The sequence below is a fragment of the Lathamus discolor genome, chromosome W (genome assembly GCF_037157495.1).
Source record: "Lathamus discolor isolate bLatDis1 chromosome W, bLatDis1.hap1, whole genome shotgun sequence".
NCBI lineage: Eukaryota > Metazoa > Chordata > Aves > Psittaciformes > Psittacidae > Lathamus > Lathamus discolor.
The window spans coordinates 37,525,404-37,669,582 of record NC_088908.1 but is presented as its reverse complement, the minus strand read 5'-3'; the positions used below and the strand labels follow the sequence as shown (position 1 = coordinate 37,669,582).

The 144,179-nt window shown below is 45.0% G+C and overlaps 2 protein-coding genes and 1 non-coding gene across 5 annotated transcripts; 1 reads left to right on the top strand and 2 right to left on the bottom strand.

Moving 5' to 3' along the window:
- Window positions 1-45,249: 45,249 nt before the first annotated feature.
- LOC136004227 (hepatocyte nuclear factor 4-beta-like) lies at window positions 45,250-89,757 on the top strand. The gene is given in 10 exon segments (XM_065660528.1): window positions 45,250-45,394; window positions 54,485-54,577; window positions 59,333-59,505; window positions 61,404-61,491; window positions 62,288-62,372; window positions 64,275-64,342; window positions 75,895-76,023; window positions 76,026-76,113; window positions 85,451-85,574; window positions 89,290-89,757. Coding segments are annotated over 10 exon segments (1,461 nt in total).
- On the bottom strand, window positions 53,889-53,960 carry TRNAC-GCA (transfer RNA cysteine (anticodon GCA)). The gene has a single exon. It is a non-coding gene; the product is annotated as a tRNA-Cys (tRNA).
- Window positions 89,758-95,423: 5,666 nt separating the features above from the next.
- Window positions 95,424-139,786, bottom strand: LOC136004190 (palmitoyltransferase ZDHHC7-like). Of its 3 annotated transcripts, XM_065660462.1 has the most exons (8): window positions 139,620-139,786; window positions 139,449-139,558; window positions 132,789-133,111; window positions 129,882-130,006; window positions 100,154-100,250; window positions 99,628-99,709; window positions 98,240-98,370; window positions 95,424-97,300 (listed from the first exon to the last, which is right to left on the bottom strand). In XM_065660462.1, exons 3-8 carry the CDS (start codon window positions 133,092-133,094, stop codon window positions 97,124-97,126), a joined length of 918 nt encoding a protein of 305 aa, XP_065516534.1. In that variant the 5' UTR covers window positions 133,095-133,111; window positions 139,449-139,558; window positions 139,620-139,786; the 3' UTR covers window positions 95,424-97,123. The 3 variants fall into 3 exon arrangements, with proteins under 3 accessions (XP_065516534.1, XP_065516533.1, XP_065516536.1); XM_065660461.1 differs by having other exon boundaries at window positions 139,449-139,786; XM_065660464.1 differs by lacking the exon at window positions 139,449-139,558.
- Window positions 139,787-144,179: the final 4,393 nt, after the last annotated feature.

Sequence of the window (144,179 nt, the reverse complement as noted above, 5' to 3'; positions counted from 1 at the left end):
GGTCACATGTCAGGCATATTTAGTAGAAACAAACTGAACCTTCTGTTGTTGGTCTACTTCTACAGGTGAGGGGGTTTCTAGCAAAAAGCTTTTACTATTTACAGATGTCTTAACCAGTTGTGGATGGATTTGCAATACAGGCACTTTTAAAATAAAAGTGTAATAAAATACTTTTTATTTTGGGGATGGTTACTGCCCTGTGAGGCTTTCCCAGGATGTGGGAATGTGCAATGATGCACAGCAGCTCCTTATCCATCCAAGGAGGTCTCCTGGCCCTTCTGCCGCACTTCCTTCTAGTTGGGATGCAACACTCCTGAGCTTGGAGCAGGTGATCCTTGAATATCAACCAACAGTCTTGGGCCCCCCTGCCCTCCAGGGCTATATCCCATGGAACCTTACTAAGCAGGCTCCTGAAGAAGCCAAAGTCTGCTCTTTTGAAGTCCAGGGCAGTGAGCTTGCTGCACGCTCTTCTCACTGTCCTGAGGATCTCAAATTCCACCATCTCGTGATCACTGCATCCAAGGCTGCCCTGGAGCATCGCATTCGCAACAAGCCCTTCCCTGTTGGTGAGCACGAGGTCAAGCATGGCACCTCTCCTTGTCGGTTCTTCTATTACTTGCAGAAGGAAATTGTCTTCCACACAGTCGAGGAACCTCCTGGATTGCTTGTGCCAGGCAGTACCATCATTCCAACAGATGTCAGGGTGGTTGAAGTCCCCCATGAGAACAAGGGCCTGTGAGTGTGAGGCTTTTCCTATCTGTCTATAGAGGGCTTCATCCACAGGTTCTCCTTGATCAGGTGGTCTCTAACAGATCCCCACAGTAATGTCTCCCATAGCTGTTTTCCCTTTAACCCTGACCCACAAACTCTCTGTAAACTGCTCACCTGTCCCCAGACAGAGTTCCATACTCTCCAGCCTATCCCTATCATAAAGGGCAACTCCCCCTCCCTGCCTGCCTGGCCTGTCTTTTCTAAAGAGCCTGTAACCTTCCATTCCAACACTCCAGTCATAGGAGCCATCCCACCTTGTTTCTGTGATGCCTATTATATCATACCCCTGTAGACATGCACACATCTCTAATTCCTCTTGTTTGTTCCCCATGCTATGGGCATTTGTATAGAGGCATCTGAGCCGAGCTCCAATTGAAGCCAGCTCGTTGGCTGTAGGAGCTGGAATATATCTACATTGTTCCGAGCATTTATTATAGGTGTTGGCAACTGGCTGGGTGTGTTGGGATGGAATGATGCCCCCCTCCCCCAACACATCTAGTTTAAAGCCTCTGACCAGTCTGGCAAGCCTCCTACCAAAACTGCTCTTTCCCTTCTTTATCATCAGACCAGCTTCACCAGCCCCCAGTAGACCTGGCCTACAAACTTCAGTCCCGTGTTCAAGACACCCAAACCCCTGACTATGACACCACCCTTTTAACCATTTATTAACCTGGCCAATCCTCCTAGCTTTTTTTAGGTCCTCCCCTGTGTCCTGGAGAATTGACAAAAAGACTATCTGAGCTCCAGAGCCCCTAACCACCTCTCCCAGGGCTCTGCAGTCTTTCTTTATGGTCCCCAGTCTACTACTATCTATATCCCTAGCACCCACATGGATCACTAGGAGTGGGTAATAGTCCGTGGGACTTACTAGAGCAGGCAGCCTCTCTGTAACATCCCTGATCCATGTCCCTGATAGGCAACTCACCTCCCTCAAGACGGAGTCAGGCCGACAGATGAGTGCTTCTGTCCCTTTCAGAGTCCCTTACTACTATGACCCACTGCTTTTTCTTGGCATCGCCAAGTACCTGTGCATCAGCCAGCTGTTTCTGGTGCAAGTGAGATTCCTCATTAGCCTCCTGCAGGACAGCAAAGCCATTCTGCATGGGGACAACAGATTTAGGAGAAAGCCCCTTGCCTTTAATTGTCCTTTTCCTCCTTTTTTTTTTTTTTTTTTTTTTTGTCACTAATTCCCAGCTTCCCGGGGTAATGGCCTCCTTCTTTCCTTCATGAGCTGGAGGGGAAGCTTGAGGCCCCTGCACAGTTTGGGGCTGGAGCAAGCAGCCCTGCTTCCTCTCAGCTACCCTGACATCTTGCAGCCTATTAATAGCATCCCACAGCTCAGCCACCTGCTGCAGGAGGACCTCCACCAGGGAACACCGAGTGCATCCCTGCCCATTGTGTACCTTTCCCTCACAAGACCAGTGCAGGCACTCCCTACACTCCGAGCTCTGCACTGCAGCCTCCCCTGTCATCTGCTCTGTCTGGGTGTCTACGCTGGCCACCGCCGGGGCAGCCTGAGCAGAGCTCCCAGACCGGGCCCTGATCATACGCCAGATACTCACAATCCCGCTCGAACTGCCGCACAAACCGCCACACCGCTGTCCCTGGGGCAGGTTTTTAACCACTCAGGGCTGGTGCCGCTGCTCCTGGCTCCGCCCCCTGTGAGTCAGCTGCTCGCGTCAACTGAGCTGCCGGCTCCTGGGCAGGTCCTGTCGGGGACTTGAGGCTCCCTCGGTAGCTCTGGCTGCTCTGAGTTGAGGCTCCTGGACGCTGATCTCTCCCCCGCTCCGGTGTTGAAGGCGTCCTCTCTCGAGCTACTCACCTCAGCAATCAGTCCCACAAAAGTATAAGGCTCTAGTATATACCGATGCACAGTGTACCCTGATGCCATCAAGCTCTCAAGGGATGGAACCCATTTATATTTCTAGAGTGACAGGAGGATCCCAAGAGTTGACTGTACTGGAGGCTGAAATCATCCTGACTGGGAGGAAGTGGCCAAAGCACCCCACTGTGACTGGTCCAGAGGCTACATGCATCCTTGGCATAGACTACCTCAGGAGAGGGTACTTCAAAGACCCAAAAGGGTACCGATGGGCTTTTGGTATTGCTGCCTTGGAGATGGAGTAAATTAAGCAGCTGTCCACCTTGCCTAGTCTCTCAGAGGATCCTTTTTTTGTGGGATTGCTGGAGGATGAAGAACAACAAGTGCCGATGGCAACCACAACAGTGCACTCTTGGCAATATCCCACCAAGACTCCCTGATTCCCATCCATAAGCTGATCCGTAGACTGGAGAGCCAAGGAGTGATCAATAGGGCCCGCTCACCCTTTAATAGCCCCCATATAGCCTGTGCAAAAATTCAGTGGGGTGGTTTTAGTTGTTGGTAAGTACTGTTTACTGTGACCAAGGACTTTCTGAGTCTCATACTCTGCCAGGGAGGAGGGGAAGTCAGGAGGAGGGAGAGACAGGTCACCTGACCCAAACTAGCCAAAGAGGTATTCCATACCAAAGCACATAATGCCCAGTATATAAACTGGGGGCAGTTACCCAAAAGGGCTAGATCACTGCTCAGGTCAGGCTGGGTATCGTTCGGCAGGCAGTGATTGTGTTCTCTTCCGTTGTTATTTCCCTTATCATTATTATTATTGGTGGTAGCAGTAGTGGTTTTGTATTATACCTTAGTTACTGGAGTGTTCTTATCTCAACCCATGGGAGTTACATTCTTTCTATTCTCCTCTCTATCCCTCTGGGATTGGGGGGAGGAAGGGGGGGGAGTGAGTTATGTGCTGCATGGTTCTGGGTTGCCGGCTGGGCTTAAACCATGACAAGTTGCAATAACAAGGTGAGGTGAGGTTTTAGTTCACGTTTCACTTGTACTTGGTGTGGTTAGCAGTGCCTCCAAAATTGTCTCAAATTGCTGCTGTGCTTGTGTTCCGATTTCCTTGTCTTACTTCAGTTTTTTACCTGGGCACTGAGGAAACAGCACAGGCTTTGGGAAGTTTTGTGAGGAGTTTTCTTGCATATCAGCAGCAGATTAAACCTTTGGGGAGATGCTCTTTATTATGAGGAGGAAAAGAAGCTGCAGATGAACCCAGGTGGTCACAGTCTAGTCTGCCCCAGAACAGGAGAGCAATGAGAAAGAATAAATAGGGGTTCACTGTGCTATACATTAGTTGTGTTTGGGAGTCTATAAATGCCTGCCTTTCACTCCGGAGATACAGGATTCCCGTGCTGTCAAAGAATCTGCTGGAGCAGCCTCTGGATAATGCCAAGGCAGCATCACGCCATATAGTTGAGATGCTGGGGCATCCTCATTTTGTGTACGGATGCAAGGAGCCATCTGGAGCATGTATCGGAACCAGATACAACAGGAATTAGCACTATGGCTTTGGGCCTCTCACCCTGCTCTTTGCTCTGCTCCTGCCCAGGTTTGGTGTCGTTATTCCTGAGCCACTATTTGAATAGGAAATAAAGGGGAATTTAGCTGTTGTTGAAAATCAAGATGTGCTGTCTGCATGTTCAATTAGGAGGGCATAGCGAAATCTCTGTTTCTTCCTATTGATTGTCTATTACATTAAAAGCCTTCTCTCCTAATATATACTTATATATGCAGCATGCTTTATGTGGCTTTACCATATATGAAATTGAGACATTCTAATCAGGGCAGTAATAATGCTGAATGATTAAAAGTAACTTCTGATTGTTTTGGCTTTGGTCAAATGTAGGACATGAAACTGCTGACTTGAGACAAAATGAGGTGGATAAAATGTCTCATTCCAGGCTGTGCTCATCCCAAAATACAACCATGTATGACTTGTACATTGAAACCATACTGGTGTATATTAAAAAACTAAATTAAAGTAAAATCTTTGTTAAGCATCAGGGTTGATGGAGAAGTTAGCCCAAACCATCCTACAGGGAATAATTTCCAATAGGAACATTTGTGAAGATTACAAAATACTGAGTTTCTCTGAAGACGGGAAATCATTTGTGTGTTGGTACATGCAGTTTAAAATTAGTTAATTCAATTTTCTGGTAATTGGAGTGAATGACACCTTCTGAGGGCCGTGAGTCAGGGCTATGGAGCTGAGTGGTTTTGGGGTGGTGCCAGTGCAGAAGTATGATGGTTTACCACTTCTACCCTCATTATTCAGGGGCATTAGGAAACTGGGGGCTGCAGCATCTTTCAGCTGATGATATAAGCTGCCTGCAGATAGAGCAAACTCATTGATCCAGAATGAATCAGAGGAGCACAGAAGAAAGAGAGAAAAGGAAAAAAAAAAAAAAAAGAAAAAGGATGCAATGATTTTTAAGGTGAAGCAGTGCGGAACCTTCTGTCAACCCAGTTCCCTGTAGTCTCTGGATTGCCTCTCTTGGTGGCAGCACCTGAGCCTTTTTGGGAGCATGCTGTCCATATTGCCCTGAATTGCTTTTAGCTGAGTAGAAGTGCCAGGTCCCAGTGATGGACCATATGTTGCTGGTTTTGTGTACCATCATACACAACTTGTTTTGAAGTAAATAGGAATTCTTTGTCAGTATATCTGGGAGAATGTGGCTGGTGGGGAAGAGCAGCCAGAGAGTATTTCATGGCTGTACCAGGCTGCAAGACTGGGAGTGACTAGTGAGGGCTGGCTCCCCATGGCTCAGCTATGACTCAGGTAGCAGACAGACCTGAAACAGTGCTGAAGATACACCCTAAGTGCTGAGAATCTGATATTTAGAATCATAGGATGGTTTGGGTTGGAAGGAACCTTAAAGCTCATCTAGTTCCAACCCCCTGTCATCAGCAGGGACACCTTCCACTAAACCAGGTTGTTCCAAGCCCCATCCAACCTGGCCTTGAGCACTGCCAGGAATGGGGCAGCCACAGCTTCTCTAGGCAGCCTGTGCCAGTGCCTTACCACCCTCACAGGGAAGAACTTCTTCCTAATATCTAAATCTCTCCTCTGTCAGTTTAAACCCATTCCCCCTTGTCCTTGTAAAAAGTCCCTCTCCAGATTTCTTGTTGGCTCCTTTAGGATTTTTCTCCAGAAATTTTCTCCAGAAGTTCTCAGGAAGATAGCATAAGAGATTAAATCAGCAGTTATGTCTCAGAGCTGACTTCAGAGGGGTTATTTTCTTTGCTCAAGTGGAGTTGCTCCCAAGCTGCCTATATTTGCTGCTTTGCTCACACACTATTGAACAAATGTGATGTCATTCTGCTTTTGAGCACTGCTGGGTTTAAACAAGCCTCCCAGAGGCAGGATATCTTGTAAATTCCCTTCTTGTAAATAGTAAATAAGTGTTTGGGGTTTTGTTCAAAGAAATAAATATTGACTCTTTCGAAGAATGGAAGGACTTCTTTCCCCTAAGAACTTTGGAGAGAGGACTAGACAGTGGATTCAGAAATATCATAGCTGCTTTGCTTGGATATCCCAAATCCAGGAGGTGGGTGCTCCTCTGCCTCCATGCTGGGCCGTTGCAGGGGGACACCTGGGCTGGGGCTGGAGCTGGATGGGGACCCCAATGGACCCTGGGAGAGGTGATGCCTGGACCTGCTCACTCTGGGCACTTGGCACCACAGCATCCTGCTGTGGGCTGCTGCAGAAGAGGTGCTGTAATATACTTACTCATGCTGGTTTATTTTTTCCTGGTTTCCACTTAAAAAAACCCACAACAACAACAAACCTTTCAGCTTATCTTTTGCTCAATCATTTCCTTTCACAGTGAGTAAAACCATGTTTCAACAGTGGACGTGGGCATGGAGATTGATGTGAAAGCTGGGGCTTTGTGAGCATCAGCTGTGCAGCAGAAGAGGTGAGAATTACCTAGATTTTTCACTAACTTTTTATTTTCCCCATTCCCTGTAACTCCCGCAGCAGGACTGAACCACTGGTGTGCACAGGGAATACCAGTGCTGGGAGAGCTTTGGGAACAAACTGCAGAGGGTGATAAATCTTCTGTTTCCCAGCCAAGTGCCCAGTTCTGGGAAGAAGGGGGATGACGTGGGGTGTGCCTGAGGGCTGGACTCCAGCTCAGCCTTGCTGCCAGAGCTGGGACTCCACTTTGCCGTGGAGTCCAGAGGAGCTGTCTCAGCCCTGGAGCAGTGGGATCTGCTGTGGGACTTCCCTGTGGGGAGCAGGAAATGGCTGACCTGGCAGCCGAGAGGAGACGGTCGGGCTGCAAGCTCTGCCTGAGAGCTGACTGCAGGAGAAAGCAAAGCAAGCCCTTTTATATCATCTGGCTGCATTCCTCCTCCTCTCCTCCTCTCCCCCTCCCTGTGTGTGGTGTTACAGCCCTTGGGAGGATGGTCCTAATTTGCTGAGCCCCAATGATGATCTTCATATTGCTGAGATCCCAAGTGACACCCCTCTGCTCTTTGCTCCTTTCTCCTTTTGTGGTTCCACACTTTTTTTTTGTCCTTCTTTTTTTCTTTATTACTACAGTCCTATTGCCAAACAGGATGATCCAGGGTTGTCCTCTTTGCCTGGAGAACATAAATACCACTGGGGAGCTCTGTAAGACTGCAGTTGGTACGAGCTGCTGAGCTGAGACTTTGCACATCTTGCGCCTCCTCAGACTGATTTCATCCTTTTCCCCCTCCTCCTAGTTTAAATATTCAGATATATAATTTATTTTCCACAAGCAAGCTTGAAGGAGCTACAATTTCCTGGGGACTTGGAAATACTCGGCAAGGTAAGCGTAAGCTTTGGTCCCTGCTTCTGAAATGTGGTTTGGGGAGCGTGTGTGCGAGAAATGTCTCTCTTCAGAAAGCACAGTTTTATAACTTCTCCAAAAAGTTGCCTGCATGGTGTAAAATAGCACAATACTGTCTGAGCTTCCCTTATGTATGCTTTGCAGAGGTTACTGCAAGATTAATATGCATTAATTTTGAATGAATGGGAGGAGTTTGCAAGTACAGGAGTAGATTTCTACACAAATAGAAAACATCTAAGGGATGCTGTAGCAGTCTCTAATAGCTGACTACCCATGGGCACACCTACCCTGCTCCAGGAAACCTGTATTTATTCAACTGTGCTCTAAAGTCCTGTCTAAAAGAAATTTCACTGTGTCTCGCTACATGTTGTGTCTGTTACCGGTGGGTTTTCCATGTGGTTTTGTGTAGAAACTCACCCACTTCAGTTCTGTGGGAGTGGATTGTAATTGAAGATCCAGATGTTTTGGCCTGTCCCCTTGAAGATGCTGAATCTCTAGTGTGTTCTGCACAGACAGCTTTATGTCCTGTGTCAAGGGACTTGTCATTCTGCTTTTCTTTTGAAGCCAATTCATTTCTTCAAAGCTTGAGATATGTGCTTCTCAGTTAAACAGACCTGAGGTTTAATGATTTAAGTATGCTGTGGCTTTATTGCTGGATTTCTTTGCACAGGGTAGAAGTTGATACCAAGTGAACGCAGGCTAAATGAGGGGCTGACTCCCCTCTGCTTTGCTGGTTTAGATGCTTTGCTGGAATCCCTGTTACTATAAAGGTCAGTTGGAGAAACTCTCTAAGACTCAATTTGGAGTTTTAGAAAGCAGCATTCTTGATTGCAGCGCTGGGCACACACGCGAAGCAATTTCCAAAGGTGAGCGCCCCTGATACTTGCCGACAGCGGCTATATATTTAGAAAACTCATGCATATTCATAGCATTTCAAGGGAAACCTATTTACATATTCATAGCATTTCCAGGAACTACTTATAATATTTGCATCCTAATTATGCCTGTGCTTTCTTGCTGAGTGGGGGTCTTTGGTGGCTGTTGATAGTCTTCCTCACTGTGTTTACTGAATTACCTCAGTGCTTGTGCACTCTTGCAAGGTCCTAGTGCAGAGTTAGCAGTTGGTATGTCCTTGCTTCTGTTCTGTTCCAGTCTTGTTCCATGCTGGGCACCACTCTGCTGTCTTGAAGGCTGGCATCCTTGGTCTTATTGTTCATCACATCTGTGGGGATCTGGCAACATCCATCTTGCCAAATTGAATCTCCTGTGCAGGTCCCCTGACCTTACTCCGTTTTATGGCAAAACCAGCTTTCAGCAGGATATGGATTATTTTCCTACCTTTCTCAAAGACTTCTTCCACTGTATCACCCCACACAATATTGTCATCAATGTATTGCAGGTGTTCTGGAGCTTGCCCCTGTTCCAGTGCAGTCTGGATCAGTTCATGGCAGATGGTAGTGCTGGTTTTCCACCCCTGGAGCAGTCAATTTCAAGTGTACTGGGCACACCTCCAAGTAAAAGCGAACTGTGGCCTGCACTCTGCTGCCAAAGGAATTGAGAAAAATGCATTGGCAATATCAGTTGTGACATACCACTTGGCTGCCTTTGGCTCCAGTTCATACTGAAGTTCTAGCATGTCTGGTAAGGCAGCACTTAGTGGTTTGACTAAATTTAGGCCTCTATGGTCTACTGTTAGTCTCCACTCTTTGTTAGACTTTCGCACTGGCCATATGGGGCTATTAAACAATGAGTGGGTCCTGCTGATCTCTCCTTGGCTCTCTCTCTCTCTCGATGGATCAGCTTATGGATGGGAATCACGGAGTCTTGGTGCGATATTGCTGCCGGTGCACTCTTGTGGTCACCGTTGGCACTTGTTCTTCAACCTCCAGAAACCCCACAACAGAAGGATCCTCTGAGAGAACAGGCAAGGTGGACAGATGCTTAATTTACTCCATCTCCAATGCAGCTATATCAAAGGCTCATTGGTTCCCTTTTGGGTCTTTGAAGTAGCCTCTCCTGAGATAGTCTATGTCAAGGATGCATGGAGCCTCTGGACCAGTCAGAATGGAGTGCTTTTGCCACTTCCTCCCAGGTAGGCTGATTACAGCCTCCAGTACAGTCAACTCTTGGGATCCTCCTGTCACTCCAGAAATACAAAGGGCTTCCACCCCTTGATAGCTTGATGGCATCAGGTTACACTGTGCACTGATATCTACTAGAGCCTTATACTTTTGTGGGACTGATGTGCCAAGCCATCTGATCCACACAGTCCAGTAAAACCGATTGTCCCTCTCCTCCACCTGGCTGGAGGCAGGGCCCCTCTAATAGTGATCATAAGATTCTCCACTTACATCTTATAGAAAGGGATGAGAATTCCTTATCACAAGAGTTGGAATAAAATCATCTCTTCCACTCCATCTGGGAAGCTGCTCACTGAAGACTGGAGCAGCAACTTTCTTGGGAGGTTCATCCTTGGCCGTTGTTCTCTTCAATTCACGCACCCGTTCTTCTGGATCTGAGGTAGGTTTTCCATCCCACTTTCTTATGTCTTCTCTGTGATCCCACAGATAAAACCATAGGGTGGCCCATGGCATGTACCTCTTATGTCTTCTCTCTTGGACAATAGGGAGCCTTCTGTTAATACTTGATGAGTGAGTTGGTACACATGGGGAGATGGATAGATCATCCGTCAATTGTTTGAACTCCCGGGTCAGGTGTTATTCCACAGCTGAAATGATGGAAGGGGTGAGATTGTCTTCAAACTCTCGGAGTTGACAACACATCATCCACTGTTGGTGGTGCTGCCTCATTCCAGGTCATTGATACCAATGAGTGGGCATACGATGATGGCGTACTCTCTGTAAGTTTCTGCCACATAGGTTGTGTACATTCGACTTCATCTTGATCTACAGGTGCATTCCTGGCATCCTGCATACATTAGATTATCTCTAGAATGGCTAATTCCCTCAGGTATTGGATGCCTCTCTCTATTGTGGTCCAGTTGGCTGAGCGACTCATAACATCGTCCTTGTAGGGATACCTTTCCTTCACAGCTGGCAAGAGCCACTGTCAAAGGCTGAAGGCTCGTTTCTCTTTTGCAGTTACTGTCTATTCCCCCTTCCCTAGCAAGCGATCCAATGTGTTCATTTAAAAGACAGCTGAGATCTTTTTGCATATTCTGCAGCTCGGTCGATGTCTGGGATCAAGAAGTTACCTCATCTTCTTAGAATCATAGAATCATAGAATAGTTAGGGTTGGGAAGGACTTTAAGATCATCTAGTTCCAAACACCCTGCCATGGGCAGGGGCACCTCACATTAAACCGTGCCACCCAACGCTCTGTCCAACCTGGCCTTGAACACCACCAGGCATGAAGCATTCACAAATTCCTTGGGCAACCCATTCCAGTGCCTCACCGCTCTAACAGTAAAGAACTTCTTCCTTATATCTAATCTAAACTTCCCCTGTTTAAGTTTGAACCCGTTACCCCTTGTCCTGTCACTACAGTCCCTAATGAATAGTTGTCCTGGGTTTACCAGGAGCCGTTTTGCTCCTTCTTAGTAACTGGTGCAAGCTCTGTGTTTTGACTTCCAGCCTGGGCAGAGAGCTGATAACACCGATTGTTTTTAATTGTTGTTAAGTAATGTTTATTCTGGCCAAGGACTTTGTGAGTCTCATGCTCTGCCGGGGACGAGGGGAGGCTGGGAGGAAGCAGAGACAGGACACCTGACCCAAACTAGCCAAAGAGGTATTCCATACCACAGCACGTCATGCCCAGGGAGGTAACTGGGAGTTACCCGGAAGGGCACACTATTCGGGGGGGGGGGGGGGGGGGGGGGTCGAACTCGTTCGGCAGTGGTATCGTATTCTCTTGTTATTTTCTCTTATCAATATTATCATTGGTGGTAGCAGTAGTGATTTGTGTTATACCTTAGTTACTGGGCTGTTCTTATCTCAACCCGTGGGAGTTACATTCTCTTGATTCTCCTCCCCATCCCTCCAGGAGTGGGGAGGGTCGGCGCGGGGGGGGGGGGGGGGGGTGAGTGGACGAGCTGTATGAATCTGTTTAAACCACGACAATAGTCCATCCCCAGCATCCCTATAGCCTCCCTTCAGATACTGGAAAGCTGCTATGAGGTCTCCATGCAGCCTTCTCTTCTCCAGGCTGAACAGCCCAAACTTCCTCAGCCTGTCTTCATACGGGAGGTGCTCCAGTCCCCTGATCATCCTTGTGGCCCTCCTCTGGACTTGTTCCAGAAGTTCCATGTCCTTTTTATGTTGAGGACACCAGAACTGTACCCAATACTCCAAGTGAGGTCTCAAAAGAGCAGAGTAGAGGGGCAGGATCACCTCCTTTGACCTGCTGGTCACACTGCTTTTGAAGCAGCCCAGGATATGGTTGGCTTTCTGGGCTGTGAGCGCACACTGCCGGCTCATGTTCATTTTCTCATTGACCAACACCCCCAAGTCCTTCTCCACAGGGCTGCTCAGAATCTCTTCTCTGCCCAACCTGTAGCTGTGCCTGGGATTGCTCCGACCCAGGTGTAGGACCTTGCACTTGTCATGGTTAAACTTCATAAGGTTGGTTCCTCTTCCTCTGTTTCTTTTATTAATAACTTCTTTTGGATTTTGTCCCCTGTAGTACATGCATTGGGTTTTCGTCTTTCTTCACTGCATGAGTTGCTCTTTGTGGCTCTTGTTTGTTTTTCCCCCTTTTTATAGGGGCAACTGATATTGGCATGGATTGGTCCTTTGGTTTAGCTGCATCGTCTGTCACTGTGGTTGTAGCGGCTGCAGTGTCTGTCACTGTGGTTGGTGGGGTATACCTGCAGCATGTATTACCTGTCTGTTCCTGCTTGCTCTACCTACAGGGCAGGCTGCAATTCTAACTGCTTTTGCTAAATAGCCACATTGTAAACTGCTGTGGCAGAGCATCTGTTTTTAAACTCTCAAATAAGTGCCTTGAAGTAGGAATTGTTCCCTGAATTTGGGTCAGACAGTCTACAAAAGCAACTGCTCATTTTGCTTCTACCCCCTGTAGCCAGGTTAGAAAGCTGCTTGTGGGGTAAAGCAAATGCGAACAAACAGGGCTGAGGATGAAGTTAAAGCAATATTTGTCCTGATGCCACCGAATGTCCTGTCTTTCAGGTGTGCCTGGAGCTGGGGACAAGGCATGTGTGTCTGACTTGCTCTGCAGAGCAGGAAATAATGAGAAGCTATTACCTAAACTGAGCAAATTACATTCCTGCATTGTTCTACCCAGACAAATGCTTAATGCTCTGCCTGGAATGAGACTGAGGGCAGCTTGTTTTCATCTGCCTTAATACAGTAAGAAGCCTCAAACAGGGACTTTATCTCCTTCATGTAAGCAGCCAAGAAGTTTTTTTGGGTGCCCCCACCTGCGTAAAGCACCTTGTGTTTGGCACTGTGTCCTCTGCAGATGCTGTTGTGCTGGGTCTGGGGAACAGGGATTTGGGACTTCATGCTTGAGTGTAGCTTTTCCAGCTGGGAGCTGGAAGGCTCTTACCTGCCTTGGATAGTTTCCAACTTGTCCAGTTTCAGTGTGTCTGAATCCTGTGTCACTGGGCTGAAACTTCTCAAATAATTCTTGCTAATCTGGGGTTTGTGTCTTCACACTGTGTAGGAATGTTTTTCATGTGTTTTGTAACAGTGGTGTCAAAACCAGATCCTCACCCAGTGTTGAAGACAGGGATGGGGAAGCTTTCTTCCAAAATTCTCTCTCTAGAAAGAGAGATGATGTGCTTGTACCTTCTGTACAGATGCTTATTGTCCTGACTGATTGATTCTCTTTTAGTGGCTCTTAGATCCCACCTGAAGAGCATTAGGTGCTGCAGAGGAATGTAGCAGCATGTTTCCTTCCCTAAATAGCTCATGATCTAAATAAAATCAGCCAAGACACATAAGGCTCATTAGAAGGAGAAGTCAGGATGAGGAGAGAGGAAGAGGCATTTGGAAATAGCAGGTGGAGCAGGAGAACTATGGAGCAAGGGAAGGGGACTAAATGAAGCTGTTCAAATCTGGCAATGACCAACTCAAGACCATCCCTCCAAGCTCTTGGTGCTGACAGCTACAGAGTGTGCATGGGATCTTCTGGCTGGGGTTGGATGGGTTCTCTGGCTCCTCTCCTAATCTGCCATAATTCATCTCATTGTCCACGCTCCTGCCTGCCATGAAGTGATGCATCAGCAAGAACACCCTAGTGCGTCAGCAGGGATTTTGGTGGTTCAACCTTATGGTGACATTTTACATAAATGTCCGCTTTCACAGTCTGGCAGCTGCTCTGCTGGAGTCTATTGGCAGAACGGAGCTTCCAAAATAGCTCTTGCTGATGTCTGACCCCTGTGATCCAGCTTGCTGGGAATTTTACTTTCCCTTTTGTTCATATCAATTCTCCACTTTAACAGCTATTTGGGCAAATAGGTTCAAAAGCTTCCCCTTCCCACCTGTGAAGGGATGAAGGTGGGATTGTTCTGAGCTGTTGGCACTGCTGGCTGACACCTGCACTCCTGGTGTTTTTGGTGGAGAAGGCATCTGCCGCCATTCCTGGGTAATGCTCGCTCCCAACACAACATCAGTGGAGTCCCCTGGTGTAATAAACTGAGTTCCCATCACTTATAGTGTCATTCAGGTCTTCCTGTCACTGGGATGAACTTGCTTAGACTGTAAGCACCACTCTTTTCCAAGCAAAAATATAGGTTGTGTGGCTTCATCGTTGGGGGACATATTCACCAAGAGTTTCTCTGGCACTGCTCTGATTGCCTGTTTCTCCCCAAAATCCAGACCTGTGCTGAACCACAGGAGTCCCTGCAAGAAAACCTACCATCATCTTCATTTCTGCTACTGCTAGCTGTAGAGGGGGAAGGCATGAATCCTGCCCTGCTTTGGATCCTTCCTCTGGGATGCATACTTCTCCTGACAAAGGCAGCTGAATACTTTATCTTACCAAACTCAAGTCACCTGGACAGCGTTCTGAGTAAATATCAGGTTAGGGAAATTTACTTGAGATCCAAGAGAGCCATTTTATTCTCAGACAGACAGAAGATACTGATGCTCCACAATAAACTGAAAGGTCAGGTGTACCCAGTGGTCTCAAATATGGAATACATGGTGAGTCCAGCTCCTGATACCTAACTTTATAATAACATTTTTTTAAGCTTTATTTTCATTTTCCTTGCAAGAGATGTGTCTAAATTTCTCTAAAGTAAGTTTTTCTCAAGAGGTTTCCTGAATCAGTTTCATTCCAGAGTGAATGATGTTTTAGATCATTGGATTGGTTTTGGTCGGAAAGGGCCGCTAATGGGTTGAGTCCATCTGCTGCATAGTTTCAGGACTGGTTCCATTAATCATAAACTAGCATCTGTCCCAGCCCTGGATGCATCTCCAGTAAAGCAGAGTGAAAAAATGAAGAAAGAAACATTTTTGCTGCTGGGTTTGTATAATTAATTGAAAGCTAGCACAGGTATTCAGTATTAATGGAAAATGAGTGAGCATCTTGCTGATGAAGTTGGTCAAATACAGAATTACTTTAACCCCTCTAACAGCTTTATGATCACTTGATTCGGAGAAAACTCCAGGAACAAACTTGCCAACAAAGTTTTCAAGCTGACAAGCAGGTATTCTTTATTGCGGCGCCGAGACACGGGGGATAGCTCCACCTAACGTGTGTCTCCCCAGTTGCCACACACACTGTCCTTTTATAGTCACTGGGCATACATACATATTCATGAGGCTACGTATTGATTACATCATTTTCCAGAAAGCTCCCCGCATGCGTACAGAATTGTGGTGGTGGTCTCTGAGGGTCGTTTACTTCTTCCAACAATCTTCATCACTTCTGGCAGCCTTTGAAGCATGCCCAGTAGATGTTTATACCAGTTTAATTGGTTCGTTAGCACCAGAGACTCCTATCCTCCTACTTATCAGTTAGTTTAGCTGTAGCCCATCCTGGACACCTGGCGTTCCCAGATACTCCTTATCCCTGTATCCTGTTTTTCTGGACTATTTTTCTTAAAACTATGTCAACTATAACGATTTATCTTGTGAGAGAATTCTCAGTGTGTTCTTTAGTTGTACTCTATTTTTTTTCTTCCCTATGTATCCTGCACCTCAGTAATTTTCCACTGCTACTGTTACAAAGCTACTAAACTTAACATTACTCAAAACTAATTCTAAAGGTTTATATATATTCCATTTTGTAATTTTGTGCCCCCCTTGTCTCAAACTCCCCCCTTTTTCTGTCCTTTTGCAAATTCTTTTGCAACATTTTATATATTACTATTACCATCAAAAGTCTTTTTGAAATAATTTCCTGTTTCTACTTGGTGCTTAATTTCATTTCTTTTCCAATCTTCATAATTCATCATAGATCGTTTGCAACACCAGAGGGAACATTGTATCATACCACAAGTAATCAATATTAAAGTAATTAACATCAATATTCCTCCAACCAGTTGCCTTAACCAGGAGAGATTGGGTAACCATGAAGTTAACCTTTTCCATATCTCTTCAAAACCCCAGGAGGTGTCATCCATGGCCATTTCATGAAATATCTTAGTTTGTTTCCAAATTTCCTCCAGGTCTGTTTCAATTCTGCCACTTTGGTCTATATAGGAACAACAGCTTTCACTGATTATGGAACAAACCCCTCCTTGTGATGCCAATAACATATCTAGAGCCATTCGATTTTGTAACACCACTTTGGATAGGCTGGTTATCTCTTGTTGTTCTGCCTGGATTATATCAGTGGTTTTATTTTCCATTTCCTCTATAGTTGCTGAGATATTTACAATTGCTTTTTCTAATTCGCTTACTCCTAAAGATGGAATTAGCCCTCTTATAAAACTATGAAATGCAGTGTGCCGTTCAATAATAGGGTTAAATCCTTGCTTAATCTGTTTAGCAAAACTTCTAATCCAGGTCCCGGAAGGATACCTGTTGATAATAGTAAAATTAGGTATTACAGCACCTAAGGTGCATGCTCCTTTCCAGTTGGGGGGTAGAATCTTATAAGCATTTTCTCCACATAACCAATACCATCCTTTCCCTTTAGGAACAGGCCACCACTGAACTATGATACCATCTATATTAATAGTATGATTGTATTTTGAATGGTGACCTACATTTGTGGCATTTGAACAAGCATGATTTCCTACCCTGGTTCCTGGTGTAATACATCTTTGTGCACAGGTGTAATATTTATTACTTGGATTAAGATTAACTATTCCAAATTTTAACCTTTCCTTCAGATACAGATTGCTAGTGTTCACCCACAAATTTGCCCATGAGACAGTGTTGTGAATTGGAATTCCAATCAATGGGAGATCCAGGCTTTCTCCTGATTTAGGCAACTGTGCACATACCCAACAGTCACTATGATTAAAAATATTAGTAACATTCTGCACTAATTTCAGGTACAAATTCTGGTCCCAAGCTTGCGCGCCAGTTATCACATAAATCCAAATCATGATCGACGCAATCTCATACGTAAGGGTCCTGAAGGTTCGATCTGCCATGTTTTCCATGGCTCTGGTGCTTTCTTTACTCTTGAATAATGTATCCAAGCAGGTTGTTCCTTTATCTTCACTGCTGTAAAGGTGGTCAGTAATATCTGGTACGGTCCGCTCCACTTCTCCTGTAGAGGATCTCCTGAAAAATTCTTAACATAAACCCAGTCTCCAGATCGGAAAGGGTGAATCGGATAATCCAAGCGTCTTGCTCTTGTCCCTACTATTCTCTTATTTATCTCTTCCAATTGTTTTCCTAAATTAATCAAAAACTGTCGGAGATAGCCTTCTCCCACTTCCTGAAGACTTTCCCCTTTAAACTGGGATTGATATGGTCTTCCATACAAAATCTCAAATGGGCTAACCTCTTCTTTCGACCGAGGTTTAGTTCGAATTCTTAATAGAGCCAGTGGTAACGCCTGGTGCCAATATAAATTTGTTTTTTGACATATTTTACTAATCTGTTGTTTAATCAGATGGTTCATTTTTTCTACTTGCCCACTGGCCTTAGGCCTGTATGGAACATGTAGTTGCCAATTGATTTCTAATTTTTTGCTAATTTCTTGTAACAATTTTGCATTAAAGTGTGAACCCCGGTCGGAAGATATTGTCGCTGGTACCCCAAAACGAGGTATTATTTCATTTAATAATGTCTTAATCACCTGCCTTGCATTATTTATCCTACAAGGGAATGCTTCTGGCCATCCTGAAAAAGTATCTGTTAACACCAACAAATATTGATAGCCCCCTTTTCTTGGTAATTCAGAAAAATCTATTTGCCACTGCTGTCCCGGATAATTTCCTTTCCCAATTGTCCCAATTTGATTTCTATTTTCAGTTTTAGGATTATTCTTAAGACATAGCTGACATTGTTTTGTTACTAATTGAACTGTGGTGTATAGATTCCTTCCTACAATTTGTTTATCTAAATATTTATGTGAAGAGTTGCTACCCCAATGTGTCGTATTATGTTCTTCCTGAACTAACTTCCAGAGTTGGTTATAGGGGATTACAATTCGCCCATCAGGTATTTGAACCCAACCCTCTTTATTTTCTTGTCCCTTTAAATCTTGAATCAATTTTCTATCCTCTTTTGAATATCTAGGTTTAGATTTTTCAATTATTAATTTGCCATCAGGGATTAAGGACATGATTTGAGATTGTTCAGCTACTCGTTTGGCTTCAAAATCAGCCAAATTATTTCCAATTTCCTGATCAGAGTCACCTTGATGTCCTTTACAGTACATAATAGCTACTTCTTCAGGTAGCTGAACAGCTTCTAGCAATTGTAGAATTTCTGCCGCATGTTTAATCTGTTTCCCTTGTGTGTTCAAAAGTCCTTACTCTTTCCAGATAGCACCATGTGCATGTACCACGCCAAATGCGTACTTAGAATCAGTCCAAATATTTATCCTTTGATCTTCAGGCAGTTCCAGGGCTCTCGTTAATGCTATTATTTCTGCCTTCTGGGCAGAGGTGTTTGCAGGTAAAGGTTTAGCTTCTATTACCTGTGAAGTGGTGGTAATGGCATATCCTGCCTTTTGTTCACCATTTTTCACAAAGCTACTGCCATCAGTAAACCAAGAATCAGCATCTTCCAGAGGTTTTTCTTTCAAGTCTGGCCGGCTTGAATAGACAGTCTCTATGGTGGCCAAGCAGTCGTGTGTTAGTGGTTCTGTTGATTGTTCCTGCAATGTTACTTTAACCCCTCTAACAGCTTTATGATCACTTCACTGTGTGCTGGACTTTATAACAGCAGTGCCGGCAGTGGATCTGTGCCAAGACCAAAGCAAACTCCTTGTTAATGAGCCTGGAGTAAAAAAGACATAATAGTTCCTAAGACATTTTGACCTTTTAAGATGGCTTAGTCAGATGGCTTTCAGCAGTGATGAAAGGCAGAAATCTTTCCTCTTGTGGAGGCCTCAAAGACATCTGGATAAAACAAAGTTACAGATTACTGGAAGGAAAACAGTTTGTTTTCATGTATAAGGTATACATCCTTCCTCTAATATGTAGGGTGGTGACTTTCCTTGTTAGGATAGGATAGTATTTCTGTGTGGGTTAGCAAAGAATATCCAAGCTTCTGCCAGTACATGTTAGTCCTGACTTTCATGCCACTTTTAAAAGTAAATTGCTAGTATTGCAAAAAGTCTAAGGTGGAGACTAAAATGAGCAAGTAACCTGATCACTACAATTCAGGTATCTGAGGTTAGGTTTACTAACTAGTTAGGCTGAGTAAGTAGACTCCTTGTGGGATATATTGTTATTAAATCTGAACCTACAAATTGTGGTATAGTGTGTGTACGCCATGCATATATTTTACATATACAGTGTATACTGTGCTTTGAAAGGCCATTACAAATTTGCAGGAGTAAAAAAGTCCATGTGCAAAATCACTTGGAATTGCACATACCCAAAGACTTCTCAATCTCTGCTTAAGAAGGAAACTGAGCATAGGCATACACTGCTCCTCTAGCTTCACTAGTCTTCCTAGATACTGCTTTGAATATTGGCATAAAGAATTCATGCAAGCATAGCTGGGAAAGTCTGAAATATCTTTTTTTGTTGTTTTAGATGTTTATTGCTCTGAAATAATTCCAGCCTCCTGACCGCATTCACATCTGAGAAGCAAGAGGCAAATGACTGCTCTAAATGGGATGTCTTTGTAATCTGGTGCCTGCAGAAATGAGCTTCTCTACTCATAAAGCACAAAGCCATGCAAAGATTTAGCTCATTCACAATTACCTGTTGAGTATCTTTTGTCTGAGTTCATTTATTTTATCCATAGGCATCAAAGGAAGATGTAACACATATGTTTGCATCAATTTCCACAATCAATTACACGGGAGCGGGGGAGAGATCAACATCCAGGAGCCTCAATTCAGAGCAGCCAGAGCTACCGAGGAAGCCTCAAGTCCCCGACAGGACCTGCCCAGGAGCCGGCAGCTCCGCTGACGCGAGCCGCTGACTCACAGGGGGCGGAGCCAGGAGCAGCGGCACCATTTCTGATTGGTTAAAAACCTGCCCCAGAGAGCGTGAGCGACTAGGAGCGCGGCAAACCAGTTTGCGCTGGCAGGCGAGCACCTGTCGTATGACCAGGGCCCAGTCTGGGAGTTCTGCTCAGGCTGCCCCGGCGGAGGCCAGCGTAGGCACCCAGAGCAGATGGCAGGGGAGGCTGCAGTGCAGAGCTCGGAGTGTAGGGAGTGCTTGCACTGCTCTTGTGAGGGGAGGGTGCATGATGGGCAGGGCTGCACTTGGTGCTCCGGGGTGGAGGTCCTCCTGCAGCAGGTGGCTGAGCTGTGGGATGCTATTAATGGGCTGCAAGATGTCAGGGTAGCTGAGGGGAAGTAGTGCTGCTTGCCCCAGTCCCATGTTGTGCAGGGGCCTCAAGTTTCCCCTCCAGCTCATGAAGGAAAGAAGGAGGCCACCAACCCGGGAAGTTGGGAATTAGTGACAAAGAAAAATAACAAAAGGAGGAAAAGGACAATTATAGGCAAGAGGCTTCCTCCTAAAACTGTTGTCCCCACCCAGAACTGCTTTGCTGTCCTGCAGGAGACTAATGAGGAAACTCACTTGCACCAGAAACAGCTGGCTGATGCACAGATAAAGATATCTACTGGCGCTACCAAGAAAAAGCAGTGGGTCATAGTAATAGGGGACTCTACTTTGAAAGGGACAGAAGCACTTGTCTGTTGGCCAGACCCTGTCTCAAGGGAGGTGTGCTGCCTACCGTGAGCAGGGATCAGGGATGTTACAGAGAGGCTGCCTGCTCTAGTAAGTTCCACGGACTATTACCCACTCCTAGTGATCCATGTGGGTGCTAGGGATATATATAGTAGTAGACTGGGGACCATAAAGAAAGACTGCAGAGCCCTGGGAGAGGTGGTTAGGGGCTCTGGAGCTCAGATAGTCTTTTTGTCAATTCTCCAGGACACAGGGGAGGACCAAAAAAAAGCTAGGAGGATTGGCCAGGTTAATAAATGGTTAAAAGGGTGGTGTCATAGTCAGGGGTTTGGGTGTCTTGAACACGGGACTGAAGTTTGTAGGCCAGGTCTACTGGGGGCTGGTGAAACTGGTCTGATGATAAAGAAGGGAAAGAGCAGTTTTGGTAGGAGGCTTGCCAGACTGGTCAAGGAGGCTTTAAACTAGATGTGTTGGGGGAGGGGGGCATCATTCCATTCCAACACACCCAGTCAGTTGCCAACACGTATAGTAAATGCTCGGAACAATGTAGATATATTCCAGCTGCTACAGCCAACAAGCCAGCTTCAGTTGGAGCTCGGTTCAGATGCCTCCATACAAATGCCCATAGCATGGGGAACAAACAAGAGGAATTAGAGATGTGTGCATGTCTACGGGGGTATGATATAATAGGCATCACAGAAACAAGGTGGGATGGCTCCTATGACTGGAGTGTTGGAATGGAAGGTTACAGGCTCTTTAGAAAAGACAGGCCAGGCAGGCAGGGAGGGGGAGTTGCCCTTTATATTAGGGATAGGCTGGAGAGTATGGAACTCTGTCTGGGGGCAGGTGAGCAGTTTACAGAGAGTTTGTGGGTCAGGGTTAAAGGGAGAACAGCCATGGGAGACATTACTGTGGGGATCTGTTACAGGCTGCTTGATCAAGGAGAACCTGTGGATGAAGCACTCTACAGACAGATAGGAAAAGCCTCATGCTTTCAGGCCCTTGTTCTCATGGGGGACTTCAACCACCCTGACATCTGTTGGAACGATGGCACTGCACGGCACAAGCAATCCAGGAGGTTCCTCGATTGTGTGGAAGACAACTTCCTTCTGCAAGTAATAGAGGAGCCGAACAGGAGAGGAAAATGGAAGACCCGGGGAATTACATACCAGTCAGTCTCACCTGTGTGCCTGGTAATATCTTGGAGCACAATATCCTGGACAGCATGCTAAAGCACATGTAAAACAACATGGTGCTTGGTGACAGCCAGCATGGCTTCACTAAGGGGAAATCCTGACTGACCAATTTGGTGGCCGTCTATGATGGAGCTACAGAACTGATGGACAAGGGTAAAGCAGTTGATGTCATTTACCTGGACTTGTGCAAAGTGTTTGACACTGTCCCACACCACATCCTTCTCTCTAAATTGGAGAGATATCAATTTGATGGATGGACCACTCGGTGGATAAAGAACTGGCTGGATGGCCACACACAAAGAGTTGTGGTCAATGGCTCAATGTCCGTCTGGAGACTGGTAACAAGTGGTGTCCCTCAGGGATCGGTGTTGGGACCGGTCTTGTTAAACATCTTTATCGCTGACATGGACAGTGGGATTGAGTTGCGCCCTCAGCAAGTTTGCCGATGACACCAAGCTGTGTGGTTCGGTTGAGATGCTGGAGGGAAGGGATGCCATCCAGAGGGACTTTGACACACTTGTAAGGTGGGCTGATGCCAACCTTATGAAGTTCAACCACGACAAGTGCAAGGTCCTACACCTGGGTCGGAGCAATCCCAGGCACGGGTACACATTGGGCAACGAAGAGATTCAGTGCAGCCCTGCAGAGAAGGAATTGGGGGTGCTGGTTGATGAGAAAATGAACATGAACCAGCAGTGTGTGCTCACAGCCCAGAAAGCCAACCGTATCCTGGGCTGCATCAAAAGGAGAGTGACCAACAGGTCAAAGGAGGTGATCCTGCCCCTCTACTCTGCTCTTGTGAGACCTCACCTGGAGTATTGTGTGCAGTTCTGGTGTCCTCAACATAAAAAGGACATGGAACTGCTGGAACAAGTCCAGAGGAGGGCCACGAGGATAATCAGGGGACTGGAGCACCTCCCGTATAAAGATAGGTTGAGGAAGTTGGGGCTGTTCAGCCTGGAGAAAAGAAGGCTGCGTGGGGACCTCATAGCAGCCTTCCAGTACCTGAAGGGGGCCTATAGGGATGCTGGGGATGTTCTCTTTGTCAGGGACTGTAGTGACAGGACAAGGGGTAATGGGTTAAAACTTAAACAGGGGAAGTTTAGATTGGATATAAGGAGGAAATTCTTTCCTGTTAGGGTGGTGAGGCACTGGAATTGGTTGCCCAGAGAGGTTGTGAGTGCTCCATCCCTGGCAGTGTTCAAGGCCAGGTTGGATGAAGCCTTGGGTGGGATGGTTTAGTGTGAGGTGTCCCTGCCTATGGCAGGGGGGTTGGAACCAGATGATCTTGAGGTCCTTTCCAACCCTAACTATTCTATGATTCTAAATGGTTAGAGCAACAACATCTGCAGCCATCATCAGCATACCAACACTGATGTGGGTGTCGTGGTTTAAACCAAGTCATCCATAAATCACACAGTCGCTCTCTCACTCCCCCCCTTCTTGCCCTCCCCCTACTCCCTGAGGGACGGAAAGGAGAATCGAAAAGAATGCAACTCCCACGGGTTGAGATAAGAACAGTTTAGTAACTAAGGTATAGCACAAATCACTACTGCTACCACCAATCATAATAATGATAAAGGAAATAACAAGAGGAAAGAATACAACACCTCAACACCAGCCGACCAGTAACTCACCCCACTCCTCCCAGCCAAGCACTGACCGATGCCTCCTCCAACCCTTCAGTACCTCGCCCTTCCGGGTAACTCTCCGTTACATCCTGGGCATGACATGCTGTGGTATGGAATACCTCTTTGTTCAGTTTGGGTTATGTGTCCTGTCTCTGCTTCCTCCCAGCCTCCCCTCCTCCCTGGCAGAGCATGAGACTCACAAAGTCCTTGGTCAGACTAAACATTTGAGCAGCAACTAAAAAGATCGGCATTATCAGCACTGTTCCCAGGCGAAAAGTCAAAACACAGTGCTGCACCAGCTACTAAGAAGGAGAAAAATAACTGCTACTGCTGAACCCAGGGCAAGTGGCTTAAAAAATATCTAGTTTTTCAAAACATATGACATGGAGTTTTTTGGGTTTATTTTTTTTTATTACCTAGGTAGATCTCTTTAAAAATATAGCCTTCAGCCAAGTCTAGCAATAACGTGACTCAGTTTATTCAGCCATGATGACCCACAGTTTCAGGTGTCCAAAATAATTTAATAAATTTTGGCAGTGTCCCTTTTTGAGCCTTTTTCATGCATTCCACCACTGTCCAAGCCAGACCAATAATTCATGGTTTGTCCTCTCCCAGTCAGTCAAGAATTTCTGGTTAAGGTTTCTGCAAAGAACAGGACAGTTTATCACTTGGAGAAACCCCAAATCCACAGAATCTAAATATTGGTTGGGGTTTTAAGGAAGGTGGAGAAACTATTTTAAAAAGTAGCTATTTTGCAATCTTGTTTTTAAATGGAAGAGTTACATGAAATGAATGAAATGACTACTAAATGGAATAGAGTCAAAGTCTGTTTTTCTTAAATTGTTTTTTTGCCACCCTCAAAGATATATATCTTTACTAGGTATTTGTGCCCAGCTGGCAGCTTGTACAGTAAGGGAAAGATCTTTGGAACATTTTATTATGAAAGTGTGAGTACCTTTTAATAGCTCATAGATGTAATTTGTGGGGAGTTAGTGGTAATAACAGAAATGGGAAATGCCAACAATTCCAGTGTAATTTGGCTTTTTGTATTCTCCAGTTGTGGTGTTGTAAAAAGGTACTAACAAAGATTATCTGTATTTTCCTCATCTTGACAATGAAAAAAAGAGGCAGTCTAGAAAGACAAAGTGATTCCAGATTTGATTTTATGCCCTTAATTTGCTATGAAACTCATGGAAAGTGAGGGATGGGGATCAATAGACAGCTCTTACAAAGATCTCTTCTTTAGTGTGGGCAACTGTCATGCTGAAAAGAAACTTCGTATGAAAAACACCACTAAATGTTGCAACTAAATAATATTTGGGGCAGATTTGTTGGATCTTGAATTAGCAGGGTAATTTATAAATAAATCATGGCACTGTTTTCCCATCAAAACTACTTTTGGGGTGAAGGAAGGTTGAAGATAAAAGGGGGTTTGTCTAAAAAGCATGTTTGCTTTCCCCATTCTCACTGTTGGTGCGTGACTGCATCACCCATGATATGTCTTGACACGCTTGTGAGGTGGGCTGATGCCAACCTTATGAAGTTCAACCACGACAAGTGCAAGGTCCTACACCTGGGTCAGGGCAATCCCAGGCACAGCTACATATTGGGCAGAGAAGAGATTCAGAGCGGCCCTGCAGAGAAGGACTTGGGGGTGCTGGTCAATGAGAAAATGAACATGAGCCGGCTGCAGTGTGCACTCGCAGCCCAGAAAGCCAACCGTATCCTGGGCTGCATCAAAAGGAGTGTGACCAACAGGTCAAAGGAGGTGATCCTGCCCCTCTACTCTGCTCTTGTGAGACCTCACCTGGAGTATTGTGTGCAGTTCTGGTGTCCTCAACATAAAAAGGACATGGAACTGCTGGAACAAGTCCAGAGGAGGGCCACGAGGATGATCAGGGGACTGGAGCACCTCCCGTATGAAGACAGGCTGAGGAAGTTGGGGCTGTTCAGCCTGGAGAAGAGAAGGCTGCGTGGGGACCTCATAGCAGCCTTCCAGTACCTGAAAGTGGCCTATAGGGATGCTGGGGATGTTCTCTTTGTCAGGGACTGTAGTGACAGGACAAGGGGTAATGGGTTAAAACTTAAACAGGGGAAGTTTAGATTGGATATAAGGAGGAAATTCTTTCCTGTTAGGGTGGTGAGGCACTGGAATTGGTTGCCCAGAGAGGTTGTGAGTGCTCCATCCCTGGCAGTGTTCAAGGCCAGGTTGGATGAAGCCTTGGGTGGGATGGTTTAGTGTGAGGTGTCCCTGTCCATTGCAGGGGGGTTGGAACCAGATGATCTTGAGGTCCTTTCCAACCCTAACTATTCTATGATTCTATGATTCTATGATCTTTGCCCTGCAACTTCTGTGATTGCAGACAGCCACCTCATCCAAGTGGTTTCAGCAGAAGTATTTTGGGTTTGGATGTTTTCTTGAGAGCTGGAAATTTTTCATACTGGTCACTTATTTCCAATGCTGCTTTTCTGCTAAATTGTATCTAAATGTCAGGGGTTTTTTATTAAAAAAAAAAAAAAGCTTGCCATTCAACCAGGCAGTGCTTAAAATAATAACAGCAATAATAAAGCTATTTTGGGAGAGTAAGATTTAACAACCAGATTCCAAAGGAATATACTCAGATTATTTTCCATTTGGCACTTTGGTGGTGGTTTCATTTCTTCTTCATTTTTTGCACAGTGGTTGGTCAGTGTTGCTGTGTGAATGAGATTTATTTTGCATACTATTTGTATTTATGCTCTTGTCAGTTCACTACTCATATGAGCTTTGGGAAATCCCTAAACCACTGATCTCTGGGAAAGTGTATCAGGGAAAGACCTTGCACATCTACCCTTCCCTACCCCACTGTTAGCTGGGCTGGGAGCCTGGGCAGCAGGCTGCGTGAACCTCTACTCTGATGCAGAAAGACAGTTCCCATAAGCGGCAAACCAGCATCTGTCAGGCACTTCATCTGCAGCTAGTAATACTTTAATTTTTCCCTTTGTTCTCTACCTTTTATCTTTTGATGACTTACCAGGCCACACAAAACAGAGGAAATCCCTGGGTCTTCAGAGCAGGCACTTAGCAGCAACTTGATCAGTAGCACAATATCAGAGGAAAAAATGTTCCCCCAACTTCTGTGAAAAGAGCAGTAACAGTTCTCAGAAGGTTTATTTAAATATGTCTGTTTATTGTTGCTGGAGATTGAGTTACCTTCCCTTATAGGAATAGTGGTTTTTGAATCCTCCACAATTTGCCTGTAATAAATCACAGTTGTCTGAAGAAAAGGAGAGGGGCTTTTTGTCATTTTTCTTTGCTTTTCCTCCATTGGCAAGTGAAGGAAATGCCTCAAGAAGAGTTATTTATTATGAACTTGGTTTTGACATTGTTGCCAAGTCCTTGGCATGTTGGCTAGATAAATCTCTGCCCTATCTCTAGGCAGTCAGTGCACAAAGCTTTGTTTGTAATTGTACACTGGCAGAACCTCTACTATCAGGCAACCCAGAGAATAAAAAAAAAAAAAACAAGGTAGAGTAAAAAAACAAGGTGAATACCTGGCTGCAACAAAGTCAATGGGACTTTTCTAATTTTAAGTCTAATTTCAAGTCTAATTTCCTAGGGAAGTTATTTTTACGGAACACATCTCTAGCTTCTTTAAGGACCGAGATGGAACAGTGCTGGGAAATGAGACATAGCTACAAATAAACATCTGAAAGGCAGCGGACTTAATGTATATTACACTTTTCCTGTGATATACAGGTAAATTTTGAATGCAGCCATTCTGCAGAGCTGAACAACACTCAAAAAAAAAAAAAAAAAAGAAGAAGTTATGGTTATTTTAAGTTTTGCAAGACAGGAAACAGGGAAGGCTTTCCTTATTTTTAATCTCCATCTCTCCTTAGGATATACAAGAATTTGGAGGGTTTATGGTTCAGCAAAAGCGTTTTCCCAGATTAGATGATGCTCATTCCTTGGTCTCCATTAAAAATATTATAAGAAATTTCATCAGACAATGAAACTCAGTGTCGTGGCTTAAACCCAGACAGCAACCCAGAACCACACAGCCACTTACTCATTCCCCCCCACTTCCTCCCCCCACTCCTAGAGGGATGGGGAGGAGAATCGAAAGAATGTAACTCCCACGGGTTGAGATAAGAACAGCCCAGTAACTAAGGTATAACACAAAACCACTACTGCTACCACCAACAATAATAATGATAAGGGAAATAACAAGGGAAGAGAATACAACTGCTCACCACCCACCAACTGATACCGAGCCCGACCTGAGCAGTGATCTAGCCCTTCCGGGTAACTGCCCCCAGTTTATATACTGGGCATGATGTGCTGTGGTATGGAATACCTCTTTGGCTAGTTTGGGTCAGGTGTCCTGTCTGCTTCCTCTCGTCTTCCCCTCCTCCCTGGCAGAGCATGAGACTCAGAAAGTCCTTGGTCAGAGTAAACATTACTTAGCAACAACTAAAAACATCAGTGTTATCAGCATTGTTCCCAGGCTGAAAGTCAAAAACACAGCACTGCACCAGCTACTAAGAAGGAGAAAAATGACTGCTGTTGATGAACCCAGGACAGAGGGAAAGATAGAATACATACCATGTTACAGAACTAGGAATTTCAATGCTTTGAGCATAGCTACTAGCTTATATATCGTATATAATATATATAATACATATAAAGCATTTATATGTTGTGCATAATATATATAATATGTATGTTATCTATGTATCTAAGTACACACATGGAGTGTAAATGTCATCTTTCCCATCCTTGCTTTGTCTACTGGCTTATCTGATGGCCGTGAGCATAGCAGACTGGGAAGTCCCTCCTTGCCCTGTCCTGTCTTTACCCTGTGGCTGTCAAACTCAGTGACAAGCTGTCACGTCTGTCCTTTTATTTTCTATCATCTAACCTGCATTGATTGTGCCTCCTTATGTTATGTAGAATTTAAAATATTTAACAGAAGAAAAAGTAATGAAAAACAAATGGAAGAACTTTACCAGCTCTAATAGCAATTACTTTTAGGAGCCCATGCATAGGGAGAAGGAAGGGCAGTGTCTGTGCTAACAGGATGATCTGTGGGGGCACAGCTAAAGTGCAATACCAGATAATGTACTCAAACTCCCAGTACTACAACTATTTTTCCACTGCCATATGGAATAACCTAATCTCTATCCTCCTGTTTGTTTGGCTTTTTCCCTCAGATACTTTGGTGGGGAAGGAGAAAACCAGACTTAAATCCTGGAAGAGCTCTCAAATCAAAGCTTCATTTTTGGTTTCAGTTTTGTTGAGGGCATAACATGGGTTTGTTACTCTGTGGTCCCTTGCTGAAATAGGTCTGTGTGGCCTCCCCAGTTAAAAGCTGCCTGCCAGTTATACTTTGCTTCAGGCCAAAATTCTGCATAAAACCACCAATGAAATATTAGCACAGGAAAAGGCTTTTTATTGCTTTTATTTATACTCCAGCAGCACTTAGGGGATGGATGCTTCTAGAACAGGTGCTGCTCAGAAATGCAGTGAGAAACAGTCCCTGCTTAGGATAAATGAAGAAGAGAAGAGGTAGGAAGGAAAACTGAAGAGTGAAAACAGAGGCCAGATCTCCTTAATCCCAGATGCATGTCTTTCCCATAGAATTATGCCACTGCATTGTGAGATGTATCTGAATCCAGATCTCACAGTGTGGGGGAGAGTTTAATCATGCATCTAACTGTTTTAAAGAGTTCATGTCTGAAATCTGTTTCTTCTTGTCATGGTTTAAAAAACACTTTTGCCATAAGAACTGATCAGAAAGACACAGTGAAGGTTTCTGGATATCCAGGTTAAGTTAAGGCTGATTTTTTATTTGCTCATACATTGCTGTCCTAAAACACAATTAGCATAGAGCAATGGACAATGTTTACTTATCACTTTCCCCATACATTTTAAGTATCGCACTCAATTATACTGGTCATTTAGGACAGAAGTACGTGACAGAGAGTTCTGATCATCCTTAACATGTAGTTAACAGTTCAAACCAGATAACTGAATCAAAACCAGCATAAGCTTCAAGGGTTCTCTGCTTGCCACCTACACCAAGCCACCCCTAGAAGCAGAAGCAGCTCATGTCTCTGATGCTCCAAGGGTGGGACTGTCCTCCTCACTGCCAAGGAAATTTGGCTTTGGTGGAGTGGCTGGTGGGTAAGTGATGGGAGCTGAGAAATTGTCATTGAATGAACTTGATAGGACTGGAAAAAGAACATGACCTGAGGTACAAGCTTTGTTATGGTCCTAATTAATGCAGCCTTCATCATTTCTTCTTTTCAAGGGAGCTACTTATTTCTGTGCCTCAAGTGAGAGCCAGAGCCAGCTGGAGATAATTTAGACCTACTTCACTAATGTTGATGTGTCTGGATTTAATTCTGGCTTTTCAAGAACCCTACAATAACTCTTTGGATTGGCGAGATGGCTTGGGTAGTTATCCTGAGCATAATATTTTGTTAACCAACTGGCTGCAGATCTATTTCAAATATGAAACAGAAATCTGGTTATCCAGGACTAACAAACCTCAAGCTCTTCCACTGCTTAATGCTCATCAGCCCCCAGCTCTGGAGAACATCTTCAAAAGCCTTTCAGTGAGCAGCTTAACTAATGCCTACTGGAGAAACAACACAAAAGCAAAACAAAGTCTTTGGAGAGAAAATCCAGTGGCAGGAGAGATGGATGGATGCTGCTGGGAGAGGGGGAGAGGGAGCTGCAGAGAGCAGTGAGCTCTATCAACAGAGGCCATCACAGACTTTGCTCAGTAGAAGCAACATCCAGATTCAGTCAGCCCAAACCCCACTGCTGTCCCCATGCCCTATATTTCCCAGTGCCCCTGGGGGCTGTGAATACCTGATTCAAAGGGCCTAAGCAATGGCCTAAGGAGAAGCTGGGAGAGAGCCCAGATATAGCAAGTCTTTAGAAGAGCAAACAATAAAAAGCCAAGGCACATCATGACAGTCTTTGTTCACACTGTTGTGCCTGGGGACAGGCATGAAACCACCAGTTGAAATCCCTGCCAACCCAGAAAGCCAGAGTAGGATTAAAAAACTGTCCCATGCAAGACTGCTCAGGTATATTTTACCTGCACTGTTGCTCATTGGCACTATCCAGGGATGGTATCAGCCTTGTGTTGCCTGCTGTTCCTTGTGTTCAGGATAATTTGGTGCAGAAGGACATCAGTGATGGAAAAGAGATACTAAGTGTGTCCTCATCAGTTTTATACAGACCATTGGTGTTATCAGAGGGCTAGGACAAAAGAGGAACATACAGAGACACAGTGATTCAGAGCCTGTAAAAACCAAGCCCCTGAAAGCTTACAGTAACTTTAGCTTGACCTAACAGCATCTAGACTTCCCTCAAACATGTTCAGCAGAAGAGCAAAGCCAAATTTAAAAAATATATTTTTTATTTAATTTCAAACACCAGTTCCAACTTGGTGCCTGACTTACACACACACAGGTCTGGTGAGAAATGTTGGTGTGATATATATCACAAATCGAGATTTTTTTTTACTCAAGCTCTTCAAAATCTCATCTGTTATATCAGTGGCTGTTAATACACCCTGTTACTTAAGCAGGTAACTGTGGTCCTGTTACTTGACAGTGGTGTGGAAAAACCCTGGATATAACCCAACAGTTTTGATGTCTGCAGTAACTGTACCCTACCTTCTCTTTCATGAAGAAAAATTAGCTGAAATACTTGAGATAAAATAAAACCATTATGAAAACCTATCTAATTGAGTTAAATGAAAGTAGCCTTTCAGACTGCCCATTTTGTGAATAACCTTATCTTCATGTCTACTATTTGACAGAAGTCTAAATTATCCCAAAGTTTATCAGAATAAATCAACTAAACAAAAAATTCCTTCTAAAAAGGACATTCTTCCTAGCCATCTGGAATACATTATTCCTTTCCAAGTAGAATTGTTGACACTGAAAGTGCAGTAACAATATCCTATTCTAATGGGGTTCTGCAGTTGCTCTATCCATAATCAAACTAGTCATGGATTCCAAAGAATCCACTTAGCGTGACAAGATCCCCGCGGCGTGGGGCACGGCGTATGTTTCCAGCCATCCGGTGGTTGCTTCCACCATGGTAAGCACATGGCGCTTGCCTTGGCAGTTTGGTGGGAATGTGATATAGTCAATCTGCCAGGCCTCCCCATATTTGTACTTCAGCCATCGTCCTCCATACCAAAGAGGATTTAACAGCTTGGCTTGCTTAATTGAATCATACATCTCACAGTCGTGAATAACCTGGGCAATAGTGTCCATTGTTAAGTCCACCCCTCAATCACAAGCCCATCTATATGTTGCATCTCTCCCTTGACGGTCTTAGGCGTCATGGGCCCACCAGGCTAAAAATAATTCACCCTTATGTTGCCAATATAAGTCCATCTAAGCCATTTCAATCTTAGCAGCTTTATCCACCTGTTGATTGTTCTGGTGTTCCTCAGTGTCCTGACTCTTGGGCACATGAGCATGTATGAGGCCTACCTTCACCACCAGGTTCTGCACCCAGGCAGCGATATCTTGCTACAGTGCAGCAGCCCAGATGGGTTTACCTCTGCATTGCCAGTTGCTCTGCTTCCATTGCTGCAGCCACCCCCACAGGCATTTGCCAACGTCCATGAGTTGGTGTAGAAATAAAATACTGGCCATTTTTCTAGTCTGATATGTCCGGTACGGCAGCACTCAAGGGTGGTGTGACTTCATTCAGGCCATGATAGTCTACAGTTAGTCTCCACTCTCCACTAGACTTTGGCACTGGCCATATGGGGCTATTATAGGGTCTGTGTGTCCTGCTGATCACTGCTTGGCTCTCCAGTCTACAGATCAGCTTACGGATGGGAATCAGGGAGTCTCAGTTGGTGTGATATTGCCGCTGGTGCACTGTTGTGATCGCGAGTGGCACTTGTTGTTTTTCGACCTTCAGCAACCCCACAACAGAAGGTTACTCTGGGAGACCAGGCAATGTGGACAGCTGCTTAATTTCCTCTGTCTCCAAAGCAGCAATAACAAAAGCCCATCGGAATACTTTTGGGTCTTTGAAGTACCCTCTTCTGAGATAGTCTATGCCAAGGATGCATGGAGCCTCTGGACCAGTCACAATGGGGTGCTTTTGCCACTTCCTCCCAGTCAGGCTGATTTCAGCCTCCAGTACAGTCAACTCTTGGGATCCTCCAGTCACTCCAGAAATATAAATGAGTTCCACCCCTTGACAGCTTGATGGCATCAGAGTACACTGTGCACTGATATCTACTAGAGCCTTATACTTCTATGGGACAGATGTGAAGGGCATCTGATCCACACAGTCCAGTAAACCTGATTGTCCCTCTTCTCCCCCTGGATGGAGGCAGCACCCGTCTATTAGTGATTGTAAGGTTGTCCATTTGCATCTTGTAGAAAGGGATTAGTCTTCCTTATCACAGCAGTGATCAACTCTTCCACTCCATCTGGGAACCTGCTCACCAGAGACTGGAGCAGCATCTTTCACGGGAGGATCAGCCTTGACCCTTGTTCTCCCCTTCAATTCAGTCACCCGTTCCTCCAGAACTGAGGTAGGTTTTCCATCCCACTTTCTTATGTCTTCTCTGTGATCCCACAGATAAAACCATAGGGTGGCCCATGGCATGTACTTCCTATGTCTTCTCTCTTGAGCAGTAGAGCACCTTCTGTTAATAGCTGAGATGTGGGTTGGTACATGTGAGGAGCTGGATAGATTGGATAGATCATCTCTTAATTGTTTGAACTCCTGGGACAGTTTTTCCACCGCTGACATGATGGAAGAGGTGAGATTGTCTTCGAACTCTCAGAGCTGACAAGTCAGTTCATCCACTGTTGGTGGTGCTACATCATGCCAGGTCATTGACGCCAATGAGTGGCCATATGATGATGGTGCACTCTGTGTAAGTTTCCGCCACACGGGTCATGTACATTCTACCTCATCTGGATCTATGGATGCATTCATGGCATCTAGGCTATGGTAGATCATCTCTAGAATGGCTGATTCCCTCAGGGACCGGACGCCTCTGTCTGTCATGGTCCAGTTGGCTGAGCAACTCATAACTTCGTCCTTGTAGGGAAACCTTTCCTTCACAGCTGCCAAGAAGAGCCTCTTCCAAAGGCTGAGGGCTCGTTTATCTTTTGCTGTCTCTTCATCAATTTCCCCTTCCCTAGCAAGTGATCTCAGCTGTTTGGCTTCCCTACCTTTTAGTTGATGACTGCTGGCCCCATTGTCCCAGTATCGGAGCAACCAGGGGACGATGTGCTCCCTTGGAAGATGGGTGAAATCTTTTCACATATTCTGCAGCTCAGTCAAGGTCCAGGGTCGAGAAATCACCTCTTCTTCTTCCTCTTTCTCTGATTCACATTATAATGACTCTTGATCAGAAGTTGTCCCCTGTAGTAAGTGCATTATTTCTTCATTTTTCTTCACTGTACAGGTTGCTCTTTGTGCCTCTTGTTTGCTTCTCCCCTTGCTTACAGGGGCAAACTGATATTGCACAATTTGGTAATTTCATTTAGCTGCACTATCACTGTGGTTGGAATTGCTGCAGTGTCTGTCACCAGGGTTGGAGTGGCTGCAGTATCTGTTGTCGGTTCTGTTTTTGCAGCTGCTGTGCTTGGGGGTTGAGTAGCACAAGCAGCTGTGCTGTCTGTTGCTGTCAGGGTTTGAGTAGCTGCTGTGCTTGTCTTTGGTGTTGGTGTAGCTGCTGTACTTCCAGATGGAGTAGCTGCGCTGTCTGTTGCAGTCGGAGTTTGAGTAGGTGCTGTACTTGTCACTAGGGTTGGTGTAGCTGCTGTATTTGGAATTGGAGTAGCTGCATTGTCGGTTGCTTTGCCATCAGATCCAGAGACATCTTTTTCCCTTTGAAGGTGCTGGATAGTGTTGAACAGCGCTCTGTAAGCATAGACCAAGCCCCAGCATGTTGCCATGATTTGTCCCTCTCTGGTATGACCAGGATGACAACACACCTCATTTAAGTGTTTTACTATTTTTTCTGGATTTTACACTTGTTCAGTGGTGAAGTTCCAAAGCACTGGAGGGGCCCACTGGCCTAGATACTTGCCCATACTGTCCCACACACTATGCCATTCATGACTGTCCAGCCTCTGGGAAAATCTCTCGGTGGTCCCCCTATACGTCGCCTAACCCCAGACCAGACCCAAACCCGACTCTGCTTAACTTTTGAGATCAGATGAAATAGGCTGTTCCCAGGGTGGTATGGCCATGGGTAAAGCATGCTCTTTATGTGTGCCAACATGCTGATCCCCATCACAATCAGCAGGTAGGTCTCAAGGGTATTCAAAGGCCATCCAAATCCTTCAGAACTCATCAAAGTCTTTGCACCCATGCTTATATACTAAAACCAAAAAAATCAAATGCTGTCCTATTTTGTTTTGCACGATCAAGGCGGCGAGCACTTTGGCTTCAGTTCTTCGCAAATTGGTAACAAGTCTCTAGATGACATGGAGGGAAAGCAAAGCAAATCAGTGATGTCCACACTCCAAAAACAAGCTTTCACCAATGCGTTGGTCAGATATACTGGGAGTCTTGGGAACCTGGAGATAGATACTGTTACGTCCAAATACACAGTCCTTGGCTCTCTTTATCTCCGTCACTGCTTAAGAAATCATAAATCACACAAAAGCAGCTTCTTGACATTAGCCTTTGAGAATAGAAGATTCAAATACAACATTTATTTATTATATTATTATTACTCAAAACAGTTACTTATGCTAATGACAAAACCTGCTTTAGATGACCCTCCTTGAGCAGGGGATTTGGACTAGATTATCTCTTGTGCCAACCACAGGATGCTTGGCCTGTCCTTCTCTCCTGGATGTCCCTCTTATAACAGGGAAGGCCATTACTCACATCAAGGTCTGGTACAGCATGTGTCCCCACCACTCCATGCCTGCTGGGTTGCAGCCGACAGCGGAGCTAAAGGTTCTTCCTGGTGGTAAACACAGAGGCCAACCCAGTCTTGCCCTTGACTGTGGTAGGAGGCATTTGGCCAACCTCAGTCCTTGCACCTCGTTGTCAATGCAGAGTTTCACCTGCCTCATACAGTAAGAAGTCGCTACTATGGCAAAGCACACACAAATTTACATTAGCAGTATAACTACTACAGGGTGCAGCAGCGTGTTGAAGATGCTGATGGCAGTGGGGACCAGTCAAAGAAAATTTCCCACCAGTGGGGTTCTCCACCCTCTTAATTTGTTCCATTACCTGCTTTATAACACTACCATCGTATTAGAATCTTTCTAGATTCTGCCTTAGCATTTTCTAGCAGCTGCTGCAAATTTGCATGCTCTAACATCTCTTTTACAAGTGACAAATCCATACAATACAAGGTGTAGTTTCTTATTAGCAACTGGCTAGTAAATACAGGTGGTTTATATACAAAATCACAGCCTCTAATAATATTTCCATTACAAGCACACATATCCAAGTTGTTACTTTTCAGTTGCCCCCAAGTGATGTTTTGCAGATCATTCGTTTTTCTCTTCCTCTGTCTCATTCCACTTGGGGTCTTCAAGGTCAGCTCCTGTAGCTGAGGCATTCAACTCATCTGTCCAGCTCATGGTATGGCTTGACAAACTTTGCAGGCAGCCACTGTGGACCTGTAGGTAGGAGGATACAAACATGCTCCCTCCCCTAGGTTATCAGTTCCACTGACCCTTCTCATTTCTGTGGGCCCCAAAGGACCACAGTACCACAATTTGCCTTTAAGACACAAGGATTTACACCCATGGCAAATGAGGACTGAGCTGTTGACTGACAGTCAGGGCAAGACCTGACAAATTGTTTTGCTTGAGAAGAAGACAGGTTAAAGTGTTTTTTTAAAGCAGAGGCATTCTGATGAAAAAGGAATGTGAAGCAGCTGCAGAAGTAAACTGCACAGTGTTAACAGTCAAGGAGTCTGCTATGTCATTACCTGCAGTTAAAGGGCCAGGCAGGTTGGAATGTGACCTAATATGACCAATAAAACCAGAATAATTAGTGAGCCACACTTCATGTTCACTGATGTACATGCAGAATCAAAAGGAATATTTACTAACCCCTATGGCTCAGACCATATTGTCATATTATAAGGGGGGTTTCATAGAATCATAGAATAGTTAGGGTTGGAAAGGACCTTAAGATAATCTAGTTCCAACCCACCTGCCATGGGCAGGGATGCCTCACACTAAACCATGTCACCCAAGGCTCTGTCCAACCTGGACTTGAACACTGCCAGGGATGGAGCATTCACAACCTCCCTGGACAACACATTCCAGTGCCTCACCACCCACACAGTAAAGAACTTCTTCCTTATATCCAATCTAAACTTCCCCTGTTTAAGTTTTAACCCATTACCTTTTGTCCTGTCACTACAGTCCCTAATGAAGAGTCCCTCCCCAGCATCCTTATAGGCCCCCTTCAGGTACTGGAAGGCTGCTATGAGGTCTCCACACAGCCTTCTCTTCTCCAGGCTGAACAGCCCCAACTTCCTCAGCCTGTCTTCATATGGGAGGTGCTCCAGTCCCCTGATCATCCTCGTGGCCCTCCTCTGGACTTGTTCCAGCAGTTCCATGTCCTTTTTATGTTGAGGACACCAGAACTGCACACAATACTCCAGGTGAGGTCTCACTAGAGCAGAGTAGAGGGGCAGGATCACCTCCTTCGACCTGATGGGTTTCCCTTCATATTTTATCAACCTGTCAGTGTCCCAAGAAGGATGAGACCCTTGTGTCTGACCAGCCTGTCTGCATCCCATTGTGGGAACCCTGCTGGACAGCCCACTCTATTGGAGGGTGATTTGATTAACCTATTCAGGGACCTATGCTGACAGCATCACTGAATAAAATCCCTTATGTGCTGTTGATAGCATACTGGAAAGGGTTAATATCAATAATACAGCAACGGGATGAAACACTCTTCAGACTTCTGTAGCTGTGGGTGACCGTCTGAAGAGAGTGTCCCACCACTGATGTTCTCTTTCTTCACTCTTTCCAGAATTTGGTTTATCTTTTCTGCATCATGATGGACATTAATCAGAGTCTTTTCATCCATTTTCTTGAGTTTGCTTCAATAGTCATTTCAGATATTCATTCCAATATGGGTAGGCAGCAGATCTTGAATCAGCATGTAATTAGATTGTAATAGGAGCTGAATAAACAATCACTCCTCTGGATGTTTCCCAGCCAGACCTTGCGCCCCTGCACACAAACATTCCCTGGCCTGCTCCAGACCCAGGTGCACTCTCAGCGATTCTTCTTCTCCTTCTTTAATTATCCACATAGTGGGAACAGGATGGTTTGCAGTTCCCACATCTCCCCCTTTCCTACTCTCCCCTGGTCCTGAGCTGCTTTGTCCAAGCCCAGTCCTGGTAAATCCCTTAATTGGCTTAGCTTTTCAATCACTTGTTCAATGGGGTTTCCTTGTTCTGATACAAGTATGGGGTTGGGGTTTTTTTTGTTGGATTTTTTTTTTTTTTTTGCTTGTTTGGTTGGTTGGGTTTTGGGGGTTTTTTTTCTTCCCATCCACCCCTTCTAGCAGTACAGTATCTGCTCCTTCCTCCATGAGGTGAACTGGCCAGTTCTGGGATTCCTCCCCTGGCCTCTGCTTGTATTTATCCAATAAATTACTAATCTCTTCAGGACTATAGTCTGTCAATTCGTCTATTCTTACCTGTCTGTTTGCCCTGGTAATCATCTTGCATTTAAACATAGGATCTTTGCGGGCTCCTTCCTTTATCATGTCTGCCTCATCTCTGGTATTCGATTCTGATTCATTGGTACCCCAAATATCTCCATTCCATGTCTCTGGGTCCCAGTCTGGTTGGGTTACTACTGCCCATTCCTGTGGTCCTGTATCTGCACCAGGCTTTGGGTGTCTCCGCCCCTGCCATGAAGCCCACATGGCATACAATGTTGCTAATTTCTCTAGGTTTGGGTTTTTCTGATTATTTTTTTTCCTGCCACCCTGATGCTGTTTGGGTGGCAGCTAATAAAGCTTGTGGTTGCTCTACCCCTCTCACTTCTTCAGTTAGCAGATCTGTTCCTCCAAGTCTTGGATTCACCCCCAGGTTACTTTAAACACACTAAGCAGGGCTCCTCCCATGCACCCATGGTGTTGCAGGTGCTCTTTAGGCTTTGTTTGTGGTGTCTCTACAAACTGCCCAGAATACTTCAACAGATGTAGAGGGCAATTTTTTTTTTTTTTTTACTCCGGCCCCACCTGAGTACAGGTTTTCCCACCTATCCCATAAAGTCCTCCACGGCTCCGGTGTCCATCCTGGCCATTCCACCAGTGGAGCACTGGGAGCCGAATAGGAGGGCAGCTTGTTTTTGAATATGGTTACCCAACTCTATCAAATAACTAAAGGGGCCTCATTGCCTTTTGACTACACACACCCCCCCCCCCCCCCCTTTTTTTTTTTCCTTGAGTCTCTCACCCTGCTCTTCGGAGGCTACAAACACCTGCCTGCAACCGCACTTCTGCTTTAACCCTTTCTTGCCCGGAATGTTAATCTGATTCCTATTAAAAGCTTCTACGTGAGCCCGACAACAAAAATACACAGAACAGCATCTCTTGGTGCAGCTACACACTTCACTGACCAAACCCTGCCCTCAACACACACATACAAGGAATCACACAAGCACACTCCATGCAGCTACAATACTTGAAACATAAACAAAATCCAGACAATCATTACCTGCTATGTGGCCCCACATACAGAATGTGGCGCAATCTGGTAGCTGTGCCTCCAGCCCCATGCACAGAACGTGACACAATCCGGTATCTGTGTACCCCCATTACATGGACCCACGTACAGAACACGATACAATCTGATATCTGTGTACACCCACTACACAGCCCCATGTACAGAATGCGGTGCAATCCAGTAGCTGTGCACCCCTAATTCATAGTAATATGTGGCATAACCTGGTAGCGGTGTACTCCACTACCCGGCCCCACTAGTTCTTGTTATACCCAACTATTTCTCTCACGCTCTCTCAGACCCGGAATCCCATCCTCATCGCCATTTATGCTCCAGAGTTCCAGGATTCCAGGTGAGAGAAATGAGACACAAATATAGAACTCTCAACTAGTTTATTAATATAGGAAAATATAGAGATACTAACAGATACAGTAAAGGATACTTCTGATGTTTGGTTATCTTACCAACCCCAAGGACCCTGTGAAGATGATCAGGAAACCAGCTCCAAGAACCACTGCAGTGTGAGGTGGCAGGCTCAACTTTAGTGGGCGTCCCCACAGAGGCAATGTTGACCTGGGTGGTATGAGGTTCTGCCTCCCCTCATCACATGAGACTCAGGCTTTTATACCAACAAAAATGCACACTCATTCTGACACAGGGGGCGAGACTACGTTGGAAGAAGTGGCCAGCAATATCCAGAAAGGTCTCCAAGAGTTGAGACTTTTCCGGGGAGTTCTAAAGTGGAACTTTAGAGGTAGGAGCCAAAGCTGGACTTTCCGGGGAGCAGCCAAAGCAGGACTCCCCAGAGAGGAGCCAAAGCGGGACCTTCTGTGGAGGGGTCAAAGGAGACAAACAGTACTTTTCTATCGTTGTGTGTTTCACCAGAGACTATTATCTATTGTCCCTGACACACACGGGTTGAGATAAGAACAGTCCAGTAACTAAGGTATAACACAAAACCACTGCTGCTATCACCAGTAATAATAATGAAAAGGGAAATAACAAGGGAATAGAATACAACCACTCGCCACCCGCCAACTGATACACAGCCCAACCCGAGCAGCGATCTGGGCCTTCCGGGTAACTTCCCCCACTTTATATACTGGGTATGAAGTGCTGTGGCATGGAATATCCCTTTGGCTAGTTTGGGTCAGGTGTCCTGTCTCTGCTTCCTCCTGGCTTCCTCTTCTCTCTGGCAGAGCATGAGACTCAGAAAGTCCTTGGTCAGAGTAAACATTACTGAGCAACAACCAAAAACATCGGTGTTATCAGTGCTGTTCCCAGGCTGAAAGTCAAAAACACAGCACTGCACCAGCTACTAAGGAGGAGAAAAATGACTGCTACTGCTGAACCCAGGACAATTAGGTACTTATTTGTTTTTCTTCAGATGTTTTGGTTCTCTGGATAGCATGCTTTAATGTGTGTTTTCGGCTTTCTATTCAGTGTTGAGTATGTTGAGAGTTTGGAGGAGTTTGGCTGGATTGGTGTAACCAGAGCAGAGGTCAGCCCAAAATCTTGCTATTATATGAGTTCGGATTTTCCCATGAAAATACAGACTAAGAAAGACTTGTGTGGAATAGAAGTGGATGTCATCTTTGCAGAAAATAAGTGGAAAAAGGAGCATTTCCCTGCTAGAGAGTGAAATATTGCAAAGTCTCAACTGTGCGACACTAAAACAAGTTAATTGAAATAAGTTCTATGTTAATTTTGGTGAGTGAACTAGAATTTCACTAACATTTTAATTTTTTCATGAGTTGCTAGTTTAAGATACAATCTATTCTGAAAATCTTATCTTTCCAGACAAAATGTGTTGTTCACCCAAATTTGTCAGTTTTGCTACCTGGGTGTCCTGGGTTCAGCTGTTGCAGTCATTTTTCTCCTTCTTAGTAGCTGGTGCCGTGCTGTGTTTTTGAGTTTTAGCCTGGGAACAATGCTGATAACACACCAATGTTTTTAGTTGTTGCTAAGTAATGCTTACTCCAATCAAGTACTTTTTCAGTCTCATGCTCTGCCAGTGAGGAGTGGCATGGGAAGTCAGGAGAAAGCAGAGAGGACACCTGTCCCAAACTAGCCAAATAAGTATTCCATACCACAGCACATCATGCCCAGTATGTAAACTGGGGGGAATCACATGGAAGGGCAGGTCACTGCTCAGGTCGGGCTGGATATCAGTTGGCGTGTGGTGAGAAATTGTATTCTCTCCCCTTGTTGTTTTCCCTTATCATTATTGTTACTGGTGGTAGCAGTAGTAGTTTTGCATTATACCTAAGTTACTGGACTGTTCTTATCTCAAACCATGGGATTTACATTCTGTCTGTTTTCCTCCCTATCTCTCGGGGGGGGGGGGGGGGGGGGAAGGGGAAGGGAGGAGTGAGAGAGCAGCTGCGTGGTTCTGAGTCACCAGCTGGGCTTAAACCATGACAGTTCTTTTTGGCACCCAACATGGGGCACAAAGGGTTGAGATAATGACAGATCTGACCAGAGTGTGTCTAATCTTATTTGTGATAAGCATTCATTGTTTCAGATTAATAGTCACTCATCACAATGTTGATTTATTTGCTCTCAGAGTTGTTACTCTTGATCTCAGAGTATCAGCATGTCATACCTTACTTGCAGCCAGTATTTGTTGTTTTAATATTTATCGGCTGCGGGACCTAGGCTAAGGTCCTTGTTTCACTGTACTTCATGGCAATGACTTGTAAGATAATAGAATCACTGATCATGAAACTGGGCTGGTATACATCCTCAGCGTTGTCATTGCCTCTATACTATGGGAGGCATGTAATGGGAATTTTTAACAATTACACATCTTTCTTTTTCCTTCCCTTGGGGGGTCAACCTATGGAGGAGATATTCCCTCACACCCTCTGTTCCCCCACAAAGCTGTTTACAGTAGGAGTAGATATTGGAAAAGTTAGAGATCTTGAATAACCTTTCAATGCCCTTGAAAGCACCCTGCTCCTTTTGCTGGGAACCAGCTTGTTGATGCATTTGCTCTCTATGTTTTGCCTACGGTGTGACCACTCTAAGATCTTGTCCTGTCTTGGAAGCTAAGCAGGGTCCAGCTTGGGTCTTGTCTACGGTTAAATGACTATTTAAGAATACTACCAAAAGATCTTCCCCAAGGCTGGATGGTCATGAGTGGCAGGGTGTGTGGGATCTTATGGGCAAGCACTTAAGCCAGTTGGCCCCTCCAGTGCTTTGGAATTTCACTCCTGAACAAATGCATAATCTGGAAAAATTGGAACACTTAGACAAGGTGTGCTGTCATCCTGGCAATATCAGAGAGAGACAACTCTCTGCAATGTGCTGGGGCTTGGCCTACACCTATAGGGCCCTGTTCTGCAAGGAGCAGGAAAAAGATGTCCTTGGATCTTATAGCAAAGCAACAGACAACACAGCTTCTCAAACCCCATGCACAGCAGCTACCCCAACTCCAGCAACAAGCACAGCAGCTACTCAAACCCCAACAGCAACAGACAATGCAGCTTCTCAAACCCCATGCACAGCAGCTACCCCAACTCCAGCAACAAGCACAGCAGCTACTCAAACCCCAACAGCAACAGACAATGCAGCTTCTCAACCCCCAAGCACAGCAGCTGCACCAACCACAACAACAGGCACTGCAGCCACTCCAACCCCAGTGACAGATGCTGCAGGTAAACCAAAGGACCAATACATGCCAATATCAGTTGTCCCTATAAGCAAGGAGAAAAGCAAACAATAGCCAGAAAGAACAACCTGCACAGTGAAGAAAGATGAAGAAACAATGAACATGCTAGAGGGGATGCCATCTGAACAAGAGTTACTACTACACAACTCTGAGGAAGAGGTAACCTCTCAATCCTGGACCTCGACTGAGCTACGGAATACGCGAAAAGATCTCAGCTGCCTTTCAAATTAACTCATCGTCACCTGTTTGCTCTGATGCTGGGACAATGGGGCTGATGGTCACGAACTAGAAGGTAGGGAAGCCAAGCAGCTGGGATCACTTGCTAGGGAAGGGGGAATGGACAAAGTGATTGCCAAAGAGTAACGAGCCCTCAGCTTTTGGAGGCAGGTCTTGGCAGCTGTGTAGGAAAGGTATACCTACAAGGATGATATTATGAATCGTTCGGCCAACTGGACCACGATAGAGAGAGGCATCCAGTCCCTGAGGGAATCAGCCATTCTAGAGATGATCTATCATAGGCTGGATGATGGGAATGAATCCGTAGATCCAGCTGAAGTCGAATGTACACAAACCATGTGATTGAAACTTACATGGAGTGCACCATCATCATATACCCACTCATTGGCATCAATGACCTGGCATGCCGTATCACCACCAACAGTGGATGAAATGACTCATCAGCTCCTAGAGTTCGAAGACAATCTTGCCCCTTCCATCATTTCAGCTGTGGAAAAACTGTCCCAGGAGTTCAAACAATTGAGAGACGATCTATCCAATCTATCCAGCTCCCCACGTGTACCAGCCCATGTCTCAGCTATTAACAGAAGGCACCCTACTGCTCAAGAGAGAAGATATAGGAGGTATATGCCACGGACCACCCTACGGTTTTACCTGCAGGATCACAGAAAAGACACTTGGAAATATTTTTTTCTCTTAGATGTAGAAGGTTAAATGAAGCTAATTATGACTTTTGAAATCTCAGCCACATGCACTGAGCTTAAAGCAAGTTGCCATGTATCTCAAATTTAATTCAGAAGGTGTGTTTTTTGTTTACAAACAAAAATAAGAATAAAAATGTTTTGTTTCTGGTACTTTTCATGTAGTTCATTACTAAATGCTTTAATTTCCCTGCCCTCTCCTGTGACTTTCAAAGTTCAGTTGCAAATAAGACATAATTTTGAAGCCAACAAGTATTCTTTTACCCAAAAAGTACTGAAGTATTTAAAGTGTGTTCCTTTTCTTTTTTTTTTTCCTTACGTAATTACTTCAAGTGTTGGTCAGCTGATCTCTTTCAAGAAAGGAAAAGAAACAAGAAGTCCTCTGAAATATCCCCAAGGAATACCCACTGATAGAGGTATTTGCTGATGTGAGGAAAAATATGCTGTTTCAAAAATAGTGCAGGCATTTCCTCTTACTTACTCCTGCTTACGGAAAACAAAGAAGAGAAGTTCAAATTGGTACATGCAGGTATCAGGTATTTGTTATGAAGTGCTTTCCAGCGAGAAATAGATTTGCAAAGGGCATCAGACTCCAGGAGACCCCATGTGGATGAGGAAATGAGGTTTTACTCAGGTGTCCAAAAAGGGGGCTTATTTCTAAGACACCAGTGACCTGTGGCTACATAAAGATACCTTTGCAAATCCAGTTATAATTCCCAGTGGGAGCTCCCATTTCTCAACAGATCTGAAATTCAGGCTGGTTTTGTTCTTAGAAACTTAAATGAACACTTAGCACTTCTGAAATTCTGGCCTTGGCCAAATACTCTGTCGCCATGAATGAAAGTTATATAAACTCAGAAAGTACAAGCTATCAGGTTCACCTTTGGTCATCAGGAGAATGTAAAGCATCTTAGATTTGTTCCCCAAATACTATTCAGGCTTCATCTGCTCTGAATAGTCAGTATATCAGTGAAATAACTGGGAATTTAATTAATTACTCAACCTGAATTCATTGCTGGCAGTAGGGTCTTTGTGTGATTTGTGCTTGATAATTTGTAAAGACCAGAATAAATCATTGAAACCTGGTGGAAAAAGTTCTTTTGGTGCGTTTTTTGTTTTGTTGGGGTTTTGTAATCCTAAAGGAATTTTCTTCAGCATAGTGATTAGAACTTGCTAATTTTTCTATTTTCCCTCAAGGGTTGTTATGGGAAATTGAATCTAATTTATCTAAAAGCAAAATGAATAAGTGTGTTTGACAGCAGTAAAGCTGTAAAGTTTGAAGAGAAAAGAAGTGAAAGTCCTGAACTTTTGCTTTTCTCTTTTCCATCCTCTTGTATGATGGGTGATGTTTTCCCATGTCCATCACATCATTCTCCATCATGTGATGTTCATCAGGGAGACTTGAAGTCTGCATGGTTCATGCCATCCCTGCTGGAGATGCTGTTAAGTCATCGCAGAGAAAAGACGATGTCCTTACTCAGATTTTGTTCACCACCTCAGAGTGTGACTCAGGACTGCTCCAGAAATTTGGTATGTCTCTGAACAACCTCATACTTGGTGAGTTTGGACTCTAAAGGATCTCTGTTATACCTGGAGATCTTTAAGGCACAGCTACTGAAGAATGGGTTTTCAGCAGGGAATGAAACGAGTGCTAATACAAAACTGCCACCAAGACAACCCCAAAACATGTTGATGATTTTGGTTTACTTCGGGGGGGGATGTTTTTTTTCTTGGTCAGTTGACATTAGCTTTAATAGGAATGGTATCAGCTGGGGGTGGAGGGGCCTTCTGAGGGCTGTAGAGAAGTGAGCAGGGGGTAAGACTAGAGCAGAATCTCATTTCCCCTTCCTTGTTCATATACCTGTTTCATATGCCTCTTTCACCTCTGGAAGAAATAAATGGTTCATCTTCAATGTCACTGTCAGAGTAATTTGCCTGTTTTGGGTTTCCACCTATTCAGAGAGTGGGTGAGTCTGGAACTGATGATGGTCCATATGGTTGCTCCCAAGCACCATAGGATGCTGAATGTCAGCCTTAAACCTCATCAGCATCCTCCATGATCAGTCCTGTGACCTTCACCTTAGGCTGCCATGATATTGACACTCCTAATAGGTACCTGCATGACTGTCCTGCTTTTTAAACGTGTGGTGAAATTAAAACACAGTAAATTAATTGGACTGGTGTTTTTTTTTTTTTTTTAATAGAAAGATGCTACTCAAGAATTTTTTTTAACTATTTTTATTTTATGAATAATCACTACATAGACAAAATGTTTTTAGGAGATACCAGGAAAAACAAGCAGGCCCTCACTATACTATGAAAGTCACAGCACTGTCAACATGTAATGTTCATTGTAATAAGAAATACCTGAAAATGTAAAGAGAGATTTTGCTGTTAACTGTATCACAGTTATCATTCAGTGATATGTACCATAAGAAACTACACCCATGAAAGGAGGGAACCAATGTAATAGACATCTGGTCTAGATAAATCTGTCATGTCATTGTCATTATATGCTAATGATATGATTTCACATTGTTTATAATCTCAGAAGCATACTGTTTCTAATTATACCTCACCCAGAAAAAAGGCTGTACTAACTTTTATCTTTCAATTATTGTTTCTATCTAGACACCCTCTCTCAAGTAGGTAAGTTTATGGCTACTATTGCTTCTGGTACTTGAAAACCACCTGAACATTGGGCTGGAGCACCTCCCATATGAAGACAGATTAAGAAAGCTAGGGCTGTTCAACCTGGAGAAGAGAAGGCTGTGTGGTGACCTCATAGCAGCCTTCCAATATCTGAAGGGGGCCTACAAGGGTGCTGGAGAAGGACTCTTCATCAGGGACTGTAGCAATAGGGTAATGGTTTCAAACAGGATAAGTTCAGATAGGATATAAGGAAGAAGTTCTTTACTGTGAGGGTGGTGAGGCACTGATTGCCCAAAGAAGTGGTAAATGTTCCATCCCTGGCAGTGTTCAAGGCCAGGTTGGACAGAGCCTTGGGCAACATGGTCTAGTGTCAAAGAGTTCTTATCTTTTCTGTACTTCATCTTGTCTAAAAAGCATTCCCAAAACCATCAAATTTTTATTTCTAGAAATAAGCATGTTGTCTTACTGGGACCATGTGTTTGTCAGAGCCTGCCCTCTGTATTCTCTACAGTACATACGAGAAATCATAGAGATTCATTCCCACAGCACTGTCTTTGAACATTCATACTATTTTTATTAAACATAACTTTTTTTTCTCCCTTCTCCCTTTTCCCCTGCATCCTCCAGCTATATCCAGCCTCACTGAGTAAAAAAAAAAGAAATAAATAGAAAATATATTCCATATATATTCTATATGCCCATATGGAGAAGGACTGACATCAATTTACAAACTGGGAAGACTCTGTTATACCCTCCAATTTTGCCTTTGATTATCCATACACCTGAGCTGCCTGTGCAAGTGAGTCAATGCCAAGGAAAGGACAGACACCACTTGTCCTGCCACCTCACTGGAAAACCAACAAGGTGTTTTGCAAGAAATGCAGTTACCTCTTGTAGTGGTATAAGCCCAGCCAGTAACTCAGACCACGCAGTCTCTCTCTCACTCCCCCCCTTCCCCCTTCCCCCCCCCAGCTCCCAGAGGGATGGGGAGGAGAATAGGAAGAATGTAACTCCTTCCTACAGGTTGAGATAAGAACAGCACAGTAACTAAGGTATAACATAAAACATAACATAAAACCACTACTGCTACCACCAGTAATAATAATGATAAGGGAAATAACAAGGGAAGAGAATACAACCGCTCATCACACGCTGACCGATATCGAGCCCGACTTGAGCAGTGATATAGCCCTTCAGGGTAACTGCCCCCAGTTCTACATCCTGGGCATGATGTGCTGTGGTATGGAATACCTCTTTGGCTAGTTTGGGTCAGGTGTCCTGTCTCTGCTTCCTTCTGGCTTCCTCTTCTCTCTGGCAGAGCATGAGACTCAGAAAGTCCTTGGTCAGAGTAAACATTACTTAGCAACAACTAAAAACATCAGTGTTATCAGCATTGTTCCCAGGCTGAAAGTCAAAAACACAGTACTGCACCAGCTACTAAGAAGGAGAAAAATGACTGCTACTGCTGAACCCAGGACATCTCTGTATGCAACTCACCAACACAAGGTGATGAAGAAAACAGGTAGAGATTTCTGGCTCTTGTCTGGGGCATGTGTCTTCTTTATTGTGATAATGAACAGTGTTGAGCAGATGTGAGGACACCTCAAAGTGAGCTATATTTCTCCTGATGTTAATAAAACTCAGTCCCAGCCTTGAATAGATCACAGCTGAATTGCAGCTGTGACTCAGAAAGTGATGTAACAAAGCAGGGAGAGGAAAAAAATAAAACTGTTTAACCTTCAGCAAAGTTCTGTTACTCTTCAGGGCTGCTTTTGTGCTGGAGTAGTTTGGAACAGGGCACTGACATCTGTTTCAAATAGAAATGCCACTTAGATTCACTCCAACACCACCTTCCATAACAAGTCAGTCCTGATTATCAATATGGGTGTGATGTTGAAATCTGGTCCTGAACTATGAAATTTGCTCACTCAGTGCATTTGTTTATGGTCATATGTTCCTTCAAAAAAATAAATGGAGCAACAGATGCACAAAAGTTTATCAGTTATCCTTGAAGGAATATTCTAGTACAGCTCATTTAATACTGTGGTATATAAGTCAAAATAAAATTATCATTGTAATAAAACCTGAAAATCAATGTAAATTACCATTAGGGACCTCTGACACTGAAAATGTTCCCAAAGGACCCAAGTGCCACTTACTGACAAATGTCAGAGCTGCGGAGCATTTTACATGGATTTGGGGAACAGGTATGCCTCAATTCCTTTCATGATGACCTAAGAATGATTTTGATGATGTCATTCTTTTTTGTCATGTTGCTCCCATCTTGCTAAAACCTAAATATTTATTCATCAATATTTTAGAAGGTGAAATACAGACTAAAAGGGGTTTCTGAGGGGGGGGTGAAAGGAAGACTGACCTTTGAGTTTGTGAAGTCCTAGCTAAAAATATCTTAGCCTTAGCTAAAAAATCATCCAGTTTTTTAAAAACTAAAGCTTTTTTTGTCTTTTTTTTTTACTTTTGATTACAATTTTCATTGCATAGCAAATATTTTCACTCTAAATTTTTTATGTGTATTCATACACAAAAAAAGCCTTCTCTCTGTATATATACATGTTGTGTGTGAATTACCCAGAGCTATTTTTACGCATTATAAAGCTTTCTCGAGACCATCCAGATCAGATGCCAATTCCTCCCTGTCCTGGGTTTAGCAGTAGCAGTCATTTTTCTCCTTCTTAGTAGCTGGTGCAGCGCTGTGTTTTGACTTTCGGCCTGAGAACAGAGCTGATAACACAAATGTTTTAGTCTGACCAAGGACTTTCTGAGCCTCATGCTCTGCCAGGGAGGAGGGAAAGCCGGGAGGAAGCAGAGACAGGACACCTGACCCAAACTAGCCAAAGAGGTATTCTATGCCACAGCACGTCATGCCCAGGATGTAACGGGGAATTACCCGGAAGGGCTAGTGCACTGCAGGGTTGGACTAGGTATTGGTCGGTGCTCGGTCAGAGTGGGGCGAGTTATCGGTCAGCCGTTGGTGAGGTGTTGTATTCTCTTCTCTTGTTATTTTCTCTTATCATTATTATAATTGGTGGTAGCAGTAATGATTTGTGTTATACCTTAGTTACTGGGCTGTTCTTATCTCAACCCGTGGGAGTTACATTCTCTCAATTCTCCTCCCCATCCCTCCGGGAGCGGGGAGGGGAGGGGAAGAAAAGAAAGAGGGAGAAAGAGGGGGAGCGAGTGAACGAGCTGTGTGGCTCGGTTTAAACCACGACACTCCCCTTTGAGTAATTTTCTCTAAGATTTGTCATTGCTCAATGCTTATAGCAGCTGAGCTTTTCTCGTCACTGCCTGTCCCTTATGCAAAGCAGGATGTGTCTTGTCCCAGAGACTTTGCTGAGGTCACTGTAGCATGAGGTCTGCTCCCTTGCAGAGAACATGCTCTAAGAGGTGTGATAAAGTCATAAAACAGTTCTGCAGTGAGTGCCCAGGTTAGGACAGACTCCACAAGCATTCCTCCTCTTGGTGAGATGTAAACACTGTCTGTGTCTTCTCAAGTGTCTCCTTTTTTTTCTTCCCCAAGCTGTGCCTAAAATTAGGATTAAGAGGGCATCAAGTCTGGTGGTTAAGGTCAAGGGAGAACCTTAAAGGGGAGTTTTCAGCAGTGTATACACACAGCCCAGGCCAGGCAAGGGCAGAGCTATTCCTGCCCCAAACAAGTAGGTGCAAACAGAGGACATGACAGAGGGTATTCATATTACATAATTTTAGGCCCCTAATTTAGAAGGTCAATCTTCCTGCACTCCTCTATTGCTTTTCCAGTGTAAAGCAATGGGCTGATCAGAGCAGGAACACACTTAGAAGAACTGAAGTGATCCCTGTGGGAGCTGCTGTCTCTGTCTTCCAGCTGCAGAGGATCTCTCAAGAACAACCTTACTTCCAACACCTCCGTCATGTACATAAAGTAGCTCATCCTTCCTGCCTCTGCTGTCTCTTCTCTGTTTTCCATTTTGTTCAAGTTAATGTAACTCTTTTCATTGCCTTCTGTAGGAACCAACTTTGAACCATGTTCTCCAGGTGTCTAACAGAGAAGGTGGCTCCCCATCCCTCAAAAGCATTTATCTCACATCCAGGTAAGGTTTCAGTGCATCTGTCAAGAAAAGTAGTGGTAACTGTTAAATTCACATGAGCATGTTGGGTTATGCAGCTTGAAATCTCTCTGTTTGCTGAAGCAAAGGAAAAAAACAATACCAGAAGCAAAGCAACTGGGTTGCTCTCAGCTGAGGTTGAGAAAAGCATGACCCTCAACCTGGAGGCTTTACTAGCAACACATATTGTGTGTGCACACGTGTGTGAGCCTGGCTCAGTACATACTTTGCTTGAAAAAAAGTAACTTGCTCTCAGCTGATTCTGGTTTCCATCAGAGAGGGGTCAAATGGTCGCTGTTGTCTGCCCTCAGAGACCATCACAACTGAATCAACAAATACCAACCTGCTCACAAACAGCATCAGCTCCCTGAGCTCCATCTGCAGGGACTGGGCAACTGGCAAACACTATGGGGCATCCAGCTGTGATGGCTGCAAAGGCTTCTTCAGGGAGCAATCCCAGGCACAGCTACAGGTTGGGCAGAGAAGAGATCCAGAGCAGCCCTGCAGAGAAGGACTTGGGGGTGTTGGTCGATGAGAAAATGGACATGAGCCGGCAGTGTGCGCTCACAGCCCAGGAAGCCAACTGTATCCTGGGCTGCATCAAAAGGAACATGGGCAAGCAGGTCGAAGGAGGTGATCCTGCCCCTCTACTCTGCTCTCATGAGACCTCACCTGGAGTATTGTGTGCAGTTCTGGTGTCCTCAACATAAAAAGGACATGAAACTGCTGGAACAAGTCCAGAGGAGGGCCACGAGGATGATCAGGGGACTGGAGCACCTCCCGTATGAAGATAAGCTGAGAAAGTTGGGGCTGTTCAGCCTGGAGAAGAGAAGGCTGCGTCGAGACCTCATATCAGCCTTCCAGTATCTGAAGGGGGGCAATAGGGATGCTGGGGAGGGACTCTTCATTAGGGACTGTAGATAGGACAAGGGGTAATGGGTTCAAACTTAAACAGGGGAAGTTTAAATTGGATATAAAGAAGAAATTCTTTCCTGTTAGGGTGGTGAGGCACTGGAATGGGTTGTCCAGGGAGGTTGTGAATGTTCCATCCCTGGTGGTGTTCAAGGCAGGTAAAAGATTAACTCCCTTTTGTATCTAATTCCATCACATCTTAGGTACTTTCAGTGATAACATCTAAATCACCTTGAGAAAGTCAGTCTATACCATCCACTTACACTTGAAGATTTTGAAGATTTTGCTTATCAGAGCATGAGGGAAGCACTGAAATATGTATCATAAAAGGACCCAGGAGAAAAACAGGCTGAGGCTTCTTAAAGGGGTCTGACATTGGGGTCTAGGACCAGGTCTGCCTGTGTTCCTAGGACTTACCTAAAATAAGATGTGTAACTCTTTTGGAAAAGCAAAATCTGTACCTTTTCTCATAAGTGGGAAAAGAGAGCCCTGTTGCCCTCAGACAACTACATGGGGGAGCATCTGATATTAAACCAAGCATAGAAAGTTAGGTGGGGACTTTCCAAGGATGTCAGTGATGACATGGATTCAGGCAGGCTTGTTTCTACTCAATGCTGGATGCTGCTTCTATCTTTCTGGTGTACCAAAAAAGATGTGAAGGTTTAATCTATTTTGAAGATTAATCATAGATTATGGTTCCTACAGCCACCTTCACCTTCAGAGTGGTGGGGATCCCTGGCAGGTGAACAGCCTTTTCCATCACACACAACCCCCCCCCCCCCCCATGCATAGGGTAATGTATGCTGTTGCCTAAGGTAAGTTAGCAGAGCCTTCCAAGGGCTGTAGTGTTTTTGTGGGTTTTTTTTCTCTAGCTTGGTGTGTAATTTCCTCTACATAGTATCCATAGCCTGAAAAGACTCCAGTAATATGTGTCTTCCATCCATTCAGCCCCTTGCAGCCATTCAGGCAAGGCTGGCTCTACAGTGACAAATGGCTTTGATGGCTGGACCAGCTCAGCAGTGAGCGGGTCCCCATTGAGAGTAAGGCTCCTCCTTTCCATGAACTCAGAGAAATGTGCCCCTTGCAAAGAGTGATGCTTCCTCTAAAATAAGGCCCAGTAGCCAGGCAGAGTGGCAACAGAGTGATGGTGAAATTGTTTTGATGACTGAAAAAAAAAATTGCTGAAATAATCTTCTCCAGTGGCCACTTTTGAGTCAAAACTGCTCTGTTTCACATCCAAGGGGTTAAAGCACAGAGTGAGTTATGCTTTGACAGCTATGTCTGAGTCATTCCCCCTAAATAAAATTAAAAGGAGCCTGGAATTGATGTATGAAGGAGGAGGGATGTGCTGCATTATCACCACATGGTAAATCTTCCTGCTTTCTCTGCTTTAAGGACCTGACAATTGCCTTTCCAAGATGTACATAGGCAAGACATATAAGCTGTCAGGAAAATGCTAAGTCTCCTCCTTCCTCCAGCCCCATATGGCCTTCTTGGCTGCTGGAGGGGGACAATAGGGCTTGTGGGAGAAACTAATGCTAAAACCAAGGTTGGACTAATCCTGCTTTTTTCTCTGCTACTGTTTTACTTCATGGCTGTAGTAGAGGCAAGTCAGCTCTTGGAGCCTGAGTTGCAAAAATAAGCTGTCAAAGTGCAATAAATCCCTTCAGTTCAACATGCAGGGTTGATGGAGCATGGGGCTAGATGTAGCTTGTGCTTGAGGGAAAAGGATGCTTTAAAGGCTGGAATGGGCATGAGAAAATGAATAGGATTATTTTCTAATTCACCATGGCATGGCCATACCTTTCTGTTTGCAAAAAAAACAGGGCTGATCTTCACTTGACTGTGGTGTGTCCAAGGTGTGTTTTATCACTGTTATTAATAGTCAGGACACTCAGAGCTGATTTGCAGCAGTGTTTTGCACAGGACACCAGCAGAGCTGGAGCCAGACCCTGGCTTGGTGTGTTCCATCTGCTATGTGCCAGCAATGCATCAGGGTTGCATGCTCATTGAAATCAGCAGCGTGATGGACAAGGCTAAGGTAATGGTTTTAAGGCAAATAGGTGAACTTAAGCTTCCTTCATGAGGTGATTCTTCCTGCTCACTGTGGGTGGTGATATCTGCTAGGGACTGCCACCTTTGATGCCTCAGAGGCAGGGGACACATCAAGGCTGCTTTGAGGTGGGATCAGAGGATGGTTTTCTCCAGTGCTGTGGTAAGATGAGATGTAACCTCAAGAACATCCTGCTGTACGTGGCAAACTGATTTCACGCTCAGCAAAAAAAGATCAAGTGATTTCCAAGAGCGCACAAGGGTAAGAAAGTCTCTGTACTGTCTGTGAGCAGACTCTGGAAGAGAAGAGGGACTAAAAGCAGCTAAAGAGGGGGCACCTGGAGTTGAACCAGGGACCTCTTGATCTGCAGTTAAATGCTCTACCACTGAGCTATACCCCCATGGCAATACACCTTCAAACAGAGACATTTGAAACATTCATATAGAGACAAGTTTTTTGGACTAGATGATCTTTTTAGGTCCCTTCCAACCCTTGGGATTCTGTGATTCTGTACCAGGAGCTCAGGAGAGGAGTCCTCTGTGCAGACATGGCAAAGAGGGTATTTGAGCCCAGGACTCCAGCAGTGTAGGTGTATTGCCAAGTGAAAAGGGTTGACATCATACCCCCAAACCCCCCTGAGCTGCATCAAACACAGTGGGACAAGCTAACATCCCATAAGGGTTGCTCTGACAGCCAAATGGCTTTATCTCATCCTGTTGCTCCTGTGCTTGGTCTTCTCCCTCTCTGGTGGCCTTTCCTCCTCCTCCGGGGCCTGTTTAATCTTATTACAGCATCCAACAAGAGTGGATGCTCTTGCAGGCACTAAAGCCCCATCCACTCCTGTTTGGGAACCACAAGTTACAGCAGCCATGAGTTGTGTGGGAAATTTCTTGCTAACACAACCACTGCTTGCTCTCATTTCAGCTGTGCAGAATGAGCGTGACAGAATCAGTGTTCGCAGGAGCAGCTACAAGGACAACAGCTCACTCTCCATCAACGTGCTCACTCTCCATCAACGTGCTCACTCAGGCAGAGGCTATACAGCAGGTATGAAATGCGGGGACAGCTCTCCAAATAAAGTATGTGTCCTTCAGCTATTCCATACGTGGTTATGGACTCACTAAACCAACTAGGGCTGGACCTTTTTCTGCCCTTGGATGGCTCTTGCACAAAGCCACGGGGAAGAAAATGCCTTAGAGACAGCCAAAACCAGACAGTAAAAATCCTCGGTGCATTATCAAGGCAACGTGTCCTGCAAGGAGCAGATGCAAAGCTGAAATTCTGAAGGATGCTTCAGACCCCAGGTCCCCTTTGCCCCAGCCTAAATTGTTGCTGCAACCTACAAACATGTGTCATTTCATGCAGCAGTTTATCCCTCCTTGCTGCATACTCTGTCCTGCTCAGAACATAATGTTCCTGACAAGGTCGATTATGTCTTGTAGCTTTAGCAGGGCTACAATGTTAAGACATAAAACAAAAACTAATAAAATTGTTGATCTTCAGCTAATGCTGATTGCTTTTTCATTTCATGTTCCACAATAAATTTCATCCTGAGCATCCTTTAAATTCTTATGCAAATATCCTTTCTCCACTGAAGCATATAGTCCAGATGTTGCATACTACATGTAGCAATGCATCCACTTCCTTTTCAAAAATTACTGGTTTAGCCCTCTCCCCATCATGCAGCTCTTTAGAGATTGAAATGGGTTTTTCATGTCCCAGACAGCAACTTGGGGGAGAAAGGCTGGATGCATTTGGCTGGCTCAAGTGGCTGATGGAAACCTGAGACCCAGTGCTGCTGGCTACTACTAGGAACGGGAATGTCAATCAGATTTTTCCTGAGCCAGCCTGGAGAATGGAGAAGGAGGCAGAGGAGGGAGGTCTGTTGGGACCAGGCATCACCTCGTGGAAGCTCACCATGGGCTGTACGTTGGACAATACACACTGCTGAACAAATAAGTGTGCAACCAAAATGGCAAATGTCTTGTCAATGACATGATGAGGTGACCATCTGTGAAAGCTGTCCATGTTATTAATGAAACACTCTATAGACAGATAGGAGCAGCCTCATGCTTGCAGGCCCTTGTTCTCATGGGGGACTTCAAACACCCTGTTATCTGTTGGTGGGACGGTATGGCCTGGCACAAGCAATCCAGGAGGTTCCTCAATTGTGTGGAAGACAAATTCCTTCTGTAAGTAATAGAGGAGATGACAAGGAGAGGTGCCATGCTTGATACGGTGCTCACAAACAGGGAAGGGCTCATTGGAAATGTGACACTCCAGGGAAGCCTTGGTTGCAGCGATCATGAGATGGTCGAGTTCGAGATCCTCAGGACAGTGAGAAGAGCGTGTAACAAGCTCACTGCCCTGGACTACAAAAGAGCAGACTTTGGCCTCTTCAGGAGCCTGCTTAGTAAGGTTCCATGGGATATATCCCTAGAGGGCTGGGGGGCCCAAGACTGTTGGTTGCTATTCAAGGATCACCTGCTCCAAGCTCAGGAGTGTTGCATCCCAACTAGAAGGAAGTGCAGCAGGAAGGCCAGGAGACCTCTATGGATGGATAAGGAGCTGCTGAGGAAAAGCTGACGGAAAAAAGAGGCTTATAAAAGGTGGAAGCAAGGATAGGTGGCCTGGGAAGAATATAGGGACATTGTCCAGAAAGATAGGGACCAAGTTAGGAAACCTAAGGCTCAGTTAAAATTAAACTTGGCTAGGGATGTGAAAGATAACATGAAGGGATTCTATAGGTACATTTAGGTACATTGAAAATAAAAGACAAACTAGGGACAATGTGGGCCCTCTCTGAAAGCTGTCAGGAGAACTGGCTACACAGGATTTGGAGAAGGCTGAGGTTCTCAGTGACGTTTTTGCCTCAGTCATCACTGGCACATCACTGACCACACCGCCCAAGTCTTGGAAGGCAGATGCAGGGACTGTGAGAATGAAGACCTTGGGCCCACTGTAGGAGAGGACCTGGTTCGAGGCCAACTTAAGAACCTGAACGTACACAAGTCCATGGGACCTGATGGAATCCATCCGCGGGTCCTAATGGAGCTGGTGAATGAAGTTGCTAAGCCACTGGCCATTATATTTGAAAAAGCATGGCAGTCAGGTGAAGTTCCTGACAACTGGAAAAAGGGAAATACAAACCCCATTTTCAAGAAGGGGAAAATGGATGACACACGGAATTACAGACCAGACAGTCTCACCTCTGTGCCTGGTAAAATCTTGGAGCACATTCTCCTGGAAGGCATGCTAAGGCACATGAAAAACAACAAGATGCTTGGTGACAGCCAGCATGGCTTCACTAAGGGGAAATCCTGCCTGAAAAATTTGGTGGCCTTCTATGATGGGGCTACAGAATTGATGGATGAGGGTAAGGCAGTTGATGTCATCTACCTGGACTTGTGCAAAGCGTTTGACACTGTCCCACATGACATCCTTCTCTCTAAATTGGAGAGATATCAACTCAATGGATGGACCACTCGGTGGATAAAGAACTGGCTGGATGGCCACACACAAAGAGTTGTGGTCAATGGCTCAATGTCCGGCTGGAGACCAGTAACAAGTGGTGTCCCTCAGGGATCCGTGTTGGGACCGGTCTTGTTTAACATCCTAGTCGGTGACATTGGACAGTGGGATTGAGTACGTTCTCAGCAAGTTTGCTGATGACACCAGGCTGTGTGGTTCGGTTGATATGCTGGAGGGAACTGATGCCATCCAGAGGGACCTTAACACGCTTGTAAGGTGGGCTGATGCCAACCTTATGAAGTTCAACCATGACAAGTGCAAGGTCCTCCACCTGGGTCGGAGCAATCCCAGGCACAGCTACAGGTTGGGCAGAGAAGAGATTCAGAGCGGCCCTGCAGAGAAGGACTTGGGGGTGCTGGTCAATGAGAAAATGAACATGGGCCGGCAGTGTGTGCTCGCAACCCAGAAAGCCAACCGTATCCTGGGCTGCATCAAAACGAGCATGGCAAGCAGGTCGAAGGAGGTGATCCTGCCCCTCTACTCTGCTCTCATGAGACCTCCCCTGGAGTATTGTGTACAGTTCTGATGTCCTCAACATAAAAAGGACATGGAACTGCTGGAACAAGTCCAGAGGAGGGCCACGAGGATGATCAGGGGACTGGAGCACCTCCCGTATGAAGATAAGCTGAGAAAGTTGGGGCTGTTCAGCCTGGAGAAGAAAAGGCTGCATGGCAACCTCATAGCAGCCTTCCAGTATCTGAAGGGGGCCTATAGGGATGCTGGGGAGGGACTCTTCATTAGGGACTGTAGTGACAGGACAAGGTGTAACGGGTTCAAACTTAAACAGGGGAAGTTTAGATTGGATATAAGGAAGAAATTCTTGACTGTTAGGGTGGTGAGGCACTGGAATGTGTTGCCCAAGGAAGTTGTGAATGCTCCATCCCTGGCAGTGTTCAAGTCCAGGTTGGACAGAGCCTTGGGTGACATGGTTTAGTGTGAGGCATCCCTGCCCATGGCAGGTGGGTTGGAACTAGATTATCTTAAGGTCCTTTCCAACCCTAACTATTCTATGACTCTATGATCTACCTCGACTTGTGTACAGTGTTCAGCACTGTCCCATACGACATCCTTGTCTCTAAATTGGAGAGACATCATTTTGAGAGATGGACCACTCAGTGGATAAAGAACTGGCTGGATGGCCGCACACAAAGAGTTGTGGTCAATGGCTCGATGTCTGGCTGGAGACCAGTAACGAGTGGTGTCCTTAAGGGATCGGTGCTGGGACCAGTCTTGTTCAACATCTTTGTTGGTGACATGGACAGTGGGATTGAGTACATTCTCAGCAAGCTTGCTGATGATACCAAGGTGTGTGGTTCGGTTGATACACTGGAGGGAAGGAATGCTATCCAGGGGTACCTTGATACACTTGTAAGGTGGGCTGATGCCAAACTCACGAAGTTTAACCATGACAAGTAGAAGGTCCTACACCTGTGTTGGAGCAATCCCAGGCACAGCTACAGGTTGGGCAGAGAAGAGATCCAGAGCAGCCCTGCAGACAAGGACTTGGGGGTGTTGGTTGATGAGAAAATGAACATGAGCCGGCAGTGTGTGCTTGCAGCCCAGAAAGCCAACTGTGTCCTGGGCTGCATCAAAAGGAGCGTGACCAGCAGGTGGAAGGAGGTGATCCTGCCTCTCTACTCTGCTCTCGTGAGACTTCACCTGGATGTATTGTGTACAGTTCTGGTGCCCTCATCATACAAAGGACATGGAACTGTTGGAACAAGTCCAGAGGAGGGCCACGAGGATGATCTGGGGACCAGAGCACCTCCCATATGAAGACAGGCTGAGAAAGCTTGTATGCTCAGCCCGGAGAAGTCTGCATGGAGACCTCATATCAGCCTTCCAGTATCTGAAGGGGGCAATAGGGATGCTGGGGAGGAACTATTCATTAGGAACTGTAGTGATAGGACAAGGTGTAACGGGTTCAAACTTAAACAGGGGAAGTTTAGATTGGATATAAGGAAGAAATTTTTTACTGCAAGGGTGGTGAGGCACTGGAATGGGTAGCCCAGGGAGGTTGTGAATGCTCCATCCCTGGCAGTGTTCAAGGCCAGGTTGGACAGAGCCTTGGGTTCCATGGTTTATTGTGAGGTGTCACTGCCCATGGCAGGGAGCTTGGAACTAGATGATCTTGAGGTCCTTTCCAACCCTAACTATTCTATGAGTCTATGAGTCTATGAGTCTATGATTCTAATTGTTGCTATACAAGATGGCAAGAAAGCACTAATCTGGTCCCTACAGGGTTACTTCTCTTTCAGTATTCATCACTGAATCCTGTGCACAGTGCGGACATTGCCACGAAGATAGGTACAACCGTCAATGATGTGTGTGCATCCATAAAACAGCAGCTTCTGGTGCTGGCTGAATGGGCAAAATACATCCCAGTGTTTTGTGAGCTCCCACTTGTTGACCAGGTAAAATGCAAATGCCTCTTCCCTGCAAAGCCACTGCCTTTGATAGGAATTCCCAGCCATACCATTCAACAGGGGAATCTGACATAAACACCCTATGCAGAGCAGTAAACTATCAGGAGAGAAATAATAAGAAAGGACAAGGGATTGGTTAAAAATAAGTCAAGTAGCCAAAGTCCCCTAAATATGATAGAGTTGATCACTCCAGTCTACACAAGGACCAAAAAATGTCATTGTCAAAAAAGTCCCAGTCAACAAAGACTAATTTTCCCTTTATTAGTACTTGATAGTTGAATATAAAAGCCATTTCTTTCATAAAAACTCAAATTATTCAAGACCCTCTTTCAGTTATTTCAGTTGAAAACAATTTTTTATTTAGTTTGCCATGAATGTGGCACTTCTGAAAAGTGAAGGTATACTACTGTCCTGGGTTTACCAGGAGCCGTTTTGCTCCTTCTTAGTAACTGGTGCAAGCTCTGTGTTTTGACTTCCAGCCTGGGCAGAGAGCTGATAACACCGATTATTTTTAATTGTTGTTAAGTAATGTTTATTCTGGCCAAGGACTTAGTGAGTCTCATGCTCTGCTGGGGATGAAGGGAGGCCGGGAGGAAGCAGAGACAGGACACCTGACCCAAACTAGCCAAAGAGGTATTCCATACCACAGCACGTCATGACCAGGGAGGTAACAGAGTTACCCGTAAGGGTTAGGGGACTGCAGGGTTGGATGAGGTATCGGTCGGTGCTCAGTTGGGGGGAGTGGGGCGAGTTATTGGTCAGCTGGTGTTGAGGTGTTGTATTCTTTCCTCTTGTTATTTCCTTTATCATTATTATTATTGGTGGTAGCAGTAGTGATTTCTGTTATACCTTAGTTACTAAGCTGTTCTTATCTCAACCCGTGGGAGTTGCATTCTTTTTGATTCTCCTCTCCGTCCCTCCAGGAGCAGGGGGAGGGCAAGAAGTGGGGGAGTGAGTGGATGGGCTGTACGGTTTATGGCTGACTTTGTTTAAACCACGACAACTACTAATATTTCTAATTACCCCTAATAGTATATTATCTGTAGATGTAACATATCTAAGTGTTCTGCTGACAGGCAGGGTCTGCCACAAAATGACTACACAGTAGCTGTATAATATGCACAGTTTATTAAACAAGTACACTAAAGCCAATAAGCACACTAAAGCAAACAAGCACACTAATGTGAATCAGGTATATATCTATGTGTATAATAAAAAAATACAATTAAGCAAATAAGATATATATATCAGTAAACTACAGAGGAAAATTAGCAATGCATCAAATTGTTACTGCATAGAGAGAACAGAGATTAAGAAGAAATACATCACCAAATACCACTGAATCATCATCCAGGTCCACACTTCCAGCTGGGAAGCCCTGCTGCAGCCAATACCAGGAGTCTCAGGTAACTGGGAAAATTCCTACATGGCACAACTACCGTGTGGTAAGGCTTTGAATTTAGCCACAGGAGGGTCCTGTTTTTATACCCTTAGAAAAACAACCAGCTTTATGCCATCTCTGTAATTGTTTTACCTGTGGGACTGTGTAGTTTCTCATGATCTCACTGTTGTCCATGCTGAGAGCATTGGCCAGACATCCTGGTGCAGCCAAGTATGAAGGTCATAGAAGAGCTGCACACCTCAGTTTTCCTGCCTCTTTCTGACAGTCACAATGAGCATAAACATATATACTCTGCCAAATGCACTGTGACAAAAAACATACTTTGTTATGCCTCTCAGTCATGAGAGAGAATCAAGTCTCAGCTAGGTTCCCATCCATTACACTAAGCTAACACTGAATTTGGCTTAATCTAAACAGCAACAGCTCACCATTGTTCTCTGCTTTTCAAATGTAATATTATTTCTTCCTTCTGTGCCACCTCCAGGTTGCCTTGCTCAGAGCCCATGCAGGGGAACATCTGCTCCTTGGGGTAGCCAAGTGGTCCATACCATACACTGATTTTCTGTTATTAGGTATCATAGTGAAATACACTCCTGCTTTTATAATTCACACCACCAAATCATTGACAAGTATCCTGCCTGCCTGCAATCCTCTCTGCACTCCTGGGCATGGTCTGCACATCTGGCTTGAGATTTAAGTGCTTGAGAAGGTCTCTGGAGAAGCGTAAAAAGGAGCAAGCAAATTCACTGGGACTTTTGCAACTATTCCCTTACATTCCCTTTGGATTGGTGGATGAGAAACTCCCCAATATTTAAATGGCATCTCAAACTGAGTAGCCTTGTTTTTCTAACTGAAATTGCCAGGACACAGGCAATGAGGTATTTTGGGTATTGCTGCTTAAAAACTTAGCAGAAAGTGCAAATAGGTATTTCTTTTCTGTGTAGCTCTCTGCCACCAAAAACACAGGTGGGATTATTCTTGGAAAAATGAGAATACTGGCCTTGAAAGCCACACATTAAAGGAAAGAGGAAGGGAGAACTTTGTTTAAAAAAGCACACACCAAAAATAGAGATGCCACACCACTTGCAAACAGATGCAGGTATAACAGAGGGTAAACCAGAGCAGTACATGGAGCAGGTTTTGAGTACAGTCTGGGTGCATGATGTGCACATGAGATAATTAAGGACCAAAGAATGAGATCCATGGCTTGCTTCTCAATTGTGAATCTGAGTATGAAGCTGCACACTGGAAATCTGCTTCACATGGGCACAGGCACTATTTGGCAACATGCCTTGGGTAACTTCTGGATGTGATCGGGTCTGCAGAGCTAGAGCAAAAGTCTGACAGTGGATTTCTCTTGTCTCCCAGGGAATGACTTCATCATCCCAATGCACTGCCCAGAACTGGAAATCTCTCATGTGGCCACCAGAAACTTGGATGAGTTAGTGAAGCCCTGGCCGCTTGGGAGGAATATAGGACAGTTGTTAGAGGATGTAGGGAGGCAATTAGGACAGCTAAGGCCTCCTTGGAACTCAATCTTGCTAGTCGGGTTAAAGACAATAGAAAGGGCTTCTTCAAATACATAGCAAATAAAACTAAAACAAGAGGCAGTATAGGCCCACTGCTGAACGAAGTGGGTACCCTGGAGACAGAGGATATAAAGAAGGCAGAGGTGCTGAATGCCTTCTTTGCCTCTGTCTTTACTCCTGCAGACTCTCCCCGAGGGCCCCGGATTTCTATAGCCCCAGAAGGAGTCAGGACAAAGGAGGAGTTTGCTTTGGTAGATGAGGATTGGGTTAGGGATAAGCTATGCAAACTGGACATCTGTAAATCGATGGGTCCGGATGGAATGCACCCACGGGTGCTGAGGGAGCTGGCGGAGGTCATTGCTAGGCCACTCTCCATCATCTTTGGTAAGTCGTGGGAAACGGGCGAGGTGCCTGAGGATTGGCGGATGGCAAAGGTCACACCAGTCTATAAGAAGGGCAAGAAGGAGGACCCGGGTAATTATAGACCAGTCAGCCTTACCTCCATCCCTGGAAAGATGATGGAACAACTTATTCTTGACTCCATCACTAGGCATATCAAGGATGAGGGGGTCATTAAGAACAGCCAACATGGTTTTATGAGGGGGAAGTCATGTATGACCAACCTTATAGCCTTCTATGAGGAAGTGACTAGGTGGAGGGATGATGGTAGAGCGGTAGATGTAGTTTTTCTTGATTTCAGTAAGGCATTTGATACTGTCTCCCACAGCATCCTCATAGATAAGCTAAAGAAGTGTGGGCTTGACGATCAAGTAGTGAGGTGGATCGAGAACTGGTTGAAAGGAAGAAGGCAGAGTGTTGTGGTCAATGGCGCAGAATCTAGCTGGAGGTCTGTGACTAGTGGAGTTCCCCAGGGGTCGGTGCTGGGACCGGTGCTGTTTAATATTTTCATCAATGACCTGGATGAGGGAACTGAGTGCACCCTCAGCAAGTTTGCTGATGACACAAAACTGGGAGGAGTGGCTGACACACCAGAGGACTGTGCTGCCATTCAGCGAGACCTGGACAGGCTGGAGAGTTGGGCGGGGAGAAACTTGATGAAATTTAACAAGGGCAAGTGTAGAGTCTTGCATCTGGGGAAGAACAACCCCATGTACCAGTACAGGTTGGGGGTTGACCTGCTGGAAAGTAGTGAAGGGGAAAGGGACCTGGGGGTCCTGGTGGATAGGAGGATGACCATGAGCCAGCAATGTGCTCTTGTGGCCAAGAAGGCAAATGGCATCTTAGGGTGCATTAGAAAGGGAGTGGTTAGTAGGTCAAGAGAGGTTCTCCTCCCCCTCTACTCAGCCTTGGTGAGGCCGCATCTGGAATATTGCGTCCAGTTCTGGGCCCCTCTGTTCAAGAAGGACAGGGAATTGCTTGAAGGAGTCCAGCGCAGAGCCACAAAGATGATTAAGGGAGTGGAACATCTCCCTTATGAGGAGAGGCTGAGGGAGCTGGGTCTCTTTAGCTTGCAAAAGAGGAGACTGAGGGGTGACCTCATCAATGTTTACAAATATGTGAAGGGTAGGTGTCAGGATGATGGAGCTAGGCTTTTTTCAGTGATATCCAGTGATAGGACAAGGGGCAATGGGTGTAAACTGGAGCATAGGAAGTTCCACGTTAACATCAGGAAGAACTTCTTTACTGTAAGAGTGACAGAGCACTGGAACAGGTTGCCCAGGGGGGTTGTGGAGTCTCCTACACTGGAGATATTCAAGGCCCGCCTGGACAAGTTCCTGTGTGATGTACTGTAGGTTACCCTGCTCTTGCAGGGGGGTTGGACTAGATGATCTTTTTAGGTCCCTTCCAACCCTTGGGATTCTGTGATTCTGTGACATCAGGATTGATGACAAAGTGTACACTTGCCTTAAAGCCATCATCTTCTTTGATCCCGGTAAGCTTCCTTCCTGACTGCCAAGCATGGGGCTTGAAGAGGAGATAAGGGCTCTCCAATAATAAGGAAAACCCCTTGGCAGCAGCTCTACATTTTGCCCTGCCTCTGCTGTAATGAGAAATACTTAGCAGTGCAGTAATGACATGCTAGAAGTGACCCATTCCTGAACACTTTGCTATTTAGTATTAACTCCAGCCAGACTGTCATGGTTTAAATTGATCCACACAGCTTGTCCACTCACACACCACACCCCCCCCCCGACCCTCCCCACTCCCAGAGGGATGGGGAGGAGAATCAAGAGAATATAACTTCCACGGGTTGAGATAAGAACAGCCCAGTAACTAAGGTATAACACAAATCACTACTGCTGTCACCAATGATAATATTGGTAAGAGAAAATAACAAGATGTCCTGGGTTTACCAGGAGCCGTTTTGCTCCTTCTTAGTAACTGGTGCAAGCTCTGTGTTTTGACTTCCAGCCTGGGCAGAGAGCTGATAATACCGATTGTTTTTAATTGTTGCTAGGTAATGTTTATTCTGGCCAAGGACTCTGTGAGTCTCATGCTCTGCTGGGGACGAGGGAGGCCGGGAGGAAGCAGAGACAGGACACCTGACCCGAACTAGCCAAGGAGGTATTCCATACCATAGCACGTCATGCCTGGAGGGGGAACTGGAAGTTACCCGGAAGGGGCAGGCTCTGGCTCTTCGGGGGGGGTCGAACTCGTTCGGCGGTGGTATCGTATTCTCTTGTTATTTTCTCTTATCAATATTATCATTTGTGGTAGCAGCAGTGGTTTGTGTTATACCTTAGTTACTGGGCTGTTCTTATCTCAACCCGTGGGAGTTACATTCTCCTGATTTTCCTCCCCATCCCTCCGGGAGTGGGGAGGGTCGGGGGGGGGGGGTGAGTGGACGACCTGTGTGGATTGGTTTAAACCACGACAGTTCTTTTTGGCGCCCAACGTGGGGCACGAAGGGTTGAGATAACGACAGATCTGACCAGATTAATAGTCACTCATCACAATGCTGATTTATTGGCTCTCAAAGCTGTTCCTCTGGGTCTCACAGGTTCAGAACTCTGTACATTACATAGAGCCGGTATTTGCTGTGGTAATGTTTTTCAAGTGTGGGGCGTGGGCTAAGGTTTTTATCTCATTGTATTTTTTTATAATGACTTGCAATACAATAGAATCATTGATCATGAAACTGATCGGTCTTATGCTCCCAGTGTGGTCACCACCTTTATACTTTGGGAGGTATATAATACAGGTGCTTAGCAATTTCACATCTTTTTCCTCCTTCTCGGGTGGTCAACCTGCGAAGGAAACACTCTTTTACCCTCTTAGTCCCCCTCTCAGACCAGCTACAGCATCATTTGAGAGTTTTGAAGTTCTTGAATGGCCTTTTAATATTGTTGAGACCTGTTTCCTGATTGTGATGGGGATTTCCATGTTGGCCCGCATACGGAGTGTGTTTTGCCCACAACCATCTCGTCTGATTTCAAGAGTTAAGCAGAGTCAGGTTTGGGCCTTGTCTGGGGTTAAACGACGATATAGGAGGACCAAGAGATTTTCCCCGGGGCTGGACAGCCATGAGTGGCAGGGTGTGTGGGATAGCATGGGCAAGTATCTAGGTCAGTGGGCTCCTCCAGTACTTTGGAATTTCACCACCGAACAAGTGCAAAATCCGGAAGAATTAGTAAAACACTTAAATGAGGTGTGTGGTCAGTCTGGCCATACCAGAGATGGACAAATCATGGCAACGTGCTGGGGCTTGGCCTATGCTTACAGGGCTTTGTTCAACACTATCCAGCACCTTCAAAAGGAAAAAAATGCCCCTGCATCTGAGGGCAAAGCAACAGTCAGTGCAGCTACTCCAGCTCCAAGTACAGCAGCTACACCACCCCCAGCGACGAGTACAGTCGCTACCCAAACTCTGGCTGCAATAGACAGCACGGCTACCCCAGCTCCAAGTACAGCGGCTACACCATCCTCAGCGACAAGTACAGTTGCTACCCAAACTTTGGCTGCAACAAACAGCACAGCTACCCCAGCTCCAAGCACAGCTCCTCCTGGCACCCCGGTTGCCTGTACTGGGCTGGATGTTCAAAGGCAGGGTCTCCTCTACACACCACGCAACTGATGCTACATGGAGTAAATGGGCTGCACTAATTACACAGCGTGCTCGAATAGGAAATCCTAGTCGTCCAGGCATTCTAGAAGTCATCATGGACTGGCCAGAGGGCAAAGATTTTGGAATGTCACCAGAGGAGGAGGTGATGCGTGCTGAAGAGGCTCCACCATATAACGAACTGTCAGAAAGTGAAAAACAGTATGCCTTGTTTACTGATGGGTCCTGCCGTATTGTGGGAAAGCATCGGAGATGGAAGGCAGCCGTATGGAGTCCTCGGCGACAAGTTGCAGAAACTGCGGAGGGAGAGGGCGAATCAAGTCAATTTGCCGAGGTGAAAGCCATCCAGCTGGCCCTGGACATTGCTGAACGAGAAAAGTGGCCAGTACTTTATCTCTACACTGACTCATGGATGGTGGCAAATGCGCTGTGGGGATGGTTGCAGCAATGGAAGCGAAGCAACTGGCAACAAAGAGGTAAACCCATCTGGGCTGCTGCACTGTGGCAAGATATCGCTGCCCGGGTGCAGAACCTGGTGGTGAAGGTACGCCATGTAGATGCACATGTACCCAAGAGTCGGGCCACTGAGGAACACCAGAACAACCAACAAGTGGATAAAGCTGCTAAAATTGAAGTGGCTCAGATGGACTTAGACTGGCAACGTAAAGGTGAATTATTTTTGGCCCGGTGGGCCCATGACGCTTCAGGCCATCAGGGCAGAGATGCAACATACAGATGGGCCCGTGACCGAGGGGTGGACTTAACAATGGACACTATTGCCCAGGTTATTCATGACTGTGAAACATGTGCTGCAATTAAACAAGCCAAACGGTTAAAGCCTCTCTGGTATGGAGGACGATGGCTGAAGTACAAATATGGGGAGGCCTGGCAGATTGACTATATCACACTCCCACCAACCCGCCAAGGCAAGCGTCATGTCCTTACCATGGTGGAAGCAACCACCGGATGGCTTGAAACATACGCTGTGCCCCACACCACCGCCCGGAATACTATCCTGGGCCTTGAGAAACAGATTTTGTGGCGACATGGCACCCCAGAGAGAATTGAGTCAGACAATGGGACTCATTTCCGGAATAACCTTATAGACACTTGGGCCAAAGAGCATGGCATTGAGTGGGTATATCACATCCCTTACCATGCACCAGCCTCTGGGAAAATCGAACGGTACAATGGGCTGTTAAAAACCACACTGAGAGCAATGGGTGGGGGAACTTTCAAGCATTGGGATACACACTTACCAAAGGCCACCTGGTTGGTTAACACTAGAGGATCAGTCAATAGAGCTGGCCCAGCCCAGTCAGAACTTTTACATATGATAGAGGGGGACAAAGTTCCTGTGGTGCATATGAAGAATTTGCTGGGGAAGACAGTCTGGGTTATTCCTGCTTCAGGTAAAGGCAAACCCACTCGTGGGATTGCTTTTGCTCAGGGACCCGGATATACTTGGTGGGTAATGCGAGAAGATGGGGAAGTCCGATGTATACCTCAAGGGGATTTGATTTTAGGGGAAAACAGCCAATGAACTTAATTGTGTGCTGTTGCCTGCTGTGTAATACTTTTAGAGACCATCAATTAGATGTTTTCAGGTTACCAGTGACTGGCCCTGACTTCCCTCCAACCGTCATCCCAACAAAGAATGAATTCTGATAGAACCAGACAAGTTCTGCAGTGAAGAATTATCACCAGCAGGCAACAATCCAACACTGCACACAGCTTTTCCTGCCCTGAAAAGACTGTTACAAAGGATGGAACCTGACATCATGGACCGAATGGACTCAGCAGCTTTATAAGGACTGGTCTATGCACTAAGAGTGTACTGAGATAAGACTGATGGTATACTGAAAAATGTGGGATCTGAGCATGATGTGAATGGTATGGAATAAGGGGTGGATACTGTCCTGGGTTTACCAGGAGCCGTTTTGCTCCTTCTTAGTAACTGGTGCAAGCTCTGTGTTTTGACTTCCAGCCTGGGCAGAGAGCTGATAATACCGATTGTTTTTAATTGTTGCTAGGTAATGTTTATTCTGGCCAAGGACTCTGTGAGTCTCATGCTCTGCTGGGGACGAGGGAGGCCGGGAGGAAGCAGAGACAGGACACCTGACCCGAACTAGCCAAGGAGGTATTCCATACCATAGCACGTCATGCCTGGAGGGGGAACTGGAAGTTACCCGGAAGGGGCAGGCTCTGGCTCTTCGGGGGGGGTCGAACTCGTTCGGCGGTGGTATCGTATTCTCTTGTTATTTTCTCTTATCAATATTATCATTTGTGGTAGCAGCAGTGGTTTGTGTTATACCTTAGTTACTGGGCTGTTCTTATCTCAACCCGTGGGAGTTACATTCTCCTGATTTTCCTCCCCATCCCTCCGGGAGTGGGGAGGGTCGGGGGGGGGGGGTGAGTGGACGACCTGTGTGGATTGGTTTAAACCACGACACAAGAGAATACGATACCACTGCCGAACGAGTTCGACACCCCCGAAGAGAGACTGTGCCCTTCCAGGTAACTCCCAGTTACCTCCCTGGGCATGACGTGCTGTGGTATGGAATACCTCTTTGGCTAGTTTAGGTCAGGTGTCCTGTCTCTGCTTCCTTCCGGCCTCCCCTCGTCCCCGGCAGAGCATGAGACTCACAAAGTCCTTGGCCAGAATAAACATTACTTAACAACAATTAAAAACAATCGGTGTTATCAGCTCTCTGCCCAGGCTGGAAGTCAAAACACAGAGCTTGCACCAGTTACTAAGAAGGAGCAAAACGGCTCCTGGTAAACCCAGGACACAGACCCATGTGCAAGACACCGCAGACCCTAAAGGAGTTTTGCTCCTTCTGTAGCTTGGCTGCAGGAAAGCCCATTAGTCTGAAATTAAGGACATGACTATTAAGGACACATATGACTATACTGAATTATGCATAAGTGAAGTGAATCAACTGAGCAGCAGTGTGGAACATCCATCAGAGTTCAGAAAGCAACATTAAAAAACAGAGAACTGGACTGTCTAGAGTATCCAGAAATACCAAGGATGCCTGTTCATGGATTTTGCTGCCACCCATTAGCAACAAAGGGCAGGGCTGATCAATACAAGATGGAGAAGAGTGAAACACACAGAGGCAAACAAAAGCTTGTTTTGAACCTTTTATATATTCTCATTCCACAAACACAGGGGTTTCTGTCTCAACCCAGGTTCCCCCCAAACACTCCTGTTTCTACATGCCTCCTCTTGGAGTCCATTGAGTGTGTACTGCCCTGTAGTTAGGCGAAGAGATGGGGAAACAATCCCAAATCCAGAACAATGCTCTTTTGTCTTTGGCATCTATTAGCATGGAGAAATTTAGAGTATCTTCCATTAGTAGTTTTTTGCTGTGTTCACTGCCTTGAAGTCATGACACAGGAGTTTTACAAACATCATAGAATCATAGAATAGTTAGGGTTGGAAAGGACCTCAAGATCATCTAGTTCCAACCCCCCTGCCATAGGCAAGGACACCTCACAATAAACCATCCCACCCAAGGCTTCATCCAACCTGGCCTTGAACACTGCCAGGGATGGAGCACTCACAACCCCCCTGGGCAACTGATTCCAGTGCCTCACCACATTACCAGGAAAGAATTTCCTCCTTATATCCAATTTAAACTTCCCCTGTTTAAGTTTTAACCCGTTACCCCTTGTCCTGTCACTACAGTCCCTGACAAAGAGAACATCCCCAGCATCCCTATAGGCCCCCTTCAGGTACTGGAAGGCTGCTATAAGGTCTCCATGCAGCCTTCTCTTCTCCAGGCTGAACAGCCCCAACTTTCTCAGCCTATCTTCATATAGGAGGTGCTCCAGTCCCCTGATTATCCTCATGGCCCTCTTCTGGACTTGTTCCAGCAGTTCCATGTCCTTTTATGTTGAGGACACCAGAACTGCACACAATACTCCAGGTGAGGTCTCACAAGAGCAGAGTAGAGGGGCAGGATCACCTCCTTCGACCTGCTGGTCACTCTCCTTTTGATGCAGCCCAGGATACGGTTGGCTTTCTGGGCTGCGAGCACACACTGCCGGCCCATGTTCATTTTCTCATCAACCAGCACCCTCAAGTCCTTCTCCGCAGGGCTGCTCTGAATCTCTCCTTTGCCCAATCTGTAGCTGTGCCTGGGATTGCTCCGACCCAGGTGGAGGACCTTGCACTTGTCATGGTTGAACTTCATAAGGTTGGCATCAGCCCACCTTACAAGCGTGTCAAGGTCCCTCTGGATGGCATCCCTTCCCTCCAGCATATCAACCGGACCACACAGCTTGATGGCATCGGCAAACTTGCTGAGGGCGCACTCAATCCCACTGTCCATGTCAGTGACAAAGATGTTAAACAAGACCGGTCCCAACACGGATCCCTGACGGACACCACTTGTTACTGGTCTCCAGCTGGACATCGAGCCATTGACCACAACTCTTTGTGTGCTGCCAGCCAGCCAGTTCTTTATCAACCAAGTGGTCCATCCATCAAATTGATATCTCTCCAATTTAGAGAGAAGGATGTCATGTGGGACAGTGTCAAACGCTTTGCACAAGTCCAGGGAGATGACATCAACTGCTTTACCCTTGTCCATCAGTTCTGTAGCCCCATCATAAAAGGCCACCAAGTTGGTCAGGCAGGATTTCCCCTTAGTGAAGCCATGCTGGCTGTCACCAAGCATCTTGTTGTTATTCATGTGCCTTAGCATGCTGTCCAGGAGAACGTGCTCCAAGATTTTACCAGGCAGAGAGGTGAGACTGACTGGTCTGTAATTCCCCGGGTCTTCCATTTTCCCCTTTGTCCTGGGTTCAGCAGTGGCAGTCATTTTTCTCCTTCTTAGTAGCTAGTGCAGTGCTATGTTCTCATTTTTTGGCCTGGGAAGAGAGCTGATAACGCTGATGTTTTTAGTTGCTGCTCAAATGTTTGGTCTGGTCAAGGACTTTGTGAGCCTCATGCTCTGCCAGGGAGGAGGGGAGGCCGGGAGGAAGCAGAGACAGGACACCTGACCCAAACTGACCAAAGAGGTATTCCATACCACAGCACGTCATGCCCAGGGAGGTAACAGAGAGTTACCCAGAAGGGCTGGGACTGCAGGGTTGGACGAGGTCAGTGCTCAGCTGGGGGGAGTGGGGCGAGTTATTAGTCGGCTGGTGTTGAGGTGTTGTATTCTCTTCCCTTGTTATTTCCTTTAGTATTATTATTATTGGTGGTAGCAGTAGTGATTTGTTATACCTTAGTTACTAAACTGTTGTTATCTCAACCCATGGGAGTTGCATTCTTTTTGATTCTCCTCTCCGTCCCTCCAGGAGCAGGGGGAGGGCAAGAAGGGGGGGAAGTGAGTGAACGAGGTTTGTGGTTGGGTTTAAACCACAACACCCTTCTTGAAAATGGGGGTTATATTTCCCTTTTTCCAGTCGTCAGGAACTTCACCTGATTGCCATGATTTTTCAAATATGATGGCCAGTGGCTTAGCAACTTCATTCGCCAGCTCCTTCAGGACCCGCGGATGGATTTGATCAGGTCCCACGGACTTGTGCGCATTCAGATTTTTAAGATGGTCTCTAACCAGATCCTCTCCTACAGTGGGCCCAAGGTCTTCATTCTCACAGACCCTGCGTCTACCTTCTAAGAGCTGGGTGGTGCAGTCAGAGCCTTTGCCAGTGAAGACTGAGGCAAAGAAGTCATTCGGAACCTCAGCCTTCTCCAAATCCTGTGTAGTCAGTTCTTCCGAAAGCTTCCTCAGGGGGCCTATGTTGTCCCTAGTCTGTTTTTTGTTTGCTGCATACCTGTAGAATCCCTTCCTGTTATCCTTAACATCCCTGGCTAGGTTAAATTCTAACTGGGCCTTAGCCTTCCTAACCTGGTCCCTAGCTTCCCGGACAACATCCCTGTACTCTACCCAGGCTGCCTGTCCTTGCTTCCATTTTTCATAAGCCTCTTTTTTCCTTTGAATTTTCTTCAGCAGCTCCTTATCCATCCAAGGAGGTCTCCTGGCCCTTCTGCTGCACTTCCTTCTAGTTGGGATGCAGCACTCCTGAGCTTGTAGCAGGTGATCCTTGAATATCAACTAACAGTGTTGGGCCCCCCTGCCCCACTTCCTTCTAGTTGGGATGCAGCACTCCTGAGCTTGTAGCAGGTGATCCTTGAATATCAACCAACAGCCTTGGGCCCCCCTGCCCTCCAGGGCTATATCCCATGGAACCTTACTAAGCAGGCTCCTGAAGAGGCCAAAGTCTGCTCTTTTGAAGTCCAGGGCAGTGAGCTTGCTGCACGCTCTTCTCACTGTCCTGGGGATCTCAAATTCGACCATCTCGTGATCGCTGCATCCAAGGCTGCCCTGGAGTACCACATTCTCAACATGCCCTTCCCTGTTGGTGAGCACAAGGTCAAGCATCGCGCCTCTCCTTGTCGGCTCCTCTATTACTTGCAGAAGGAAACTGTCTTCCACACAATCGAGGAACCTCCTGGATTGCTTGTGCCATGCAGTGCCATTGTTCCAACAGATGTCAGGGTGGTTGAAGTCCCCCATGAGAACAAGGGCCTGCGAGCGTGAGGCTTTTCCTATCTGTCTGTAGAGTGCTTCATCCACAGGTTCTCCTTGATCAGGCGGCCTGTAACAGATCCCCACAGTAATGTCTCCCATGGCTGTTCTCCCTTTAACCCTGACCCACAAATTGCCTGTAAACTGCTCACCTGTCCCCAGACAGGGTTCCATACTCTTCAGTCTATCCCTAACATAAAGGGCAACTCCCCCTCCCTGCCTGCCAGGCCTGTCTATCCTAAGGAGCCTGTAACATTCTATTCCAACACCCCAGTCATAGGAGCCATCCCACCATGTTTCTGTGATGCCTATTATATCATACCCCCGTAGACATGCACGCATCTCTAATTCCTCTTGTTTGTTCCCCATGCTATGGGCGTTTGTATAGAGGCATCTGAACCGAGCTCCAAATGAAGCCGACTCGCTGGCTGGAGTAGCCGGAATGTATGTACATTGTTCCAAGCATTTATTACAGGTGTTGGCAACTGACTGGGTGTGTTGGGATGGAATGATGCCCCCCTCCCCCAACACATCTAGTTTAAAGCCTCCTTGACCAGTCTGGCAAGCCTCCTACCAAAACTGCTCTTTCCCTTCTTTACCAGAGCAGCTCCACCAGCCCCCAGTAGGTCTGGCCTACTAACTTCAGTCCCATGTTCAAGACACCCAAACCCCTGACTATGACACCACCCTTTTAACCATTTATTGACCTGGCCAATCCTCCTAGCTTTTTCTTGGTCCTCCCATGTGTCCTGGAGAATTGATGAAAAGACTATCTGAGCACCAGAGCCCCTAACCACCTCTCCCAGAGCTCTGTAGTCTTTCTTTATGGTCCCCAGTCTACTACTATCTATACCCCTAGCACCCACATGGATCACCAGGAGCGGGTAATAGTCCATAGAACTTACTAGAGCAGGCAGCCTCTCTGTCACATCCCTGATCCCTGCTCACGGTAGGGAGCACACCTCCCTCGAGACAGGGTCAGGCCGACAGACAAGTGCTTCCGTTCCTTTCAAAGTAGAGTCCCCTACTACTACGACCCGCCGCTTTTTCTTTGTAGCGCCAGTAGAGATCTTAACCCATGCATAATCCGGCTGTTTGTGGTGCAAGTGCGTTCCCTCGTTAGCCTCCTGCAGGACAGCAAAGCAGTTCTGGGTGGGGACAACAGATTTAGGAGGAAGCCCCTTGCCTTTAATTGTCCTTTTCCTCCTTCTTTTGTTATTTTTCTTTGTCACTAATTCCCAACTTCCCGGGTTGGTGGCCTTCTTCATTCCTTCATGAGTTGGAGAGGAAGCTTGAGGCCCCTGCACAGTATGGGGCTGGAGCAAGCAGCCCTGCTTCCTCTCAGCTACCCTGACATCTTGAAGCCCGCTAATAGCATTCCGCAGCTCAGCCACCTGCTGCAGGAGGACCTCCACCCCGGAGCACAGAGTGCAGCCCTGCCCATCATGCACCTTTCCCTCACAAGATCAGTACAGGCAACCTCTATACTCCGAGCTCTGCACTGTAGCTTCCCCTGTCATCTGCTCTGGGTGCCTACGCTGGCCACCGCCGGAGCAGCCAGAGCAGAGCTTCCAGACCGGGCCCTGGCCGTACGACGGGTGCTCACCATACCGCTCACCTGCCCGCGCAAACTGCCTCACCACACTCCCAACCCTTCGCTCTCCCTGGGGCAGGTTTTTAACCACTCAGGGTTGGTGCTGCTGCTCCTGGCTCCGCCCCCTGTGAGTCAGCGGCTCGCGTTAGCGGAGCTGCCGGCTCCTGGCCAGGTCCTGTCGAGGACTTGAAGCTCCCTCGGTAGCTCTGGCTGCTCTGAGTTGAGGCTCCTGGACGCTGATCTCTCCCCCCCTCCGGTGTTAAAGGCGTCCTCTCTCGAGCTACTCACCTCAGCAATTGACCGGCAACGGTTGGTGATGCCCGGTTTGAATCTCCCGCCGCTGCTCCTGGCTCCGCCCCCTGTCATGAACTTCGGCTCGCCAAAGAGTCTGCTATAAAAGGGTGATATCAAATTGAGTTTGACAGATTACCTTCTCAGCTGATCAGTATCTCAGCAAAGCTTTAGATCATTGTGACAGTCAGTCACTGGCATTTCATCTGAAAGGAAAAAGTGCAAAGCTCTACAGAAGATAAATTAATACATGCTAACAAGTAGGCATGTCCGTAGAGTTACATGCTAACCTACAGTAACTGGATAACCACTTTATCTAATCTCTTGGCATGATGATCCTGAAAATGTGGTGCTTATGGATTCTTTTAGACAGTGAAGAAAATTGTCCAGTGAGCCAGAAATCTCATGTTTAGATAGCAGGAGAGTCAGGGGTGGAAAGCTGTAAATTCCAGTACTTCATCCTACCCAGAGTTCACATTCTTGCTTAAGCAAAGCTGGACCAGTGGTATATGAGAAACATTAACACAGCTCAAAGACAGGAAATCAAGACAAGAATATGATGCTGCAGCTTGTGTAATTACAACATATAGGCACTAAACCTGCAGGGATATAGTGGCAATAGTTGGGACTCTTTTCAAGGAAAAATTCCAGGCTGTTTCCTTGGAATGACAAATGTAAATCAACTTTTAAATCCTTCTTCTTCACTAATTGCAGTAGCCAGATGTATTCATCTTAAGCAAGGTCTTATTTTCTGTTTCCCCACAAATTACTTTTTCCCCTCAAATTCCACTTACTGATTCCCTATTCCATGTGAGATATAAAATAGTGGCAACCCAATGTTAATCTGTCAGATAAACGTGGAGACTCTGACAGATAATTGTCAGAGGATCACTGGCATCTCATCCTTTTCCCTCTGTAGAGCCTGACTGATAGGGTAACACTTTTTGGTTACACAGGACAGGAAATAGCTTCATTTTTTCTCCTCCCAGACTGTAAAGGCCTGAGCAAGCCTGGGAAGGTGAAGAACATGCACTTCCAGGTCCAAGTCAACCTAGAAGACTACATCAATGATCACCAGTATGACTCCGGCCGGTTCAGCAACATCCTCCTCCTGCTGCCACGCTGCAGAGTATCACCTGGCAAAGGACAGAGAAAGTCCAGTTCATGAACCTCTTCGGTGTGGACAGGATAGACAACCTGCTGCAGGAGTGCCCTGGTTTAAGCCCAGCTGGACAACCAGAACCATGCAGCCGCATGCTCATTCCCCAACCTTCCCCCCCAGTGCTCCTGGAGGGATGGGGAGGAGAATCGAAAGAATGTAACTCCCATGGGCTGAGATAAGAACACACCAGTAACTAAGGTATAAAACAAGCCACTACTGCTGCCACCAATAATAATAATGATAAGGGGAATAACAAGGGAAGAGAATACAACCGCTCACGACTGACCGACCGACACCCAGCCCGATCCGAGCAGAGAACTAACCCTTTCAGGTAACTGCCCTCAATTTATATACTGGGCATGATGTGCCTCTTTGGCTAGTTTGGGTCAGGTGTCCTGTCTCTGCTTCCTTCTGGCTTCCTCTTCTCTCTGGCAGAGCATGAGACTCAGAAAGTCCTTGGTCAGAGTAAACATTACTTAGCAGCAACTAAAAACACTGGTGTTATCAGTGCTGTTCCCAGGCTGCAAGTCAAAAACACAGCACTGCACCAGCTACTAAAAAGAAGAAAAATGACTGCTACTGCTGAACCCAGGACAGTATCCACCCCTTACTCCATACCATTCACATCATGCTCATGTCTCACATTTTTCAATATGCCATCACTCTTGTCTCATATATATATATACACATCCAAACACACGCAAAGAGAGAGAGAGAGATAATTCCTTAGTGCATGAACCAATCCTCATAAAGCTGCTGAGTTCATCCAGTCCATGATGTCGGGCTCCATCTCTTGTAACAGTCTTTCAGAGCAGGAGAGGCTGTGTGTAATCACAGAATCCCAAGGGTTGGAAGGGACCTCAAAAGATCATCTAGTCCAACCCCCCTGCAAGAGCAGGGTAACCTACAGTACATCACACAGAAACTTGTCCAGGCGGGCCTTGAATATCTCCAATGTAGGAGACTCCACAACCCCCCTGGGCAACCTGTTCCAGTGCTCTGTCACTCTTACAGTAAAGAAGTTCTTCTTGATGTTAACGTGGAACTTCCTATGCTCCAGTTTACACCCATTGCCCCTTGTCCTATCACTGGATATCACTGAAAAAAGCCTAGCTCCATCATCCTGACACCCACCCTTTACATATTTGTAAACACTGATGAGGTCACCCCTCAGTCTCCTCTTCTCCAAGCTAAAGAGACCCAGCTCCCTCAGCCTCTCCTCATAAGGGAGGTGTTCCACTCCCTTAATCATCTTTGTGGCTCTGCACTGGACTCTTTCAAGCAATTCCCTGTCCTTCTTGAACAGAGGGGCCCAGAACTGGACACAATATTCCAGATGCGGCCTCACCAAGGCTGAGTAGAGGTGGAGGAGAACCTCTCTTGACCTACTAATGTTGGATCATTGCCTGCTGATGATACCGCAGAACTCATCTGGTTTCATCAAAGTTCATTCTTTGTTGGGATGATGATAAGAGGGAAGTCATGGTCAGTCCCTGGTGACCTGAAGACATCTAGTTGGTGGGCTATAAAAGTGCTACATAGCAGGCAACAGTATACAATTCAGTTCACTGGCTGTTTTCCTCTAAATTCAAATCCCTTTGTGATATACATTGGACTTCCCCATCTTCCTGCATTACCCACCAAGTATGACCAGGTCCCTGAGCAAAAGAAATCCCACGAGTCTGTTTGCCTTTACTTAAAGCAGGAATAACCCAGACTGTCTTCCCCAGCAAATTCTTTAGGTGTGTGCAACACAGGAACTTGATCCCCTTCTACAGTATGTAAAAGTTTTGACTGGGCTGGGCCATCCCTGTTGGCAGATACTCTGGAGTTGACCAACCAGGTGGATTTTGGTAAATCATAGAATCATAGAATAGTTAGGGTTGTAAAGGTCCTTAAGATCATCTAGTTCCAAGCTCCCTGCCATGGGCAGGGACACCTCACACTAAACCATGGAACCCAAGGCTCTGTCCAACCTGGCCTTGAACACCGCCAGGGATGGAGTATTCACAACTTCCCTGGGCCACCCATTCCAGTGCCTCACCACCCTTGTAGTAAAAAATTTCTTCCTTTTATCCAATCTAAACTTCCCCTGTTTAAGTTTGAACCCGTTACACCTTGTCCTATCACTACAGTCCCTGATGAGGAGACCCTCCCCAGCATCCCTATTGCCCCCCTTCAGATACTGGAAGGCTGATATGAGGTCTCCATACAGCCTTTTCTTCTCCAGGCTGAACAGCCCCAACTTTCTCAGCCTGTCTTCATACGGGAGGTGCTCTGGTCCCCTGATCATCCTCGTGGCCCTCCTCTGGATTTGTTCCAGCAGTTACATGTCCTTTTTATGTTGAGGACACCAGAACTGCACACAATACTACAAATGAGGTCTCACGAGAGCAGAGGTGCAGGATCACCTCCTTCCACCTGCTAGTTGCACTCAATTTTGATGCAGCCCAGGATACGGTTGGCTTTTTGGGCTGCGAGCGCACACTGCCGGCTCATGTTCATTTTCTCATCGACCAACACCCCTAAGTCCTTCTCCGCAGGGCTGCTCAGAATCTCTTCTCTGACCAATCTGTAGCTGTGCCTGGGATTGCCCCACTCAGGTATAGGACCTTGCGCTTGTCATGGTTAAACTTCATAAGGTTGGCATCAGCCCACCTTACAAGCATGTCAAGGTCCCTCTGGATGGCATTCTTTCCCTCCAGCATATCAATGTGTATCCCAGTGTTTTAAAGTCACACCACCTATTGCTCTCAGTGCAGTTTTTAACAGCCCATTTTACGGTTGGGTTTTCCCAGAGGCTGGTGCCTGGTAGGGGATGTGATATACCCACTAAATGCCATGATCTTTGGCCCAAGTGTCTATAAGGTTGTTCCGGAAATGAGTCCCATTGTCTGACTCAGTTCTCTATGGAGTACCGTGTCACCACGAAATCTGTTTCTCAAGGCCCAAGATAGTTTTCTCAACAGTGGCATGGAGCACAGCATATGTTTCCAGGCATCCGGTGGTTGCTTCCACCATGGTAAGCAAATGGTGCTAGCCTTGGCAGGTTGGTGGGTGTGTGATATAATCAACCTGCCAGGCCTCCCCATATGTGTACTTCAGCCATCATCCTCCATACCAGAGAGGCTTTATCCATTTGGCTAGCTTAATTGCAGCTCATGGCTCACACTCATGAATAACCTGGGCAATAGTGTCCATTTTCAAGTCCACCCCTCGATCACAAGCCCATCTGTATGTTGCATCTCTGCCCTGATGGCCTGAAGTGTCATGGGCCCACCGGGCCAAAAATAATTCAACCTTATATTGCCAATCTAAGTCCATCTGAGCCACTTCAATGTAAGCAGCTTTATCCACTTTTGGTTATTCTGGTGTTCGTTAGTGGCCCGACTCTTGGGTACATGGGCATCTACACGGCGTACCTTCACCACCAGGTTCTGCACCCGGGCAGCGATATCTTGCCACAGTGCAGCAGCCCAGATGGGTTTACCTCTTTGTTGCCAGTTGCTCTGCTTCCATTGCTGCAAACACCCCTACAGGGCATTTGCCACCATCCATGGGTCAGTATAGAGATAAAGTACTGGCCACTTTTCTCATTCAGCAGTGTCCAAGGCCAGCTGGATGGTTTCCACCTCGGCAAACTGACTCGATTAGCCCTCTCCTTCAGCAGTTTCTGCAAATTGTCATCAGGGACTCCATGCAGCTGCCTTCCAACTCTGATGTTTTCCATCAATACGGCAGGACCCATCAGTAAACAAGGCATACTGTTTTTCACTTCCTGAGAGTTTATTATATGGTGGGGACTCTTCAGCACACATCACCTCCTTCTCTGGTGACATTACAAAATCTTTGCCCTCTGGCCAGTCCATGATGACTTCTAGAATTCCTGGACACCTGGGATTTCCTCTTTGAGCTTGTTGTGTAATCAGTGCAGTCCACTTACTCCATTTAGCATCGGTTGCATGATGTGTAGAGGAGAACATCCAGCCCAGCATGGGCAACCAAGGTGCCAGGAAAAGCTGTGCTTCAGTGCCAATCACTTCTGAAGCAGCTTGAACCGCTTCATGGGCTGCCAGTATCTCTTTTTCATTTGGGGTATAGCTGGCCTCAGATCCTCTGTATCCTCAACTCTAAAAGTAGAGGGGTTGACCTCGAGTCTCCCCTGGAGCTTTCTGCCAGAGGCTCCAGGTAGGACCATTCTCCCCGACTGCAGTGTAGAATGCATTTTATACATCTGGCCCGGTCCGGAATGATCCAAGGGCTACTGCATGAACGATCTCTCATTTAATTTACTTAAAGGTTTGTTGTTGCCAAGGGCCTCATTTAAAATCATTCTTCTTTTAGGTCACATGATAGAGAGGGCTTACAATCAAACTGCAATTTGGGATGCGTGTTCTGTAGAACCCTAAAACAGGTAACAGAGCTTGTGTTGTTTTCTTATTAGTTGGTGAAGACATTGCTGTTATCTTTTTGATCACATCTGTGGGGATCTGGCAACATCCATCTTGCCATTTTATTCCCAAAATTTAATCTCCTGGGCAGGTCCCTTGACCTTACTCCGTTTTACGGCAAAACCGGCTTTCAGCAGGATTTGGATTATTTTCCTCCCTTTCTCAAAGAATTCTTCCACTGTATCACCCCACACGATAATGTCATCAATGTATTGCAGGTGTTCTGGAGCTTGCCCCTGTTCCAGTGCAGTCTGGATCAGTCCATGGCAGATGGTAGGGCTGTGTTTCCACCCCTGGGGCAGTCGGTTCCAAGTGTACTGGACTCCCCTCCAAGTAAAAGCAAATTGTGACATGCACTCTGCTGCCAAAGGAATTGAGAAAAATGCACTGGCAATATCAGTCGTGACATACCACTTGGCTGCCTCTGACTCCAGTTCATACTGAACTTCTAGTATATCCAGTATGGCAGCACTCAGTGGCGGTGTGACTTGATTCAGGCCACGATATTCTAATGTTTGTCTCCACTCTACGTTAGACTTTCACACTGGCCATATGGGGTTATTAAAGGGTATAATAATTACTTTGAGTAAAAGAGCTTCTCCAGAGGGGAAGATTCTACTGAATCTAGAAAGAACAAAACCTCTGCTTATGCAGTGCCACAAGTGTCTAAACAAGTTACTGCAGTGGGGCTCATGTTAATACTGGTTTTCTTATTTGAAGAAAATTTTATGTATACAGTTGGTTTTTTCAGGTAGCTGAACAGCTTCTAGTAACTGTAGAATTTCTGTAGCATGTTTAATCTGTTTCCCTTGTGTGTTCCAAAGTCCTTGCTCTTTCCAGACAGCACCATGTGCATGGACCACACCAAATGCGTATTTAGAATCAGTCCAAATATTTATCCTTTCATCTTTAGCCAATTCCAGGGCTCTCGTTAATGCTATTATTTCTGCCTTCAGGGCAGAGGTGTTTTTGGGTAAAGGTTTAGCTTTTATTACCTGTGAAGTGGTGGTAATGGCATATCCTGCCTTTCCTTCACTATTTTTCATGAAGCTACTGCCATCAGTGAACCAAGAATCAGCACCTTCCAGAGGTTTTTCTTTCAAGTCTGGTCGGCTGGAATACACAGTCTCTATGGTGGCGAAGCAGTTGTGTGTTAGTAGTTCTGACAGTTGTTCCTGCAAAAAGGATGCTGGATTCACAACTTTAGTGACCACAATTTCTATATCATCCCGTTCCACAAGGGTGGCCTGGTATTTTAAAAAACGTGAAAGAGATAACCAGTGGGCTCCTTTCTGTTCCAGGACAGCTGATCGAACATGGGACACTAGCACAGTAATCTTCTGTCCCAAGGTGAATTTGTGAGCATCTTCAATATTCATAACAACTGCCGCCACAGCCCTTAGACATCCGGGCCATCCTTTGCTCGCTTCATCCAGCTGTTTTGAAAAATATGCCGCTGCCCTTCTGTATGGTCCTAGTTTCTGAGCAAGGACCCCCAGAGCCATTCCCTGTTCTTCATGGGAATATAGCCTAAAGGATTTAGTCATATCCGGAAGCGAATTCTTTTCTCTCTGATTTAATACCAAATAACTTGCTCCTGTAATTGCTAAAATTCCACTTTATTTCCTCTAGTCCCTAGTTTTAATTTAACCAGTGGATCTGGTAGGGTAGATTCCCCAGGTCCCCGTCAGTCTAGTTGCAATTCAGTCACCGGAGCCACCCCATGGCACTGCCCCCCCCCCCCCCCCCCCAGGGCAGTCTCACTTCCAATGTCCAAACTCCCCATAGGACGCACACAGATCCACTTCCACAGAAGAAGAGCCCAGGCTCAAACACAGGAGCTGCTCGAGCTTCCTTCCTTTCCCCCTTGGTTTTCCCTTTTTTTTTTTTTTTCTCACAGTTGCTCACCCTGCTCTGCAGGGGCTGCAGATACCTGCCTCTGCAACAGCACTTCTGGTTTAACCCTTTCTTAACTCTGAATGTGAACCTGATGCTTTTTGCCAGTGACAGCAATCTTTTCCTCCTTATCAATATCAGGTAGGACAGGTGCAGAGGGTGCTCCTCTCAGATGTACCTGTGGCACATAACTTTCCAACCTATCTTCCTGATTACTGTTTTTTAACTTTAAACACCTTTCCCCAATATCACAGGCTGAACAACATCTCTCCATCTTAACTTTCAGTTTTTCCCTGTCCTTTTCCAAAGCGAAAATTAAGGGATCTGGCAGAACTATATTAATTTTGCATTCAGTCTGTCACTCCACGTGGTTTCTTAAAGTGAAAATCATATCTGCATACATTACTTCATCCCATTTTCCTTGCCTCCTCAAAATAACATTAATTGTAACAATGTATTATAGTTCAGAGTTCCATTTTCAGGCCATTTTCCCCGATTCTATGATTCTATGATCTTCCAAAATATACAAAGGCCACCATCGGTTACAATAATTTACCAATGTTTTCTTATTTACCGAGCCCCCAGGAGACCCTCCAAGTTCCTTCCAGTGTGCCAAAATGCACCCTAAAAGACTCTTTTACAAGATCTCTTCACTCTGCTGATTTTCCATTATCAATCTCACATTCACACACACACACGGGATCCCACAGACACACTCCACACAGTTACAACACTGGAGACAGAGACTAAAATTCTATCAAACAAACAACAGTTAATAACACAGTTATAACATCCTCTCACCAATACGAAATCACACAACCAAAATCCTTAATGTAACAAGCCACAAAATAAATCAAATACCAACAAGATCCAAAACCATTTCCACAAGACACCCCCTGCGTCTTGTAGGACCCAAACCACAAGAAATCCCCTGCTTCTTGTGGGTGTATACCAAACGGATGCTAGCAGCCGGGTATACGCCTTTACCTAAGAGATTTCCTATCTCAGTTTATGGAAGGCTTCCAAACCTTGCGTACGCTTACCAAACCAACCCAATTACCAATTTAGTCTTTATGCAAGATGCCCCCTGCACCTTACAGACCATACAAAAGAAAAGAATACCTTTTATGAAGATGGTCCTTGTCTGTTCCTGCAGTGATCCGAATGAGTTGAGGGGTCCCTCCGGGAAAAATTCCCGAGGGCCCTAGGGAGCCCTGTCCTCAGCGGGTCCTGCAGTCGAGCAGAGAGGGTCCCACCTGGGTCGCCAGATTGATTTGGAGAAAACTCCAGGAACAAACTTGCCAACAAAGTTTTCAAGCTGACAAGCAGGTATTCTTTATTGCGGCGCCGGGAGACACGGGGGATAGCTCCTCCTAACGTGTGTCTCCCTGTTGCTACACAAGCTGTCCTTATATATTCCCTGGTCATACATAGATTACGTCATTTTCCAGAAAGTTCCCCGCATGCGTACAGAATTGTGGTGGTGGTCTCTGAGGGTCGTTTACTTCTTCCAACAATCTTCATCACTTCTGGCAGCCTTTGAAGCATGCGCAGTAGTTGTTTATATCAGTTTAATTGGTTTGTTAGCACCAGAGACTCCTATCCTCCTACTTATCAGTTAGTTTAGCTGTAGCCCATCCTGGACACCTGCCGTTCCCCGATACTCCTTATCCCTGTGTCCTGTTTTTCTGGACTGTTTTTCTTAAAACTATGTCAACTATAACGATTTATCTTGTGAGAGAATTCTCAGTGTGTTCTCTAGTTGTACTCTATTTTTTCTCTATGTATCCTGCACCTCAGTAATTTTCCACTGCTACTGTTACCAAGCCATTAAACTTAACATTACTTAAAACTAATTCTAAAGGTTTATATATATTCCATTTTGTGATTTTGTGCCCCCCTTGTCTCATTATACAAGTTCTTTCTGCCCCAGTATCAACTAGAAAAACAAATTCTTCCTCCTGAGGGCCTAATTTTAAATTTATCAATGGCTCTTCTTTTATTTCTTCCCCCAGGAGGTAGAGCCCCTGACACCCTAATTCTCTTGCTCGTTCTGCTGGGTTTCTCTGAACACCAACATATCCCTAGCCTGTTGTGGGCATTCTCTTTTGAAATGTCATTTTCTTCCACAATAATAACAATTCCCTGGATTTTGTGGGCTTCCTCTAGGACCTTCTCTTTTAAAAACCAGGGGTTTAGGTCCCAGATGAGGTTTTGGGGAGATTCTTGGCCGATTTCTGACAGCCTCCTGCACGGCCACCATAATCTTAGTTTTTGTTCTAGCTTTTTCCTCATCCCTTCTAACATACACCTTCTGAGCTTCCCTCAAGAGTTCATTAAAACTCCTTGCATGACAATCTTCCAACTTTTCTAGTTTCTTTCTTATATCTGGCCATGAGTGAGTCACAAAATTAACCTTTAATAACTCCTGTCCTGCCTCACTTGCAGGATCTATTCTTGAATATTGTTGAATGCTGCGTCTCAGCCTCTCCAACCACTCGGTCGGGGTTTCTTTACCTTGCTGATTATTAAAGGCCTTGCTTATATTTTGTCCCCTTGGGCCTGCCTCTCTGATTCCCCGAACTATCAGTGACCTATAATCACCCATACTCCCCCTTCCTGCTTCAGTGTTTTGATTCCACTGGGGTTCTGTAGCTAGGAGTTTTTGATCTGCCGCTGCCCCTCCCTGATTTTCACATTCCCATATTCTCATTCCTGCAGCTCTAATCATCTGCCTCTCCTCAGGAGAGGATTCCCATGATTGACTGCATCTCTTCCCAGGTGTAAATGTTTGGTCCCAGAAACTGATCAAGCTGTTCTGATAGTCCCACTGGATCTTCTAATAACTTCCTCATTTCCTTCTTAAATCCCCTTACTTCTACATGCATAAGGGGAGCATTCACAAATCCAACCCCTCCCTGAATCCCAGGCATGGGGACTTCCCATAAGGGATAAAGTTTAGTCCCTCTGCTTTCCTCCCCCTCCTCTTTCTCTAGCAAGGCAGTTACATGCCCACTCCCTTTTTTCTGCTGACAGGTCGTTGGAGGGGCTGTCGGTGTTGCTAGCATCCTCCGATCATTATTTCTGTCCCCTGATTCGTGCCTATTCTGATCCCCTAATGGGTCTGGCGGATCCATATTCACAGGATTATAGGGAGGAGGTAAGTTATCCAGTGGGCCCCATTTTTTTTTTTCTTCCTCCTTGTCCTCTCCTTGTTTTGTTTCTTTTACTCTAAGTATCCTTATCTCTTGTGGCCAGATTTCACCTCTCCAGCATGCTGCATAATCACTCTCTTCCTGACTAAAAGGTTCCTTAGCATTAACAAAAAGGGCTAATACCTGGCAAATCCAGCTCTCATAAGACCTGTACTGGGGCCAATAAAGTGAATCGGGCCTGATAGGACCTTTGGTACATTCAAACATACAGTATTGTGCCATTTTAGTTTTATTCTTCCCTTTAGTACAAGGAACATAAACACAATTTGCCAACATCCTCCCTAAAGGACTGTTGGGGGGGAAGTCCAAAGGTATTTTCCTGCTCCCTTTTGTTCCTGGACTGGGCTTACCTGCCTTTCACCTCCAGCACTGTGGACACTATATGGGACACTAGTATGGTCATTTTCTGGCCCAAAGTGAATTTGCGCGCTTTTTGGATGTTTAGCACAACTGCTGTGATGGCTCTGAGGCATCCATGCCATCCTTCGGCTGCAGAGTCCAATTGCTTAGAAAAATAAGTAACTGCTCACCGGTACGGGCCCAAGTCCTGTGCTAGTATCCCTAAGGCAATTCCTTGTTTCTCATGGGAGAAAAGAAAGAACGGTTTACTCACGTCTGGGAGTCCTAAGTCTGGTGCCCACATCAAGGCGGTTTTTTTTTTAATTGGTGGAAGGTTCGAGTGGCTTCCTTTGTCCACTGAAGATTATTGTTGTCTTTTACGATTAGTTCATATAAAGGCTTAACAATTAGTCCATGATTGTAGATCCACAATCTACAGCATCCTGTCATACGGTCCAGGCCACACAGGCCTCTTCTGTCTGGGTAGCTATTAGGATGTTGTCTATGTACTACAATAACTTCCCTTCTTCTGGTGGGGCTTCCCAGGACTCTAAGTATTTTGAAAGTTGTTCTCCAAACAGGGTGGGACTGTTCTTAAATCCCTGAGGCAACACCATCCACATGAGCTGGGTTTTGCACCCACTCTTAGGGCTTTCCCATTCAAATGCAAAGATTTTCTGGCTGGCTTCCTGGAGAGGGAGGCAAAAGAAAGCATCCTTCAAATCTAGAATGGTAAACCAAGTTAGCTCTGGTGTTAAGCATATTAGTAAAGTGTATGGATTTGCTACTACAGGGTAAAGATCCTCAGTTATTTTGTTAACAGCTCGTAAATCCTGTACCACCCGGTATGACCCATCAGGTTTGCGAACAGGTAAAATAGGGATGTTCAAATCAGATTGGCACTCTTTCAGCAGTCCTAGCTGTAGGAAATTTTCAATTATTGGACAAATTCCTTCCCTATCTTCCCTTTTCAGGGGGTACTGTTTAATCCTGACTGGCGGTTTTCCCTCCTTGAGTTTAATCTGTATCGGGGGTGCATTTTTAGGCCCTTCCAGGTATGTTTGTAGCCCATACCCCTGGGAATACCTGAACCAGTATATCTTCCCTGACTTCTTCCTCAACGTGGTTAGTAACCAAAACTAAGCTTAACATCTCTACATACTGTTGGTCACTTACTTTTAAAGTGATCTCGCCTCCTTTGAAAGTAATGGGCGCTCCCAAGTGTTCTAACAAATCTCTCCACAAAAGAACTTTTGGGGAGTTAGGCATATACAAAAACTTATGGATGCCCCATTGTTTTCCCAATTGATATTTCAATGGTTTGTAAAAATAAGCCTTTTCACTTTGGCCAGCCACCCCTTTTACCATAATATAATTATCCCCCAAAGGCATTAAATCTTTGTTTAAAACTGAATATATTGCGCCCGTATCAACTAAAAATTCCACTTCCTTTTCTTTGTCTCCTAGCTTCATTATAACCAGTGGATCCGCTAGGGAAGATTCCCCCAGTCCCCATCAGTCTAGTTCTAATTCAGTCACCGGAGCCACCCCATGGCACTCCCCCCCAGGGCAATCTCACTTCCAGCGTCCAAACTCCCCATAGCACGCACACCGATCTGGTTCCACAGAAGAGCCCACTCTCCCACCTCCACCCAGCATTCCTCCTCCACCAATTTCACAGCAACCACCGCAACCATGGCTATAGCACAACCCAGCTTTTTCTTTTCTACCTGTCCCCGATTCATCTACGCTCTCCATGCTTCCTCCTTCACTCCCATCCACATTTATTCAACAACCCCTCGGTCCTGTCTGTCAACATGTCTGTTCCCACCTGTCCACCAGCCCCAGCACTCATCCCACGCTCAAACACAGGAGCTGCAAGCTCCCCTCCTTTCCCCATTGTTGGTTTTTTTTGGTTTGTTTTTTTTTCTCACAGCTGTTCACTATGCTCTGCAGGGGCTGCAGATGCCTGCCTCTGCAACAGCACTTCTGGTTTAACCCTTTCTTAACTCTGAATGTGAACCTGCCACTTGTTGCAAGTGACAGCAATCTCCTCCTCCTTATCAATATCTGATAGGACAGATACAGAGGGTGCTCCTCTTGGAGGTACTTGTGATACATAATTTTCCTACCTATCTTCCTGATTACTGTTTTTTAACTTTAAACATCTTTCCCCAATATCACAGGCTGGACAACATCTCTCCAGCTTAGCTGTTAGTTTTTCCCTGTTCTTTTTCCAAAGCCAAAATTAAGGAATCTGGCGGAGCTATATTAATTATGCATTCAGTCTGTCACTCCGGGTGGTTTCTTAAAGTGAAAAACATATCTGCATACATTACTTCATCCCATTTTCCTTGCCACCTCAAAACAACATTAATTGTAACAGTGTATCATAATTCAAAGTTCCATTTTTAGGCCATTTTCCCTGATCTTCCAAACTATACAAAGGCCACCATTGGTTACAATATCTTATCAACATTTTCTCATTTACCGAGCCACCAGGAAACCCTCCCAGTTCTTTCCAATGTGCCAAAATGTAACCCAATGGGCCTTTCTTCAGAATTTCCTTGCTTTGACCGGCTCCCATTTCAAACAATCTCTTACAAATCTCTATAGCCTCTCTCTCCCAGTGCTCCTTGGATGCAATTATAAAAATAATGTGAGAGCACCTACACACAAGTTGTATGATATTCTCAGGGGGTTCAGTAAAATAATATCTCTGGGTTCTGCAGATCAACTCCCCTGTTGTTTGGTCATAGTTTCGGTTCCAGCAAAATTTACACTGTCCTAGTATCCACGGCAGGTTCCACCGTTCAGAAGTTATTATACACCCATATGTGAGGCTACAATCCTCTGGTACTGAGTGTGAAGTTCAGGTCTCAAGATTAGGACTACAGATATTAGAGGCTATACTTCTCTTATACAGCCACTGGGGCGCAGAGAGGGAACTCTTCTTAACCCCCCAATTAGCCAGGGCTTACTTTCGTCTACTCCTCCCCCACTGCTTAAACACTGTAATCTTTAAGACTAACGACAGACATATACACAAGAACAAATAGACACAACACAAGACAAATATGCTTCATAGGTATGCCACGTCTCAGTCATACAAAACACTTAGACACAACACAAAACAAATACCCTTCATCGGTCTCCAGCCACTCTCCTCGCAGAGAACATGGAACTGTGGATCAGGACTCCACACCCACTTCGTAGCTATGCCATGTCTCAGCCACACAAAACACTTTCACACCCACACGGGATCCCACAGACACACTCCACACAGGGGTTCCGCTTACCCTTCTCCTGCTTCCTACACAGTCATTAGCAGGTCCGTTCTGGCTCCCAAAACCTGGGATGCAGCGGAAACCCTGGACTTGCCTGGTCCACGGCTGCTCTATCGGCCAACAAGTCCTTGGACTCACCCGATCCACCCCCAGGATCGCTAGTGGCTGCTCTATCGGTCGACGAGTCCCCAACCTACTGCTTGCAAGCCCTGTCTTTCCCAGTACGGGGACTACGCTGTGCGCCAGACGTCTCTGCGCGGCTTACCAGCAGCCCCAGCCAAGCGTACGACTTATAGGCCCCCTAAATTACAAGCGTACCGTTTTCCTCAGCCGGCACAGGTTGTTGTCTGTCCCCGCAGTGAGTGGACGAGAAGTGGAGGTCCTCCAGGCAAACAGCCTGGGGTGCCTAGGATGTTCACCCCTCAGCCGATCCTGCAGCCGAACAGATGTCTCCTGGCTGGCTCGCCAAATTGATACACAGATAGTCTCCATAACTCGTTAAAGTTGTAAAGTAGGTATGCTTTATTCAGCCCTGAGGCGCATGGGGGATCGCTCCTCCAAAGGCATGCACACCTCAGCATTGTTCTCCTTCATATTTAGCCTCTAAACTATTACATATTCATGAGGTTATACAACACGCTTCTACGTATTCATGACCTATCCCCGCTTCATGTTATAATGAGATAAAAGGCCCTTGCTTGCGTAGTGTCTCCTGGTGGTCGTGGGCGAGGGTGTCAGAATGAAGTAAACGAGTCTTCCCTGAACTTCTCATCTCTAGTCGTCGTGCATGTTCCCTGGTGATTTAGTCACTGTCCAAACCACAAAGCTGATTTCAGACGGTTTAGGGGTCCAGAGAGCAGGAGTTACTGTTCCTTCCTCTTATCAATAGCCTTGGTCCTCCCACCCTGTTCCGGCAAATGTGATAAGTGTTGAGCACGCATTTGTTAAGTAAGCATAAGAAGGCAGTAACATTGTTAAGCAAGTGGCTTAACCCTAACCCCCCTGTACATCGGTTAACCCTTCACATCAGTGAGCATTTGTATTCTTTTCCCTTGTTATTCACCTTATCATTATTATTATTGGTGGCAGCAGTAGTGGTTTGTGTTATACCTTAGTTACTGGGCTGTTCTTATCTCAACCCATGGGAGTTGCATTCTTCCGATTCTCCTCCCCATCCCTCCAGGAGCTGGGGGGGGGAAGTGAGCGAGCGGCTATGTGGTTCTGGCTTGCCGGCTGGGCTTAAACCACAACAGTTCTTTTTGGCACCAAACATGGGGCACGAAGGGTTGAGATAACGACAGATCTGACCAGAGTGTGTCTAATCATATTTTTGATAAGCATTTATTGTTTCAGATTAATAGCCACTCATCACAAAGCTGATTTACTGGCTGATTTAAGTTGTTGCTCTTGATCTCGGAGTTTCAGCATGTCGTACCTTACTTAAACCCAGTATTTGCTGTGTTAGTGTTCATTGGCTGGGGGCCTTGGGCTAAGGTTCCTGTTTCATTGTTGTCCTGGGTTTACCAGGAGCCGTTTTGCTCCTTCTTAGTAACTGGTGCAAGCTCTGTGTTTTGACTTCCAGCCTGGGCAGAGAGCTGATAACACTGATTGTTTTTAATTGTTGTTATGTTTATTCTGGTCAAGGACTTTGTGAGTCTCATGCTCTGCTGGGGACGAGGGGAGGCTGGGAGGAAGCAGAGACAGGACACCTGACCCAAACTAGCCAAAGAGGTATTCCATACCACAGCAGGTCATGCCCAGGGAGGTAACTGGGAGTTACCCGGAAGGGCACACTCTCTCTTTGGGGGGGGGTCGAACTCGTTCGGCAGTGGTATCGTATTCTCTTGTTATTTTCTCTTATCAATATTATAATTGGTGGTAGCAGTGGTGATTTGTGTTATACCTTAGTTACTGGGCTGTTCTTATCTCAACCCGTGGGAGTTACATTCTCTTGATTGTCCTCCCCATCCCTCCGGATGGGGGGGGGGGGGGATTGGACGAGCTATGTGGATCGGCTTAAACCACGACAATTGTACTTTATGGTAAAGACTTGTAATACAATAGACTAATTGATCATGAAACTGATCTGGCTTGTGTTCCCAGTGTGGTCATCAACTCTCTACTTTGGGAGGTATATAATAGAAGTGTTTAGCAATTACACATCTTTTTTCCCCTCCTCGGGTGGTTAAACTGTGAAGGAGATATTCCCTTATGTTCCCGCCCCCCCCCCCCCCCCCCCCGACTATTTACAGCATCATTTGAGAGTTTGGAATGCTTTGAATGGCCTTTGGGTACCCTTGAGACCTGCCTGCTGATTGTGATGGGGATCAGCATGTTAGCACGCATACAGAGTGTGTTTTACCCACAACCATTTTGTCTGATCTCAAAAGTTAAGCAGAGTTGGGTTTGTGTCTTGTTTAGGGTTAGGCGACGATATAGGAGGGCCAAGAGATTTTCCCTGAGGCTGGACATTCATGAGTGGCAGGGTGTGTGGGAAAGTATGGGCAAGTATCTAGGCCAGTGGGCCCCTCCAGTGCTTTGGAACTTCACCACTGAACAAGTGCAGAATCCAGAAAAACTAGTAAAACACTTAAATGAGGTGTGTTGTCATCCTGGCCATACCAGAGAGGGACAAATCATGGCAATGTGCTGGGGCTTGGCCTATGCTTACAGAGCCCTGTTCAACACTATCCAGCACCTTCAAAAGGAAAAAAATATCCCTGGATCTGGTGGCAAAGCAACAGGCAATGCAGCTACTCCAACTCCAAGTAGAGCAACTACACCAACCCCAGCGACAAGTACAGCAGCTACTCAAACTCCAACCGCCACAGAGTGCAGCTACTCCAGCTCCAAGCACAGCAGCTACTCCAACCCCAGTGACAAGTATGGCAGCTACCCAAACCCCGACAACAGCTACTCCAACCACAGTGATAATCACTGAAGCTAAACCAGAGACCAACTCGTGCCAATATCGGTTGCCCCTGTACACAAGGGGAAAAGAAAAAAGAGGCAAGAAAGATGAAGCATGATGAAGAAACAATGCACTTACTACCCGGGACAGCACCTGATTAAGACTTATTAGTATGTGAAGCAGAGGAAGAAGAAGAGGTGACTTCTCGACCCCAGACCTCAACAGAGCTATGGAATATGCAAAAAGATTTTACCCATCAACCAGGGGAGCACATCATCATCTGTTTGCTCCGATGCTGGGACAATGGGGCCAATGGTCATGAACTAGAAGGTAGGGAAGCCAAGCAGCTGGGATCACTTGCCAGGGAAGGGGGAATTGACAAAGCAATTGCAAAAGAGAAACAGTCCTTCAGCCTTTGGAGGCAGCTCTTGGCAGCTGTGAAAGAAAGGTTTCCGTACACAGACAATATTAGATTCGGCCAAGTGGACTACTCTAGAGAAAGGCATCCAGTCTCTGAGGGAATCAGCCATTGTAGAGATGATCTATCGTGGGCTGGATGCCGGGAAAGGACCCAGAGATCCAGATGATTTCGAATGCACACGACCTATGTGGACACGACAGAGACCACGACAGAGAGAGGCATCCAGTCCCTGAGGGAATCAGCCATTCTAGAGATGATCTATCATAGCCTAGATGCCGTGAATGCATCCGTAGATCCAGATGAGGTAGAATGTACATGACCCGTGTGGCGGAAACTTACACAGAGTGCACCATCATCATATGGCCACTCATTGGCGTCAATGACCTGGCATGATGTAGCACCACCAACAGTGGATGAACTGACTTGTCAGCTCTGAGAGTTCGAAGACATTCTCACTCATTCCATCATTTCAGCTGTGGAAAATCTGTCTCAGGAGTTCAAACAATTGAGAGATGATCTATCCAATCTATCCAGCTCCCCACGTGTACCAACCCACGTCTCAGCTATTAACAAAAGGCATCGAGAGAGAAGATACAGGAGGTATATGCCACGGGCCACCCTATCGTTTTACCTGCAGGATCATGGAGAAGACATGAGGAAGTGGGATGGAAAACCGACCTCAGCTCTGAAGGAAAGGGTGCGTGAATTGAAGAGGAGAACAAAGTTCAATGATGATCCTCCCATGAAAGTTGCTGCTCCAGTCTCTGGTGAGCAGTTCACAGATGGAGTGAAAGAGCTGATTTCACTCCAACTCCTGTGGGAAAGACTAATACCTGTCAAAAAGACGTAAGCAACCAATGTTGTGATCACTATTAGAGTGGCCCTGCCTCCAGCCAGGTGGAGGAGAGGGACAATCGGATTTACAGGGCGGTGTGGATCAGATGGCCTGGCATATCAGTCCCACAGAAGTATAAGGATCTAGTAGATACCAGTGTACACGGTACCCTGATGCCATCAAGCTGTCAAGGGGTGGAATCCACTTCTATTTCTGGAGTGACTGGAGGATCCCAAGAGTTGACTGTACCGGAGGCTGAAATCAGCCTGACTGGGAGGAAGTGGCAAAAGCACCCCATTGTGACTGGTCCAGAGGCTCCATGCATCCTTGGCATGGACTACCTCAGGAGAGGGTACTTCAAAGACCCAAAAGGATTCCAATGGGCTTTTGGTATAGGTGCCTTGGAGACAGAGGAAATGAAGCAGCTGTCCACCTTGCCTGGTCTTTCAGAGGATCCTTCTGTTGTGGGGTTGCTGAAGGTTGAAGAACGACAAGTGCCAATGGCGACCACAACAGTGCACCGGTGGCAAAATCGCACCGAGACTCCCTGATTCCCATCCATAAGCTGATCTGGAGACTGGAGAGCCAAGGAGTGATCAGTAGGGCCTGCTCACCCTTTAATAGCCATATATGGCCAGTGTGGAAGTCTAACAGAGAGTGGAGACTAACAGTAGAATATTGTGGCCTGAATGAAGTCACACCGCCACTGAGTGCTGCCATACTGGATATACTAGAAGTTCAGTATGAACTGGAGTCAGAGGCAGCCAAGTGGTATGTCACGACTGATATTGCCAGTGCATTTTTCTCAATTCCTTTGGCAGCAGAGTGCATGTCACAGTTTGCTTTTACTTGGAGGGGAGTCCAGTACACTTGGAACTGACTGCCCCAGGGGTGGAAACACAGCCCTACCATCTGCCATGGACTGATCCAGACTGCACTGGAACAGGGGCAAGCTCCAGAACACCTGCAATACATTGATGACATTATCGTGTGGGGTGATGCAGTGGAAGAAGTCTTTGAGAAAGGGAGGAAAATAATCCAAATCCTGCTGAAAGCCGGTTTTGCCGTAAAACAGAGTAAGGTCAAGGGACCTGCCCAGGAGATTAAATTTTGGGGAATAAAATGGCAAGATGGATGTTGCCAGATCCCCGCAGATGTGATCAAAAAGATAACAGCAATGTCTCCACCAACTAATAAGAAAGAAGCACAAGCTTTCTTAGGTGTCGTGGGGTTCTGGAGAATGCACACCCCAAATTACAGCTTGATTGTAAGCCCTCTCCAGAACGCGACCTGGAAGAACAATTTCAAATGGGGCCCTGAGCAACAACAAGCCTTTGAACAAATTAAATGAGAGGTAGTTCATACAGTAGTCCTTGGACCAGTCTGGACTGGGCAAGATATGAAAAATGTGCTTTACACTGCAGCCAGGGAGAATGCTACATGGAGTAAGTGGGCCGAAGTAATTACACAGCATGCTCAAGTAAGAAATCCCAGTCGTCCAGAAATTCTAGACTTCGTCATGGACTGGCCAGAGGGCAAAGATATTGGAATGTCACCAGAGGAGGAGGTGATGTGCACTGAAGAGGCCCCACCATATCATAAACTGTCAGAAAGTGAGAATCCATATGCCTTGTTTACTGATGGGTCCTGGGCCTAAGCCATGACGGTAAACTAGCAGGAGCCATCTACAGCGACATCTATTCCATTTGGAGAATAAACAAGCTCTCCCCTAAAACTTATGTAAACACAGCACAGCCTAACTGTTGTGCCATACAAATATAATCAAATCATTGACCTGTTGAAAAATACAAGCAGCAGTGGCACAACATTTATATTCATGTTCTGGCAAGTCCCAGAACAGGGAGCTATTTGCTTTCTAGGTACTATTTCAAGCTGTGCATCAAGGCTCCTGCTTTATCATTTATATTGTAATATATAGAACAGATTAACAATAATACAAAAAATAGTCTAAATATAATTTTTAAAGAATCCACTTTCAGCTGAGTTTCAGCACTTGCCGCTTTTATTTCATTAGTTGAAAATTTATAAACGTTTCTTCACACTGCTGTTGTTTGGCAGGCCCACATAAAGCTCATTTCTTCCAAGTAGTTTTGGTCGGAAAACAGTTAAATTCTAAATAGTTCCTTCTACTGCAGAGATCTTTCTACATTTAAGATCTGCTGTAATTGAGAAAGAGGCAACCTCCCTCATTCCTCTGATGTCTTTGTTTAAGGTATCATTAAGTTAACAGCTTTCCTTCTATGAAAAGTCTGTACAATAAAAAAGGGGCTGAGCAAAAGCTTACAAAGACAACTGTTTTCCATTAACTCCAATCTGCAGTGCATTCATTTTAATCTCACACAGGAGGATACAGTCACTGGTCCCACTCATCCCTGCAGAGGACTAGACGCAATCCCCAAAAATCTACACTTAAGTTCCTCTAGAATCAATGCATTAAGAATTGGAGATGCATATCTGAGGGCAGAATTTGGACCACAGCCGTTAGTCAAAAGTGGTGTTTACTGAAGATTCAGAGATTACCCCAAATGCCATGAGATTAATACTGCCAAACACAAGACATGCTTTTGTGAGCCTGGGAGGACATTTGGCAGGGGTGTAACAGTGCCTCTGATGTGTTATGCTGTTGTGTGCACCAGTCTTCAGAATTGCTTGCATATGAGGAATGTGTGCTTGAAGTGGGACACAAGAATACAGGTCTGTTTATTAGGACAAGCTGAAATATAAATTAAAACTGAACAAACCACTATTCCCTGAAAACTAGGTCTCATTGTGTCAGTGACAATAGATAATAGCCCATGGTGAAACACACAAAAATAGAAAAGTACTGTTTGGCATGGGTTGTGAGAACATAACCTTGAGTATAGGGGAGTTACCATCGCTGTTAGCAAAAGGGAGTCATACCAGTAAACATCTGTTCACATGCTGGACATGTGTGCGCTGATGTTGCAACTGGTAATTTTCCACTCCAGCTGAGGAGGGATATGAGGACCTGTGCAGGGACGGACGGGTGAGAAGGCCAGATACGCATCTTGACTGGGGGGACGCCTTGACGATGCACTGCCTTCCACCCCTCCAACCGGGCAACATGTTCAATCTCCTGCTGCTCGGCGGTATCCCATTCAACCAGGGGTCAGTATGTATGCAACCTGCTTCTCATTAATATATATATTTGCTTCACATTAATACCTCAATAAATAGATTAGAGCATTTAATTATTTATATTGTATTTGGTGTCCAGTCTTTGTACACGGGAATCCTACGAACCTGAAACACTCATTTAAGAACAACTTTCGCCATAATACTCCTCCTTATGATTGACAACTGCACCCAAGTGTGTACTTTTTATAAAAACACACAGGTAATTCTCCAAACATTTATCAAATCAGAAGGGTTTAAAAAAAATGGATAATTAATCTCAAAATAAATTACAGTAGCATGACATTTGGCTTCTTTAGTGTGACCATGTGCATTTCCTTTGTTATCTTGCTGCTAAGACCATTACAGATCCAGTTCACATCTCTGAAAGTTAATGTCTGTGATTATAAACGTATAAAACTCTGCTTGCTACAAGCAAATGTCTGATATCAGTTTCACCTGGTCACAGATTATATGTAGACAGCCTTCTCTGCCCCCCAAATAAATATTATATAGTATTCTTGTAAGTTCCAGCATAATTAGAGTCAAACAGAAAACTCGGGTCCTCCTTTCTTTGCTCTCAGTAGAAGTCGCCTGATTTGAAATCCTGCAAAAGGATTGATCCACAGGAATGAAGGCTGACCCCCAAAAACAGATTTCATTCCTTCCCAACGTAGTCTCCGCTCCCACGTTGGCTTTTCACTCTTCAGTCTTTCAATCTCCTGTATACAGACAGACATGCAGTGACACACTGTTAAGTCCACAGTTTAGTAAAGTCTAATAGCACTTACTGAAGCTGATGATTATTTTGCATTCTTTTGATGTATAGCTAGTGATGTGAGCTGATTAGCTTCTTACTGTTACTTAGTAGGAAAGAAGTAAGAGTGGCTGATTTAGCCCTGTGGGTAACAGGGCAGACAACTTAGAACATTAAATGTGTACAAGAAGGCTGATCTACCTCTACCTCTCCTCCATCAAAGTAAAAGACAAAATGACCAGAAAAGCTGATGTTACAGTAGAGGATCCACACACAACATACTTACACTAGAAGTTGTTTACTCAGTTAATGAAATGAGACAATAAGGCTTCCAAGAAGGCTCTTGTGCTGCAATTACTGAAGCTAGGCTTGCTCTCCCAAATGCGTTATTTCGATGATCATTTCTTGTACTTCCCACTAACAAAGGCTTGATTTACCAATTATATTTCACGGCTACAGAAATACACTTTTAAACAGCCTCACAAGAGAAAATTCTGAACAGCCACAAGATTCAAATTCCTTCTGTTTCCAGTCAATTACCCATCACAAAACATCCTCTCAAGGCTTAACACTACATTTAAGGGCAGGGGAGCCAAAGGTGCAAACTATGGTGATACTCTAACGTGAAGTGTATAAAAGTAGAGGAAAACCTGAAGGGTTGATACAAGATACCCAGTTTAAGTGTAAGCCTGAGAAAAGCAGGCATTTCTCATGGCACATATCAGGAGTTTGTGACACTTGAGAAATGAAAGCCCAAACTGAAGTCAGAATCTGTGCAGTGTCTGTAACTGAAAACCTAATTATAAAATTTAGGCCAGAAAGGTAAATAATATAAGAACTTCTGCTAGAAAGCAAACCAGAAAAAAAAAATATTGTTACAGCATACAAAAGTAGAGGTCTTTACCGTTTCATCATTGCATATTGAGTGGATCTGGGTGCCAAACATGACTGCAGTAAAAGTGAGAAACAGAAAACCCTCAAGGAACAAGATGATCATCAGGATCACAGTTACAGGTGGGGAGAAGTCACTGCATTCTGTGAAAATGACATATGTAGTGATTAAAAAAAAAAAAAGAAAAAAAAAAAGAAAAAGTCTATAGAGCATGTTCATACTAAGACATCCCCTCTTCAACAAACAGCAATAAAAAATTAAATATCTGACACCTGAAACAGTATTTCACAATTAAAACAAACTTATAATTTCTAGCACTGCAGCAGCTTTATTTGCTGCCCAAGGAAATAAAAGAATTTTATGGAAGTAACACTTTTGGCTTCCTATAAAGCATATGGTACTGCATTGCTGCAATCCTGCTTCAATATTTCAAGGATATCAAATAAATGTTTGCACATGAGAAGTTAAATACTCAGAACTGCACATATATAAAGATGAGAGCAGCTTGAAGTTTCATGCGTGACAAGCACTGTAAAAACCACCATTGTCAGCTGACTTGATAGTTAATCCAGATGTTCCATTTTGCTGCAATTGCTGTTATTTTTTTTAATTAACCACACAGCAGGTTCTGACTTACAGTCACATCTCAGGAGGCCCTCTGATCAACTGATTAACTCAATTATAGTTAAATGAAGAAGAAATGGGGTAGTATACAGGAAGTAGAATGTTTCAAGTAAAAGAAGTACTAGGATTCCATCAATTTAATTGAATATTCAGCAAAAATCAGTCACATGGATTCCCCTGTTGTTTCAGGTACCAGGAAGAACATATGATCGACCATCTTCTGGCAAAAGCACAAGGTCAGAATGAGCTCTGGCACAATGGAACATTAAGAAATACAAGTCAGAGGCCTAAACAAACTACTAGGGCAATTTAGGAAATTTCCTTTCTACAGGAACCCCACAGTTTGTCCCAGTAACAAAATAAGGAAAAAATTCAAGTTCCAGCTGTTGTTCACAGAACTATGCTGGGACACACAAAGCCCCAGCTGGCAGCTTCAGGTAATATAGCACTGAGTTGGCTGAGGACCAGCTATCTGCTTCCTTCCTATTACAGAGGTAGTAAACTTTTACTATATGGAAAGGGAGTGAGAATGCCCTTGACAGCCACAGCTTTTACAGTGAATGTCTAAAATAAAAGGAACCGAGAGAGAGGGTCAGAGAGAAGGGCGCAGAGGAGGGCACAGAGAGGGGCAAAGACAAAATAGGTATGAAATATTTTCAGGACCTCACTTTCAAAAGATTGAAGTCCTGTAATGTTTCATACACGGGACTGAAATAGGTGGAACTTCCCCTTAATTTCTGCTAGATTATGACAGTGAAAATTAAGTATTTGCTTACCAGTCCACTGCCCTTGGACACAGGAGAAAAACTGAAACCCACACAGTATGAGCGCATGAGCTGAAATTAGGGCTATATACATCTGGAAATAAGAGAGTGCTTACTTTTGACTGCTGCCAGGTAGTAAAGCAGACATTCCTTTCAGCCAACCTTCACCACTGCACAGCGATTTCAATTTTTAATTCAATACAATGATGTAAAAACAAATTCTAATTAAGCTTGAATCTAAAAACATGGGCAACAATAAAAGTTTAAGGATTAGCTCCCTAAACACAATACCATTTCATTAACTGTTACTACATAAAACACAGCAAAATTAATATAGTTTAAAATAACATCACTTTACAAGATTAAAATGAGTATGACTAGAAATACCTTCCTATTAGAGAATATCTTGCACAGAAGGAAACAAAACCAAACCCAACAAAACCCAATTGTGCCCTTAAGGCATTACTCAATAAGCACAACCAAAACTGTTATAATCAAAGTAGATTTGTACTGAAATCAAGCTGCTGTTTTCACTTACCGTAAACAGAACAAAAAATCTCTGATTTTTCTCCCCCACGCAATTATTCACCCACGGGCAGTGGTGATCCATCTTTCGAATACATCGTTTGCAAATACTGAAGGATAGAAAAAGAAACTTCTGATGGGAAAGAGTACTTCACATTTTAATGTTGAAACAAGGGTAACCGGTGATCATAAAATGATGTGCTGAATTCTTTCTTGACAAACTGCAAACAGTTATTATATTTGCATTTCTTTAAAGAAACTACTTGCTCGCTCACAGCTGGGGTTTTGGTTGTTACAAAACTGACTGTATACATAAAATTTTCTTCAAATAAGAAAACCAGTATTAACATGAGCCCCACTGCAGTAACTTGTTTTAGACACTTGTGGCACTGCATAAGCAGAGTTTTTGTTCTTTCTAGATTCAGTAGAATCTTCCCCTCTGGAGAAGCTATTTTACTCAAAGTAATTATTTCAAGGTTGCAGACTTAAGTTGTAAATTTGTTTTGTGAATCACAAGGGGGAAAAAAAAAACCAACAAAAAAACCCACCCCACACCAAAGAAATTCAGAATTCACATATTCAAAGAGAAACTGAGGTTTCAACTGGCCATACAACTGTAAACATATGCCAATATGGCCACTCCTCACCATTAAAAAAAATACTGACACCATAAGCAGCACACATTCATTGCCTACTTGTTAATGAATATTTAAACACTGCTGTTCCTTGCTAGTTTTGCAACTAAAAACTTTGTTTCTGCCAAGTTCTGAGTCAAGGCTATTTCCACAAGTCAAATATTTCAGTAACTCTATTTTATACTTGCTAGGCCATACACCACCAGAGGGCTCATTTCTCTTATATCTGCATCTGTCCATCTGCAGCCAAACATGAACAGTTATACAAGAGAAACAAAACAGTTGCAACACATGCTAAAGTTCTTCAATTAATCAATAGCTTAAGTAATACTGATGTTGAATTTTCCTAGATTTGTGTTTGAGAGCCACACACAAAATATTCCAGATTTTCCTGCAGAAGATCCAAAATATTAAGCATTTTCATTTTGGCAGTTACAAAGACAAACAAACCTTAAAAAATGCAGGCACTACATTCCCACTGACTCTGGTTTTATGGACATTAAAGACAATTCATCCTCAGATGCAAATTACTGCTTAACTAGTGCCAGATATACATGAAAATCCCAACATCATAGCTAAAGACCATGCCGTGGTTTAAGCGCAGCTGGTAACTCAGAACCACACAGCTGCTCGCTCACTCCCCCACTTCTTCCTCCCCCAGCTCCTGGGGAAATAGGGAGGAGAATAGAAAGAATGTAACTGACTTGGGTTGAGATAAGAACAGTCCAATAACTAAGGTATAATCCAAAACTACTGCTGCTACCACCAATAATAATAAAGACAAGGGAAATAAGAAGGGAAGAGAATACAACCGCTCACCACCTGCTGACCGATACCCAGACTGACCCGAGCAGTGATCTAGCCCTTCCAGGTAAATCCCCCCAGTTTATATACTGGGCATGAAATGCTGTGGTATGGAATACCCCTTTGGCTAGTTTGGGTCAGGTGTCCTGTCTCTGCTTCCTCCTGGCTTCCCCTCCTCCCTAGCAGAGCATGAGACTCAAAGTCCTTGAAGCATACATTAATAAGCAATAACTAAAAATAGTCAGTGTTATCAGCGCTGTTCCCAGGCTGAAAGTCAAAAACACAGCACTGCATCAGCTACTAAGGAGAAAAATGACTGCTACTGCTGAACCCATGACAGTATCCACCCCTTATTCCATACCATTCACGTCATGCTCAGACCCCACGTTTTTCAGTATACCACTACTTTTGTTTCATATGTATATATAAAAAAGAAATAAATTGATTGATTGATGGCTTGACTTCGCGAACGAAGATTTGGGAAGGGCTTTACTCACACTTACTACAAGCACGATGACTAAGGGCAATATGGGATAGGCAAATCTGGTTGGAAAAGAGGCTACTTGGTCTTTCAGGATGTTTCTGAACAAGACTGTCATCTCCTGGGTCAATCTCGAGTGACCAATGTCCTGAACTGCCCGCTTGCAAGGATGGATCTGCAGCTTCCAGTGCACCTTATCACCTGCCATTTTGTCCCTCACCTGTCACTACAGGGCTTTGCAAGTGAGTAAACCCTTCGAGCCTGCACAGTGGATTTTTTAGGTGAGGCACAGCATGTGCGGAACTGGCCCCAGTCTTTACACTTGAGGTTTATCTGCCAGGGCCCAGCTAGCTAGGATGGTGACAGCAAAGTCCTCAGGTCGTGAGTTTGGTTAGTGTCCTTCTCCTAGATGGAAGACCTTACAAGGCTAGACGAGCTCCATCTGCCTGGGTTTGTAGTTAGAGTTTTCCTTCTCCTAGGATGGCTGCCCAAAGGCAAGTGTGAAGATGGCTTGACTTTGCAAACGAAGATTTGGGAAGGGCTTTACCCATGCTTTCTGAACAAGACTGTCATCTCCTTGGTCAACCTTGAGCGACCAATGTTGCAACAGCACAACATCAAATGTCTAGGTAGGATTATGACTCTGACTTAGAGGCATAAGCCCACAGATGGTAGCCTTGCGCCAGTGGCTCCTCAGCCAAACGCATACACCAGGGGTCTGAACCTGCAGGTCCTCTTGTACTGAGCAGGATTACTATTGCAAAAACACATCATCAGTAGGGAAAAACTAACCTGTCTCACGACGGTCTAATACATATATAAATATACACAGACACACACACACACAAAGGGAGAGATATCATTCCTTAGTCTGTGGACCAATCCCCATAAAGCTGCTGAACACATCCAGTCCATGATGTTGGGCTTCATCTCTTGTAACAGTTTGTCAGAGCAGGAGAGATAGTGTAGAGTGTTGGATTGTTGCCTGTTGATGACACCGCAGAACTCGTCTGGTCATTGCTGAGCTCATCAGGTTTCGTTAAAGTTCATTCTTTGTTGGAATGATCGTCGGAGGGAAGTCAGGGCCAGTCACTACTGATGTGAAGACATCTAGCTGTTGGGCTATAAAATTGCTACATAGCAGGTAATAGCATTCAATTAAGTTAATTGTCTGTTTTCGCCTAAAATCAAACCCCCTTGTGGTACACATCGGACTTCCCCATCTTCCCGCATTACCCACCAAGCATGTCCAGGTCCCTGAGCAAAAGCAATCCCACAAGTGAGTTTAACTTTACCTGAAGCAGGTATAACCCAGACTGTCTTCCCCAGCAAATTCTTTAGGTGTGGGAAACACAGGAACTTGATCCCCTTATACAGTATGGTTAAAGACAATAGAAAGGGCTTCTTCAAATACATAGCAAATAAAACTAAAACAAGAGGCAATATAGGCCCACTGCTGAACGAAGTGGGTACCCTGGAGACAGAGGATATAAAGAAGGCAGAGGTGCTGAATGCCTTCTTTGCCTCGGTCTTTACTCCTGCAGACTCTCCCCGAGGGCCCCGGATTTCTATAGCCCCAGAAGGAGTCAGGACAAAGGAGGAGTTTGCTTTGGTAGATGAGGATTGGGTTAGGGATCAGCTATGCAAACTGGACATCTGTAAATCGATGGGTCCGGATGGAATGCACCCACGGGTGCTGAGGGAGCTGGCGGAGGTCTTTGCTAGGCCACTCTCCATCATCTTTGGTAAGTCGTGGGAAACGGGCGAGGTGCCTGAGGATTGGCGGATGGCAAAGGTCACACCAATCTATAAGAAGGGCAAGAAGGAGGACCCGGGTAATTATAGACTGGTCAGCCTTACCTCCATCCCTGGAAAGATGATGGAACAACTTATTCTTGACTCCATCACTAGGCATATCAAGGATGAGGGGGTCATTAAGAACAGCCAACATGGTTTTATGAGGGGGAAGTCATGTATGACCAACCTTATAGCCTTCTATGAGGAAGTGACTAGGTGGAGGGATGATGGTAGAGCGGTAGATGTAGTTTTTCTTGATTTCAGTAAGGCATTTGATACTGTCTCCCACAGCATCCTCATAGATAAGCTAAGGAAGTGTGGGCTTGACGATCAAGTAGTGAGGTGGATCGAGAACTGGTTGAAAGGAAGAAGGCAGAGAGTTGTGGTCAATGGCGCAGAATCTAGCTGGAGGTCTGTGACTAGTGGAGTTCCTCAGGGGTCGGTGCTGGGACCGGTGCTGTTTAATATTTTCATCAATGACCTGGATGAGGGAACTGAGTGCACCCTCAGCAAGTTTGCTGATGACACAAAACTGGGAGGAGTGGCTGACACACCAGAGGACTGTGCTGCCATTCAGCGAGACCTGGACAGGCTGGAGAGTTGGGCGGGGAGAAACTTGATGAAATTTAACAAGGGCAAGTGTAGAGTCTTGCATCTGGGGAAGAACAACCCCATGTACCAGTACAGGTTGGGGGTTGACCTGCTGGAAAGTAGTGAAGGGGAAAGGGACCTGGGGGTCCTGGTGGATAGGAGGATGACCATGAGCCAGCAATGTGCTCTTGTGGCCAAGAAGGCAAATGGCATCTTAGGGTGCATTAGAAAGGGAGTGGTTAGTAGGTCAAGAGAGGTTCTCCTCCCCCTCTACTCAGCCTTGGTGAGGCCGCATCTGGAATATTGCGTCCAGTTCTGGGCCCCTCTGTTCAAGAAGGACAGGGAATTGCTTGAAGGAGTCCAGCGCAGAGCCACAAAGATGATTAAGGGAGTGGAACATCTCCCTTATGAGGAGAGGCTGAGGGAGCTGGGTCTCTTTAGCTTGCAAAAGAGGAGACTGAGGGGTGACCTCATCAATGTTTACAAATATGTGAAGGGTAGGTGTCAGGATGATGGAGCTAGGCTTTTTTCAGTGATATCCAGTGATAGGACAAGGGGCAATGGGTGTAAACTGGAACATAGGAAGTTCCACGTTAACATCAGGAAGAACTTCTTTACTGTAAGAGTGACAGAGCACTGGAACAGGTTGCCCAGGGGGGTTGTGGAGTCTCCTACACTGGAGATATTCAAGGCCCGCCTGGACAAGTTCCTGTGTGATGTACTGTAGGTTACCCTGCTCTTGCAGGGGGGTTGGACTAGATGATCTTTTGAGGTCCCTTCCAACCCTTGGGATTCTGTGATTCTGTGATTCTGATTGAGCTGGGCCAGCCCTGTTGGCAGATCCTCTGGTGTTGACCAACCAGGTGGCCTTTGGTAAATGTGTACCCCAATGTTTGAAAGTCCCACCACCCATTGCTCTCAGTGTAGTTTTTAACAGCCCATTGCACCGTTGGATTTTCACAGAGGCTGGTGCATGGCAGGGGATGTGATATACCCACTCAATGCCATGCTCTTTGGCCCAAGTGTCTATAAGGTTGCTCTGGAATCAAGTCCCACTGTCTGACTCAATTCCCTCTGAGGTGCCATATCGACACTAGACTAGTTTCTCAAGGCCCAAGATAGTGTTCCAGGCAGTGGTGTGGGGCACAGCTTAGATTTCCAGCAATCTGGTGGAAGCATACACCATGGCAAGCACATGGCACTAGCCTTGGCAAGTCGGTGGAAGCGTGATATAATCAATCTGCCAGGCCTCCCCATATGTGTACTTCAGCCATCGTCCTCCATACCAAAGAGGCTTTAACCTCTTGGCTTGCTTAATAGCAGCACATGGTTCACACTCGTGAACAACCTGGGCAACAGTGTCCATTGTTAAGTCCACCCCTCGGTCACGAGCCCATCTGTATGTTGAATCTCTGCCCTGATGGCCAGAAATGTCATGGGCCATCTGGACCAAAAATAATTCACGCTTATGTTGCCAATCTAAGTCAATCTGAGCCACTTCAATGTAAGCAGCTTTATCCACTTGTTGGTTGTTCTGGTGTTCCTCAGTGGCCAGACTCTTGGGTACATGGGCATCTACATGGCGTACCTTCACCACCAGGTTCTGCACCTGGCAGCGACATCTTGCCACAATAAAGCAGCCCAGATGGGTTTACCTCCGTGTTGCCAGTTACTCTGCTTCCATTGCTGCAACCACCCCTACAGGGCATTTGCCACCATCCATGGGTCAGTATAGAGATAAAGTTCTGGCCACTTTTCTCGTTCAGCAGTGTCCAAGGCCAGCTGGATGGCTTTCACCTAGGCAAATTGACTCGATTCGCCCTCCAGCAGTTTCTGCAACTTGTTGCAGGGGACTCCAAACAGATGCCTTCCATCTCCAGTACTTACCCACAATACAGCAGGACCCATCAGTAAACAAGGCATATTGCTTCTCACTTTCTGAGTTTATTATATGGTGGGGCCTTTTCAGCAAGCATCACCTCCTTCTCTGGTGACAGTCCAAAATCTTTTCCCTCTGGCCAGTCAATGATGACTTCTAGAATTCCTGGACAAGTGGGATTTCCTTTCCGAGCTCGTTGTGTAATTAGTGCAGCCCACTTACTCCATGAAGCATCAGTTGCATGATGTGTAGAAGAGACCCTGTCTTTGAACATCCAGCCCAGCATGGGCAACCAGTGTGACAGGAGGGTGCTTCAGTGCCAATCACTTCCAGAGCAGCTCGAACCCCTTCATAGGCTGCCAGTATCTCTTTTTCAGCTGGGGTATAGCTGGCCTCAGATACTCTGTATCCCCGATCCCAAAAGCTGAGAGTTTGACCTTGAGTCTCCCTTGAAGCTTTCTGCCAGGGGCTCCAGGTAGGACCATTCTCCCCAGCTGCAGTGAAGAGTACACTTTATACATCTGGCCTGGACCGCACTGGCCCAAGGGCCAGTGCATGAACTATTGTTTAATTTGTTCAAAGGCTTCTTGCTGCTCAGGGTGCCATTTGAAATTGTTCTTCTTCTGGGTCACATGATAGAGAGGGCTTACAATCAAACTGTAATTTTGGATGTGCATTCTCCAGAATCCCACAACACCTAAGAAAACTTGTGTTTCTTTCTTATTTGTTGGTGGAGACATTGCTGTTATCTTGTTGATCACACCTGTGCAGACCTGGCAATAGCCATCTTGCCATTTTATTTCCAAAAATTAAACCTTCTGCTGAGACAAGGGTGTCCTGGGTTCAGCAGTAGCAGTCATTTTTCTCCTTCTTAGTAGCTAGTACAGTGCTGTGCTTTGATCTTTTGGCCTGGGAACAGTGCTGATAAAGCCAATGTTTTCAGTTGCTGCTTAGATGTTTGGTCTGGCCAAGGACTTTCTGAGTCTCATGCTCTGCCAGGGAGGAGGGGAGGCTGGGAGGAAGCAGAGACAGGACACCTGACCCAAACTGACCAAAGAGGTATTCCATACCACAGCACGTCACGCCCAGGATGTAACAGAGAGTTACCCGGAAGGGCTGGGACTGCAGGGTTGGACAAGGTATCGGTCGGTGCTCGGCTGGGGGGAGTGGGGTGAGTTATCTGTTGGCTGGTGCTGAGGTGTTGTATTCTCTTCCCTTGTTATTTCCTTTAGCATTATTATTATTGGTGGCAGCAGTAGTGATTTCTGTTATACCTTAGTTACTAAGCTGTTCTTATCTCAACCCGTGGGAGTTGCATTCTTTTCGATTCTCCTCTCCGCCCCTCCAGGAGCAGGGGGAGGGCAAGAAGTGAGGGGAGTGAGTGAACGAGGGTTGTGGTTGGGTTTAAACCACGACAAAGGGGGACACAAAATCACAAAAAGGAATATATGAACCTTTAGAATCAGTTTTAAGTAATGTTAAGTTTGATGGCTTTGTAACAGTATCAATGGAAAATTACTAAAGTGCATGATACATAGAAAAAAAATAGAATGCCGCTACAGAACACACTGAGCATTCTTGCACAAGATAAATTGTTATAGTTGATACAGTTTTAAGAAAAACAGTCGAGAAGAACAGGACACAGGGATAAGGAGTATCTGGGAACGGCAGGTGTCCAGGATGGGCTACAGTTAAACTAACAGATAAGTAGGAGGATAGGAGGATTATTATGTCTCTGGTGCTAACAAACCAATTAAACTGATATAAACAACTACTGCGCGTGCTCCAAAGGCTGCCAGAAGTGATGAAGATTGTTGGAAGAAGTAAACGATCCTCAGAGACCACCACCACAATTCTGTATGCATGCGGGGAACTTTCTGGAAAATGACGTAATCTATGTATGTCCAGGGACTATATAAGGATGGCTTGTGTAGCAATAGGGAGACACACGTTAGGAGGAGCTTTCCCCCGTGTCTCCCGGTGCCGCAATAAAGAATACCTGCTTGTCAGCTTGAAAACTGTTGGCAAGTTTGTTCCTGGAGTTTTCTCCGAATCACTGCACAGGTCCCTTGACATTACTCTGTTTTGTGGCAAAACCAGCTTTCAGCAGGATTTGGATGATTTTCCTCCCCTTCCACTGTACCATCCTACATGATAATATCATCAATGTATTGCAGGTGTTCTGGAGCTTGCCCCTGTTCCAGTGCAGTCTGGATCAGTCCATGGCAGATGGTAGGGCTGTGTTTCCACCCCTGGGGCAGTCGGTTCCAAGTGTACTGGACTCCCCTCCAAGTAAAAGCGAACTGTGGCATGCACTCTGCTGCCAAAGGAACTGAGAAAAATGCATTGGCAATATCAGTCGTGACATACCACTTGGCTGCCTTTGACTCCAACTCATATTGAAGTCCTAGCACGTCCGGTAGGGCAGCACTCAATGGTGGTGTGACTTCATTCAGGCCACGATAGTCTACTGTCAATCTCTACTCTCCGTTAGACTTTTGCACTAGCCATATATGGCTATTAAAGGGTGAGCAGGCCCTACTGATCACTCCTTGGCTCTCCAGTCTACAGATCAGCTTACGGATGGGAATCAGGGAGTCTCAGTTGGTGTGATATTGCCGTCGGTGCACTGTTGTGGTCGCCATTGGCATTTGTTGTTCTTCAACCTTCAACAACCCCACAACAGAAGGATCCTCTGAAAGACCAGGCAAGGTGGACAGCTGCTTCATTTCCTCTGTCTCCAAGGCACCTATACCAAAAGCCCATTGGAATCCTTTTGGGTCTTTGAAGTACCCTCTCCTGAGGTAGTCCATGCCAAGGATGCATGGAGCCTCTGGACCAGTCACAATGGGGTGCTTTTGCCACTTCCTCCCAGTCAGGCTGATTTCAGCCTCCAGTACATTCAACTCTTGGGATTGTCCTTCTCCTCCACCTGGCAGGAGAAGAGACCTCTGTATTAGTGATCTTAAGGTTATCCACTTATGTCTTGCAGAAAAGGATTAGTCTTCCTAATTACAGGAGTTGGAGTAAAATCAACTCTTCCACTCCATCTGGGAAACTGCTCACCAGAGACTGGAGTAGCAACTTTCATGGGAGGATAATCCTTGACCCTTGTTCTTCCCTTCAAATCACTCACCCGTTCCTCCAGAACTGAGGCAGGTTTTCCATCCTACTTTCTCATGTATTCTCTGTGATCCTGCAGGGTAAAACCATAGGGTGGCCCCCGGCATGTACCTCCTATATCTTCTCTCTCGAGCAGTAGGGCACCTTCTGTTAATAGCTAAGCTGTGGGCTGGTATACGTGGGGAGCTGAATATATTGGATAGATTGTGGGTGATGGGATAGTAATAGTTAATGAAATGGATCCAGGCATTATCACCCTGGTCCGGCTTAAGACCCAGGAGTCCGGGAGTCCGGCTTAAGACCCGGGAACAGAAGAAAACACCAGGTGTCAATACCCTAGTGGGGCCTAAGCCTTGGGAATGGTAAAGAGAACAATGAAGGGTAAAGAGAACAATGAAGGGTAAAGATTGGTTGGCAAAACAAAGCAAGTGGTTTGCAAGATAAAGCAAGATGTGCATCTCAAAGACATACCAAACAGTGTGAATATTTGTAACCCTTAGTAGCTTTATTGAATAGGGATGATAAGGGAGTAAAAGAGTGGAAAGTTACTGCTTCTTAGTAGACTTTAAAAGGGATTCGAGATGCGAAATAAAGGTCTTCAGATTTCACCAGAGCTGGAGTCTGTCTTTGATTTGCTACAAATGGCACCCAAATAGGAGGAACTCAGGCTAATTCGATGGAGTCAGTGGCCGGTGGCATAGCTCGGCTGAACTCAGAGGAGTCCAGTGGGGGAGCACTGAAGTCATCTGGACACGAACCTATCACCTGGGAGAGGTGAGGAGGTCAGTGGGGGAGCACTGAAGACGTTGGGACATACGATCACCTGGAAAAGGTGAGCAGCTGGTAATGGGACTATCAGGCGGACCGTGGCAGACCGTGGACTTAGGACTCCATATACAACTCATTTGATACAGTCTTTCTGTGATACTCACGTACTAGAAGTTGGCAAACATAAATATGTCCATTTTTCTATTGACCCTTGGAGACCTTTATAGATATTGCTGGCCACTACTTTCGAAGTAGGCTGGCCACTTGTGTCTGAATGAGTGTGCAACTGACCAAAAGGTTAGTTTAAAAGCCCAAGCCTCATGCGATGTGGGGGAGGCAGAGCCTCCACAGGGACACCCACTAAGGTTGATCCTGCCACCTCGCACTGCAATGATGCTTCTTGGAGCTGGTTTCCTGATTGTCTTCACAGAGTCCTTGTGCCATATTCTGTAAATGGGGCTGTGTAGTGGGAGTAATGATTGTCTGGGTTTTGTATTTCAAATATTGTAGTTGTGTGGAGTGCGCTTCTGGGATCTGTGTGTCTGCGTGTGTTGAGGGCAGACCGGTGTTCTGTGTATTTTTCGTTGTCGGGTTCACGTAAAAGTTTTTAACGGGTAGCAGATTAACATTTTGGGTAAGAAAGGGTTAATGCAAAAGTGCGGTTGCTGGCAGGTATTTATGACTGCTGCTGAGCAGGCAGGCGTTTGTAGCCTCCACAGAGCAAGGTGAGCGACTCTGGGGGAAAAAAAAAAAGCTATTTGATAAGAGTTCGATACCCATGTTCAAAAGAAGCTGCCCTCTGATTTGGCTCCCAGTGCTCCACCAGTGGAACGGTCAAGATGGACGCCGGAGCGGAGGAGTGAAGAAGGAAAAAAAATATCACAACAAAAAAATCAAAAAACAAACCTCTCAATCTACTGAAGTATTGAGGCAGTTTGCAGAGACACCACAAACAAAACCTAAAGAGCATCAGCAACATGCTGGGCTCAGGGAAGGAACCTTGCTTAGTGTGTTTAAAGTAACCTGGGGGTGAATCCAGGACTCCGAGGAACAGATCGGTTGAAACAAGAACTGCTAACTGAAAAAAGCGAGAGGGGTAGTGCAACCACAAGCTTTATCAGCCGTCACCTAAGCAGTATCAGAGTGGCAGAGAAAGAAAAAAAGAAAAGGCTAATGACACAGCAAATTCCTTGACTGTTAACACTGTGCAGTTTACTTCTGCAGCTGCTTCACATTCCTTTTGCATCAGAATACCTCTGCTTTAAGAAAACACTTTAACCTGTCTTTTTCTCAAGAACTGATAACCTGGGGGAGGGGGTACATTTGTATCCTCCTACCTACAGGTCCATGGCAGCTGCCTGCAAAGTTTGTCAAGCCTTACCATGAGCTGGACAGACAAGTGAAAAAACCCAATGCCTCAGCTACAGGAGCTGACTGTGATACAGGGTTAATGAAATGTACAATGTATATCAAAATCACTTTGTAAATCGATAGAACATGGATAGCTCTGTCATAAATAATATAGTAAAAGAATTTACTTACTTTATAGAAAAGGGGGGATTGATACAGGGTTAATGAAATGTACAAAGGAAAATACAGGGGATTGTATAAGAGAGTTAGAAGAATCCCTTGCTTAAACAAAAGTATTGTCTGCTGTAAACACCTATCATGCTTACCAATCGAACAAGGCACAGACTACTGATAAGAGGAGGAGACAGAGGCCTGATTCTACTGATAAGCAACTATTGACAAGGAAATGCGAATGTCTGGGTCTATTGATAAGGGGGAGAAGCTGATGATTTATGGATGAGGTACCGACTAAACCCTAAAGCCATGCACAAAGATTAAAAGGTGAAAAGTTTAAGAAGAGGAAGACTCATTTACTTCATCTTGGCCAGTCTATGGGTCAGAAGAAGATTGGGTAAGACAGCAATTAAACCTCTGGGTTAATAATAAAAAAAAACCCTTAACCCTGAGGAGAGTCAATATGCGGAAGTGTGGCTAAAAAGACCGGGAGCTAGACTTTACCGGCTGAATGAGATAAAAACTAAATAAAAGAAAAAGAAGGTATAACATGAAGCGGGGACAGATACTAAATATGTATAGGCGTAAGGGAATAAATGTAAAGGAAAAACGACCCTGGGTGTGCATACTTTGGAGGAACGATCCCCATGCACCTCAGCGCTGAATAAAGAATACCTACTTTACAACTTTAACGAGTTGTGGAGTCAATCCGCGTATCAATTTGGCGAGCCAGCCAGAAGGCCTCTGTTCGGCTGCAGGATCGGCTGAGGAGCGGACATCCTAGGCGCCCCAGGCCGCTTGCCTGGAGGAGCTCCCCTTCTCATCCGCAGTGTAGGGCTTGCAAGCTGGGAGGGCTCGTCGACCAATAGCGCAGCTGCGAGCGATCCTGGAGGCGGATCGGGCGAGCCCGGGTTTTCGCTGCATCCCAAGTTTTGGGAGCCAGGACGGACCTGCTAATGACTGTGCAGGAAGCAGGAGAAGGGTAGGCGAACCCACCAGGTCTCCGCTGCATCCCAGGTTTTGGGAGCCAGGACGGACCTGCTAATGACCGTGTAGGAAGCAGGAGAAGGGTAAGCAGAACCATAGCGTGAGTGTGTGGGATCCCATGCGTTTCTGTGTGACTGAGACGTAGTGTAGCTACGAAGCGAGTGTGGAGTCCTAATCCGTGGTTCCGTGTCTCCGCGAGGGGAGCGGCCGGAGACGGACGAAGCGTTTATGTTTTTCTGTCCTGTGTCTTGTCTGTGTATAACCATCAAGCAGCTTAGAAAGCGGGGGAAAGGTCCGGCTACCCCTCCCGCAGTGGATAACTTTACAAAATACAAGGGCAAGGGAATTTCCTATGTGCCCTGTAAGAGTATGTGCCTTGTAGGAGTGTAACTGTATGTCATGGGTGTCATTATATTGTGGCTGGGTTCCCTGTGAGATTACGGCGTGGATATTGTGGCTGGGTGCCCTGTGAGATTACAGCGTGAATATTGTGGCTGGGGGCCCTGTGAGAGTATGTGCCTTGTAGGAGTGTAACTGTATGTGACGGGTGGCATTTCACAGGGATATTGTGGCTGGGTGCCCTGTGAGATTAAGGCGTGGATATTGTGGCTTGGGTGCCCTGTGAGATTACAGCGTGAATATTGTGGCTGGGTGCCCTGTGAGAGTATGTGCCTTGTAGGAGTGTAACTGTATGTGACGGGTGGCATTTCACGTGGATATTGCCACTCAGGACACCGGTGGGGCAGATACGGCTCGGGGTGTCTTACAAAACACTGGCAGGTAGAAAATTATAATTATCTAATCGGTGACCAGAAATAAAAGATTACTTTGTGGAGTAGAACCACAAAATCCAAAGAAAAATCAAAGAAAATTTGAGGAGACGCGGTTACAAAAATGGGAGTAAACCAAAGTAAAGAAATATTAAGAAAAAGCCCCTTAGGATGTATTTTGGTACATTGGAAAGAAATTACAGGCCCCGGGGGCACAGAAAATAAAAGAACCTTGATAAAGTACTGTAATCAGTGGTGGCCTCTCTATAAATTAGAAGAGGGGGCGAAGTGGCCACTTAATGGGACATTGGATTATAATACTATGTTACAACTAATGTTGTTTTTAAGGAGGGAGGGGAAATGGGATGAAGTATCATATGCAGATATGTTCTTCACTCTCCGAAACCACCCAGAATGGCAGAGAGCCTGTGGAATGGCACCACCCCAGGATCCCTTAGTATTGGCTCTAGAAAGGGATAGGGGAGAGAACAGAAACAAGCCCAAGCAATGTTGTTCATCATGCGATATTGGTCAAAGGTGTACTAAACAGGATAAGATTCACCAAGATACAGATCAGGAATTAATAGATATATTCAGACCCCCACCAAAAGGATGGGAGAATATGGATTCGGATGATGCTGTTACTCCTCCAGGGAGTCCGGTCTCCTCACGAACCTGGCAGAGGCCTGTCTTGCAGGCACCTCTTAGAGAGGCAATAGGACCCGAAGGAACTACGATGCTAATTAAAGTACCCTTTTCCACCCTAGATCTGGAAGCATGGAGAAAGGTTGCAAAGGATTACCGTAATGACCCTGTAGGCATTACAAAACATTTGCAATTCCTAGTAAAACAGCATAATCCAGATTGGAACGACATACAGTTGCTGCTAGAAGCAATGACAGAAACGGAAAAACAATTAATATTAAAAACAGCAGGGAATTTAACTGAGGACTATTATCGAGTAAAGCAGCAAGATGTAAAGGAATTTCTTCCGCTCCAAGACCCTAAGTGGAACCCAAATCGATCAGCAGAGTGAGAAAAATTACAGGCATACCAAGAATGGATTATTAAAGGGGTGGAAAGGGCCATCCCAAAAACTATAAATTGGTCTGCCCTGTATGAGGTAAAGCAGGGACCCTTAGAATCGCCATCCGAATTCTTAGATCGATTGAGGGGAGCAATGCGCCGTAATACACCACTAGATCCGGGCTCAGAGGTGGGAATACAACAATTAGTGTCTCTCTTTTTGGGACAATCCACAGGGGATATTAGAAAAAAACTTCAAAAATTGCGACCAACAGAGGGAAGAAATTTAGAAGTTCTTTTGGATGAAGCATGGCGAGTATTTAGTAATAGGGAGGAGAGTTACAAACAAGGAGTGCAGAGATTAGTGGCAGTAGTGGAAGAAGGGGGAAGAAGGGAACAAAGACAAGGGCCCCAACTAGGTAAAAATCAGTGTGCCTCATGCAAGAAATTGGGACACTGGAAAAGTGAATGTCCGGAAAATAAAAGAAACTACCGTGCAAACAAAATCAGAAAGGGGAGGGTGATCGCACATGTGAAAGAAGACTGACGAGAACCGGGGGAATCTTCCCTAGCAGATCCACTGGTTATAATGAAGCTGGGGGATAAAGAGAAGGAGGTTGAATTTTTGGTCGACACGGGTGCAACATACCCGGTTTTAAATAAAGCCCTGATGCCCTTAGGGAATGAATATATTACTGTAAAAGGAGCAACTGGCCAAAGTGAAAAGGCGTATTTTTGCAAACCATTAAAATATCAATTAGGAAAACAATGGGGCATTCATAAATTCTTATATATGCCCAACTCCCCAAAGGCTCTCTTGGGAAGAGATTTATTAGAACAATTGGGGGCAGTCATCACCTTCAAAAAAGGCGAGATCACCTTAAAGGTAAATGACAACCGATACATAGAAGTACTAAGTTTGATTTTAATTGCACATCAAACAGAGGAAAAGATTAGAGAGGATGTACTAGACCAAGTATTTCCAGGAGTATGGGCTACAAACGTACCGGGAAAGGCCAAAAATGCACCCCTGATACAGATTAAACTCAGGGAAGGAAAACAGTCAGTCAGGGTCAAACAATACCCTTTAAAAAAAGACAGGGAAGGAATTGGTATGATAATTGAAAACTTCTTGCAGCTGGGACTATTAAAGGAGTGCCAGTCTGATTTCAACACTCCTATTTTACCTGTCCGTAAACCTGACGGGACATATCGGATAGTGCAGGACTTGCGAGCTGTTAACAAAGTAACTGAGGATCTTTACCCAGTGGTAGCAAATCCATATACCCTGTTAACATGCCTGACACCAGAGCTAACTTGGTTTACTGTTTTAGATTTGAAAGATGCCTTCTTTTGCCTCCCTCTCCATGAAGCCAGCCAGAAAATTTTTGCATTTGAATGGGAAAACCCTAGGAGTGGGCGCAGAACTCAGCTCACATGGACGGTGCTGCCTCAGGGATTTAAAAACAGTCCCACCCTGTTTGGAGAACAACTGGCAAAAGATTTGGAATCCTGGGAGACCCCATCCGAAGAAGGGAAAATATTACAATACGTAGATGACATCTTAATCGCTACCCAAACAGAGGAAGCTTGTGTGGCCTGGACGGTAAGCCTTCTAAATTTTCTAGGACTTCAGGGATACAGGGTATCCAAGAAAAAGGCCCAAATAGTGAAACAAAAAGTAATCTACCTGGGCTATGAAATAAGTGCTGGACAACGAAATCTGGGACGAAACCGTAAAGAGACAATATGCCAAACTCCAAAGCCTCAGACAATAAGAGAACTACGAACCTTCCTGGGAATGACAGGATGGTGTAGGCTGTGGATTTACAACTATGGGTTACATGTAAAGCCTCTATATGCACTCATTGCTGATGGAAGCAGAAGTCTTCAATGGACAAGGGAAGCTACTCAGGCCTTCAACCAACTAAAGGAGGCCCTTATGTCAGCTCCGGCCCTAGGACTTCCAGACGTGAGTAAACCATTCTTTTTGTTTTCTCACGAGAGACAGGGAATTGCCTTGGGAATACTAGCTCAGAACCTGGGCCCATATCGGCGGGCAGTTGCTTATTTTTCTAAACAGTTGGATCCTACAGCTAAAGGATGGCCTGGGTGCCTTAGAGCCGTAGCGGCAATCGTACTAAATATCCAAGAAGCACGTAAATTCACTCTGGGCCAGAAAATAACAGTACTAGTGTCCCATACAGTGTCTGCAGTACTGGAGATAAAAGGCGGGCATTGGCTTTCCCATCAAAGGTTTTTAAAATATCAAGCTATCATGGTGGAACAAGATGATGTAGAAATAATGACAACTAACATTGTCAACCCAGCTTCTTTCTTCAGCGGAAATGACGGAGAACCTGTACATCATGATTGCCTGAAAACCATTGAGGACACATATTCCAGCCATCCAGACCTGAAAGATACCCCTTTGGATGAAGCAGGAACCTGGTTTACTGACGGAAGCAGCTATGTCATCAGTGGAAAACGACATGCTGGATATGCGATCACCACTTGCAGAGAAATAATAGAATCTGCACCACTACCAGTAAATACCTCCGCACAAAAGGCGGAACTGATCGCTCTAACTAGAGCTCTGGAACTAGCAAAAGGGAAAAACATAAACATCTACACAGACTCAAGATATGCGTTTGGAGTTGTGCATGCACATGGAGCTATCTGGAAAGAAAGAGGACTGTTGAATTCGCAAGGGAAAAACATTAAACATGCACAAGAAATATTGAGACTGTTGGAAGCAATCCAACTACCTGAGAAGGTGGCAATTATGCACATCAAGGCACACCAGAGGGTTAGCTCGGAATTAGAGGAAGGAAATGAGCTGGTGGACAGAGAGGCAAAAGAAGCAGCAAAAAGAGAGGTAATTATTGAAGGAGCATTAATTTCTGATGGGAACATTCCTTTAGAAGGTAAGCCAAATTACAATGAGGAAGATCAGAAATTAATCACAGATCAGGGGGGGAGAATAAATAAGGAGGGGTGGGCTCACACACCACAAGGGAAAATAATTGTCCCCTCCTCTTTGCTATGGGCCCTTATAAAAAACGAGCATCAGAAAACACATTGGGGAGTGGATGCCTTATATAAATACTTAATAAACAAGATCATAGCTAGAAATCTATATGCTACTATCCAACAAGTAACTCGACAATGTGATCTTTGCCTTCAAACAAACCCCAAGATTACTCCCAAACTTAAAGTAGGCCAAATTGGCAGAGGCAATGGACCAGGCCAACAATGGCAAACTGACTTCACAGAATTACCAAGAAAAAGGGGATATAGATATTTGTTAGTACTAACAGACACCTTTTCAGGTTGGCCAGAAGCCTTTCCAACTAGAAGCGCACAAGCCCGGGAGGTAACAAAGATATTGTTACAAGAGATAATACCGCGATACGGAGTTCCAGCCACTATATCTTCAGACAGAGGACCACATTTTGTTTCAAAAGTGGTACAACAAATTAACAAACATTTAGGTATTGATTGGCAACTTCATACTCCCTATCACCCTCAATCAAGTGGTCAGGTGGAGAAAATGAACCATCTCATTAAACAACAAATTGTGAAATTGGGTCAGGAGGCCAGTCTACCTTGGCCCCAGACACTTCCATTAGCTCTGTTGAGAATTCGAACTAAACCAAGGACTCGAGAAGGGCTGAGCCCTTTCAAAATTCTGTATGGAAGACCATATGGAGTCCAACAGGGAACGTCTCTCCAAGTGGGAGAAGAGACTATGAATAACTATATAATCGAGTTAGGAAAACAACTCAGAAAAATTGAAAAATATGTGGCTGGAACTCGAAACAGAGGACTGGATAGTCCCATACATAATATACAACCTGGAGATTATGTGTATATAAAATCTTTCAGACCCACAGGGGAAGAAGATCTCGAACCAAGGTGGAAAGGGCCGTTCCAAGTATTACTCACAACTTTCACAGCTATCAAAGTAAGAGAACAAAATGTCTGGATTCATCATACTCGAGTCAAGAAGGCTCCAAAGGCTCCCTGGAAAATCACATCAAGCGGTAATAACAGACTAAAATTAAAATTAACCCGCAAAAGACAGAGTGATCCATGGGTGTCAACACAATGTTGCAATTGTAATCAGAGTATTAATCCGAGTAAGCTTAGCCTAATTATTATAAAGTAACAGAGTTGAAATGAAGCAGTTACTGATATTAATCCTTTATCTCTATACCATGGTCCAAGCCATAGAAAAAGAAATATCAATATTGGGGTCAAACACGAATATTTGGCTCACATGGGCAAACAAGACTGGAGTTACTGACTTCTGTCTGACCTTGGCACAGGTGGGAAATCCTTTCCAAACATGCCTAATTGGTATACCATACTTGAACCCCTTTGATTTTAAAGGATGGGTAAAGAATGACTCAATTTTTGATCTAGCCACAGTGATCACAGTGGTCAAGAGAGCTCGAGGGACCAATTGGACAGTTGCATCAGCCCAAATGTGTATAATAATAAAAAGCTTAAATCGTCCCACTATCCCAATGCAAGAACTCCAACTCTTGGGATCTGATAGAACTAATCAGAGCTGTATAACTTTTAATACATGGTCAAGCGAAGTCCCTGAGACCAAGGTGACTAGCAGAAAGACATGGTATCATAATATAACCGCTTATTGCTCAGGATCATCTCCGGCATTACGATATAATGATGAGATACCCAAAGCTCTACCCCCAGGATATTTCTTGATATGTGGAGACTGAGCATGGCCAGGAATTCCTTCTAAACCCTTTGGAGGACCATGTTATCTAGGTAAATTGTCCCTGTTTGCAGCCTCCAAAAGGCATTTAGTCCAGGACCTGAAGAGCAGCCTTCACAGAAACAAACGATCTATTGAACAATTAGGCCCAAATTGTGACTCCACTTTGAGAATCTGGAATCACACGGCAAGGTTTTTGGCAGCATTATTTGCACCAGGTATAGCTGCGGGAAAAGCATTGGCAGATATACATCGTTTGGCATGCTGGGCAGCTAAACAATTAAATATAACTTCAGATGTGATATCCTCGCTTGCCACAGACACAGATAGTGTAAGACATGCATCTTTACAAAACCGAGCAGCAATTGATTTTTTATTATTGGCCCATGGCCATGGTTGTGAGGATTTCGAAGGTATGTGCTGCATGAACTTATCTGACCATTCTGAATCAATTCATGCTAAGCTGCGAGAATTGCAAGAAAATATGAAAGAGCTTAAAATTGTTGGAGGCGGATTGGATGAATGGCTAAATAACTTGGGACTTACTGGATGGTTCAAGGAAATATTTAAGCAAGGCCTTCTAATCTTAACCATAGGGCTACTTATTTTAATGATTGTACCTTGCATAATATAATGTATATCAAAATCACTTCATAAATCGATAGAAAGAACATGGATAGCTCTGTCATAAATAATATAGTAAAAGAATTTACTTACTTTATAGAAAAGGGGGGATTGATACAGGGTTAATGAAATGTACAAAGGAAAATACAGGGGATTGTATAAGAGAGTTAGAAGAATCCCTTGCTTAAACAAAAGTATTGTCTGCTGTAAACACCTATCATGCTTACCAATCGAACAAGGCACAGACTACTGATAAGAGGAGGAGACAGAGGCCTGATTCTACTGATAAGCAACTATTGACAAGGAAATGCGAATGTCTGGGTCTATTGATAAGGGGGAGAAGCTGATGATTTATGGATGAGGTACCGACTAAACCCTAAAGCCATGCACAGATTAAAAGGTGAAAAGTTTAAGAAGAGGAAGACTCATTTACTTCATCTTGAGACCCCTGCCCATGACCAGAGGGGGCACTGCGCAGGCGCAAAGGACCTTCTAGCTCATTATAATACGAAGCGGGGACAGATACTAAATGTGTATAGGCGTATCAGTAATCTAATGTATATGTATGCCTTCAGGGAATAAATGTAAAGGAAAAACGACCCTGGGTGTGCATGCTTTGGAGGAACGATCCCCATGCACCTCAGCGCTGAATAAAGCATACCTACTTTACAACTTTAACGAGTTGTGGAGTCAATCCGCGTATCAACTGTGAATACCATGAGCAGAAAGAGATAGAGGAAGAGAAAAACAACTGATTGCAAAACATGACTTGGGGGCAACTGAAAAGTAACGACTTATATGTGTGCTTGTAACATAGCTATTATTAGAGACTGTGATTTTGTGTATAAAACCACCTGTATTTACTAGCCAGTTGCTAATAAGAAACTACACCTTGTATTATATGGATTTGTCACTTGTAAAAGAGCTGTTAGAGAATGCACATTTGCAGCAGCTGCTAGAAAATGCTAAGGCAAAAGCTAGAAAGATTCTAATACGATGGCAGCGTTGTAAAGCAGGTAATGGAACAAATTAAGAGGGTGGGAGAACTCCACTGGTAGGAAATTTCTTTGGCTGATCCCTTGCTGCCATCAGAATCCTCAACATGCTGCTGTACCCTGTAATAGCTACTCTGCTAATGTAAATCTGTATGTGCTTTGCCATAGTAACGACTTGTTACTGGATGAGGCAGGTGAAATTCTTCATTGACAACAAGGTGCAAGGACTGAGGTTGGCCAAATGCCCCCTACCACAGTCAAGGGCAAGACTGGGTTGGCCTCTGTGTTTGCCACTAAGAAGAACCTTTAGCTCCACTGCTGGCTGCAACCCAGCAGGCGTGGAGCGGTAGGGACACATGCCATGCCAGACCTTGATGTGAGGGATGGCCTCCCCTGTTATCAGAGAGCCATCCAGGAGAAAAAGGGCAAGCCCAGCAGCCTGTGGTCAGCATATGTTGGAGGTATGATCTAGTCCAAATCTCCTGCTCAAGTAGAGTCATCTAAAAGATATATAAAACAAAAAAAGGGGAATGCAAGGATTTTCTCCCCACGGACACTTGGCAAAAGTGCAATTTGTACTAAATTCTTTAAATTTGTCTAGTTTTGATTCTCTTTCCGCAATACAGCTATTGCAACACCTGACAGGTGATTCCTTGCCCAAACCACTGGTTCTATATAAAGACCTACATGATAATGAGTTGAAAGGACTAGTGCCATTGCTGACATGGGGTCAAGGACACAGCTGTGTACAGCTATCGACAGGACCATACTGGCTGCCAGCGAAACATATAAAGCCCCAGAACTCAACAACATAAAAAAGCGACAATGACAAAAATCTTTGTAATATCTGTTCTATTATGTGTGACCATGGGTAATGACAAGTATACTGGGCACATTTGTTAAATCCCCCATTATTCCAACCTGTTACATGATGTGTAGGATACACTGGTATGCCACATGTTCTAAAGGTTCAAATGATTTCAAATCAGACTTATCTTACTGAAATAATGCTGCCTGGAGTAGTGAGTGGTTATGTTAATTACATGGGTCAAGCAGTGATAGAGCAGACACACCAAATTGTAAAAAACATGCTAGCAAAACAAAAAAGGGGAATGATAGGGAAGACCACAAATGCATGTGTTGAGGGCTTTTTAACAAACAATGGGCATGTGAGTGATCCAGGACTCTTGCCATTGGTTAGAGTTTGTAGTAAGGATTAACAGCCTAGTTCACAGGTTACTTCGGGGCAAAGTTGTGGCCACATATGCAGAAGTTCTGCAGGAGGGAAACAGCTCCCGGATGCTGAAGAAGGAACCAATCAGCTATTGTTGCTCCCAGATGCTGAAGAAGGAACCAATCAGCTGTCTTTGCATTGTGTGTAGAAACCAATCATTATAAAGCTTAAGCGTGGGACCAAGCTTGGAAGCTATAAAAGGCAGTGCTCTGAAGTGAATAAAGGTCAATTTCTGATTACATTAATCAGCGTGCTGTCTGTTGATATTCCGTGATGCATGAATCAATAAAGCACTGTTTGTCTTAAATTTTTTAACATTATCCAGTTCTGATTTACACACAGGCATGAATATCCCCCCAATGATTAGGCATTTTTCTGCACTAACCCATGCAGGCTCAGATCCGATAACAGGGAAAGAACCCGTTATGGTAATGGTAAAGTCTTTGGAAAATCATAACTGGGAAGGTCCTTTTAGGTTAATAACTTGGGGAAGAGGCTATGCTTTTGTCTCTACAGAACAAGGACCCTGATGGATCCCCACTGATGTACCTGTCCATTTATACAAGCGATGGCTGCCAATGAAGACTGATACCAATTCATCGCTGGTTTGAAGTTAATCCGTAGGAACTGTACAAAGTCAACCGGTCTCTTTTTGGAAAATCAGTCAACAGAGAGCGTATCTGTGCGGGAGCATATCAAAACTGGACTTTCCAGCCACTAGTAATAGACTGAGAACATTTAAGCCCAAAAAGGGTACCACTGGACAACAGGGTTGCTTTTAGACATTGATTCTGTGAGTCACGCCTCACTATAGAACAGAACGGCTGCTGATAAAGTTAGCTCAAGACCATAGGTGTGAAGATTTTGATGGTATGCGCTGCACAAATTTATCAGATCATCCATAAAAGCATTCCGGACTTAATAACAAGGACAGCACACCTTCAGGAAGATGAGGGACTGAATTGGTTGAACAAAGTGCTTTCTGGCCTGAGCATTACAGGATGGCTTTACTTAATCATTTTATTAGTCTTTTTAGATATCCTAATCTGTGTGCCTTGTTTGGATTAATCATTTTGCCAGTCTTTAGGTATTCTAATCTGTGTGCCTTGTTTGCTACAACAGTTAATGAAGAATATAGAAACTTCGGCAAAAGTAGATCATAAATCTATAAAAGTTGTCTTTTAGTAAAACAAAAAGGGGGAGATATGGGTGATGGGATAGAAATAGTTAACAAAATGGATTCAGGTGTTATTGCCCTGGTTGGCTTAAGCCCTGAGAACAGTGAAGAAAACACAAGGTGCTATTGCCCTGGTTGGGCTTAAGCCTAGGGAACAGTAAAGAGAACAATGAAGGGTAAAGATTGGTTAGCAAAACAAAGCAGGGGGTTTGCAAGATAAAGCAGGATGTGCATCTCAAAGACAGACCAAACAGTGTGAATATTTGTAACCCTTAGTAGTTTTGTTGAATCGGGATGATAAGGGAGTAAAAGAGTGGAAAGTTACTGCTTAGCACTTAGTAGACTATAAAAGGAATACAAGATGCAGAAATAAAGGTCTTCAGATTTCACCAGAGCTGGAGTCCATCTCAGATACGACACAATAGATTGTCTCTCAATTGTTTGAACTCCGGAGACGGGTTTTTTCACAGCTGAAATGATGGAAGGGGTGAGATTGTCTTCAAACTCTAGGAGTTGACGACTCAGTTCATCCACTGTTGGTCATGCCAGGTTATTGCTGCCAATGAGTGGGCATATGATGATGGTGTACTCCTTGTAAATTTCCGCCACATGGGTTGTGTACATTTGACTTGATCTGGATCTACACATTCCTGGCATCCAGCCTACGAGAGATCATCTCTACAATGGCTGATTCCCTCAGAGACTGGATGCCTTTCTCTAGAGTAGTCCACTTGGCCAAATGACTCATAACATTGTCCTTGTACGGAATCTTTTCCTTCACAGCTACTTAGAGCTGCGTCCAAAGGCTGAGGGACCATTTCTCTTTTGCAATCGCTTTGGCCTTTCTACCTTCCCTAGCAAGTGATCCCAGGTACTTGGCTTCCCTACCTTCTAGGTGGTGACCGTCGGCACCATTTTCCCAGCTTTGGAGCAACCAGGTGACTATGTGCTCCCCTGGATGATGGGTGAAGTCTTCTTGCATATTCCGTAGCTCGGTTGAGGTTCGGGGTCAAGAACTCCCCTCTTCTTCTTCCTCTTCCTCTTATCTATGTAACAGTAACTCTTGTTCAGATGCTGTCCTGTGCAGTAAGGGCACTGGTTCTTCATCTTTCTTCACTCTATGGGTTGCTCTTTGAGCCTCCTGTTTGCGTTTCCCCTTGAGTACAGGGACAACCGATAATGGCACGAATTGGCCCTTTGCTTTAAATGCAGTGACTATCACTGTGTGACAGTCACACAGTGTAGACAGTATCTGCACTGTCTACCGCTAGGGTTGGAGTGGCTGCAGTATCTACTGTCAGGTTTGGGGCAGCCCCTGTGCTTAGGGGTTGAGTAGCACCAGCAGCTGAATTGCCTGTTGTAGTCAACAGTTTGAGTACCTGCTGTACTTGTCACTGGGGCTGGTGTAGCTGCTGTGCTTGGAGTTGGAGTAGCTGTGTTATCTGTTGCTTCGCCACCAGATCCAGGGATATTTTTTTCCTTTTGAAGGTGCTGGACAGTGTTGAATAGGGCTCTGTAAGCATAGGCCAAGCCCCAGCACATTGCCATGATTTGTCCCTCTCTGGTATGACCAGGATGACAACACACCTCATTTAAGTGTTTTACTAGTTTTTCTAGATTTTGTACTTGTTCAGTGGTGAAGTTCCAAAGCACTGGAGGGGCCCACTGGCCTAGATACTTGCCCATACTTTCCCACACACCCTGCCACTCATGAATGTCCAGTCTCAGGGAAAAACTCTTGGCCCTCCTATATCGTCGCCTAACCCTAGACAAGACACAAACCCGACTCTGCTTAACTATTGAGATCAGACAAAATGGTTGTGGGTAAAACGCACTCTGTATGTGTGCTAACATGCTGATCCCCATCACAATCAGCAGGCAGGTCTCAAGGCCATTCAAAACCTTCCAAACCCTCAAATGATGCTGTAAATAGTCTGGTGGGGCAGCTGGGAACATAAGGGAAGGTCTCCTTCATAGGCTGACCACCCGAGGAGGGAACAGAAGATGTGTAATTCCTAAACACTTCTGTTATATACCTCCCAAAGTGGAGAGGTGATGACCACACTGGGAATGCAAGCCAGATCAGTTTCATGATCAATTAATCTATTGTATTACAAGTCATTACTATAAAGTACAGCAAAACAAGAACCTTAGCCCAGGCCCCCCAACCGATAAACACTAAAACAGTATATACCAGCTCTAAGTAAGGTACAACATGCTCAAACTCTGATATCGAGTGTAAGAACTTTGAAAGCAAATAAATCAGCATTGGGACGAGTGACTATTAATCCGAAACAATGAATGCTTATCACAAACACAATAAGACACACCCTGGTCAGATCTGTCATTATATCAACCCTTCAGGCCTCCACTGAATGCCACAAAGAACTGTCGTGGTTTAAGCCCAGCCGGTAACTCAGAACCACGCAGTCGCTCGCTCACTCTCCTACTTTTCCTCCCCCCCCGCTCCTGAAGGGATGAGGAGGAGAATTGAAATAATGTAACTCCCACGGCTTGAGATAAGAAAAGTCCAGTAACTAAGGTATAATCCAAAACTACTGCTGCTACCACCGATAATGATAAGGGAAATAGCAAGGGAAGAGAATAAAACCGCTCACCACCTGCCAACTGATACCCAACCCAACCTGAGCAGCGATCTAGACCTTCCGGGTAAATGCCCCCAGTTTATATACTGGGCATGATGTGCTGTAGTATGGAATATCCCTTTGGTTAGTTTGGTCAGGTGTCCTGTCTCCGCTTCCTCCCAACTTCCCCTCCTCTCTGGCAGAGCATGAGACTCAAAAAGTCCTTAGTCAGAGTAAACATTACTTAGCAACAACTAAAACCATCAGTGTTATCAGTGTTGTTCCCTGGCTGAAAGTCAAAAATACAGCACTGCACTAGCTACTAAGAAAGAGAAAAATGACTGCTACTGCTGAACCCAGGACACACCACAACCATTCTCTAATGCAGAAGAAAAAGGTATCATTGAAGAGAAGGTATTCCAAAGGTTCTCAAAAATATAGGCAGCAGGCTGTGAAATGAAAATAAATTAAGACTCTTATTAATTTCCCATGCTCTGTGGGAATATGAGCCAACTTCGGCTACCACAACCATGCAAGCCTCTTAATGCAACACAAAATATATACTGTCACTCTAAAAAGAATATTAAGGTCAAGTACTGAGTAAAATCATACCCAGACTCAATTGAGCCAAACACCTGAAGATGTGAGGTGGGCAGGACTCACTTTTGCTCATTTCATACAAGCCCACACAGAGATCTTCAAGACATCAGATGCCTGGAACCCTGCCTTCTTTTCTAATCTCACATCATGATTCAACAAACATTTCCAGCCAACAAACAGACGGCAATACTTAACACAGTGGTTCTGCCTTCTTCCTACCCCCATCCTTTGTATTCTAGTCCTTCCCCTGCACAAGCACAGATGTTTATGCAGCAAGAGTTTGGGGAAGTCACTCTATTAGCTTCGACCTGGGTCACATCACTGTGTATGAATATTCATGCCTTACACAAGGGGAAGGAGCAATATAGTAGTGAGAACAATCAGCTGTGGATGAAGGACAGTCTTCTCCAGCTTGGCACTGCTGCTGAATACACTTAGGCAACAGCAGATGCAGTTACAGATTTGAATGCTGAAGGTAACATTCAGAAAGACACAGCTAATTGCTTAAGAGAAATTGGGCTGGATAACAGAAATTCATAGGAAGACTGATGCAAACATCTCAGTGACTTATTTCTGGATAACAATTCCCCACACAAACACAGGCACTCAGATTAGGCTAGGAATAATGACAGCTGTGGACCTTCAATGAAAATGAAATAGCATTCAACTCAGGATAAGCCTCTTGGCTTATGCTGAAACTGCTTAGTAAAATCTCAGTTTAACATATTGCACTGAGGCTAGTTATTTAGCTGTAAATGAAAGTTTCTTGCTCTTTTTGCCATCACTCTGTATTATGAAACTATTTTTCTTCCTTAAAAGAAATTCTGTTGCAGTGTTGCACAACAATTTTCATAACTTCAATTTTCATAATTACATCATAAGAGTCTCTTCTGTTAATAATTTACTACTCAAAACACTGTGGCTTTGAGTGTAAGTATTTCCTAACAGGAACAAGCTTCAATTTCCATTTTCAAGTCTCTTCCATCAGTAAATTGCCACTTTGACTACTTGGGACTAGACCATCCTTTTAATATCCTTGGAATAGGCTTGTAAGCCAATAAGTTGGCAGTATAATCAAACAAACCTTTTATCTATTCAGTAAACTTCTGTAGTGGTAAGCCTGTGGCAAAGAAGCAGATTAACAGAAACAAAGACAATTAAACCAGATATCCAACTGCTGATTAAAACACAACAGCAGATGATGGCCCAGAGCCAAGGGACTCTGCAAGGCTTGTCTGAAACCTATATAGTTGTTAGCTCCAGGTCCAACAGATAAGCACTGTCCACACAGAGCACAGCCCAGCTGCACAGGTTCTAGGCTCTCTAATACTCCAGCTTGTTTGTTCATATGCAGAGCTCAGCATAAGATGTCTTCATTTAGGGCTACTTCCAAATTAGTACATCCTATCAGGACCGAAGACGTGGAAAACACTTTACAAAGATACCTGCAAAATCCCTGTAGGAACCAGCCTAAATCCAGGATGAGAAAATTAGCAAGATCCAACCTACACTCAGCAGAGGCTCTCAGGTGTCCCCCTACTGCTTCCCATGAACACAGTGCCAATGAACAGACTGCACAAAGCTGTTTGGGATCCCCAGAGATTAACAGCTTACATTTTGCCACAAGAAAGAAGCTGTGCTGCTCCTACCCCCAGGCCCACTGAGTAACTGGTACAGCTGTGTTCATGTAATGCTCTACTGGAGCTAGTAATGCCAGCCAGAGCCAAACTCATTGCACAGGCAGGAAAGACTGCTACCTGCATCCGTGCAAAAGCTAACCTATAACACAGAGAAACTAACTAAAGATAACTCTCTACTTGACTATTTATACATTAAACTTTTACCTTCACACTCCAGATACAAAAGCCTACTCACATCTGAGAGAAGAACAAGACTTCAGTGGCTGAGTATTTGACAAAAATAGCTTCGCATCCATAATGTTCACAAAGATAAATGATGCACCCCGAGACATTTAATTTAGAAGCCACAAATTTACAGAATAATTTGAGAGACCTGACAAGACTATACTCTGTTCTTTTGATGGGAACTAACTCAGAGACTTAACTTTAATATACCACATAATTCAATATCATTCCTCACACCTAGAGAGCCACCAGAAACATGTACATATTTAAATAAGTCTTAATTATGCAGACATATCTATTTTCAACTCTCACAAAATAAACATTACAAATGCATATCCAAAGCTTCTGAAAAGTCAAAAGATTGAGAATTAATTGAAAATTCATATGTTGTGGTTTAAGCCCAGCCAGTAACTCAGAACCACGCAGCCGCTGGCTCACTCCACACACACACCCCCCCACTCCCAGAGGGATGGGGAGGAGAATTGAAAGAACATAACTCCCATGGGTTGAGATTAGAACAGTCCAGTAACTAAGGTGTAACACAAAACCACTACTGCTACCACCAGGAACAAAAATGATAAGGGAAATAACAAGGGAAAAAACCACAACCTCTTGCCACCCACCAACCAATACGCAGCCCGAACCGAGCAGTGATCTAGCCCTTCCGGGTAACTGCCCCCAGTTCTACATCCTGGGCATGATGTGCTGTGGTATGGAATACCCCTTTCGTTAGTTTGGGTCAGGTGTCCTGTCTCTACTTCCTCCCAGGCTTCCCCTCCTCCCTGGCAGAGCATGAGACTCAGAAATTCCTTGGTCAAACTAAACATTACTTAGCAACAACTAAAAACATCGGTGTTATCAGCGTTGATGCCAGGCTGAAAGTCAAAAACACAGCACTGCACTAGCTACTAAGAAGGAGAAAAATGACTGCTACTGCTGAACCCAAGACAATTTACTACCTCTTCCATATCATGTTTAGTTCAAATTATCATTACTTCTGTCCTTATTAAAATGAATCTTCAATAAGCAGAAATGCATTTAAACAATTATGCATACAACCTTGCAAAAATAATCTGCCAATTCACATATAACCTAAAATGGCACATGACAAAGGCCAGAAGGCACAAATTAAAATTAAAAAAGTACAGATGAGTTTTAAACTAAGATTGCAGGAGTCATTTCTTAAATCAGGTTCTTGAAATTTCCTCGAGATTCTTCCCCTTGCCCTGCATTATCATTATGGTACAATAACTAGAATAATGCACAGGAAAACATATTCACAGATCAAAAAGTATTTAAGACACCACAGCATGATTATTTTTAGAAACTCTTGAGTCTCTTGCTTCTTTCCCGTCATCCACATTAACTTCTGTCCACAGTATATTATATTTATTAAATACTCTGCAATGGATGAATTTGAAAGTTTACTGGATACCAAAAGCAACTCGTGGGAACAAAATTAACATATAAATATCAGGAACATTATTCCAAGACTCAGTATGCGTAACTGCTTTAAAACTATGGCATACCTGCAATGGTGTGCACGTTCAGGTTTGATACTACGGCACTTTGGACATTTGTAGATCACCTCTCCTGGTTTCAGTTGCAAATTATCCATGTATTCTTTAGTGGCATTTCCTTTGGGTACAGCCCCCTGAAATAATTTCAATTAAAGGAGAGAAAGCTTCTTAAATGGTCTGAGAGTGTTTAAAACTACATTTTATAGACTTCATACTAGTCATCTCAGGATAACTGCTGAAATAAGTTAATTTATTTTAAGCTAGTCCGCCATAAACCAGAATAATTTCCAAATGAATAAATTACCTCTGCTTGACCTCAAATTCAGATTCATTTCAGCAAGACTTATCTATGGCCAAGTATTAACACAATTCTGATAGAATCTACTGTCACCAGCATACATAAAATGAAGACATCTTTACATGCAGATACAACCCCTACAGGTACAATATTTGTTGAGAAGTTACTCTGAACGAGTGTTACTGATACTTTCTTACAGCAGCGTATGTTAATTGTCATGATGTTCAATTATTAGGCAAAGACATCTACAAAAGTTAAATAAGTAACAACTACTTGAAATATGTTATTTCAAGTCTAAATCCAAGATTTAGCCACCTGCCACATGTATACAGGTTTTTGAGAACCAACAGTCATCATTGTTTCCTTTATACTTAAGCTTTTAGCTTGGACACTGTCAGCGTGAACCTCTACTGGCTTCTTTATTCTACATCTAGTGTCACCTGCTGCCTTCTGCTACTGTGAAAGTTTGTGTAGCTACATGGTAAACAGTTGAAGGAACTATTTCCAAAAGAAAAACAACCCATCAGGAAAATACATTATTTTTTAGTGATTAGTTTTCTGAGCTGTTCACCACAGAGCTGTGTTAGCAGCTGTTTCAACACGAGGAAGATGATGAATGGACAGGAACAGCAGGCAGGATTGCTTCTTCCAGTAACAATATCAATTGAGAGCCTCACAAGATCAGAATTAACTTTGGATTAGTAAGAAGAAAATAATGGACATTACCACTGTCACTTTGCTTATTTATAGAGCTAAAGGCTTACCTGTGACAGGAAGTAATCATGAAATAAACCGGGATGTGAAATGAAAGCATAATGGCCTTTCTGTACCAACTCCTGTAGGCCAGCACCTACTTCACACAGAGAGAGCCTTCTCCTGGTTGGCTTAAATCATCTGCAACACTCTATAATTATTTCTCATTCAAAAAAAGCCCACTGGCAACATCATGACTTTACAGACACACCTTAAGGAAGTTTTATGGATAGAATTAAGAAACCAGCATGCACTTCAGATTCAATTGCAAAACACCTCTCTACTTTGGCAGAAAGTTTTTTGTTGCCTATGACCTGGAATAACAATCTTGTGTTTGCATTGCCTGAGACACAGCCCAAGTTCTGCCCTAGATGAACTCTTTGGTTAAGTGATGCTTCAAGCAAGCCAGCTGGCCTTTGTAGGGGCATGAACTAAAAGAGTTTCTTAAACTCTCATGTTGTATTGCTGAAGTGTTTTTTGCAATATGAATGTTTTCATTGAAGTGAATACTTTGGTGTAAACATGGTGAATTATCTCAGAACTACTAAAGCACAGATTTATCTTCTTCCAGGTAGATTTGTGTTTACAGAACACATCTTACATTCACCTATTCACCTGTCTAAAGATAATAACTTCAGGCTGTACTTTTGGTATTTTGCTGATAAAAATATGCTCTATTTCAAAAACATCTTTCATAGTTTCTGATGGTCACAAATTCATTTCAATTAAAAAAAATCTATTTTAATAGTCATAATCAGAAATATAATTCACATGTTTTGAGGCAGTTTATTCCTTTTTTCCTTCAATCTTAGTTTCTATCACACGATCATGTCTTCCATTCTGGGAGTCACCAGGAAAGGAGTCGAAGAAAAAAAAAAAAAAAAAAAAGTAGTGATTCATCTCAATTTCTATCATGTTTTATCCATAAAGCACAACATAGGTCTAGAAAGACACACAGTTTTACCAGGACATATTCTTAAGCAATGTATCCTTAAACCGTTAACTTTCTTAGCTGTTGCAGTCTGTAGAAGTCTGAACATTTCTTCACTGAGTGTGGACTCAGAAGTACATCAAAGACCTAGGAAATCATTAACTACAACACCCTGCTGGTCTTTTGAACACTCCCATAACTGCTGTATATATTGTTGCCATCTCAAAAATCTAGAGAAAACAGAAGTGCTTCCTCTCACTCCTCTCTCCACAGATTTATTCCTTTGAGAGTAATAGATCAATACAAATTAAACTATTTAATCTCCTGAGCTCTTGAATTAAAGAGTAAAAGTCCTAAGAAATGAGTATTTTCAAGACCTCTCACACCTATACTCTTCCAGTATGGGTTCAACTTAAATCTCCCTTCCCACTGACTCCACATATCTAAACACAATAATCACAAAATCATGCATGCAAATATGTGACTGAGGTTTTTCAGCATGTCTACCTCTAAAAGTTCTTTCATGTGCCATAAATGTAAGATACATTTCAAATAATACAAGAGGGTGAGGCTACAACTTCTTATGAAGTTTTGAAAATATATCTGACAAACAAAAGTAAGAAACATTAGGACAGAGAAGACTAAAGCTCTATCAGCTTCTTCAAAACCTGGGCTAATATTTTACAAATAAACTAAACTTCTTGTGAGCCTACCTCCCCATCTTAATGTTAATTTTATACTGCCTGCTCTTCAAGTCAAAAATTATTTAAGGTTTCAACAGAACAGGAAAAGTACGGATATCATCCCTTCACCTTTAAGTTTCTGAATCTAATACTGCTTTTCCTGCCAAGACTGATGCCACTTTTCCACGTCTCTGCGGACAATGAACTACATGAGAGAACAATCCAATGTGAAGGAACAATTGCATACTTACTGGATCAGTCAGCATAGTTCTCAGATGTGATGACAAAGCTAGTACTGCCAAACAGTTAAAGAGAACACCATTGATCACTGAGTACCAAAAGTCTTTGGAAGGCAGCAACATGACAAAAGTCACTACAAAGTCTGCATAGACAACCAGAAGCCATGTCATTATAGCACAGACTATACCACAGCCATCTCGGATGAACCAAACCCTCTCTGCTATGTCGGCCTCTGAAGAAGAGGAATCGTAGCTGTCATTTTCAGCAAGAAGCAGGTGGTGCTCAACATCGCGAAATCTGTGCCCTGGTGACTGCATGGTTTTCCGGCCTTGCCCTGCAGGAAGCAGATACCATTATTATGCTTGAGGAAACTGGAAATACAGGTGACTCATTTATTATTTGCGCAAGATAAAACATATCCCAGTTGAAAATAGATTACTGATTTAAAATCAAAACCTGAACAATTCTATGACTACATAAAGATTAAATATTTCTGTAATGAAAAGATACTAATTTACAAAGTTTTATCAACAACTTTGTAAGCCATTTTCCAAGTTTTATAATACCATAACATTTTTATTTTATTACTTGGATTTGCATGGCAAGGTTTTGGTAGCAGGAGGGTGCTACAGGGGTGGCTTCTGGTAGAAGCTGCTAGAAGCTTCCCTTATGTCCAACATAGCCAATGCAGCCAGCTCCAAGACAGACCTGCCACTGGCCAAGCAAGCCCACCAGTGACAGTGGTATAGTTAAGAAGGGGGGAAAACCCCCCACTCTGTAAAACTGCAGCTGGAAGAGTAAGAATGTGAGAGAAACAGCTCTGCAGACACCAAGATCAGTGAGGAAGGAAGGGAGGAGGTACTCCAGGCACCGGAGCAGAGATTCTTCTGCAGCACATGGTGCAGACCATGGTGAGGTAGGCTGTGCCCCTGCAGCCCATGGAAATCCACAGTGGGGCAGATATCCACCTGCAGCCTGTGCAGGACCCCACATTGGAGCAGGGGAATGCCCAAAGGAAGCTGTGTCCCCATGGGAAGCCCATGCTGGAGCAGGCTCCTGGCAGGACCTGTGCCCCTGTGGAGAGAGGAACCCACAGTGGAGCAGGTTTGCTGGCAAGACTTGTGACCCTGCAAGGGAGCCATGCTAGATCAGTCTCTTCCTGAAGGACTACACCCCAGGGAAGGGACACATACTGGAATAGCTCATAAAGAACTGTAGCCCATAGGAAAGACTCATATTGAAGAAGTTTGTGAAAGACTGTCTCCTGTGGGAGGGACCCCACGCTAGAGCAGGGGAAGAGTGTGAGGAGTCCTCCCCTGAGGAGGAAGGAGCCACAGAGACACCATGTGATGAACCGACCACAACCCCCACAAGCCGCTGAGGGGGAGAAGATAGAGAAATAAGGAATAAGGTTGACCCCTGGAGAGGGTTGGGGGGAAAGTATTTTAAGATTTAGTTTTTATTTCTCATTATCCTACTCTGATTTGTAATAAATTAAACTAACTTCCCTAAGTCAAGTCTGTTTTGCCCATGATGGTAATTGGTGAGTGATCTCTCCCTGTCCTAATCTCACCCATGAGCCTTTAGTTATATTTTTCTCCCCTGTCCAGCTGAAGAGGGGAGTGACAGAACAGCTTTGGTGGGCACCTGGTGTCCAGCCAGGGTCAACCCATCAAAATCATACAACTTCAATGCTTGACAAAGTGATTTTAGAATGGCTTCATTTCCACCTTTCTGTGCCTGTAAACCATTCTTCCTCTTCTACTGGAAATGTCACCTCTTTCTTTTAGCTCAAACTAAAATGGCAAAGCCTTCATTAAATTACAGTTCCTGTCTCTCAGAAAACAGCAAGTAATGGCACCAGACTGTTGGCTTTTCATACTTCTCCAACAGCCCAGGGAAGAGCAGAATGAAATGCAGAATAGAAATAAAGTTGTTTAGTACACTGTTCACAACAAACAACACTGCAAGTTAGTAAGCAGCTAAACTGGCTGACAAAAGTGCTACTGTGTTGAAAAAAACAAAAATCCTGATACAAAGATATATTGGATAACTTGCAACACAGTATCAGATCAGACCAAACTTCAGGGAAACCAACGGTAGTGGTTAAATTAGCATGGCAATGGATTACATGAATCAGATTTTCAAAGAACACATTAATTTCATAAAAACCCTTCTAGGACTTTGTTGTTGTTCCAACATGGAACAAAACCAAGACTTGAAACCTTGATAGTTTTTATAAAAACAGAACTATTTTTCAGATGTCTCTAACAAGCAAAGATATGGAAGAACTGAAGTGCTATCAACAAACAGAAGACAAAGCTTCAACATTATGTGTCAAGAAAAGCCTGCTACTTTAAAAGTATACTGTGTTTTAAAATTTGTACTGATTCATGCTACTAAAGGCCACATGTGAGAGAAACTTAAAAGCATTTATATTGATTGATGACAACCAAGCAGAAGTCTCCATTTCTTCCACTTATTAATGGTAGCCTATATATGACTGGTAGGAATTATAGCACTTCAATTTACATCCCAAGACCTTGAATATAGGAACAGTTTGTTAGTCTAAAATGGTTAGTGTCCATTACAAGGTAAAGAGCCTCTTACACCGAAATTGTTTTCAGATGAAGCTGCGTATATTTAAACCCTGTAAAAACTCTCCATCCTATCTAACAGGAATCAGATAAGCATATTTTACCCAGTAAATCCTTCTGCCCTTAAGCTTTCAAGCTAGAACTAGGAAGAAATAATCCAAAACACTAGAAATGAAAACAGTACATGCAGGTTGCAGTGTAGAAATCTCAGAGAAACAGATAAAATAGCTAGCTGAGATTCTCATAGAACACAATTAAGTGTGGGCTAAATATTCTGGCTCTGAAATAGAACAAACTGAAATACAGCACTGGTGCTTGGATGTAGTCGCTAACAATGCTGTATTAAAATATCTAGGAGTTATACTGTGTTTTCTGTCCACAGATAGGGGTTTTCTTGGTTTGGGGTATTTTGTTTGTTTGTTTGTTTGGGGTAGGTGTTTTGTTTCGGTTTTTTACACTAAAGTCCCTCTCTTACAAGAAGGCAGCAGCTAAGCCATGGAAAAAGAGAATCACATACTAGACAAATACCTTGGAAAAAAAAAAAAATCCTGTCCTGGTTTAAGCCCAGCCAGCAACCCAGAACCATGCAGCCACTCACTCACTCCCCACCACTTTCCTCCCCCTGCTCCTGGAGGGATGGGGAGGAGAATCCAAAGAATGTAACTCCCATGGGTTGAGATAAGAACAATCCAGTAACTAAGGTATAACACAAACCCACTACTGCTACCACCAAGAATAATAATGATAAGGGAAATAACAAGGGAAAAGAATATAACCACTTGCCACCTGCTGACCAACATCCAGCCTGACCCAAGCAGCGAATGTGGGCCTCCCAGTTAACTCCCCCCAGTTTACATACTGGGCATGATGTGCTGAGGTATGGAATACCCCTTAGGTTCCTATTCGAGCACGTTGTGTAATTAGTGCAGCCAACTTACTCCATGTAGCATTGGTTGCATGATGTGTAGAGGAGACCCTGCCTTTGAACATCCATGGGCAACTGGGGTGCCAGGAGGAGCTGTGCTTCAGTGCCAATCACTTCCAAAGCAGCTCAAATCCCTTCATAGGCTGCCAGTATCTCTTTTTCAGTTGTGGTACAACTGGCCTCAGATCCTCAGTATCCCCAACTCTAAAAGCCGAGGGGTCAACCTCAAGTCTCCCCGGCTGCAGTGTAGAGGACATTTTTCACATCTGGCTGAGTCCAGACTGGTCCAAGGGCTACTGCATGAGCTACCTCTCATTTAATTTGTTCAAAGGCTTTTTGTTGCTCTGGGCCCCATTTGAAATCATTCTTCTTCTGGATCACATGATAGAGAGGGCTTACAATCAAACTGTAATTTGGGATGTGCATTCTCCAGAACCCCACAACACCCAAGAAAACTTGTGTTTCTTTCTTATTAGTTGGTGGAGACATTGCTGTTATCTTGTTGATCACATCTGTGGGGATCTGGCGACATCCATCTTGCCATTTTATTCCCAAAAACTGAATCTCCTGTGCAGGTCCCTTGACCTTACTCCGTTTTATGGCAAAACCAGCCTTAAGCAGGATTTGGATTATTTTCCTCCTTTTCTCAAAAACTTCTGCTGCATCACCCCACACAATAATGTCATCAATGTACTGCAGGTGTTCTGGAGCTTGCCCCTGTTCCAGTGCAGTTTGGATCAGTCCGTGGCAGATGGTAGGGCTGTGTTTCCACTCCTGGGGCAGTCGGTTCCAAGTGTACTGGACTCCCCTCCAAGTAAAAGCAAACTGTGGCCTGCACTCTACTGTCACTCTCCACTCTCTATTAGACTTTGGCACTGGCTATAGGGGGCTATTAAAGGGTGAGTAGGTACTGCTGATCACTCCTTGGCTCTCCAGTCTACAGATCAGCTTATCACAAATATGATTAGACACACTCCGGTCAAATCTGTCGTTATCTCAACCGTTAGTGCCCCACTTTGGACACCACAAAGAACTGTCATGGTTTAAGCCCAGCCAGCAACCCAGAACCATGCAGCCACTCGCTCGCTCCCCCACTTCCTCCCACCACTCCCAGAGGGATGGGAGGAGAATCGAAAGAATGTAATTCCCATGAGTTAAGAACAGTCCAGTAACTAAGTTATAACACAAAACCACTACTGCTGGCACCAATAATAATAATGACAAGGGATATTACAAGGGAAGAGAATACAACCACTCACCATCCACCGACCAATACCCAGCCTGACCCAAGCAATGATCTGGCCCTTCCAGGTAACTGCCCCCAATTTCTATTTTGGGCATGACGTGCTGTGGTATGGAATATCTCTTTGTCTAGTTTGGGTCAGGTGTCCTGTTTTCTTCTTCCTCCCAGCTTCCCCTCCTCCCTGGCAGAGCATGAGACTCAGAAATGTCCTTGGTCAGCATAAACATTACTTAGGAACAACTAAAAACAGTGTTATCAGCACTGTTCCCAGGCTGAAAGTCAAAAACACAGCACTGCAGCAACTACTAAGAAGAAACATGACTGCTACTGCTGAACCCAGGACCTCCCTTAATAGCAACTCAAGCTTAAGTTTACCTAGATAAGGCCCGCTTTTCAGCCACTTTCTGTTATCCTACTCTTTCTAAATGTTTCCAGTTAAAACTACTATCTATGCCAATTCATTTCAATAGCACTTTGTGACATCAACGACTCTTTGTAGTCAAGACCCGCAAAACAAAATTCAAGTTTGACGAAGCCTACATACTTAGCAGCTGGAATATACATCTATTATTTTATCAAAAATGGGCATATGAAACTTTTAACTAATGTTTTTGACTAACTTTTTCTCTCTCAAAAAAGGACCCGGGGAAAAAAAAAAAAAGTATCCACAATAAACTTTTATCTAAGCCTTGAAGTATATGAGGAACTGACAGCCAAAGTTACCAGACACTCAAAATACCCAACAAAGGCTCTAAAAAGCCAAACTTTTTCTAAAGAGGTAAGCAGCATTACTCAGATGTTTTCAAGTGTCTGAGAGGAATCAGTGATTCAAAACCAACCTCCCAATTCTGAAACTTCCTATAGAACACAAATTTGGAATTCTTCACAGCTAAGGTGCAATACCTCAGGAAAAAAAAAAAAAAAAAAAAAATTAAGCAAGTTTTCAGCTGCTCAAATCAACAAGTTACCTTAAATGAGAAGACATCAAGATTCTGAAAATAAATAAATCCGTATTTGTGTATGTCACAACAAATGTGAATTTTAGATCAATTCTGCAAGCAACTCCTTTGCATACAAATGAAATGGCATAAAATTACTGTGGTAATTTTATTTAACTGTATTGAAGACAACCAAGAAATTTTAGCACAACAGAAAAAAACCCCACATAGTCGTACAATAATACTTTGAAATATGCTACATGTATGTACAGCAAACAAGCTTCTGACCAAGAAGTAAAGACTTTTAGATTAAGCTATCAAAGAACAAAACTAAAACACTCTAAACAATGTTTCAAGTAACTTTATGTCTTGTTCACTGTTTTTAAAATGAGCTGCATAAGCTAATTATGTCTTCAGCAAAGTGAACAGTTACATCACTGTAATTCAACATCTTGACACCACTATACAACTGCATGTGTAGTATAGAAGATAGCCAATGCTCTCCCAATCCTTTTTTCTTTTTATGGCATAGATCACATACATGCTGTGCTGTACGAACCCACCCTCTCATTTCTCGGCGTAAACTATTTACGTTCCCTCTAAGCGCTGTTCTTCCTTCCCAGAAATAAGGAAGGCTAACAGCACAGAAATCAACAAAACTCCCTAGAGCCAAGATACAACTGAAAAGCGTGGTATGTCAAGCAGTTGCTGTTCCGTCACCTTCCAGCTTCCCACGGCAGCAGCTAAGACTCTACAACATAGCCGTGCTGGGGCACAAGGATGCTTCCCTAAGCTTGCTTCCATGGCTGCTGTCAGGTTTTTAAATAATCCGAATAGAGGCGGGAACACAGCCAGGACCGAGAAACACCCCATTAAGACCTAGCACCGAGCGCCAAGGACAGGGACCTGAGGGGCGCCCAGCTCTCAGCCCGACCTGCCCAGAGAGGCGGCTGATCCCGATAACCTACCCCACGTCCGTCCTTCGTCAAGGCTTCACCGAACTCCCACGCTCCCTCTCTGCAGGGCCGGGCCTCCACCAGTGCCGGGGGGAGCGCAGAGGACCGAGGCGGCGGGGGCCCTGAGGGGAACCAGCTTGGTGAGAGGACAGCGGCCCGGGAAGGGAACGGGAGTGGATTTACCTCAGTGGCGGCGACCCTACTACTCTCAGAGATGCAGCTGGTGCCGTACCAACAGCACAGTGAAAAAAGCCAGGACCAAAACCAGTCCGTCCGCGTGTGCAGACACTCCGCGGAGTCGACAAGTCCCGGAAACGGGAAGTGCAGCGCCGCAGGAGGCGGAAGCAAGCCAAGCGGGCTGAACTGCGCAGGCACCACCCCAGAAGAGGCCAGCCGTACTACGCAACAGCGGAGTGAGACGCAGCCAGTTATGTGTATGCGCGCCCCGAGCGGGACGTCTTTGGCCAGGCTGCCGGGGAAAGGCATGGATGTGTGTGAGCCTGGGAGAGTTGAGGTAGGAGTTGTCTTCTTAGTTTCTGTATGTTCGAGTCTCTGACACTTAGAATCATAGAATCATAGAATAGTTAGGGTTGGAAAGGACCTCAAGATCATCTAGTTCCAACCCCCCTGCCATGGGCAGGGACACCTCACACTAAACCATCCCACACAAGGCTTCATCCAACCTGGCCTTGAACACCGCCAGGGATGGAGCACTCACAACCTCCCTGGGCAACCGATTCCAGTGTCTCACCACCCTAACAGGAAAGAATTTCCTCCTTATATCCAATTTAAACTTCCCCTGTTTAAGTTTTAACCTGTTCCCCCTTGTCCTGTCACTACAGTCCCTGACGAAGAGTCCCTCCCCAGCATCCCTATAGGCCCCCTTCAGATACTGGAAGGCTGCTATGAGGTCTCCACGCAGCCTTCTCTTCTCCAGGCTGAACAGACCCAACTTCCTCAGCCTGTCTTCATACGGGAGGTGCTCCAGTCCCTGATCATCCTTGTGGCCCTCCTCTGGACTTGTTCCAGCAGTTCAAGTTCACGTTCTTCCCTTCAGAGTGACAAGCAGTCGTGATGTGAGGGTGATACCTAGGTTGCAGATTGAAGGTGTGGGACCTGCTGGCAGGGTGGCTCCGGCCCCGTGCTCACTGGCAGCGACACACTGGGTGAAGACCTCCCTGCGGCCATGGTGGTGCTGCTGTCCCGGGGAGCTGGCCCCTGGCCAGTCCTGCCTCATCCCGTTGAAGGCCTCATCACCAGCAGCAGAACATCCCCCTGCACCTGTGTCGTGGTTTAAACCCAACCACAAAAGCTCGTTCACTCACTCCCCCCCCCCCTTTTCTTTTTCTCCCTCTTTCTTTCCTTCCCCCCTGCCCCGACCCTCCCCGCTCCCGGAGGGATGGGGAGGAGAATCAAGAGAATGTAACTCCCACGGGTTGAGATAAGAACAACCCAGTAACTAAGGTATAACACAAATCACTACTGCTACCACCAATGATAATACTGATAAGAGAAAATAACAAGAGAAGAGAACACGATACAACCGCCAAAGAAGTTCGACCCCCCTGAAGAGAGACAGAGAGACCGTGCCCTTCCGGGTAACTCCCAGTTACCTCCCTGGGCATGACACGGTGTGGTATGGAATACCTCTTTGGCTAGCTTAGGTCAGGTGTCCCGTCTCTGCTTCCTCCCGGCCTCCCCCCCGTCCCTGGCAGAGCATGGGACTCACAAAGTCCTTGGCCAGAATAAACATTACTTAGCAACAATTAAAAACAATCGGTCTTATCAGCTCTCTTCCCAGGCTGGAAGTCAAAACACAGAGCTTGCACCAGTTACTAAGAAGGAGCAAAACGGCTACTGGTAAACCCAGGGCAGTATCCACCCCTTTTTCCATACCATTCACATCATGCTCAGATCCCACTTTTTCAATATACCATCTCTCTTACATATATATATATACATTCACATACACACAGAGACAAAGAAAAAGAAATCATTTCTTAGTGCATGGACCAATCCCTATAATGCTGTCGAGTCCATTTGGTCCATGATGTCAGGTTCCATCCCTTGTAACAGTCTTTCAGGGCAGGAAAGGCTGTGTGCAGTGTTGGATCCTTGCCTGCTGATGCTGATTGTTCCTTCACTGCAGAACTCGTCTGGTTCTATCAGAATTCATTCTCTGTTGGGATTATGATTGGAGGGAAGTCAGGGCCAGTCGCTGGTGACCTGAAGACATCTAGTTGATGGGCTATAAAAGTATTACACAGCAGGCAACAGCATACAATTAAGTTCACTGGCTGTTTTCCCCTAAAATCAAATCCCCTTGAGGTATACATAGGACTTCCCCGTCTTCCCACGTTACCAACCAAGTATATCCGGGTCCCTGAGAAAAAGCAATCCCACGAGTGGGTTTGCCTTTACCTGAAGCAGGAATAACCCAGACTGTCTTCCCCAGCAAATTCTTTATGTGCACCACAGGAACTTGGTGCAGGACTGTAGTGACAGGACAAGGGGTAATGGGTTAAAACTTAAACAGGGGAAGTTTAGATTGGATATAAGGAGGAAATTCTTTCCTGTTAGGGTGGTGAGACACTGGAATCGGTTGCCCAGGGAGGTTGTGAGTGCTCCATCCCTGGCGGTGTTCAAGGCCAGGTTGGATGAAGCCTGGTGTGGGATGGTTTAGTGTGAGGTGTCCCTGCCCATGGCAGGGGGGTTGGAACTAGATGATCTTGAGGTCCTTTCCAACCCTAACTATCCTACGATTCTGATTCTATGAACTCTGTCCCCCTCTACAGTATGTAAAGTCTCTGTTAGACTTCCACACTAGCCATATATGGCTATTAAAGGGTGAGCAGGTCCTACTGATCACTCCTTGGCTCTCCAGTCTCCAGATCAGCTTACGGATGGGAATCAGGGAGTCTCAGTTGGTGCGATTTTGCCGTCGGTGCACTGTTGTGGTCGCCATTGGCACTTGTTGTTCTTCAACCTTCAGCAACCCCACAACAGAAGGATCCTCTGAAAGACCAGGCAAGGTGGACAGCTGCTTCATTTCCTCTGTCTCCAAGGCACCTATACCAAAAGCCCATTGGAATCCTTTTGGGTCTTTGAAGTACCCTCTCCTGAGGTAGTCCATGCCAAGGATGCATGGAGCCTCTGGACCAGTCACAATGGGGTGCTTTTGCCACTTCCTCCCAGTCAGGCTGATTTCAGCCTCCGGTACAGTCAACTCTTGGGATCCTCCGGTCCCTCCAGAAATAGAAATGGATTCCACCCCTTGACAACTTGACAGCATCAGGGTACACTGTGCACCGGTATCTACTAAAGACTTCTCTACTTCTGTGGGACTGATGTGGCAGGCCATCTGATCAACACAGTCCAGTAAATCTGATTATCCCCTACCTCCACCTGGCTGGAGGCAGGGCCCCTCTAATAGTCATCACAACTTTGAACACTTAAGTCATATTGAAAGGGATTATTCTTCGTTATCACAGGAGCTGAAGTCAGCTCTTCCACTCCATCTGGGGGCCTGCTCACCAGAGACTGAAGCCACAGCTCTCATGGGATGATGAGTCTTGGGCCTTGCTCCCCTCTTCAGTTCACTCACCCGTTCCTCCAAAGCTGAAGTAGGTTTTCCATCCCACTTCATCATGTCTTCTCCGTGATCCCGCAGGTAAAACCATAGTGTGGCCCGTGGCATATACCTCCTGTATCTTCTCTCTCGAAGAATAGGGCGCCTTTTGTTAATAGCTGAGATGTGCGCTGGTACACGTGAGCATCTGCATAAATCAGATAGATCGTCCCTCAATTGTTTGAGATCCTGGGACAGTTTTTCCACAGCTGAGATGATGGAAGGGGTGAGATTGTCTTCAAACTCTAGGAGTTTATGAATCATTTCATCCACTGTTAGTGCTTAGTGTCCTGGGTTCAGCAGCAGCAGTAATTTTTATCCTTCTTAGGAGCTAGTACAGTGCTGTGTTTTGATCTTTTGGCCTTGGAACAGTGCTGATAATGCCGATGTTTTCAGTTGCTGCTCAAATGTTTGGTCTGGCCAAGGACTTTCTGAGCCTCATGCTCTGCCAGGGAGGAGGGGAGGCCAGGAGGAAGCAGAGACAGGACACCTGACCCAAACTGACCAAAGAGGTATTCCATACCACAGCACGTCATGCCCAGGATGTAACAGAGAGTGACCCGGAAGGGCTGGGACTGCAGGGTTGGAGGAGGTATCGGTCGGTGCTCGGCTGGGGGGAGTGGGGTGAGTTATTGGTCGGCTGGTATTGAGGTGTTGTATTCTTTCCTCTTGTTATTTCCTTTAGCACTATTATTATTGGTGGTAGCAGTAGTGATTTGTGTTATACCTTAGTTACTGGGCTGTTCTTATCTCAACCCGTGGGAGTTGCATTCTTTTTGATTCTCCTCTCCGTCCCTCCAGAAGCAGGGGGAGGGCAAGAAGGGGGGGAGTGAGCAAAACAGGTTTGTGGTTGGGTTTAAACCACGACATATATCATTCCAGGTAACTGTTGCCAATGAATAGGCATATGATGATGGTGCATTCCATGTTAGTTTTCGCCACATGGGTTGTGTACGTTCGACTTCATCTGGGTCTATGGGTACATCACCATCATTTGGCTTGATGTGATAGATCATCTCTACGATGGCTGATTCCCTCAGAGACTGGATGCCTTTGTCTAAAGTAGTCCACTTGGCCGAACAACTCATAACATCCTCCTTGTATGGAAACCTTTC

What these genes read in the sequence shown, in the direction of transcription:
- LOC136004190 (XM_065660461.1), bottom strand. Translation starts at nt 133,094, where the DNA reads ATGCAGTCACCAGGGCACAGATTTCGCGATGTTGAGCACCACCTGCTT. An exon ending in GAACGTGCACACCATTGCAG is followed by an intron (nt 100,251 to 129,881) that starts GTATGCCATAGT and finishes TCTATCCTTCAG; the next exon opens with TATTTGCAAACGATGTATTC. An exon ending in CAATATGCAATGATGAAACG is followed by an intron (nt 97,301 to 98,239) that starts GTAAAGACCTCT and finishes GTCTGTATACAG; the next exon opens with GAGATTGAAAGACTGAAGAG.